This window comes from Hordeum vulgare, chromosome 3H, assembly GCF_904849725.1.
Source record: "Hordeum vulgare subsp. vulgare chromosome 3H, MorexV3_pseudomolecules_assembly, whole genome shotgun sequence".
Classification (NCBI taxonomy): domain Eukaryota; kingdom Viridiplantae; phylum Streptophyta; class Magnoliopsida; order Poales; family Poaceae; genus Hordeum; species Hordeum vulgare.
In genome coordinates this window covers 22,642,112-22,785,326 of record NC_058520.1, presented here as the reverse complement: position 1 = coordinate 22,785,326, position 143,215 = coordinate 22,642,112, and the positions used below count along the sequence as shown (strand labels likewise).

General features: G+C 45.1%; 9 protein-coding genes and 1 non-coding gene across 14 annotated transcripts; 4 read left to right on the top strand and 6 right to left on the bottom strand.

The window, feature by feature from the left end:
* Positions 1 to 51,396: 51,396 nt before the first annotated feature.
* On the bottom strand, positions 51,397 to 52,010 carry LOC123442681 (trypsin inhibitor CMe). The gene has a single exon (XM_045118789.1). The coding sequence runs from the start codon at positions 51,969 to 51,971 to the stop codon at positions 51,522 to 51,524; it is 450 nt and encodes a 149-aa protein (XP_044974724.1). The 5' UTR covers positions 51,972 to 52,010; the 3' UTR covers positions 51,397 to 51,521.
* A 15,365-nt stretch (positions 52,011 to 67,375) lies between these two features.
* LOC123442680 lies at positions 67,376 to 69,368 on the top strand. 3 transcript variants are annotated; one of them, XM_045118785.1, is made up of 5 exons: positions 67,746 to 68,052; positions 68,137 to 68,256; positions 68,374 to 68,524; positions 68,711 to 68,892; positions 68,976 to 69,368. In XM_045118785.1, the coding sequence occupies exons 3-5, from the start codon at positions 68,398 to 68,400 to the stop codon at positions 69,096 to 69,098; spliced, it is 432 nt and encodes a 143-aa protein (XP_044974720.1). In that variant the 5' UTR covers positions 67,746 to 68,052; positions 68,137 to 68,256; positions 68,374 to 68,397; the 3' UTR covers positions 69,099 to 69,368. The 3 variants fall into 3 exon arrangements, with proteins under 3 accessions (XP_044974722.1, XP_044974720.1, XP_044974721.1); XM_045118786.1 differs by having other exon boundaries at positions 67,746 to 68,256; XM_045118787.1 differs by lacking the exons at positions 67,746 to 68,052; positions 68,711 to 68,892; positions 68,976 to 69,368 and adding an exon at positions 67,376 to 67,739 and having other exon boundaries at positions 68,374 to 68,510.
* A 651-nt stretch (positions 69,369 to 70,019) lies between these two features.
* On the top strand, positions 70,020 to 72,994 carry LOC123442678. Its single transcript, XM_045118784.1, has 6 exons — positions 70,020 to 70,421; positions 70,896 to 71,021; positions 71,179 to 71,253; positions 71,413 to 71,547; positions 71,635 to 71,816; positions 72,263 to 72,994. Exons 1-6 carry the CDS (start codon positions 70,193 to 70,195, stop codon positions 72,302 to 72,304), a joined length of 789 nt encoding a protein of 262 aa, XP_044974719.1. The 5' UTR covers positions 70,020 to 70,192; the 3' UTR covers positions 72,305 to 72,994.
* A 3,345-nt stretch (positions 72,995 to 76,339) lies between these two features.
* LOC123439349 lies at positions 76,340 to 77,641 on the bottom strand. Its single transcript, XM_045116074.1, has one exon. It carries the CDS (start codon positions 77,634 to 77,636, stop codon positions 76,461 to 76,463), a length of 1,176 nt encoding a protein of 391 aa, XP_044972009.1. The 5' UTR covers positions 77,637 to 77,641; the 3' UTR covers positions 76,340 to 76,460.
* A 10,054-nt stretch (positions 77,642 to 87,695) lies between these two features.
* On the top strand, positions 87,696 to 90,084 carry LOC123442677 (factor of DNA methylation 1-like). Its single transcript, XM_045118783.1, has 2 exons — positions 87,696 to 89,157; positions 89,249 to 90,084. Exons 1-2 carry the CDS (start codon positions 88,954 to 88,956, stop codon positions 89,522 to 89,524), a joined length of 480 nt encoding a protein of 159 aa, XP_044974718.1. The 5' UTR covers positions 87,696 to 88,953; the 3' UTR covers positions 89,525 to 90,084.
* A 107-nt stretch (positions 90,085 to 90,191) lies between these two features.
* On the bottom strand, positions 90,192 to 92,524 carry LOC123442676. Of its 3 annotated transcripts, none has more exons than XM_045118782.1 (2): positions 91,281 to 92,522; positions 90,192 to 90,864 (listed from the first exon to the last, which is right to left on the bottom strand). In XM_045118782.1, the coding sequence occupies exons 1-2, from the start codon at positions 92,493 to 92,495 to the stop codon at positions 90,853 to 90,855; spliced, it is 1,227 nt and encodes a 408-aa protein (XP_044974717.1). In that variant the 5' UTR covers positions 92,496 to 92,522; the 3' UTR covers positions 90,192 to 90,852. The 3 variants fall into 3 exon arrangements, with proteins under 3 accessions (XP_044974717.1, XP_044974715.1, XP_044974716.1); XM_045118780.1 differs by having other exon boundaries at positions 90,192 to 90,824; positions 91,281 to 92,521; XM_045118781.1 differs by having other exon boundaries at positions 90,842 to 92,524.
* Positions 92,525 to 102,585: 10,061 nt separating this feature from the next.
* On the bottom strand, positions 102,586 to 106,586 carry LOC123439348 (factor of DNA methylation 2-like). The gene is made up of 7 exons (XM_045116073.1): positions 106,516 to 106,586; positions 106,247 to 106,398; positions 105,013 to 105,105; positions 104,250 to 104,336; positions 103,851 to 104,129; positions 103,531 to 103,746; positions 102,586 to 103,439 (listed from the first exon to the last, which is right to left on the bottom strand). The coding sequence occupies exons 1-7, from the start codon at positions 106,577 to 106,579 to the stop codon at positions 103,164 to 103,166; spliced, it is 1,167 nt and encodes a 388-aa protein (XP_044972008.1). The 5' UTR covers positions 106,580 to 106,586; the 3' UTR covers positions 102,586 to 103,163.
* A 3,413-nt stretch (positions 106,587 to 109,999) lies between these two features.
* On the top strand, positions 110,000 to 110,136 carry LOC123445835. The gene has a single exon (XR_006631200.1). It is a non-coding gene; the product is annotated as a small nucleolar RNA Z247 (small nucleolar RNA).
* A 2,586-nt stretch (positions 110,137 to 112,722) lies between these two features.
* LOC123439346 (RHOMBOID-like protein 1) lies at positions 112,723 to 115,968 on the bottom strand. Its single transcript, XM_045116072.1, has 6 exons — positions 115,430 to 115,968; positions 114,871 to 115,034; positions 114,601 to 114,764; positions 114,254 to 114,513; positions 114,030 to 114,156; positions 112,723 to 113,138 (listed from the first exon to the last, which is right to left on the bottom strand). The coding sequence occupies exons 1-6, from the start codon at positions 115,843 to 115,845 to the stop codon at positions 113,013 to 113,015; spliced, it is 1,257 nt and encodes a 418-aa protein (XP_044972007.1). The 5' UTR covers positions 115,846 to 115,968; the 3' UTR covers positions 112,723 to 113,012.
* Positions 115,969 to 118,470: 2,502 nt separating this feature from the next.
* Positions 118,471 to 124,713, bottom strand: LOC123442675 (protein IWS1 homolog 1). Its single transcript, XM_045118779.1, has 11 exons — positions 124,575 to 124,713; positions 123,944 to 124,502; positions 123,177 to 123,296; positions 122,399 to 122,619; positions 122,153 to 122,282; positions 121,976 to 122,038; positions 119,714 to 119,791; positions 119,533 to 119,630; positions 119,344 to 119,406; positions 119,090 to 119,240; positions 118,471 to 118,977 (listed from the first exon to the last, which is right to left on the bottom strand). Exons 1-11 carry the CDS (start codon positions 124,580 to 124,582, stop codon positions 118,879 to 118,881), a joined length of 1,590 nt encoding a protein of 529 aa, XP_044974714.1. The 5' UTR covers positions 124,583 to 124,713; the 3' UTR covers positions 118,471 to 118,878.
* Positions 124,714 to 143,215: the final 18,502 nt, after the last annotated feature.

The window sequence follows — 143,215 nt, the reverse complement described above, 5'->3', positions numbered from 1 at the left end:
GTACCAGCTTTAAGCATGAACATTGTATCAGGGTCTTGCTTGATGCGAGACGGCTACTCATTTAAGTCAGAGAATAATGGTTGTTCTATTTATATGAGTGACATGTTTTATGGTCATGCTCCGCTGGTGAATGGTTTATTCTTGATGAATCTCGATCGTGATATTACACATATTCATAGTGTGAGTACTAAAAGATGCAAAGTTGATAATGATAGTCCCACATACTTGTGGCACTGCCGTCTTGGTCATATCGGCGTTAAGCGCATGAAGAAGCTCCATACTGATGGACTATTAGAGTCTCTTGACTTTGAATCATTTGACACATGCGAACCGTGCCTCATGGGCAAGATGACTAAGACTCCATTCTCAGGAATAATGGAGAGAGCAACCGACTTATTGGAAATAATACATACTGATGTGTGTGGTCCAATGAACGTCGAAGCTCGCGGTGGTTATCGTTATGTTCTCACTCTCACCGATGATTTGAGTAGGTATGGGTATATCTACTTGATGAAGCACAAATCTGAGACGTTTGAAAAGTTCAAGGAATTTCAGAATGAGGTTGAGAATCAACGTGATAGAAAAATTAAATGTCTACGATCTGATCGTGGAGGACAATATTTGAGTCACGAGTTTGGCACACACCTAAGGAAGTGTGGAATCGTTTCACAACTGACGCCGCCTGGCACACCGCAGCGCAACAGAGTGTCTGAACGTCGTAATCGCACTTTATTAGATATGGTATGGTCTATGATGTCTCTCACCGACTTACCGCTATCATTTTGGGGATATGCATTAGAAACTGCAGCATTCACTTTAAATAGGGCACCGTCTAAATCCGTTGAGACAACACCGTATGAACTATGGTTTGGCAAGAAACCTAAGTTGTCGTTTCTTAAAGTTTGGGGCTGCGATGCTTATGTGAAGAAACTTCAACCAGAAAAGCTCGAACCCAAAGCGGAGAAATATGTATTCATAGGATACCCTAAGGAAACTATTAGGTATACCTTCTATCTTAGATCCGAAGGTAAAACCTTTGTTGCCAAGAACGGATCCTTTCTAGAGAAAGAGTTTCTCTCGAAAGAAGTAAGTGGGAGGAAGGTAGAACTTGATGAGGTAATTACACCCCCTCTCGAACAGGAAAGTAGCGCAGCGCAAGAAGTTGTTCCTGTGGTGCCTACACCGACTGAAGAGGAAGTTAATGATGATGATCATGAAGCTTCGGATCAAGTTACTACTGAACCGCGAAGGTCCACAAGGGTACGCTCCGCACCAGAGTGGTACGGCAACCCTGTGATGGAAATCATGTTGTTAGACAACGGTGAACCTTCGAACTATGAAGAAGCGATGGCGGGCCCGGATTCCAACAAATGGCTTGAGGCCATGAAATCCGAGATAGGATCCATGTATTAGAACAAAGTATGGACTTTGGTGGACTTGCCCGATGACCGGCAAGCCATAGAAAATAAATGGATCTTTAAGAAGAAGACTGATGCAAACGGTAATGTAACCGTTTACAAAGCTCGACTTGTCGCAAAGGGTTTTCGACAAATTCAAGGAGTTGACTACGAAGAGACTTTCTCTCCCGTAGCGAAGCTGAAATCAGTCCGAATCATGTTAGCAATTGCCGCCTTTTATGATTATGAAATTTGGCAAATGGACGTCAAAACAACATTCCTTAACGGGAACCTTAAGGAAGAGTTGTATATGATGCAACCAGAAGGTTTTGTCGACCCTAAGGGTGCTAACAAAGTGTGCAAGCTCCAACGCTCCATCTATGGACTGGTGCAAGCATCTCGGAGTTGGAACATTCGCTTTAATGAGGTGATTAAAGCGTTTGGGTTCATACAGGTTTACGGAGAAGCCTGACTGTACAAGAAAGTGAGTGGGAGCTCTGTAGCTTTCCTCATACTATATGTGGATGACATATTATTGATGTGGAATAATATAGAGATGTTGGAGAGCATAAAGGCCTATTTGAACAAGAGTTTTTCAATGAAGGACCTTGGAGAAGCTGCATACATATTAGGCATCAAGATCTATAGAGATAGATCGAGACGCCTCATAGGTCTTTCGCAAAGTACATACCTTGACAAGATATTGAAGAAGTTCAATATGGAAAACTCAAAGAAAGGGTTCTTGCCAGTTTTGCAAGGTATGAGATTGAGTAAGACTCAGTCGCCGACCACGGCAGCAGATAGAGAGAAGATGAGTTCTGTCCCCTACGCTTCCGCCGTGGGCTCTCTAATGTATGCCATGCTGTGTACCAGACCTGATATAAACCTTGCCATAAGTTTGGTAGGGAGGTACCAAAGTAATCCCGGTGCGGAACACTGGACAGCGGTCAAGAATATCCTTAAGTACCTGAAAAGGACTAAGGAAATGTTTCTCGTTTATGGAGGTGACGAAGAGCTCGTCGTAAAGGGTTACGTCGACGCTAGCTTCGACACAGATCCGGATGACTCTAAGTCACAGACCGGATACGTATATGTGTTGAATGGTGGGGCAGTGAGCTGGTGCAGCAACAAGCAAGAAGTCGTGGCAGCATCTACATGTGAAGCGGAGTACATAGCTGCTTCAGAAGTGGCTCATGAAGGAATTTGGATGAAGGAGCTCATCACCGACCTTGGAGTGGTTCCAAGCGCGTCGGGTCCTATGACACTCTTCTGTGATAACACTGGAGCCATTGCCATAGCCAAGGAGCCCAGGTTTCACCGGAAGACGAAGCACATCAAGCGCCGCTACAACTCCATCCAGGACCATGTCCAGAGTGGAGTGATAGATATTTGTAAAGTACACACGGATCTGAATATTGCAGACCCGTTGACTAAACCTCTTCCATGAGCAAAACATGATCAACACCATAATGCTATGGGTGTTCGATACATCACAATGTAACTAGATTATTGACTCTAGTGCAAGTGGGAGACTGTTGGAAATATGCCCTAGAGGCAATAATAAAATGGTTATTATCATATTTCCTTGTTCATGATAATCGTCTATTGTTCATGCTATAATTGTATTAATAGGAAACAGTAATACATGTGTGAATAAATAGATCACAATGTGTCCCTAGCAAGTCTCTAGTTGGCTAGCTCGTTAGTCAATAGATGATCATGGTTTCCTGATCATGGGCATTAGATGTCATTGATAACGGGATCACATCATTGGGAGAAATATGTGATGGACAAGACCCAATCCTAAGCCTAGCACTAGATCGTATTGTTCGTATGCTAAAGCTTTTCTAATGTCAAGTATCTTTTCCTTCGACCATGAGATTGTGCAACTCTCGGATACCGTAGGAGTGCTTTGGGTGTATCAAACGTCACAACGTAACTGGGTGACTATAAAGGTGCACTACGGGTACCTCCGAAAGTGTCTGTCGGGTTGGTACGAATCGAGATCGGGATTTGTCACTCCGTGTGACGGAGAGGTATCTCTGGGCCCACTCGGTAGAACATCATCATGAGCTCAATGTGACTAAGGAGTTATTCACACGATGACGTGCTACGGAACGAGTAAAGAGACTTACCGGTAACGAGATTGAACAAGGTATTGGTATACCGACAGACAAAGGGAATTGTATACGGGATTGATTGAATACTTGACATCGTGGTTCATCTGATGAGATCATCGTGGAGCAAGTGAGAGCCACCATGGGTATCCAGACCCCACTGATGGTTATTGGCCAGAGAGGTGTCTTGGTCATGTCTGCCTGTCTCCCGAACCCGTAGGGTCTACACACTTAAGGTTCGGTGACGCTAGGGTTATAGGGAGTTGTTATACGAGGTTACTGAAAGTTGTTCGGAGTCCCGGATGAGATCCCGGACGTCACGAGGAGCTCCGAAATGGTCCAGAGGTAAATATTGATATATAGGACGGATGGTTTCGGACACCGGAAGTGTTTCGGGCATCACCGGTAACGTACCGGGACCACCGGAGGTGGCTCCGGGGGTCCACCGAAGGGGGGCAACGACCCCGGAAGGTAAGATGGGCCAAGTAGGGGAGGGAACCAGCCCCTAGGTGGGCCGGTGCGCCTCCCCACTCAGCCCAATGCGTAGGGGAGAGAAAAGGGGGGGCAAACCCTAAGCCAGGTGGGCCTAAGGCCCACCAGGGATGCGCCACACCCCTCCTCCCCCCTTGGCCGCGGCACCAGCCCCATCTAGGGCTGCCCCCCCCACCAGGGGGAAACCCTCAAGGGGGCGCAACCCCTCCCTTCCCCTATATATACCGGGCACTTTTTGCCATTGGGAGATAGACTTTTCCCTCTCTCTCGGCGTAGCCCTGCCCTTCTTCCTCCTCCTCTCTGCCGGTGCTTGGCGAAGCCCTGCCGGGAGACCTCGTCTCTCCATCGACACCACGCCGTCGTGCTGCTGGAGTTCTTCCCCAACCTCTTGTTGGAATTATGCCCTAGAGGCAATAATAAATATAGTTATTATTATAATTCCTGTATCAAGATAATCGTTTATTATCCATGCTATAATTGTATTGAATGAAGACTTATATACATGTGTGGATACATAGACAAAACACTGTCCCTAGCAAGCCTCTAGTTGGCTAGCCAGTTGATCAAAGATAGTCAGGGTCTTCCGATTATGAACAAGGTGTTGTTGCTTGATAACTGGATCACGTCATTAGGAGAATCACGTGATGGACTAGACCCAAACTAATAGACGTAGCATATTGATCGTGTCATTTTGTTGCTACCGTTTTCTGCGTGTCAAGTATTTGTTCCTATGACCATGAGATCATATAACTCACTGACAACGGAGGAATGCTTTGTGTGTATCAAACGTCGCAACGTAACTGGGTGACTATAAAGATGCTCTACAGGTATCTCCGAAGGTGTTCGCTGAGTTAGTATGGATCGGGACTGGGATTTGTCACTCCGTGTGACGGAGAGGTATCTCGGGGCCCACTCGGTAATACAACATCACACACAAGCCTTGCAAGCAATGTGACTTAGTGTAAGTTGCGGGATCTTGTATTACGGAACGAGTAAAGAGACTTGCCGGTAAACGAGATTGAAATAGGTATGCGGATACTGACGATCGAATCTCGGGCAAGTAACATACCGAAGGACAAAGGGAATGACATACGGGATTATATAAATCCTTGGCACTGAGGTTCAAACGATAAGATCTTTGTAAAATATGTGGGATCCAATATGGGCATCCAGGTCCCGCTATTGGATATTGACTGAGGAGTCACTCGGGTCATGTCTACATAGTTCTCGAACCCGCAGGGTCTGCACACTTAAGGTTCGGCGTTGTTTTATGTGTATTTGAGTTATATGGTTGGTTACCGAATGTTGTTCGGAGTCCCGGATGAGATCACAGACGTCATGAGGGTTTCCGGAATGGTCCGGAAACGAATATTGATATATAGGATGACCTCATTTGATTACCGGAAGGTTTTCGGAGTTACCAGGAATGTACCGGGAATGACGAATGGGTTCCGGGTGTTCACCGGAGGGGGCAACCCACCCCGGGGAAGCCCATAGGCCTTGGGGGTGGCGCACGAGCCCTTAGTGGGCTGGTGGGACAGCCCAAGAAGGCCCTATGCTCCATAGGAAGAAAATCAAAGAGAAAAAAAAGAGGAGGTGGGAAAAAGGGGAAGGACTCCTCCTTCCAAACCTAGTTGGATTCGGTTTGGAAGGGGAGGACTCCCCCCCTTGGCTCGGCCGAACCCCTTGGGGGTCCTTGGACCCCAAGGCAAGGCTCCCCCACTTCCCCCTATATATACGGAGGTTTTAGGGCTGATTTGAGACAACTTTGCCACGGCAGCCCGACCACATATCTCCACAGTTTTACCTCTAGATCGCGTTTCTGCGGAGCTCGGGCGGAGCCCTGCTGAAATTAGATCACCACCAACCTCCGGAGCGCCGTAACGCTGCCGGAGAACTCATCTACCTCTCCGTCTCTCTTGCTGGATCAAGAAGGCCGAGATCATCGTCGAGCTGTACGTGTGCGGAACGCGGAGGTGCCGTCCGTTCGGCACTTGATCGTGGGACCGATCGCGGGACGGTTCGCGGGGCGGATCGAGGAACGTGAGGACGTTCCACTACATCAACCGCATTCACTAACGCTTCTGCTGTGCGATCTACAAGGGTATGTAGATCGAATATCCCCTCTCGTAGATGGACATCACTATAATAGGTCTTCGTGCGCGTAGGAAAATTTTTGTTTCCCATGCGACGTTCCCCAACAGTGGCATCATGAGCTAGGTTCATGCGTAGATGTCTTCTCGAGTAGAACACAAAAGTTTTTGTGAGCGGTGATGTGCGTTTTGCTGCCCTCCTTAGTCTTTTCTTGATTCCGCGGTATTGTTGGATTGAAGTGGCTTGGACCGACATTACTCGTACGCTTACGAGAGACTGGTTTCATCGCTACGAGTAACCCCGTTGCTCAAAGATGACTGGCAAGTGTCAGTTTCTCCAACTTTAGTTGAATCGGATTTGACCGAGGAGGTCCTTGGATGAGGTTAAATAGCAATTCATATATCTCTGTTGTGGTGTTTGCGTAAGTAAGATGCGATCCTACTAGATACCCATGGTCACCACGTAAAACATGCAACAACAAAATTAGAGGACGTCTAACTTGTTTTTGCAGGGTATGCTTGTGATGTGATATGGCCAATGATGTGATGTGATATATTGGATGTATGAGATGATCATGTTGTAATAGATAATATCGACTTGCACGTCGATGGTACGGCAACCGACAGAAGCCATAGGGTTGTCTTTAAACTAACGTTTGTGCTTGCAGATGCGTTTACTATTTTGCTAGGATGTAGCTTTAGTAGAGTAGCACGACAACCCCGATGGCGACACGTTGATGGAGATCATGGTGTGGCGCCGGTGACAAGAAGATCGTGTCGGTGCTTTGGTGATGGAGATCAAGGAGCATGTGATGATGGCCATATCATGTCACTTATGAATTGCATGTGATGTTAATCCTTTTATGCATCCTATTTTGTTACACCCAAAGCACTCCTACGGTATCCGGGAGTTGCACAGTCTCATGGTCGAAGGAAAAGATACTTGACATTAGAAAAGCTTTAGCATACGAACAATAGGATCTAGTGCTATGCTTAGGATTGGGTCTTGTCCATCACATCATTCTCCCAATGATGTGATCCCGTTATCAATGACATCTAATGCCCATGATCAGGAAACCATGATCATCTATTGACTAACGAGCTAGCCAACTAGAGGCTTGCTTGGGACACATTGTGATCTATTTATTCATACATGTATTACTGTTTCCTATTAATACAATTATAGCATGAACAATAGACGATTATCATGAACAAGGAAATATGATAATAACCATTTTATTATTGCCTCTAGGGCATATTTCCAACAGTCTCCCACTTGCACTAGAGTCAATAATCTAGTTACATTGTGATGTATCGAACACCCATAGCATTATGGTGTTGATCATGTTTTGCTCGTGGAAGAGGTTTAGTCAATGGGTCTGCAATATTCAGATCCGTGTGTACTTTACAAATATCTATCACTCCACTCTGGACATTGTCTTGGATGGAGTTGTAGCGGCGTTTGATGTGCTTCGTCTTCCGGTGAAACCTGGGCTCCTTGGCTATGGCAATGGCCCCAGTGTTATCACAGAAGAGGGTCGTTGGACCCGACGCGCTTGGAACCACTCCAAAGTCGGTGATGAGCCCCTTCATCCAAATTCCTTCATGAGCTTCTTCTGAAGCAGCTATGTCTCCGCTTCACATGTAGATGCTGCCACGACTTCTTGCTTGCTGCTGCACCAGCTCACTGCCCCACCATTCAACACATATACGTATCCAGTCTGTGACTTAGAGTCATCCGGATCTGTGTCGAAGCTAGCATCGACGTAACCCTTTACGACGAGCTCTTCGTCACCTCCATAAACGAGAAACATTTCCTTAGTCCTTTTCAGGTACTTAAGGATATTCTTGACCGCTGTCCAGTGTTCCATACCGGGATCACTTTGGTACCTCCCTACCAAGCTTATGGCAAGGTTTATATCAGGTTTGGTACACAGCATGGGATACATTAGAGAGCCCATGGCTGATGCGTAGGGGACAGAACTCATCTTCTCTCTATCTGCTGCCGTGGTCGGCGACTGAGTCTTACTCAATCTCATACCTTGCAAAACTGGCAAGAACCCTTTCTTTGAGTTTTTCATATTGAACTTCTTCAATATCTTGTCAAGGTATGTACTTTGCGAAAGACCTATGAGGCGTCTTGATCTATCTCTATAGATCTTGATGCCTAATATGTATGCAGCTTCTCCAAGGTCCTTCATTGAAAAACTTTTGTTCAATTAGGCCTTTATGCTCTCCAACATCTCTATATTATTCCCCATCAATAATATGTCATCCACATACAGTATGAGGAAAGCTACAGAGCTCCCACTCACTTTCTTGTACAGACAGGCTTCTCCGTAAACGTGTATGAACCCAAACACTTTAATCACCTCATTAAAGCGAATGTTCCAACTCCGAGATGCTTGCACCAACCCATAGATGGAGCGCTGGAGCTTGCACACTTTGTTAGCACCCTTAGGGTCGACAAAACCTTCTGGTTGCATCATATACAACTCTTCCTTAAGGTTCCCGTTAAGGAACGCTGTTTTGACGTCCATTTGCCAAATTTCATAATCATAAAAGGCGGCAATTGCTAACATGATTCGGACTGATTTCAGCTTCGCTACGGGAGAGAAAGTCTCTTCGTAGTCAACTCCTTGAATTTGTCGAAAACCCTTTGCGACAAGTCGAGCTTTGTAAACGGTTACATTACCGTTTGCATCAGTCTTCTTCTTGAAGATCCATTTATTTTCTATGGCTCGCCGGTCATCGGGTAAGTCCACCAAAGTCCATACTTTGTTCTCATACATGGATCCTATCTCGGATTTCATAGCCTCAAGCCATTTGTTGGAATCCGGGCCCGCCATCGCTTCTTCATAGTTCGAAGGTTCACCGTTGTCTAACAACATGATCTCCATCACAGGGTTGCCGTACCACTCTGGTGCGGAGCGTGCCCTTGTGGACCTTCGTGGTTCAGTAGTAACTTGATCCGAAGCTTCATGATCATCATCATTAACTTCCTCTTCAGTTGGTGTACGCGCCACAGGAACAACTTCCCGCGCTGCGCTACTATCCTGTTCGAGAGGGGGTGTAATTACCTCATCAAGTTCTACCTTCCTCCCACTTACTTCTTTCGAGAGAAACTCTTTCTCTAGAAAGGATCCGTTCTTGGCAACAAAGGTTTTACCTTCGGATATAAGATAGAAGTATACCCAATAGTTTCCTTAGGGTATCCTATGAACACGCATTTCTCCGCTTTGGGTTCGAGCTTTTCTGGTTGGAGTTTCTTCACATAAGCATCGCAGCCCCAAACTTTAAGAAACGACAACTTAGGTTTCTTGCCAAACCATAGTTCATACGGTGTCGTCTCAACGGATTTAGACGGTGCCCTATTTAAAGTGAATGCTGCAGTTTCTAATGCGTATCCCCAAAATGATAGCGGTAAGTCGGTAAGAGACATCATAGATCGTACCATATCTAATAAAGTGTGATTACGACGTTCAGACACTCCGTTGCGTTGCGGTGTGCCAGGCGGCGTCAGTTTTGAAACGATTCCACACTTCCTTAGGTGTGTGCCAAACTCGTGACTCAAATATTCTCCTCCACGATCAGATCATAGACACTTAATTTTTCTGTCACGTTGATTCTCGAGCTCACCCTGGAATTCCTTGAACTTTTCAAATGTCTCAGATTTGTGCTTCATCAAGTAGATATACCCATACCTACTCAAATCATCGGTGAGAGTGAGAACATAACGATAGCCACCGCGAGCTTCAACGTTCATTGGACCACACACATCAGTATGTATTATTTCCAATAAGTCGGTTGCTCTCTGCATTATTCCTGAGAATGGAGTCTTAGTCATCTTGCCCATGAGGCACGGTTCGCATGTGTCAAATGATTCAAAATCAAGAGACTCTAATAGTCCATCAGTATGGAGCTTCTTCATGCGCTTAACGCCGATATGACCAAGGCGGCAGTGCCACAAGTATGTGGGACTATCATTATCAACTTCACATCTTTTGGTACTCACACTATGAATATGTGTAACATCACGATCGAGATTCATCAAGAATAAACCATTCACCAACGGAGCATGACCATAAAACATATCACTCATATAAATAGAACAACCATTATTCTCTGACTTAAATGAGTAGCCGTCTCGCATTAAGCAAGACCCTGATACAATATTCATGCTCAAAGCTGGTACTAAATAACAAATATTAAGGTTTAAAACTAATCCCAACGGTAGATGTAGAGGTAGCATGCCGACGGCGATCACATCGACCTTTGAACCATTCTCGACGCGCATCGTCACCTCGTCCTTGGCCAGTCTCCGCTTATTCTGCAGTTCCTCCTTTGAGTTGCAAATGTGAGCAATAACACCGGTATCAAATACCCAGGAGCTACTACGAGCGCTGGTAAGGTACACATCAATAACATGTATATCACATATACCTTTAACGTTGCCGGCCTTCTTGTCCGCTAAGTATTTGGGGCAGTTCCGCTTCCAGTGACCTTTTCCCTTGCAATAGAAGCACTCAGTCTTAGGCTTGGGTCCATTCTTTTTCTTCTTCCCGGCATCTGGCTTACCGGGCGCGGCAACAGCTTTGCCGTCTTTCTTGAAGTTCTTCTTACCCTTGCCTTTCTTGAAACTAGTGGTCTTGTTGACCATCAACACTTGATGCTCTTTCTTGATTTCTACTTCTGCAGACTTGAGCATCGAGTACAACTCAGGAATGGTCTTCTCCATCCCTTGCAAGTTGTAGTTAAGCACAAAGCCTTTGTAGCTTGGTGGGAGAGACTGGAGGATTCTGTCAATTATAGCATCATCCGGAAGTTCGACTCCAAGTGAAGTCAGACGACCGTGTAACCCAGACATTTTGAGTATGTGCTCACTGACAGAACTATTCTCCTCCATCTTACAACTAAAGAACTTGTCGGAGACTTCATATCTCTCGACACGGGCATGAGCTTGAAAAACTAGCTTCAGCTCCTGGAACATCTCATATGCTCCGTGTTGCTCAAAACGCCTTTGGAGCCCCGTTTCTAAACTGTATAACATGCCACACCTAACCACAAAGTAGTCATCACTCCGCGTTTGCCAGACGTTCAGAATGTCCTGGGCTGCTGCGGGAGCGGGAGGGTCACCTAGTGGCGCATCAAGGACATAAGCCTTTTTAGCTGCTTCAAGGATGAGCTTCAAGTTGCGAACCCAGTTTACATAGTTGCTACCATCATATTTCAGCTTGTTTTTCTCTAGGAATGCGTTGAAATTGAGGTTGACGTTGGCCATCTACAATATTTATAAAGACAACTTTTAGACTAAGTTCATGACAATTAAGTTCATTTAATCAAATTAAGTATGAACTCCCACTTAAATCGACATCCCTCTAGTCATCTAAGTGATACATGATCCATGTTGACTAACCCGTGTCCGATCATCACGTGAGATGGACTAGTCACCATGGTGAGCAACTTCATGCTGATCGTATTCAACCATACAACTCATGTTCGACCTTTCGGTCTCTTGTATTCGAGGTCATGTCTGTACATGCTAAGCTCATCGAGTCAACCTAGGTGTTTCGCGTGTGTAAATCTGGCTTACACCCGTTGTATGCGAACGTTAGAATCTATCACACCCGATCATCACGTGGTGCTTCGAGAAAACGAACCTTCGCAACGGTGCACACTTAGGGGAATACGTTCTCGAAATGTTAAGAGGGATCATCTTATTATGCTACCGTCATTCTAAGCAATAAGATGTAAAACATGATAAACATCACAATGCAATCATATAGTGACATGATATGGCCATTATCATCTTTGCTCTTTCGATCTCCATCTTCAGGCATCGCATGATCATCATCGTCACCGGCGTGACACCATGATCTCCATCATCATGATCTCCATCATCGTGTCTCCGTGAAGTCGTCACGCCAACTACTACTATCACTACTACTATAGCTAACCGTTAGCAATGAAGTAAAAGTAGTGAGTACCTGACGTTGCATCTCATACAATAAATTAAGACAACTCCTATGGCTCCTGCCGGTTGTCACACTCATCGACATGCAAGTCGTGAAACCTATTACAATAACATGATCATCTCATACATCACACATGCAACATCACAACTTTGGCCATATCACATCACATGTCAAACCCTGCAAAAACAAGTTAGACGTCCTCTAATTGTTGTTGCAAGTTTTACGTGGCTGATTTGGGTTTCTAGCAAGAACGCCTTCTTACCTACGTGACAGCCACAACGATGATATGCCAAAGCTATTTACCCTTCATAAGGACCCTTTTCATCAAATCCAATCCGACTAGAGTAGGAGAGACAGACACCCGCTAGCCACCTTTATGCACGGTGTGCATGTCTGTCGGTGGAACTAGTCTCACGTAAGCGTACGTGTAAAGTCGGTCCAGGCCGCTTCATCCCACAATACCGCCAGAAAAGAATAAGACTAGTAGCGGCAAGCAAATTGGCAAAGCATCGCCCACAACTTTTGTGTTCTACTAGTGCATAGAATCTACGCATAGAAAACCTAGCTCGGATGCCACTGTTGGGTAACATAGCATAAATTCAAAATTTTCCTACGCATATTCAGATCTTCCTACGAAGAGACCAGCAACAAGAGAGGGGTAAGAGCATCTTCATACCTTTGAAGATCGCTAAGCGGAAGCGTTGTTAGAACGCGGTTGATGGAGTCATACTCGCAGTGATTCCGATCAAGTGCCGAACTACGACACCTCCGCGTTCAACATACGTGCAGCCCGGTAACGTCTCCCGCACCTTGATCCATCAAGGAGGAGGGAGAGGTGTTGGGGAACGTCGCATGGGAAAAAAAAATTCCTACGCGCACGAAGACCTATCATGGTGATGTCCATCTACGAGAGGGGATGAGTGATCTACGTACCCTTGTAGACCGTACAACAGAAGCGTTAGTGAACGTGGTTGATGTAGTGGAACGTCCTCACGTCCCTCGATCAGTCTCGCGAACAATCCCGCGATCAGTCCCATGATCTAGCACCGAACGGACGGCACCTCCGCGTTCAGCACACGTACAGCTCGACGATGATCTCGGCCTTCTTGATCCAGCAAGAGAGACGGAGAGGTAGAAGAGTTCTCCGGCAGCGTGACGGCGCTCCGGAGCTTGGTGGTGACCTTGTCTCAGCAGGGCTCCGCCCGAGCTCCGCAGAAACGCGATCTAGAGGAAAAACCGTGGAGGTATGTGGTCGGGCTGCCGTGGAAAAGTCGTCTCAAATCAGCCCTAAAACCTCCGTATATATAGGTGGGAGGGAGGGGACCTTGCCTTGGGGCTCAAGGAGCCCCAAGGGGGTCGGCCGAGCCAAGGGGGGAAGGTCTCCCCCCCAAACCGAGTTGGACTTGGTTTTGTGGGTGGGAGTCCTTCCTTCCCTTCCCACCTCCCCTTTTTTTTTCTTTCTCTTTGATTTTTCTTCCAATGCGCATAGGGCCCCTTTTGGGCTGTCCCACCAGCCCACTAAGGGCTGGTGCGCCACCCTCAAGGCCTATGGGCTTCCCCGGGGTGGGTTGCCCCCCCCCCAGTGAACTCCCGGAACCCATTCGTCATTCCCGGTACATTCCCGGTAACTCCGAAAACCTTCCAGTAATCAAATGAGGTCATCCTATATATCAATCTTCGTTTCCGGACCATTCCGGAAACCCTCGTGACGTCCGTGATCTCATCCGGGACTCCGAACAACATTCGGTAACCAACCATATAACTCAAATACGCATAAAACAACGTCGAACCTTAAGTGTGCAGACCTTGCGGGTTCGAGAACTATGTAGACATGACCCGAGAGACTCCTCGGTCAATATCCAATAGCGGGACCTGGATGCCCATATTGGATCCTACATATTGTACGAATATCTTATCGCTTGAACCTCAGTGCCAAGGATTCATATAATCCCGTATGTCATTCCCTTTGTCCTTCGGTATGTTACTTGCCCGAGATTCGATCGTCAGTATCCGCATACCTATTTCAATCTCGTTTACCGGCAAGTCTCTTTACTCGTTCCGTAATACAAGATCCTGCAACTTACACTAAGTTACATTGCTTGCAAGGCTTGTGTGTGATGTTGTATTACCGGGTGGGCCCCGAGATACCTCTCCGTCACACGGAGTGACAAATCCCAGTCTTGATCCATACTAACTCAACTAACACCTTCGGAGATACCTCTAGAGCATCTTTATAGTCACCCAGTTACGTTGCGACGTTTGATACACACAAAGCATTCCTCCGGTGTCAGTGAGTTATATGATCTCATGGTCATAGGGACAAATACTTGACATGCAGAAAACAGTAGCAACAAAATGACACGATCAACATGCTACGTCTATTAGTTTGGGTCTAGTCCATCACGTGATTCTCCTAATGACGTGATCCAGTTATCAAGCAACAACACCTTGTTCATAATCAGAAGACACTGACTATCTTTGATCAACTGGCTAGCCAACTAGAGGCTTGCTAGGGACAGTGTTTTGTCTATGTATCCACACATGTAAATGAGTCTTCATTCAATACAATTATAGCATGGATAATAAACGATTATCTTGATACAGGAATTATAATAACAACTATATTTATTATTGCCTCTAGGGCATAATTCCAACAGTCTCCCACTTGAACTAGAGTCAATAATCTAGCCCTCACATCATCATGCGAATTTACATTGTAATAAATCTAACACCCATACAGTTCTGGTGTTGATCATGCTTTGGCCGTGGAAGAGGCTTAGTCAGCGGGTCTGCTACATTCAGATCCGTGTGCACTTTGCATATATTTACATCCTCTCCTTCGACGTAGTCGCGGATGAGGTTGAAGCGTCGTTTAATGTGTCTGGACTTCTTGTGAAACCGTGGTTCCTTTGCTAAGGCAATGGCACCCGTGTTGTCACAGAACAAGGTTATTGGATTCAGTGCGCTTGGCACCACTCCAAGATCCGTCATGAACTGCTTCATCCAGACTCCCTCCTTAGCCGCCTCTGAGGCACCATGTACTCCGCTTCACATGTAGAATCTGCTACGACGCTTTGCTTGGAACTGCACCAGCTTACCGCACCCCCATTAAGAATAAATACGTATCCGGTTTGCGACTTAGAGTCGTCCGGATCTGTGTCAAAGCTTGCATCGACGTAACCTTTTACGGCGAGCTCTTCGTCACCTCCATACACGAGAAACATCTCCTTAGTCCTTTTCAGGTACTTCGGGATATTGTTGACCGCTGTCTAGTGATCCACTCCTGGATTACTCTGGAACCTACCTGCCATACTTATGGCCAGGCTAACGTCCGGTCTAGTGCACAACATTGCATACATGATAGAACCTATGGCTGAAGCATAGGGGACGGAGCGCATATGCTCTCTATCTTCATCAGTTGCTGGGCACTGAGTCTTACTCAATCTCGTACCTTGTAAAACTGGCAAGAACCCCTTCTTGGACTGTTCCATTTTGAACCTCTTCAAAACTTTATCAAGGTATGTGCTTTGTGAAAGTCCTATCAGGCGTTTTGATCTATCCCTATAGATCTTAATGCCTAGAATGTAAGAAGCTTCTCCTAGGTCTTTCATAGAGAAACTTTTATTCAAGTAATCCTTTATGCTCTCCAAAAACTCCACGTTGTTTCCAATCAGAAATATGTCGTCCACATATAATATTAGAAACGCCACAGAGCTCCCACTCACTTTCTTGTAAATACAAGATTCTCCAACCACTTGTATAAACCCAAATGCTTTGATCACCTCATCAAAGCGGTTGTTCCAACTCCGAGATGCTTGCACCAGTCCATAAATGGATCGCTGGAGCTTGCACACCTTGTTAGCATTCTTAGGATCGACAAAACCTTCGGGTTGCATCATATACAATTCTTCCTTAAGGAAACCGTTAAGGAACGCCGTTTTGACATCCATCTGCCAGATTTCATAATCGAAAAACGCAGCTATTGCTAACATGATTCTGACGGACTTAAGCATCGCTACGGGTGAGAATGTCTCATCGTAGCCAACTCCTTGAACTTGTGAAAAACCCTTTACCACAAGTCGAGATTTATAAATGGTCACATTGCCGTCAGCGTCCGTCTTCCTCTTAAAGATCCATTTGTTCTAAATAGCCTTGCGGCCCTCAGACAGTACCTCCAAAGTCCACACTTTGTTCTCATACATGGATCCTATCTCAGACTTCATGGCTTCTAGCCATTTGTTGGAATCTGGGCCCACCATTGCTTCTTCATAATTTGCAGGTTCATTGTTGTCCAACAACATGATTGATAAGACGGGATTACTGTACCACTCTGGAGTAGCACGTGGTCTCGTCGACCTGCGTGGTTCGACAGAAACTTGAACCGGAGTTTCATGATCGTCATCATTAACTTCTTCCTCAACTGGGTTCGCAACGACAGAGGTTTCCCCTTGCCCTGCGCCACCATCCAGAGGGATGAGAGGTTCGACAACCTCGTCAAGTTCTATCTTCCTCCCACTCAATTCTCTCGAGAGAAACTCCTTCTCGAGAAAATCTCCGTTTTTAGCAACAAACACTTTGCCCTCGGATTTGAGATAGAAGGTGTACCCAATTGTCTCTTTTGGGTAACCTATGAAGACGCACTTGTCCGCTTTGGGTTCCAGCTTTTCAGGCTGAAGCTTTTTGACATAAGCATCGCATCCCCAAACTTTAAGAAACGACAACTTTGGCCTTTTGCCATACCACAGTTCATATGGTGTCGTCTCAACGGATTTTGATGGTGCCCTATTTAAAGTGAATGGAGCTGTTTCTAATGCATAACCCCAAAACGATAACGGCAAATCAGTAAGAGACATCATAGATCGCACCATCTCTAATAAAGTATGATTACGACGTTCGGACACACCATTACGCTGTGGTGTTCCAGGCGGTGTCAACTGTGAAACAATTCCACATTGTCTTAAGTGAGCACCAAACTCGAAACTCAGATATTCACCCCCATGATCAGACCGTAGGAACTTGATCTTCTTGTTACGATGATTTTCAACTTCACTCTGAAATTGCTTGAACTTTTCAAATGTTTCAGACTTGTGCTTCATTAAGTAGACATAACCATATCTACTCAAATCGTCAGTGAAGGTGAGAAAATAACGATATCCGCCGCGCGCCTCTACGCTCATCGGACCGCACACATCGGTATGTATGATTTCCAACAAGTCACTTGCACGCTCCATTGTTCCGGAGAACGGAGTTTTAGTCATCTTGCCCATGAGGCATGGTTCGCACGTGTCAAGTGAATCAAAGTCAAGTGACTCCAAAAGTCCATCGGCATGGAGTTTCTTCATGCGCTTTACACCAATATGACCTAAGCGGCAGTGCCACAAAAATATGGCGCTATCATTGTTAACTCTAACTCTTTTGGTCTCAATGTTATGTATGTGTGTATCACTATCAAGATTCAATATGAACAATCCTCTCACATTGGGTGCATGACCATAAAAGATGTTACTCATAGAAATAGAACAACCATTATTCTATGACTTAAAAGAGTAACCGTCTCGCAATAAACAAGATCCAGATATAATGTTCATGCTCAACGCAGGCACTAAATAACAATGATTTAAGTTCATAACTAATCCTGATGGTAACTGAAGTGAAACTGTGCCGACGGCGATTGCATCAACCTTGGAACCATTTCCTATGTGCATCGTCACTTCATCTTTCGCCAGCCTTCGTCTATTCCGCAGTTCCTGTTTCGAGTTGCAAATTTGAGCAACATAACCGGTATCGAATACCCAGGCACTACTACGAGAGCCGGTTAAGTACACATCAATAACATGTATATCAAATATACCTGATTTTTCTTTGGCCGCCTTCTTATCTGCCAGATACTTGGGGCAATTGCACTTCCAGTGACCCATACCCTTGCAATAGTAACACTCCGTTTCAGGCTTAGGTCCAGCTTTGGGTTTCTTCGTCGGATTGGCAACAGGCTTGCCGCTCTTCTTTGAATTACCCTTTTTGTCTTTGCCGTTTCTCTTGAAACTAGTGGTCTTATTCACCATCAACACTTGATGCTCTTTACGGAGTTCAGACTTTGCGACTTTCAGCATCGCAAACAACTCGCCGGGAGACTTGTTCATCCCTTGCATGTTGTAGTTCAACACAAAGCCTTTATAGCTTGGCGGCAGTGATTGAAGGATTCTGTCAGTGATAGCCTCTTGCGGGAGTTCAATCCCCAACTCAGCGAGACAGTTTGAGTACCCAGACATTTTGAGCACATGTTCACTGACAGACGAGTTTTCCTCCATCTTGCAAGCATAGAATTTATCGGAGGTCTCATACCTCTCGATCCGGGCGTTCTTATGAAAGGTAAACTTCAACTCCTGGAACATCTCAAATGCTCCATGACGCTCAAAGCGACGTTGAAGTCCCGGTTCTAAGCCATACAAGACTGCACATTGAACTACTGAGTAGTCCTCCTTACGTGCTAACCAAGCGTTCTTAACATCCTGATCAGCCGTAGCGGGTGGTTCATCTCCTAGCGCAGCATTAAGGACATAATCCTTCTTCCCAGCTTGTAAGATTAGCTTAAGATTACGAGCCCAGTCTACAAAGTTGCTTCCATCATCTTTCAACTTAGCTTTCTCTAGGAACGAATTAAAATTCAGGGTGACTGTCGCGTGAGCCATGATCTACAACACAAATATATTCAAAGTGGACTTTGACTATGTTCAAGATAATTAGAGTTTAACTTAATCAAATTATTCGCTAAACTCCCACTCAAAAAGTACATTTCTCTAGTCATTTGAGTGGTTCATGATCCACTTACACTAGCTCAAGTCCGATCATCACGTGAGTTGAGTATAGTTTCAGTGGTAAGCATCCCTATGCTAATCATATCATCTATATGATTCATGATCGACCTTTCGGTCTCATGTGTTCCGAGGCCATGTCTGCACAGGCTAGGCTCGTCAAGCTTAACCCGAGTGTTCCGCGTGCGCAACTGTTTTGCACCCGTTGTATGTGAACGTTGAGTCTATCACACCCGATCATCACGTGGTGTCTCGAAACGATGAACTGTAGCAACGGTGCACAGTCGGGGAGAACACAATTTCGTCTTGAAATTTTAGTGAGAGATCACCTCATAATGCTACCGTCGTTCTAAGCAAAATAAGGTGCATAAAAGGATTAACATCACATGCAATTCATAAGTGACATGATATGTCCATCATCACGTGCTTCTTGATCTCCATCACCAAAGCACCGGCACGATCTTCTTGTCACCGGCGCCACACCATGATCTCCATCAACGTGTTGCCATCAGGGTTGTCGTGCTACTCATGCTATTACTACTAAAGCTACATCCTAGCAAAATAGTAAACGCATCTGCAAGCACAAACGTTAGTATAAAGACAACCCTACGGCTCCTGCCGGTTGCCGTACCATCGACGTGCAAGTCGATATAATCTATTACAACATGATCATCTCATACATCCAATATATCACATCACATCGTTGGCCATATCACATCACAAGCATACCCTGCAAAAACAAGTTAGACGTCCTCTAATTTTGTTGTTGCATGTTTTACGTGGTGACCACGGGTATCTAGTAGGATCGCATCTTACTTACGCAAACACCACAACGGATATATATGAGTTGCTATTTAACCTCATCCAAGGACCTCCTCGGTCAAATCCAATTCAACTAAAGTTGGAGAAACCGACACTTGCCAGTCATCTTTGAGCAACGGGGTTACTCGTAGCGATGAAACCAGTCTCTCGTAAGCGTACGAGTAATGTCGGTCCAAGCCGCTTCAATCCAACAATACCGCGGAATCAAGAAAAGACTAAGGAGGGCAGCAAAACGCACATCACCACCCACAAAAACTTTTGTGTTCTACTCGAGAAGACATCTACGCATGAACCTAGCACATGATGCCACTGTTGGGGAACGTCGCATGGGAAAAAAAAATTCCTACGCGCACGAAGACCTATCATGGTGATGTCCATCTACGAGAGGGGATGAGTGATCTACGTACCCTTGTAGACCGTACAACAGAAGTGTTAGTGAACGCGGTTGATGTAGTGGAACGTCCTCACGTCGCTCGATCCGCCCCGCGAACAATCCCGCGATCAGTCCCACGATCTAGCACCGAACGGACGGCACCTCCGCGTTCAGCACACGTACAGCTCGACGATGATCTCGGTCTTCTTGATCCAGCAAGAGAGACGGAGAGGTAGAAGAGTTCTCCGGCAGCGTGACGACGCTCCAGAGGTTGGTGATGACCTTGTCTCAGCAGGGCTCCGCCCGAGCTCCGCAGAAACGCGATCTAGAGGAAAAACCGTGGAGGTATGTGGTCGGGCTGCCGTGGAAAAGTCGTCTCAAATCAGCCCTAAAACCTCCGTACATATAGGTGGGAGGGAGGGGACCTTGCCTTGGGTCTCAAGGAGCCCCAAGGGGGTCGGCCGAGCCAAGGGGGGAAGGTCTCCCCCACCCCCCAAACCGAGTTGGACTTGGTTTGGTGGGTGGGAGTCCTTCCTTCCCTTCCCACCTCCCCTTTTTTTTTCTTTCTCTTTGATTATTCTTCCAATGCGCATAGGGCCCCTTTTGGGCTGTCCCACCAGCCCACTAAGGGCTGGTGCGCCACCCTCAAGGTCTATGGGCTTCCCCGGGGTGGGTTGCCCCCCCCCCTCCGGTGAACTCCCGGAACCCATTCGTCATTCCCGGTACATTCCCGGTAACTCCGAAAACCTTCCGGTAATCAAATGAGGTCATCCTATATATCAATCTTCGTTTCCGGACCATTCCGGAAACCCTCGTGACGTCCGTGATCTCATCCGGGACACCGAACAACATTCGGTAACCAACCATATAACTCAAATACGCATAAAACAACGTCGAACCTTAAGTGTGCAGACCCTGCGGGTTCGAGAACTATGTAGACATGACCCGAGAGACTCCTCGGTCAATATCCAATAGCGGGACCTGGATGCCCATATTGGATCCTACATATTCTACGAAGATCTTATCATTTGAACCTCAGTGCCATGGATTCATATAATCCCATATGTCATTCCCTTTGTCCTTCGGTATGTTACTTGCCCGAGATTCGATCGTCAGTATCCGCATACCTATTTCAATCTCGTTTACCGGCAAGTCTCTTTACTCGTTCCGTAATACAAGATCCTGCAACTTACACTAAGTTACATTGCTTGCAAGGCTTGTGTGTGATGTTGTATTACCGAGTGGGCCCCGAGATACCTCTCCGTCACACGGAGTGACAAATCCCAGTCTTGATCCATACTAACTCAACTAACACCTTCGGAGATACCTGTAGAGCATCTTTATAGTCACCCAGTTACGTTGCGACGTTTGATACACACAAAGCATTCCTCCGGTGTCAGTGAGTTATATGATCTCATGGTCATAGGAACAAATACTTGACACGCAGAAAATAGTAGCAACAAAATGACACGATCAACATGCTATGTCTATTAGTTTGGGTCTAGTCCATCACGTGATTCTCCTAATGACGTGATCCAGTTATCAAGCAACAACACCTTGTTCATAATCAGAAGACACTGACTATCTTTGATCAACTGGCTAGCCAACTGGAGGCTTGCTAGGGACAGTGTTTTGTGTATGTATCCACACATGTAAATGAGTCTTCATTCAATACAATTATAGCATGGATAATAAACGATTATCTTGATACAGGAATTATAATAACAACTATATTTATTATTGCCTCTAGGGCATAATTCCAACAAGAGGTTGGGGAAGAACTCCAGCAGCACGACAGCGTGGTGTCGATGGAGAGACGAGGTCTCCCGGCAGGGCTTCGCCAAGCACCGGCAGAGAGGAGGAGGAAGAAGGGCAGGGCTGCGCCGAGAGAGAGGGAAAAGTCTATCTCCCAATGGCCAAAAGTGCCCGGTATATATAGGGGAAGGGAGGGGCTGCGCCCCCTTGAGGGTTTCCCCCTCCTGGGGGGGGGGGGGCGGCAGCCCTAGATGGGGCTGGTGCGGCGGGCAAGGGGGGAGGAGGGGTGTGGCGCACCCCTGGTGGGCCTTAGGCCCACCTGGCTTAGGGTTTGCCCCCCCTTTCTCTCCCCTGCGCATTCGGCTGAGTGGGGAGGCGCACCATCCCACCTAGGGGCTGGTTCCCTCCCCTACTTGGCCCATCTTACCTCCCGGGGTCGTTGCCCCCCTTCGGTGGACCCCCGGAGCCACCTCCGGTGGTTCCGATGGTCCCGGTACGTTACCGGTGATGCCCGAAACACTTCCGATGTCCGAAACCATCCATCCTATATATCAATCTTTATCTCCGGACCATTCCGGAGCTCCTCGTGACGTCCGGGATCTCATCCGGGACTCCGAACAACTTTCGGTAACCTCGTATAACAATTCCCTATAACCCTAGCGTCACCAAACCTTAAGTGTGTAGACCCTACGGGTTCGGGAGACAGGCAGACATGACCGAGACACCTCTCTGGCCAATAACAATCAGCAGGGTCTGGATACCCATGGTGGTTCCCACTTGCTCCACGATGATCTCATCGGATGAACCACGATGTCAAGGATTCAATCAATCCCGTATACAATTCCCTTTGTCTGTCGGTATTGAACTTGCCCGAGATTCGATCGTCGGTATACCAATACCTTGTTCAATCTCGTTACCGGTAAGTCTCTTTACTCGTTCCGTAGCACGTCATCGTGTGACTAACTCCTTAGTCACATTGAGCTCATGATGATGTTCTACCGAGTGGGCCCAAAGATACCTCTCCGTCACACGGAGTGACAAATCCCAATCTCGATTCGTACCAACCCAACATCCACTTTTGGAGGTACCCGTAGTGCACCTTTATAGTCACCCAGTTATGTTGTGACGTTTGATACACCCAAAGCACTCCTACGGTATCCGGGAGTTGCACAATCTCACGGTCGAAGGAAAAGATACTTGACATTAGAAAAGCTTTAGCATACGAACAATACGATCTAGTGCTATGCTTAGGATTGGGTCTTGTCCATCACATCATTCTCCCAATGATGTGATCCCGTTATCAATGACATCTAATGCCCATGATCAGGAAACCATGATCATCTATTAACTAACGAGCTAGCCAACTAGAGGCTTGCTAGGGACACATTATGATCTATTTATTCACACATGTATTACTGTTTCCTGTTAATACAATTATAGCATGAACAATAGACGATTATCATGAACAAGGAAATATGATAATAACCATTTTATTATTGCCTCTAGGGCATATTTCCAACAAGGACGACGTCGGATGGCCGCAGTCCGAAGGGAGAAGCAAGTATGTGACGACATTGGATGGCTATGGCAGTGGGGGTCAACGGCTCCTGTGCGACGTTTTAAGGTGAATTGGAAGGAGTGCGACGTCGTTCGTCTGAATTGCCTCAGTGCGACGTTTATGACCGAGGAAATATCCCACACACGACATGGCCCTTAATCTGAACTGATGTCCTCATTAGCTATACGGAGCTGAACCCATAACTTATCCACGTAAGCACGGGCCCCACTTGTCAGTGCATCAGGTCAAACGTATCCCCGTGCCTGTATGAATGACTATCCCCGTCTAAACCTATGTTGCTCCCTCCTCTTCGTTCCCGGTGGTGAGCCAGCGGCGGCGGCGGAGCTTTTGTTCTGGGTGACAGCAGCGGCGGCGCTTTCGTTCTCGGCGACGTCGGCGGCTGTGGTGAGAGCACCCTCTGTTTTCCTCTGTTCTCGAGTTCGAGCTCGAGGAATACACAGAAGTCACCACTCACATCTGCAAACTTGAGACCGGCTGCACCACAGCCTCCCAGAGACCGGCGGCATCCAGGTCGGCCTCCACCTTGATGGCCCAGGCGGTGAAGTTCTCCCGTGTGAGCAAGGGGCACCCGTGAGCAAGGGGACCGACGTCGCCATCGCAGTCCCCGATCCACCAGAGTGCGGCACGAGCGCCATGGCCGGAGACCTCCCGCTCTCAACCTAGCTCTGATGCCAAATGTCAGGACAAAAATGGAACCGCCACGCTCCGGCGATCACCGGAGACAACCAGCAAACGCTAGAGCGACAACACCCACGGTTCCCCGGTGCACAAACACCTTGTCGGATCGGAGAAGGAAGAAGAACAGGGACACGGCGAGGTGGTTTTTTCGGCGCTCGAACGCCCTTCCTTGAGCTCATACTCAACACACACACTCGCCAGCGAGCTACACAACAGAGATTTATACCCGCGAGCACTTCCTTCACACAGCATCCTGCTGGACGGAATCTTAGAAGAATTACTGGGAATAATTGGCTAAACAAAATGAGCTCAACATTTGTTTATAGAGGTTTTATAGGTAGGAGAATGTCCTGGTAAAATTTGTCAATTTGTGGAGCAACATAAAACATAGTTGCTTCACAATCCAAAATAATGACCACAGAAAAAGATTTGATGTTATGGTCACATGGTTGAAGGAGTGATGCTCAAATTTGTAGAAGAGACATTATTTGAGCATTTTGAGATGATGGCAAAGTTTCAACGCATTTGAACACTCCTAGCTAGCACCTGCTTCACAAAGCTTCCTTTGGATCAAAAACTTTGGAAATTTGCCAAGAAATATTTACTAGCTAAATTAAGTTGAATTTTGGTGCGAGGCAATGATATGGATAGGAGAATGTCCTGGTAAAATTTCAGAATTTATGGAGCAACATAAAACATAGTTGCTTTACAATCCAAAACATAAAACATAGTTGCTTCACAACTTTGACCAATGAAAGCACAGCCCGCGGATCGCTGACGTAGCCCTACTGCCTGATCCAGATCGTTCATTCACAGCGATCCAATGGTCCGGACAGGTGCGGAGTTTTGAGGGGGTTTTGATGGGGTTTTCAAAAGTTAGGGTTGAGCATAAGTAATTCAAAAAAATCAAAAAAAAGGAAACTTGTGGCAATCATCATTATATGTGACTAACTCCATAGGAAAAAATAAGAAATCTGAACTATGGAGTTTTTCATGAAAAAACCTTCACAAACTTGGTTATCACGAATGAGGTTGTACGGTTTTCAAAAGTTAGGGTTGAGCATAAGTAATTCAAAAAAAATCAAAAAAATAGGAAACTTGTGGCAATCATCATTATATGTGACTAACTCCATAGGAAAAATAAGAAATCTGGACTATGGAGTTTTTCATGAAAAAGTCTTCACAAACTTGGCTATCACGAACGAGGTTGTACGGTTTTCAAAAGTTAGGGTTGAGCATAAGTAATTAAAATCAAAATAATAGGAAACTTGTGTCAATCATCATTATATGTGACTAACTCCATAGGAAAAATAAGAAATCTGGACTATGGAGTTTTTCATGAAAAAACCTTCACAAACTTGGCTATCACGAACGAGGTTGTACGGTTTTCAAAAGTTAGGGTTGAGCATAAGTAATTCAAAAAAAATTAAAAAAATAGGAAACTTGTGGCAATCATCATTATATGTTACTAACTCCATAGGAAAAACAAGAAATCTGGACTATGGAGTTTTTCATGAAAAAACCTTCACAAACTTGGCTATCACGAACGAGGTTGTACGGTTTTCAGAAGTTAGGGTTGAGCATAAGTAATTCAAAAAAAGTTAAAAAAATAGGAAACTTGTGGCAATCATCATTATATGTGACTAACTCCATAAGAAAAATAAGAAATCTGGACTATAGAGTTTTTCATGAAAAAGCCTTCACAAACTTGGCTATCACGAACGAGGTTGTACGGTTTTCGAAAGTTAGGGTTAAGCATAAGTAATTCAAAAAAAAAATAGAAAACTGGTTCCAATCAATTTGAGTTGTTAGTATATGACAAAGTAAGAACATGTGTACTGGTTTTCCAATTTTTTTTTTAAAATTTTATGCTCATTTCAAACTTGGTCAAACCTAAGTTTGACAAACATTTAAACAACTTGCAAACATGAAAATGACAAACCAAGCCTGGATCCTTATTAGTCACTCCAAAATGAAGCTTTTGTGATGTTTTTGGAAGTTTGAAGTTCAACACCCAAAACCATTTGTCTTCACACATGAGTTACAAATTAGCTCCAAAGGGGGTAAATACCCCATTTCTAAAACAAGTTTTTTTGTCCATCATGTCTAAAACAGCCAAATCAATTTGAGTTGTTAGTATATGACAAAATAAGAACATGTGCAGTGGTTTTCCAATATTTTTTATTTATTTTTTATGCTCATTTCAAACTTGGTCAAACCTAAGTTTGACAAACATTTAAACAAGTTGCAAACATGAAAATGACAAACCAAGCCTCGATCCTTCTTAGTCACTCCAAAATGAAGCTTTTGTGATGTTTTTGAAAGTTTGAAGTTAAACACACAAAACCATTTGTCTTCACACATGAGTTACAAATTAACTCCAAAGGGGTAACTACCTCATTTCTAAAACAAGTTTTTTGTCCATCATGTCTAAAACAGCCAAATCAATTTGAGTTGTTAGTATATGACAAAGTAAGAACATGTGCACTGGTTTTCTAATATATTTTTAATTTTTATATTTTTTATGCTCATTTCAAATTGGGTCAAACCTAAGTTTGGCAAACATTTAAACAAGTTGCAAACATGAAAATGACAAACCAAGCCTGGATGCTTCTTAGTCACTCCAAAATGAAGCTTTTGTGATGTTTGTGAAAGTTTGAAGTTCGACACCCAAAACCATTTGTGTTCACACATGAGTTACAAATTAGCTCCAAAGGGGGTAAATACCCCATTTCTAAAACAAGTTTTTTTGTCCATCATGTCTAAAACAGTCAAATCAATTTGAGTTATTAGTATATGACAAAGTAAGAATATGTGCACTGGTTTTCTAATATTTTTATTTATTTTTTATTTTTTATGCTCATTTCAAATTTGGTCAAACCAAAGTTTGACAAACATTTAAACAGACCACTTTGTTCGCCGTTTTCGTTTACACCTGTAAATTGCTCTTCGTTTACACCTGGAACAAAAATACATGTGTATTTATTTACATCGAAAACGTGTATGTATTTAAACTGAAAACTGAAAACTGAAAACAGGGCAACCCCATTGGAAACACAGCAGGGTGCTCGGGCTGACCGGTCAATCTGACCGAGCGGTCAAACTGACCCGTGGGCCAGGGAAGTCAGCGGGCGTCACATCTGTGTCCCATCGGAACTATTTATATGGTGAGGTGTCGTACCCTAGCTATTTCCAGATATGCGCCGCTCTAGCTCCTCTCGCCCCTCACCGCCGGCGAACCCCACCAAAACCAGCCCACGCATTCCAGCCTTGCTGTCGCACGGATCATGGGGAGGCCAGGATCTTTTAGCTCGCGCGGCGGCCATTCTAGCGGCGAAAACCGGAGGCCGAAGCGGCCGGCGCCGGAAACCCCAGATTCTGAGCGCGAACGGGCAGCGCGGGTTGCTTCCGACGCTGCTCGGAAGCGCGGCGCTCGAAGGTACACCAACTGAGGGCTCGCGCCACCGCGTGCCTTCGCCCGGCGCGAGGTGGAGGAGTACGACCGCCCCGCCAGATGGTGGAAGCGGCGCGCTCCTCTGCCGCAGGCTCCTGTGCCGCCCCTGCTGCGGGCTCCTCCGCCATTGCACCCGCTGGTGCGGCCGGGCTTTCTGCCGGAGGACTACGTCAACGACGGCGAGCTCGAGGACGTCATGGCCGAGGTGATGGAGCACAGCAAGGAAGAGGCCCAACAGGTCGCCGCGCGCCGGCAGAGGGAAGAGGAGCTCGACGAGATCCGCCTCCGCCAAGCCATCGAGGCATCCCGCGCCGACAGGGGGTGGGGCGCCTCCGACTCCGACTCCGACTGACCGGCGCCGCCGCAACGTCGGGGCCGCACCGCTGGGGCTTTGGTGAGCGCCCACTTTTGGAGATGGTTAGGAGCTAGCCCGTGTAATCGGGGAGGGTTATGTGGCCCTTGTAATGAACTTATGATATTTTCTATAATGGATATATGTTTGTTCAATTCAGTCTCTTTTCTTTTATATGTTTTTAAATTTGCCCGCTTTTGTAAATCAAAGCTCGCCGGCGTTGCCGTGCTTCGTCGCCGGAGAAGAAGAAGAGGGAGGATGCGTGCGCAGGATAACTGTTTGACTGTAGTAGCAGCCATCTGGGTCCCATGCCGACATGCTTAAGGGCCATGTCGTGCCTGGACTATTTGTACGCACAGAGGTGTCGCAGCAGAGCCATTCTTACCAATGACGTCGCACTCCTTTCAATTCACCTCAAAAACGTGGCACGGGAGCTATTCGCCCTGGCAGCGGGGCACGGAAGGAGGTAGCCCAACATGGCGCAAGGTAACTGGGCGGAAACCAGCGGGGCACGGAAGGAGGTAGCCCAACATGGCGCAAGGTAATTGGGCAGAAAGGAGATGTGATGTTGATGTGGGAGGTGGACATCGAACCAAGGCTAACAACAACGAGGGTGATAGGCACACTGGGCGTTGGTGCCAAACAGTTGTGAGGGTGACGATAGCACAAGGGATTCTCGGAGGAATGGGGATCTTTTTCAAGTGTATGGTAAGGGCATGTACAATGGTTGGTAGATAGTCTTATTTTAAATCTTGCATGTAATTTAGAGATGATAAAAAGAAAGTCTACAATGGGTCATCTCTTAGCCTTATCTTCTATAATTAGCTATTTCTAAAACATGATGAGACATATTGTGTTAAGAGATCACCTCTTGTCTTCTCTATAAATAAGAGAAGGCAAAGCCTTTTTTTGAGTTCTCTCTCCTCCACCTCATCATTTATCCTACGTGGCACTTCTAAGATAGCATCATTGTACATGCCCTAAGTGGATATGAACTTTCCAGTGACGGGCGTGTCTAGCCGCCTGTCACGGGTAATAACTTATCAGCAGTGGCGGGCGCCTAGTTTTTTTTAATAAAGGGTTTTTATTACTTAAGAAGTTTTAAATATTACACCAGGCCACTGCATAACTAAGATGCACACAACCACTGTCTTAAAGTATAAAAAATAGAACAACAACAGACGTAGTACAATCATGTTGACGTAAATCATCGTCGCCTATGGAGGACCTATCCGGAGATCACGCGGCCATCCATGTGGGATAAAAATATCCCTCGCCACATTCTCCAGTCACACAGAAGCCTCCCTAAAAAGGTCTCGAAACTCCTCCCGTTGTAATGTGGACCACGAACGGAGAATACCTGTGCATCGGAAGAGAACCTGCAAACGAGTTAAATTTTATGATTGAAAACCTTGTCATTTCTACTCAGCCATAGCGACCATATAACGGCAAGCGCCCCTACCCTTAAAATGGTTCTAAACTTATTATCAATCCCAAATACCCAGTTACCAAAAACATTGGCAACTGAAGTTGGTGGATACAAGTTGGAAGCCATTTGGATAGCTGACCATATAGACTGTGCAAAAACTGACAGTCGAAGAATAAGTGTCTTATTGTCTCTTCTTGAGGACAGAATACACACTTCGTGTTGCCATGCCAGTTCCGTTTGACGAGGTTATCTTTAGTTAAAATGATACCTTTACGAAGGTACCACACAATATTTTTAATTTAAGTGGAACCTTCATGCGCCATATTTTTTATTATTATTATCGATTGGCACATCAGCATGTATCAACGCCCTATACATGGAGTCCACGAGAATTCCCATTCCCACATAGCTTCCAACGAAACTTATCAGAACCTTACGACAGCCGTACCGATGCCAGGCGTCCCAACAAGGTGTTTCAAGACTGTAGTCTCATACCAATTAAGTCCCGTCTGAACGTCACAACTGGTGATGAATCTTGCATAACAGAAGCAAGCGGGCGCCTAGTTGTACCCGCGGCTGGTGAATGTTACCAATGGTGGGTGGTTCATAGAGCCTTCCAATGCTATTGTTTGCAGTTTTTAAATATTAGTTTTCTACCGTTTTAGGGGTATGTTTAGCGTTCAATTAGTTTTCTATTAATTGGTATAACATTATAAGCTGCATGTAAAACCTTGGCATTTATGGGTTAGTTAGTTCACTTTTGTACGAAATTAAATGAATTTCTGGTATTGAATGGAGGTAATTTTGGTATAAAAATTGTAAATTAATTCTGAAAAATATGATACTTGACATGATGGCATGATATGACCTCCAATGGTGCAATGTTTTTGATAGAGTTCCAGAAAAGTTGTGATGTATTTTGCTTATAAATTGAAGAGTCTTCGAACTTGAGAGTTTCGAAAGGAAAGTGTAGTTTTTGAAGGGGAACTCAAGTTTTATGTGCGTTAAATCGTAATAAAGTGCATCATAGTAATTTCAATATTGTTTTAAGATGTTTGGCAGTTAAATCAACTACAAATTTGTATTAGCTTTGGTCATGGGTAAATATTCAAACATGGTCCGTGTGTATGTTACTATGCTTCCTTTGTCTTTATGTGTGTGCTAGTGCATTTTGAGTTACTATGCTGAATGCATATCTGAAAGTACACAATCAAGTGAGAAAGATAGTGATTAGTGTGAGTGATAATAATGGGGCCAGCGAAACAGGTTAAACATGTGTGACGCCATCGGAATGGATCATGGAGGTGCACACTTCAGCATAGCCGCTTATGCATGGAAGCATACCAGTGGCAGATAGGTGTTTTGATCCATAGATCGCCTGGGCTAGCAGCATCCGGTATTAGGGGTGCAGATTACCTTATCCTGCACTTGAGGTGCTTCCGCCGGCGTCCACCGGTGAGGTGTTGACGGCGGTGGCGACAAAGAGAGATGTAATGGCGGTGGCGGTGAACCTTGTGAACCGTGCTCCGGCCCCCACCATCCTTTATATACGCAGGTCACAAGGACCCACTAATCATATGAGGGCTGGACGTCTCCGATCAGGGCGTGATGACCAAGGGCCCGATAGGCCATTGGGCCTATCGAAGGAGATCAACCTAACATTCCCTCCCTTGATCTCAACTTTTACTTTTAAATTTATACTTTCTAGTTTATTTGTTTCATCACATATTGGCACGTAGAGCATGTCTTATCGTCACAACTTAATTGCCGATAGAATCATACAGCTACCACATACGTTTTGATTAGAAACAAATTATGTTCCGTTTTGGGCCTCTCATGATCCAGAAATCATAGGCTTTCTATCAATCCCATGCCGGCTAAGTGTTCCTTGAATACATTGAGTGGTAAGCCTTTCATTAGCGGATCCGCAAGCATATCCTTTGTCCTTATATGCTCGAGACTTATAGTGTGATCCTGGATTTTATCTTTCACAACATAATACTTTATATCTATTGTCTTGGTAGCATTACTCGACTTGTTGTTGTGAGCATAAAATACCGCGGGCTGGTTGTCACAGTACATCTTTAGTGGTTTGTGAATACAATATACCACTTGCAAGTCGGGTATAAATTTCTTTAACCATATCACCTGCCCGGTGGCTTCAAAACATGCTATAAACTCTGCTTGCATCGTGGACGATGCAACTATGGTCTGTTTGGAGCTTTTCCACGAAATAGCCCCTCCAGCGAGAGTGAACACGTATCCAGACGTGGATTTTCTATCATCTCTATCTCCCGCAAAATCTGCGTGTGAATACCCTTTTATCTCTAGGGAATCAAATCTTCTATATGTTAGCATGATGTCCTTTATGCCTTGCGCATAACGCAATGCTTTCTTTACCATCTTCCAGTGCTCTATGCCTAGATTCTCTTGATATCTACCGAGTACCCCGGTGATAAAAGCTAAGTCAGGGTGAGTGCACACTTGTGCATACTGTAAACTTCCAACAACCGAAGTATGTTGCACTGCTTTCATTTGATCGAGCTCGTACTGGTTCTTGGGACATTGGAATTTCCCAAAACTATCGCCCTTGACTATAGGAGCAGGTGTGGCATTACTCGTATGCATATTATACTTTTTGAGAACCTTCTCTAAATATGCTTTCTGCGATAGTCCCAAGACTTCATTTTTCCTATCTCGGTGAATTTCAATGCCCAAAACATATGAAGCATCGCCAAGATCTTTCATATCAAAATTTGAGGATAAAAACTTCTTTGTTTCTTGTAGTAGACTAACACCATTGCTAGCGAGTAAGATATCATCCACATACAAGATTACGAAAATGTATTTCCATTTTTGAAATCTGCGTAAACACAGTTATTCTCAACATTTTCTTTAAATCCAAATCTTTTAATTGTATTATTAAACTTTAGATATCACTATCTAGAGGCTTGTCTTAGTCCATAAATGGATTTCTTCAGGCGGCATCCCATATCTTCCTTGCCTTCCATGATAAAACCCTTGGGTTGTTTCATGTAGACATCTTCTTCTAAATCTCCATTTAGAAATGTCGTCTTTACATCCATTTGATCCAACTCTAAATCAAAATGTGCAACTAATGCCATTATGATTCAGAAGGAATCCTTACATGAGACTAGGGAAAAAGTCTGATTGTAGTCTATTCCTTCTCTTTGTGTAAATCCTTTCGCCACAAGTCATGCTTTATACTTTTCTATATTTCCATTAGAGTCATACTTAGTTTTGTAGACCCATTTACAGCCTACTGTTTTGGCTCCTTTAGGAATAATTTCTAAGTCCCAAACATCGTTGGAACTCATCGATTTCATCTCATCCCCCATTGCCTCTAGCCATTTTGATGAGTGAGGGCTTTTAATGGCTTCTTCATGTGTGGTGGGATCACCTTCCATATGAACCATTTCTGTGTTATAGACTTTATAATCAGTAGAAATATCCGATCTTCTTGTTCTATTTGACCTTCTAAGTGCCTCAGCTTCTGGCACATTTAATTTCTACAATTTGCTATTGCACCTCCCTTTCAAGTTCAACAACAGGTTCAGTCGGATCCTGAAGGACAGGTTCCGGGTCTTCTCCCATAGTTGTCATGGTTGGAGTCACAGCAGGTAGTGAGAAAAATGGCTCTTGAATCATCAAATTAGGTGCATGCACCCTCTTCTCCTCAAGATCATTTTTCCGAGCTACCATGCTCCCCCTCATCATTTCGTCCTCTAAGAAGACTGCATGTCTTGTTTCTACAAATTTTGTGTATCTTTCTGGACAATAGAAACGAAAACCTTTTGATCTATTAGGATAGCCAATGAAATGGCAACTCACTATTTTGGGATCTAACTTTCCAATGTTTGGATTAAACATTTTGGCCTCAGCTGGGCATCCTCACACCCTGAAGTGTTGCAGGGATGGCACTCTTCCTGTCCACAGCTCGTGAGGTATTTTGGGCACTGACTTGCTTGGTACTCTATTGAGGATGTGAATGACGGTTTTAAGCGCTTCCATCCATAATCCCAATGGCAGGTTGGAGTAACTCATCATGTTGTGTACCATATCCATAAGGGTACCGTTACGCCCTTCAGCTACTCCATTTTTCTGAGGTTCGCCCGGCATTGAATACTGAGCAACTATGCCAGTCTCCTGCAAGAACTTTGCAAAAGGTCCAGGGACTTGGCCATATTGAGTGTGCCAACCGTAGTACTCCCCCCATGGTCAGATCTCACTACCTTTATTCTTTTGTCAAGCTGATTTTCAACTTCAGCTTTGAATATTCTAAATTTATCCAATGCTTCATTTCTTTCTTTGATTGGATAAATATAACCGAAGCGGGGGTAATCATCAGTGAATGTTATGAACGAGTCATAGCCATCCACACCTTTCACAAGAAATGGTCCACAAATATCAATGTGAATTATTTCTAGTGTTCCTGTGCTTCGGTTTGCACCCTTTTTGACTTGTTTTACATACTTTTCTTTTACGCAATCAATGCATTATTCTAAATCTGAGAACTCTAGTGGAGGAAGAATCTCATTTTTAATTAGTCTTTCTATCCGCCCTTTCGAAATATGGCCCAAACGACAATAGCATAACTTTGATGAATCGTGAGTTCTCTTTCTTTTATTTTGTTCTTTGTTCGATGAGGAGTCTTGCTCATTCACATTACACATGTAATGCTCTTTTTCATGAAGTGATAATAAATAAAGCTCGTTGTGAAGTAAGGCAACACCAACATATATACCATATGGCACACTTTGTCATGTTCAAAATAACATTCGTAATTGTCTTTATCTAAGCAGGAAACACTTATTAAATTTCTATGACATGAAGGAACAAATGAGCGTCTCTAAGCAAAAGCTTGAATCCTTCAGCCAACTCCAAGGAGATGTCGCCGACAACTTCAACTTTTGCCTCGACGCCATTTGCGACTTCAATACTTCTTTCTCTTCTTTACATAGTCCTCGTTGAATGGAATCCATGTAATGAATTTGCAACATGAACAGTTGCACCTGAGTCAGTCCACCAAGTAGATTTCGAAAACTATGAATACATGGATTCATTAACAAAGGAAACGATGTCGTTACCTCTCTTTGCCATGATGATCTTTAGCTGGTCAGGGCAATCCTTTTTGTAGTGCCCTGTCTTCTTGCAGTGGAGACAAGTGTCCCTGTCCACTGGAAGAGGCTTTTGCTGATGCTGAAAGTGCGAGGGGCCTTTACCATGTGGCTTTGAAGCAGAACCTTTGCCGTTGTGATTGAAATTATTTTTCTTATTGTCCTTCACATAGTTGAGCGAACCAGCATGTGAGGCTTTCAGTATGTCCTCTTCTTGTACACACATTGCTATTGTCTTTTCAATGTCCCATGTTTCAGGTGAAATGTTATACTTTACAACAAAAGTTGCAAACTCCTTTGACAGTGAAGCCATGACCAAGTGGACGAGGAGTGTTGGTTTGATTTCCAGATCTGCGTCCATTGGCTTGAGCTTTGCCGCCATGTTGCTCATCCAAAGGATGTGCTCTCTAATGCCATGCCCACCGCCAGTGTAGTTCTCTGTAACCAGTTGTTTTATCAACTGGGTGGCATATGTCTTTGAAGAACCATTGAACTGGTTCTTTATCTTTGTAAACAACTCACCTACGTGAGTGCACTCTGCAATTGAGCCCACGATGGCGTTCTCAATTGTATTCTTTATAAATGCCATGCATTTCTTGTTGGCATTGAGCCACTTTTGATTTTCGAGGGTAAAGGACATCTCCACAGGAGCATGATCCTTCTTCTTTTTCTCCCATGCAGCATCAGTGTATTTTGCATCTCTCACTGACTCTGGAGGTGGGACCGGCTCTGGTGTTTCCACTACCCAGTCCTCCTCAGCACAAACAAATGCTAAGTCTACTTTCTTTCTCCACTCAGTGTAGTTGTCACCTCTGAGTGTTGGAACATCTTTTAGGCAACTCATCAAGTGGTAGCCTCATGAAATCATAATTTAAGTGAGATCAGTATAACAATCATATGCAATAACCTAACGTTGGTCAAACTAAACATACAATTGTCTATGCAATTAAATCTATATCACCGTTGGGCAAAAATGGAAATAAATGCATTTTTAATTTCAATAACAAAATATGATCATGTTATTAACAACATTGGTTAGAAAAATGACATAATCATATTCTCTTTTAATAAACACTCTAATATGCTCTTTTTAATCTGTTATTGACTTTGTGAAAAGAGCACTAAAAAATTACTTTGCAGCAGAAAACGTGAATATAAAATTCATGTACCTTTTGTACTTTACAAGAAAAAATTCTATTACAAAATAAAATTTCATGAACTTTATTATCCTTTTTATAAAATCCATGAACTTTTCTTTTTATGAAAAGGTCTCTATTTTATTTTAAGAAACTTTTATTTTTCTTTGCTGAAAAATTTCTATTTACTTTTACAGAATTATTTTAACTTTTCTAAACCAAATTTTCTATTTTCTTAAAAATAAAATTAAAACCTGTTTGAAATTTTCCCAGAAATTTGGACAAAAAATAAAACAAAGGAAAAAGCAGTCAGTGGCAGGGTGAACCCAGCTCACGGCCTGCTTGCGCCCCATGTCGAGCATGTCCATGTTTTGGCCTAGACCGCCGGCCGTGGCCCAGGGCGGGGCTGCTCTTCCCCCTGCCCGCCGCTATCCTCTTTTCTCTCCCCTCGGGAGCGGTGACAGCGGCCACCGGCGACGCTTGGTCCGGCCGCACGCGATGGCGACGAAAAGCCACCGTGCCGCGCGCGCCAACCTCTCCTCCCCCACTTCTTCCTTTCCTCCGCGAGGGAGAGAAGACGCAGCTGCGCCCCCCTTTTCCCCTCCGCCCGTGCTGTCAACAGCGTCGTTGCCTCCCCTTTCATCGGTCGCGCGCTCCCTTGCGGCGAGCGGCCGCCGTCGAGTGGGTTGGCCACGGCGCCCCCTTTCTCTTTTTCCGGCGAGCCCTGGGGCTTGCTTCGGTGGTTCTTCTTCCGGACGGCTCGTCTTGCTGATGCCCGTCCGGATCGAGAGGAACGGCACGGCCTTGCGGCGGCGCTACTTTGCGGGTGGGCCCGAGGCCCTTCTCCGGTGATCTTTCTGCTTTTTTGGTCTTTTGTTCTTTGCCCTGTTCTAGGGTTCGCCGTGGGGAGGGATTCTTTCTCTGTTATTTTTCTTTCTACCGAAAAAGCTACTAGAGCACAGTGGCATCTGATACCATTGTTTGATCCACTAGATCGCCTAGGCTAGCAACATCCGGTATTAGGGGTGGAGATTACCTTGTCCTGCACTTGAGGTGCTTCCGCCGGCGTCCATCGGTGAGGTGTTGACGGTGCTGGCAACAGAGAGAGATGTGGTGGCGGCGGCGGTGCTTACCGTGAGCACTGCGTACGACCTAGATCGGTAGGTTTGTGGGTGGGGAGTACGGCGGCGGTGAACCTTGTGAGCCGTGCCCCGGCTCCCACCACTCTTTATATACGCAGGTCACAGGGGCCCAGCAACCATATGAGGGTTGGACGCTCCTGATCATGACGTGATGACCAAGGGCCCGATAGGCCCAACGGCCTATCGGAGGAGATCAACCTAACAATAGGCATGTACACTCGCCTCTTTTTTCTCATCATATCTTCTTGAAACTTCTTCTATGATGAATATTCATCATTGATTTCACATTTCTAGGGAATTTAATGCATTTCTAACAATTTAATGAACATAAATCATATTTATCTACATGTACACTAAATTGTTAATATAGACCAGAAGACGCGGGCTCCCACGATCTGCGTAGCATTGGAAACGTCGGAGCGGGACTTTAGAACACCTCAGTAATCTTGGGTCACCACCTCCATAACTTCTTCCTTTACTTTGTGGCTCATCCCAGCTTCCCATCATGTCCAGGCCAGCTCTTAGAGCAACTTCAACCAACTCAGGCCAGCTCTTAGAGCAACTTCAACCGACTGACCCATCTTGTTTGCGTGTGCCCGTTTGAAATGGTGCGGATACAAAACTCAGTTCAACTCGGCAATTTAAATGGACACACGTCCGTATTTTATCCGCCCACGACCCATTCTAGGTCTAAATTTGAGCCACATTTGCGTTGGTGCAGACACGGGATGAACGCGTACGACGCCCGTCCTTCTCCTCTCCCTGGCCCGCAAGTCGGTAGATACGTCTATACCGACGGCATGCATACACCGACGGCTGCTGTAGTCAAAGAGGGAGGAATGCGGACGGCCTTTGTACGCTGACGGTTTTCTCTGGATCGTCGGCATACGTTCATATATGCGGCCGGGGGCCGTCGGCATTGAGCATGATTCCGGTAGTGTCGTTAATCAGAAGGGGACGTGAGATAAGTATCAATATAGTTGTTTGACTTCTTATATCTCTGACCGAAGTTAATACATATTTGTAGTAGTTGATTACCGCCAAACATCTTAAGACAAGATTGAAATTGATATGATGCTCTTTATTACTATACGATTAATTGAACGCACATCACACATATGGGCATAAATGCATACAAGCGATTCATCCATCGATCGATGCACCATGCTTATTCACGATCGAGCTAGTTAGAAATTACGAGGGCACTCCATATCCGGGCTGCAGTTCGGGGCAGTACGGGCTGCCATGTATTGTCTCTAGGTTGCACTCCTGCCGGGTGACGAGGTTGGCGGCGTAGCTCCTTTGCGTCACCCTAGGGCAGTTGGGCATGTCCTGGAAGTAGGCACCCTCGAACACACCGTGCGGAGGTACTACCCCATCCATGATGACACGCAGCGCTTCGCACCTGCAGTACGACGGGATGGCCGACAGCTCGTCGCAGCACCGCCTCTTCATGTCCCAGCTGAAGAGTCTGGGGCCTTCATGGCAGATTTGACTGACCACGTAGGTGCGGCAGGCCCCGAGAGGGTTGTGTGGTATTATGTATTGCACCTCATGTATTGCTTGTGATTTGACGAGTACTTGATGTGGATCTTGTACAATAGAGTGCACTAGTGGGGACGGGGCCTTTAGACCCGGCCCGTAAGAGCTTTAGTCCCGATTCACCAACCGGGACTAAAGGGGCGGGACTAAAGGCCTAACCTTTTCGTCCCGGTCCTCTTACACGCCGGGACTAAAGGTGCTCCACGTGGGCGCCTCGTAGCGCCCCAGGGCAGGCCCTTTAGTCCCGGTTCGTTACACGGACCGGGACTAACGTTTTTCAGATTTTGCTGGTTTTGAGTTTTTTTTTGAATGAAATTATTTTAGGGTTTTAGGGTTTAGGTGTTGGGGAGATTAACGTGATGCCTCGTTTGGTGTTCGGGAATTAGTTTTCATATAATTTAAATAAAAATAATTATGCATATATATATATAAGATTAACTTATCTTACAAGCGATCGTATATATACAATTATATGGAGATCTGAATTATCGGGACTAGAGCCCGTCTATTCGATTACATGGACGAACATCAGTAATGGCCCTTAGCTACACTAAATCGCCCTTTGTCTTCTATAGCTTCCGTCCTCAGAAATCCCGCAAGCTCCTCTGCAACAACAATCGCGCGTTGCTGTGGTAGGACCTTCGTCCTCATGGCCGTGTGCTATATAAGAAGAGGAGATGAATATGAATATCAATCATGATAACAAAGAATGACGGGTAAAAATAGAGGTGTGAATGTTCATTGCTTATGTCGAATCTGTGATCCTTGAACTCAGAGGTAAACGTGCGAATGGTCTCGCAAACATAGTATCCGCATCGATGCGTTCCCCGTGGCTGCTGGTCGCACTTTACGAGAATAGAATATATATAATCAAAACAATAATCTAGCATCATAAATGTATTGAAAATTAATAGAAGTATATCATACTACTACTTACCTGAGCCGCTCTAAAGGTCAGCTTCTCAGGAAAGTTACCGGGAGTCACGCACTTGAACCGCTTCCAAACTCTGCCCGACAAAGATAATGATTTGCTAAGTTTTTCATTAATTGATATATCAAAAAATCATCGAAAGAGACCGATAGAGCGCAAGAATGATTAAAATTACCCTTGGAGCATGTCCTGCAGGCTTTGGAACTGTTTCAAGGGTCTCGATAATGGGTCGAAGGCATCAACTCTTCCCTTATCAATTTGAATGTCCAACAGAATCCAATGAAAGCTGCACATGTATATATATATATATATATATATATATGTGTGTGTGTGTGTGTGTGTGTGTGTGTGTGTCAGTAACTTATCAATTACACTTATAAGTGAATAGACACAACAGAGTAAAGACCCCCACCTGAAGTTGTATGGAAACAGTATGTGGTCACAGAAATTTTGATCTGTTAGAAACCTTTGAAGGTTTTCCTCCGTCTCCTTGGGTTTGTCAGTTAGCGTCGCTATATGTATTTTATCTGGGTCAATAAACCCAATATTTAGGATGCTCTTACTTTTACACTCCAGAATCTTCATTCTGCATAATAGAGTACAAGTTATATATAGACAATGAATTGAAATAACTAAACAAGTTATATGTAGACAACGAATTAAAAAACTTACAGACAATAGCAACTCATAAGCGATTTGTCGAGGGCGTCGCCATTGTACATCTGGAAGAGTTCATCAAAGTCAATATGGATTTCTTCGGAGCGGCCGTAGTACTCCCGTGGGACACTCAGCACGATCATCGTTCTCCCATTCTTTGATTCACTTAAGTACCATTTATGCAAGTAACGCATATTTTTTGGGAGATCATCTTTGCTGACCAAAGGCTCTCCCATGACAAACTGTGGCTTAGGGGCTACCACAGCCTTGGGTATCCTGTCGTCTTGGGAAGCCAGCAAGTCTTCAACCGAGATACCACATTCATCCGCCAACTCCTTTGCTCTTTCAAAAGCTTGCCCCTGCACCGGAGGGGGAACATTCTCGGTTAACACCTTGAGGGGTGGGATCGACTGTTTGGCCTGTTGTCCAAGCTGAGGAACGTCTGATTTTGTCTTGCTTGTAGTTGAACTCGATTTTCTCCCACTTGCACTTGCACGTGACCTGCTCTTTTTCACTTCCTTCTGCAATGTGCGTGTATAGTCATCAGGCTTATAGTGTAAGTCATACTGTGATGGAGTGGTTATGAAGTCTTTCGCCCATGCTATGTGCTTCTCGGTGTATTCCGGGCGGGGCTCGGGTTCCTTCCTTTTCATCTGTGCATCATGTTGTTCCTTTGCTATCCTGACGTTTTCCTCGGGGGTACGATCATAAGGTCTGATAGGAAGATTAGCATGAGGTACCTTTGGAGGGGCGACAGTTTGCGCTTTGGGGAGCTCCGTCGCTTAGAAATCATCGACGGAGCGTTCTTGCTGGCACGCTTCCGCTTAGTATCATGTGCGGGCGATGGCGGAGACGGACGACCCAAGTCCGGCGGCGGTGATCGAGATGGACTCGTGTTGTGCTGGCCGACGTCATGTGGAGGGCTTGGAGGTAATGGAGGTGTAGGTGACCTGCGACGACTCGGAGGCGGTGTTGTCCTTGGGGCCGAGCCTGGAAGCTTGATGTAGTTCTTGTCCCATAGGATGACTCCACCCAGTACTTCTCCGAGTGTCCTCTCATCTTCGGGTCCAGCTATGTCGAGCTCCATATCATTAAACCCCGTCATGATTTCATCCACCCCGACTTTAGCAAAGGCAGCTGGAATCTCACGGCCATGCCAGCGTGCATCAGGGCCAGAAGGTAAAGCTTGTCCGACGGCCACCTTCATGGATATGTTCTTGAATTTCTGATGGAGTTCACATGATGTTGACTCCTTGATTCCATCCACGGGGTAGCCGGGACCGCCCTCTATCATTCTTCGTTCATCGTCGGGCGGGGCCTCAGACTCAGCCACGCTGCTTTTCCGCTTAGATGGGGCGCCGGTAATATCAAGTGCAGGATCTTCCTCGCGCGGTACTCCTCTAAGCTCATCAATCTGCTTGTGTTGCTCGTTAATCCTGGCAAGCAACTGGTTGAACTTGTCATTCTCCTCATCCTGCTGCCGCTTCTTTGCTCTCTCTCGGCTTCTGTAAGTGTCTTGGTCTCTGGCAAACCCAAGCCACCACGGGTAAGAAGGACCGAAGCCTCGCGTTCGTCCTCCATGTTCGTCATTGCCGAGGACCAGTGTGAGCAAATCTTTATCTCTATCTGCAGTGAACTTTCTTTGTCCCTCCTTAATTTCTTTCACTATCCTTTTCCAATTCACCCTGGGTATCCTAAGATCGTCATTGCAGATGAGGTCCCCTGTTGTTTCGTCATACGACCCACCATGCGCAAGGAACCAATTTCTTGCTCTCAATTCCCACTCATCACTGAGTGGTTCAGGTACGATGCCTTTATCTATCAGATCTTGCTCTTTCTTATCCCACTCTGGGATGGCAGTCTCATAGCCCCCTGGCCCCCTGCACCCAGCTTGTGGTGGGATGGCAGTCTCTTCTTCAGAGTCCACTGCTTGACTTTGGCCCTCAGTTTGTCTGCGGCGTCTTCATTCGCACATTCTGGCAGGTTGAAATGTGACATGAGATCATTCCAAAGATTATCTTTGTACCTTTCGGCGACATGGTCACTACCGGCTGCCCCTTTGCGCTTGTTCCACTCCCAAACGCTGATCGGGACGTGATCCCTAACGAGAACTCCGCATTGCTTCTTGAATGTGTCAGCAGCATTCTTAGGAAGCTTGGGTTCGCCCATAGGAAATATCACCTCAAATGTGTAATGCGTCCGTGCATCCAACTTCCTAGTCAGGCCTCGTTTCGTAGTTTTGCTCGATGTGGAGGCCTAAGAGGGAGAAACATTCGTCAAATGAATGTATATGTATACAATATAGAGCTATCTCCAATATTTTTCACATATTACAAGTGATTGTCGAACTTCATATGTATACCTCGCCGGACTTCTCCTCTTCACCGGCTTCTCCGTCAGTGGAGCTATCACCTTCTCCGTCATTGGACCTATCTCCTACCCCATCGGCTTCATCTTCGTGTCGCTCGACCTCCATTCCAACGTCCTGGTTTAGATATGACGACGGAGATTCAGCTGGTTCAACGTCGGGGCCGTCTTTGATTATATCTTCGAGGAGTTCTTCCTCTTCGAGGTTCCTGATATGTGCATCCATAGTTCTGCAAAAAACGGATTCTCTCTACTTTGTACCAAAAAAGAATTATTCTATGAGGAACTCCGTTTCAAAACAACTTAAGTCCCGGGTCGTGGCTCCACCCGGGACTCCTAGATTTCTGCATAGTATTCAAAGTAGGAGTACTTTTCCAATTTGAGCATTCAATAAGCAAAACCAAATCGTAAAATAAAGTAGTATTCAAAGTAGCATGCATTCAATTATAAGCTTTTGTCCGTACATCGTCGAATATTATCACTAATACTCCTCGAATACTATCATACATATAGCATTACTAATACATCTAGAACCGTAGCGCCCGACGGGTATCGGCGCGGGCGGTGGACACCCAAAGAGAAGGAACCATCACAGGATCATAGCTCCAGTGAGATCCCCGAAGAACCTGTCAGGTATGCTCGAACCTGTCCTCCAACGGAACCATGTAGCGAGGGACGTGCTCATCCTCCTCGCTGACACGGTGATGTACCACCTCCGCGGTGTCCGGAAGCCTCGGCACCCTCACTGGCCCACGCGAGCGCCACCAAACAAGGATCGGGTCAACGACGGGCTGGCTCCTCACCAACCTACGCCCCCCCGGAAGGTAGCACCTCCCAATACCAGTCGGGCGGAGCCCAGTCCCGGACAGGGCCCCTCTGATCAAGCAGGTGTCCTCCGCCGAGTCGACGACGAGGATGCGTGATAGGCATCGTAAAGTGAACTAAAAAAATAAACTAGTTCTATTAATTTTCTTGCTAAAATTAACTATTAACACTTAAGTATATACAATAGCAAAATTAAACTATTAACACTTAAGCATATACAATAGCAAAATTAAGCAATAATCTAAGAAACAGTATTAACACTTAAGCATATACACTATACAATAGCAAAATTCCTCCTCTTCTTATTTTCATTTTTCTTCTCCTCCTCTTCTTTTCTTCTCTTCTCCTCCTCTTCTTTTCTTCTTTTCTTATACACTATACACTATATACACTATACACTTAAGCATATACACTATACAATATACACTTTTTCTTCTTTTCTTCTCCTCATCTTCTTATTTTCATTTTTCCTAATCTTATTTTCTTATTTTTGTTCATATTTCTTCTTCTTGTAACCCTAACCTAATTCTAAATATTACTAACCCTAATAATCTAGCACGAACCTAATAACAATAGGAATTAAATGACAAAAAAATCTTTTTCTTTTTCTTCTTTTCTTCTCCTTTTTCTTCTTTTCTTCTCCTTTTTCTTCCTTTCTTCTCCTTTTTCTTCTTTTCTTCTATACTGGCCGGAGTGTTGGGGAGGAGGGGGCGGGGGGCTTACCGGCCGGAGGTGTCGACGGCGCGCGGCGAGGAGGACGGCGCGGAGGACGGCACGACGGCGAGGAGGACGGTGCGGCGGCGAGGAGGACGGCGCGGCGGCGAGGAGGAGGACGCGACGGCGAGGTGGACGGCGCGGTGGCGAGGAGGACGGCGCGGCGGCGAGGAGGACGGCAGGCGGCGGCGAGCGGGACGGCGGGCAGCCTGACGGCATCGGTTAGTTCGTCGATGTGCCGCGCCGGGCAGGAGAACGATAGGAAGAAGAAGAGAAATGGACGAATTGGGTTGGAAATTTTCGAAGTCCCGCTTATATAGGTGGATCTATAGTCCCGGTGCGTGGCTCGAGCCGGGACTAAAGAACCCCTTTAGTCCCGGGTGGAGCCACGACCCGGGACTAAAGGCCTCTTTTCGGGCAGACCAAGAGGCGGGAAGCAGGGGGTCTTTAGTCCCGGTGCGTGGCTCCAGCCGGGACTAAAGGGTGTCTTTAGTCCCCGCGCGTGGCTCCACCCGGGACTAAAGCCCCTCCTCGGCTGCACGATCAGTTCAGTCCCACCTCGCCCAACGAGGGGGACTAACACTTGTTTATAAGCCCCGTCGCAGCTTGTCCATCAAGCTCCTCTCTAAAGCAGGCTTACGGGCCTAAACTTACTGAAAATTGAAACTATATTCGAAATTGTGGAGAAAATTCAATCTGAATTCAAAGTGAATTCAGGTTGAATTTTGTCCATGATTTCTCATATAGTTTCAATTTTTTTCTATTTTCAAAATTAATTATTTTGACTATCCAAACTATTAACTTATTTTGTTATTTTCAATTAAAAACTATGTTTATTAAATTTTTTTTTGCATATTTGAGAATTTGACAAAACTATGATAATGAAAGTGTTTGAAATTGAATAAATCATTCAAAACTACTTTCTATTTTCATAATTAATAATTTTGACTATCCAAACTATTATCTATTTTTTTATTTTCAATTAAAAACTATGTTTATTAAAAATTCTTTTTGCATATTTGAGAATTTGACAAAACTATGATAATGAAAAGTGTTTGAAATTGAATAAATAATTCAAAACTATTTTCTATTTTCATAATTAATAATTTTGACTATCCAAACTATTATCTATTTTGTTATTTTCAATTAAAAACTATGTTTATTAAAAATTCTTTTTGCATATTTGAGAATTTGACAAAACTATGATAATGAAAAGTGTTTCAAATTGAATAAATAATGTAAAACTATTTTCTATTTTCATAATTAATAATTTTGACTATCCAAACTATTATCTATTTTGTTATTTTCAATTAAAAACTATGTTTATTAATAATTCTTTTTGCATATTTGAGAATTTGACAAAACTATGATAATGAAAAGTGTTTCAAATTGAATAAATAATGCAAAACTATTTTTTATTTTCATAATTAATAATTTTGACTATCCAAACTATTATCTCTCGAAGTAGCAGCGTTTCGAACGAGAACTCATCTCTTACAAAGGGATTTCATTTTTTTGAACTTATTTGAACTCCATACTTTTTGTGTGTTCAAAATGCACCATTCTAAGACACATCACAAAATTTCAATAATTTGTGACTTCATTTGGTATATTTCGTGCATTTACTTTTTTTTGAGCTAGTTGACCCTGAAATTGAAAAGCACTACAAATGAACTCTGAAAATGTTGAAAGTTTGCATGCTATCATCATTTCACCCACATAGCATGTATTAAAAAGTTGAGAGGGCTACGACAAAAACTGGATGCAGTTCGTGTACAAAACGGACAATCTCTCTCGAAGTAGCAGCGTTTCGAACGAGAACTCATCTCTTACAAAGGGATTTCATTTTTTTGAACTTATTTGAACTCCGTACTTTTTGTGTGTTCAAAATGCCCCATTCTCAGGCACATCACAAAATTTCAACAATTTCTGACTTCATTTGGTATATTTCGTGCATTTACTTTTTTTTTTGAGCTAGTTGACCCTGAAATTGAAAAGCACTACAAATGAACTCTGAAAATGTTGAAAGTTGGCATGCTATCATCATTTCACCCACATAGCTTGTGTTAAAAAGTTGAGAGGGCTACGACAAAAACTGGATGCAGTTCGTGTACAAAACGGACAATCTCTCTCGAAGTAGGAACGTTTCGAACGAGAACTCATCTCTTACAAAAGGATTTCATTTTTTTAACTTATTTGAACTCCATAGTTTTTGTGTGTTCAAAATGCACCATTCTAAGGCACATCACAAAATTTCAACAATTTCTGACTTCATTTGGTATATTTTGTGCATTTACTTTTTTTTGAGCTAGTTGACCCTGAAATTGAAAAGCACAACAAATGAACTCTGAAAATGTTGAAAGTTGGCATGCTATCATCATTTCACCCACATAGCATGTGTTAAAAAGTTGAGAGGGCTACGACAAAAACTGGATGCAGTTCGTGTACACAACGGACAATCTCTCTCGAAGTTGCAGCGTTTCGAACGAGAACTCATCTCTTACAAAGGGATTTCATTTTTTTGAACTTATTTGAACTCCATACTTTTTGTGTGTTCAAAATGCACCATTCTAAGGCACATTACAAAATTTCAACAATTTCTGACTTCATTTGGTATATTTCATGCATTTACTTAATTTTTTTCGAGCTAGTTGACCCTGAAATTGAAAAGCACTACAAATGAACTCTGAAAATGTTGAAAGTTGGCATGCTATCATCATTTCACCCACATAGCATGTGTTAAAAATTTGAGAGGGCTACGACAAAAACTGGATGCAGTTCGTGTACAAAACGGACAATCTTTCTCGAAGTAGCAGCGTTTCAAACGAGAACTCATCTCTTACAAAGGGATTTCATTTTTTGAACTTATTTGAACTCCATACTTTTTGTGTGTTCAAAATGCACCATTCTAAGGCACATCACAAAATTTCAACAATTTCTGACTTCATTTGGTATATTTCGTGCATTTACTTATTTTTTTTGAGCTAGTTGACCCTGAAATTGAAAAGCACTACAAATGAACTCTGAAAATGTTGAAAGTTGGCATGCTATCATCATTTCACCCACATAGCATGTGTTAAAAAGTTGAGAGGGCTACGACAAAAACTGGATGCAGTTCGTGTACAAAACGGACAATCTCTCTCGAAGTAGCAGCGTTTCGAAGAAGGAGAAGCGACCCCCACAACAAAAGTGGTTCCGCGGCACGCCACGTGGTTCCGCTGCACGCCACGTGGGACTAATGGTCTTTCATTTTTAAATGAGTATTTTAATCAAAAACAGATCTGTTACAAAAGGGATTTCATTTTTTGAACTTATTTGAACTGAAGACTTTTTGTATATATATGTGGTCGAAATGCATGATACCATGAAGTTAGAAAGGGCTAAACCATTCAAAAGTAGCAAATGAAGTTAGAAAGGGCTAAACCATTCAAAAGTAGCAAATGAAGTTAGAAAGGGCTAAACCATTCAAATTTGGAAGCTATAATGGCACAAACAGAAACTAGACATATATAAATTGGTCCAAGAAGTACATGATACTAGTCCAAACAGTACATAATAATAGCTACCATATATATATATACAAGTGTTCGACGTTCAGAACACTACTCGTCTGAATCATCTGAATCAGAATGTCCACCTTCCTCGAGGTGACGCTGGCCATACTGGACGACTCGAATCTTGCGGTACAACTCGTATGAAGCGTATGCACCTTTTGCTGCATACTCAATGTTGATATCATCAAGTGGGCCCTTCTCCCAAAGTCTGTGCTGAGACTTTGGGAAACTGGTCTTCATATCACCATATGACTCGTCGATCAAGGCAACTGCCATATGAGCCATCGAAGTCCTGTCATGTCGAAGCCTGAATATCGTTTGGAGATCAACGAGGCAACTAGCTGGTATCTCAATACCGAAGCTGTGCCTCATCTTCAGCTTGTCGTTCCTTATGTCAACGGAAGCAAAAGTGATGCCGCTGCGAAGGAACTCCATGAGTTCTGGACAATGCTTGTCACTCCTGCAACAGAAACAAATTAAAATAGAACAAATGTTACATACTGCTGCAATAAGGAAACATGTTTCACAAGAACAAAAGAGAAACTTATCTTTAGGATTCAAATAGAACATATGCAATGGAACCTAGAGAGATCACTATAGCTATCCAATGGAACCTAGAGAGATCACTAGCTATATGCAATTTTCATGACTATGACATGTCATATTGCTATCCAATGGAACCTAGAGAGATCACTAGCTATATTCAATTTTCATAACCTTGGATCAAAGAACACCGCATAAAATTGTATCACTACAACTATGATTTCAATGGAACATATTGAACCAATCAGATTTTTCAGATTGTGGAACACTATTCCAATCAGATTGTGTTCCCTTCAACTAATCAAAATTGTTTCACTACAACTATTTGAAGCGAACCAACTATGATTCCAATGGAACGTATTAAACACTAGTTGATTCTAATACGATTTTTCAGATTGTGGAACACTATTCCAATCAGATTGTGTTCCCCTTCAACTCAAAATTGTTTCACTACAACTATTTGAAGGGAACCAACTATGATTCCAATGGAACATATTAAACACTAGTTGATTCTAATACAATTTTTCAGATTATGGAACACTATTCCAATTAGATTGTGCCCCCCTTCAACTAATCAAAATTGTTTCACTACAACTATTTGAAGGGAACCAACTATGATTCCAATAGAACATATTGAACACTAGTTGATTCTAATACGATTTTTCAGATTATGGAACACTATTCCAATTAGATTGTGCTCCCCTTCAACTAATCAAAATTGTTTCACTACGACTATTTGAAGGGAACCAACTATGATTCCAATGAAACATATTAAACACTAGTTGATTCTAATACGATTTTTCAGATTATGGAACACTATTCCAATTAGATTGTGCTCCCCTTCAACTAATCAAAATTGTTTCACTACAACTATTTGAAGGGAACCAACTATGATTGAAACAAATAAACTTACAATATCATTATCTTGGATCAAAGAAAGCCTCAAAACTTACCTCGCCCATTGGAAGATCAAGACATGGCGTGCGAAGCATAGTTGGATGACGGCAACACCGCGTTGATCGGCCGTGTACTCCATATCAAGCCCCAAGAACTTCTCATGATCCGCTGCGTGGTCAAACCATCGTTCCTTCAACTGTTGAAGAAAAAACGGCACCTCCCTGCTCAGGTTCGTGTACACGACACGGAGCTTGGTCGTGCCATGTGCGAGCACCTCATGAAAGCTAGTTGGCATGGTGGAAGAAGAGAAGGGAAGAATAGAGGAGAAGAACAGAGAGGGCGACGCGAGAGAGAAGAAGAACAGAGAAATGACGACTGTACGCTTCGGTTCGTGCTTTTCATCGCCCGAAACGGCGCGGGATGCAAACCGTTTGGGCCTTTAGTCCCGGGTTGAGCCACCAACCGGGACTAAAGAGGTATACCAAACGGTTGCCACCACTAAGGCAGGCCACGTGTTAGGCCTTTAGTCCCGGTTTGAGCCACCAACCGGGACTAAAGAGGTATACCAACGGTCGCCACCACTACGGCAGGCCACGTGTTAGTCCTTTAGTCCCGGGTTGAGCCACCATCCGGGACTAAAGGGGGATACGAACGGTTGCCACCACCACTGCCCGCCGCGTAGCCCTTTAGTCCCGGTTTGGGACACGAACCGGGACTAAAGGCTCCTTACGGGCCGGGACTAAAGCCTCGAGGGAGGCATTGAGAATTGGGGCGACGTGGCCGGGCCTTTAGTCCCGGCCCAGAGGCAGGCCGGGACTAAATGGTCCAGGCCAAAGGCCCGTTTTCTACTAGTGGTGGTTTCCTTTTTGATTTCTTTATGTTTTTCCCTCATGTTCTTCATGTTCATCATGTTCTTCTCAAATCCACCTCCAATTCATGCAGATCGGGCCACCTCGGGTTTACCCCGTATCATATTGGTATCAACAACCACGTTACTACGAATTTGGAGCGCTACCCCCGCCCCCACTTTTATCCTTTAGTTTGATTTTTTTCTCCCCAATTTCAAAAGTTTCCCAAAAAAGAGCCATACCAAATTTCTTGTGATTTTTTATTCTTGTAAGTTTTTTTATTTTCATCAATGGGTCTAGTGTTTGGCAAGTGGCTCTACCTCCCTTGACGTTCCCACACCACACCCTAGCACATCTAGTCTTCACGACAACACCCTTAATAGGGAGAACAACGCCGAGCATTGCCGCTGCCGAGTCTGAAGCGGGCATGGATTTTCACCCAGAGCCTTAGCACAGAGAGAGAAGCACGATGACTTCTTCTATAAGATAGAGGCGCCCATTGGGCGCCGTCATTGTCTACGAAGAAGCACGTAGTCTTGGCTCGACGGCTCACCCGTGCCATCTCGATGATGCTATGCCATGTGTGGCGAGCTCCAAGGGCAATGCCTTTGCCAATGGCATGATACACGTCCGAGCCACCAGTCGCTACCCCTTGCCGCCCACACGACCAGGGTAAGACACCACCACCTCCATAAGACTCGCTGGAGAGCCAACCATGGGGACCACCATCCCTGCCGCAAGACATCGTCACCCGACCACTTCACGACACGCCAACCACCACAGGAGGAGTAGAAGGCCTGCTTCCACTCCTAGCCCGACATCAGTCTCTGGATCTTGGCCCACAGCTCCATAGTAGGAGTCGTCAACACGTGCATCCCCAGCTAGTCCTGGTGAACCATGAGGACACGATCTTGAGACTACCGATAGCCACCATGTAGGCATTGAAGTGCCAGCATGACGCCTAGTCCGTGGCCATCGGCGACGATCTGTAGGACCATTGGAGTGGCAGCTTTGACAGAACCACCACCATTGCACATCGCACCCGCGAATACACCTCTCGTGGGCACATCCCAGGCTGAGCCCAGCGTCACCTACCCCAGGAACCAGCCTTGATATGCCTAGGACCCAGATCTGACCCGACAGAGCACAAACCATAGGAAGAAGATGTCATTGCTCTGCACGCCATCTGCACCGACTAAGGAGAAGGGACCCGTCATTCCACCACCCTGCGCTGCCAGGCGTACCACAGCCACCGCGTTGCCGACACCAGAACCAGCCCGCACCCCATCCCAACCCGCCTCGTCCGAGGAGCAGACCGAGGAGAGGAGGGAACCACCACCGCCGCTAGCTGCTGCCGTCATCCCCTCACGAGAAGAGTGCCACCACGTCATGGCCTCCATCGTCGAGGCCCATCACAGCAGCCACCAGTGCCTATTGCCGCGGCCTGCTCCGCCTGCTGGCCAGATCCGACCGCCGCAGTGCCGGCGAGCACCACCAGGCACGCGGTCCCTTAAAGCCGCAGCCGCACCCCGCGTGACTTCCACACCTAAGAGCCGCCGCGCCACGGCACCCTGCGCAACCACCGCGCCCAGGCCCAAGGGAACCGGCCTGCGCCTCCCCATCACGCGTGAGGATGAGGATGCAGGAGGGGAGGATCGCGGCGAGGATCTGGAATTCCTCCCCGGCCGCATCACGGGTGGCGGCACGGGAGAGGGTAGGGTTCGGGGGTATCATGCTCGGTAGTTGATTACCGCCAAACATTTGAACACAATACTGAAAATACTCTGATGCTCTTTATTACGATTTAACACACATCACACATGGGCATAGATGCATACAATCGATTGGTCCATTGATCGATGCACCATGCTTATTCATGATCGAGCTAGTCGTTATAACTTATGACGAGACCACTCCATATCCGGGCTGCAGTTCGGGGCAGGACGGGCTGCCGTGGATGGTCCATAGGTTGCACTCCTGCGGGGTGACGAGGTTGGCGGCGTAGCTCGTTTGCCTCTCCCTAGGGCAGTTGGGCGTGTCCTTGAAGTAGGCACCCTCGAACGCACCCTGCCAAGTTACTACCCCTTGCATGATGATACGCAGCGCTTCGCACCTGCAGTACGCCGGGATGGCCGACAACTCGTCGCAACACCGCCTCTTCATGTCCGAGGTGAGGAGTCTGGGGCCTTGGTGGCAGATTTGACTGACCACGTAGGTGCGGCAGGCTCTGAGAGGGTTGTGTGGCAACGCATCCCCTGGAGCACACGAATCCCCGAAACTGGTGGCAGTGGCGACGAGAATGGCGAGCATGACGGCGGCCGAGAGGATGAGCTGGTACTTGAACGCCATTGTTTTCGTTTAGAAGGGATGTTGTTGGAGCTAGCCAGGCGTATCACATGTATATATATATAGTGAAATGTGAAGTGACAAGCAGCTGGCATCGTAAGTACCGAAGTGCTTTCTGACTTTCTGTTAGTTGTTGGAGTGCCGCGACATGGAAATTTTGGTTAAAGGGTAGCTTTGATAACCTTTTTTGCTAACAGAATTTGGAGCTTTGTGCTAACAAAACTCGGAGGGGAATGCAAAAGCTGGGGTTTGAGTGGAAGAATAACCACATTTGTTGGGTTCCTTCCTTTCTTGGTGTGCTTGGCATGAGTTGTCTTATCATACTACGTGGCAAAGAGCTACATCCCTGGTTCATCTGCATTTTTTTTTTCTTTCGATAAAGGACATTTAAAAATGAATTACTGAGTTGATATAATCACACCGCAAAAAGACCCGGCCTCTGCATAACAAGATGCATGCAGCCAACACAGTCCACAAATTCGTTAAAAGTAAAAAACAAGATGCAACTAAGAAAAGCAAGTATAGTAGCCTAGGATGTTCCCGATCCTATCCGAAGGTCACACCGTCATCGATGAGGGTAGAAAACCTCCGTGGTCGTACGCTCCAGCCGTGTAGACGCCATCATAAAAACGTCCCTGTCTTCCGGCTTCTGCAGGATAGATCAAATACGGAGTCATCGCGAACATACATGAATAACCTGCACAGGAGATGGAACACATTTTTTGTTAAAAAATATATCATTCCTGGTAAGCCATATTGCCCAACATAAAGCAGCCGCTTCCACAAGAATGTGAACAGGAATATGTTTGTGAATACCCGTCAACCAGTTGCCGAATATGTTCCGTGCACTACGTGGTGGGTATAGGTTTGAATCAATTTGGACAATGGCGCACACAGATCTAGCAAACTTACACTAAAAAAATAAGTGTTTGATAGACTCGTTGTGATGACCGAAGACGCATTTTTTGCATCCTTGCCATTTGCGTCGTGCCAAATTATCCCTGGTTAAGATGACACCTTTATTAAAAAACCAAAGGAATATCTTCACTTCTAGAGGAATCCTAAGCTTCCACAATTTTCTGTTATCAACCGGCACCTCGTTATGAGCCAGCACATCATACATGAACTTGACCGAAAACTTGCCATTTTGATGCAATTTTCATTGAAAAAAATCTGATTCATGTGACAGCTGAACCAAACGAGTGAATACTTCATCCCATGCTGCCAGTCGAGGTCCAAGAAGAACCCTACGAAAAGAGATAACGAGATTATCCCTAGTTCATCTGCATGTCATTCTCTTCCATGTTTATTCGTAGTGTAATCTAGCACTTCAAGTAAACTCTCATTTGGTTTATGAGTCGAGATCATGTCTGCAGCCGATCTGAGAGGATCCAATCTCATGACTTGGCGGGCGAAAAAGTGTACCCAACCGAGCAGTCGAGCATGAGGGAGTTATGTTAGTCAGTAGGTTAGCATCTTTATATATATATTCACACAGCAAAAAAAATCAAATTCAAAGTTCATTTAAATTCATTCGGGCGGAAAAACCTTGAATTTACAAGATTTTCCAGAAACCGGTTATTTCAGATCCCTCGGACAAAAAAGAAACAGAATTACTCTAAATACGATAATTTGGCATACGATGTTGTATGATATGTCGTATCGTGTCTTATGCAGAGTACTTCTGAAAAAAAAACTAGTAGCATCCATGCATTATCTTTTGGGAAAATATTATCTAGTACCGACCAATCGCGTGGTCGTTCGATCGTGTGTTCCTGCGTCTATCGAAGCCGCTTTCGTTTTCCTGCAACTCACGTATTGTTTCAGGATAGACATTTTTTATACTGAATATAAGTATAGGTGTTTCGGAGCCCGTCTGGTTGTGAGGGGCTCTACGAAAAGAAATCTACTAGCATCCATGTGACAGTTGAACGACCTCCAAACGAGTGAGTACTTCATCCCATGCTGCCAGTCGAGGTCCAAGAAGAACCCTACGAAAAGAGATAACAGAATTATCCCTGGTTCATTAGCATGTCATTCTCTTCCATGTTTATTCGCAGTGTAATCTAGCACTTCAAGTAAACTCTCATTTGGTTTATGAGTCGAGATCATGTCTGCAGCCGATCGAGAGGATCCAATCTCATGACCTAGCGGGCGAAAGAGTGTACCCAACTGATCAGTCGAGCATGAGGGAGTTACGTTAGTCAGTAGGTTAACGTCTTCATATATTTTTTCACACAGCAAAAAAAAAATCAAATTCAAAGTTCATTTAAATTCATTCGGGCGGAAAAAACCTAAATTTCCAAGATTTTCCAGAAACCGGTTATTTCAGATGCACCGGGACAAAAAAGAAACGGAATTACTCTATATACGATAATTTGGCATACGATTTTGGTATGATATGTCGTATCGTATCGTATGCAGAGTACTTCTGAAAATAAATCTACTAGCATCCATGCATTATCTTTTGGGAAAATATTATCTAGTACCGACTGATCGCGCGGCCGTCCTTCGGCTCCGTGGTCGTTCGATTGTGTGTTCCTGCGTCTATCGAAGTCGCTTTTGTTTTCCTGCAACTCACGTATTGTTTTAGGACAGACATTTTTTATACTAGATATAAGTATAGGTGTTTCAGGGCCCTCTGGTTGTGAGGTGCTCTACAAAAAGAAATCTACTAGCATCCATGTTTCTTTTCTCGTTCTGTAATACAAGATCCCGTGACTTACACTTAGTCACATTGCTTGCAAGGCTTGTGTGTGATGTTGTATTACCGAGTGGGCCGAGATACCTCTACGTCACACGGAGTGGCAAATCTCAGTCTTGATCCATACTAACTCAACGGACACCTTCAGAGATACCTGTAGAGCATCTTTATAGTCACCCAGTTACGTTGCGACGTTTGATACACACAAGGTATTCCTCCGGTGCCAGTGAGTTATAGGATCTCATGGTCATAGGAATAAATACTTGACACGCAGAAAACAATAGCAACAAAATGACACGATCAATATGCTACATTCATAGTTTGGGTCTAGTCCATCACATGATTCTCCTAATGATGTGATCCAGTTATCAAGTGACAACACTTGCACATAGTCAGAAAACCTTGACTATCCTTGATCAACTGGCTAGCCAACTAAAGGCTTGCTGGGGACATTGTTTCGTCTATGTATCCACACATGTATCTATGTTTTCATCCAATACAATTATAGCATGGATAATAAATGATTATCTTGAAACAGGAAATATAATAATAACTATTTATCATTGCCTCTAGGGCATATTTCCAACACTCTCTCACTTGCACTAGAGTCAATAATCTAGTCCTCACATCGCCATGCGATTTACATTGTAATAAATCTAACACCCATACAGTTCTAGTGTTGATCTTGTTTTGCTCGTGGAAGAGGTTTAGTCAGCGGGTCTGCTACATTCAGATCCGTGTGCACTTTGCAAATATTTACGTCCTCTCCTTCGACGTAGTCGCGGATGAGGTTGAAGCATCATTTGAAGTGCCTGGTTTTCTTGTGAAACCTTGGTTCCTTTGCTAAAGCAATGTCACCAGTGTTGTCACAGAACAGAGTTATTGGATTTAGTGCGCTTGGCATAGCTCCAAGATCCGTCATGAACTGCTTCATCCAGACACCCTCATTTGCTGCCTCCGAGGCAGCCATGTACTCCGCTTCACATGTAGAATCTGCTACGACGCTTTGCTTGGAACTGCACCAGCTTACCGCACCCCCATTAAGAATAAATATGTATCCAATTTGAGACTTAGAGTCATCCGAATCAGTGTCAAAGCTTGCGTCGACGTAAACCTTTACGACGAGCTCTTCGTCACCTCCATAAACGAGAGACATTTCCTTAGTCCTTTTCAGGTACTTTAGAATATTCTTGACCGCCGTTCAGTGATCCACTCCTGGATTACTTTGAAACCTGTCTGCCATACTTATGGCCAAGATGACGTCTGGTCTAGTGCACAACGTTGCATACATGATAGAACCTATGGCTGAAGCATAGGGGAAGGAACTCATTTGTTCTCTATCTTCCGCAGTTGCTCGGCACTGAGTCTTACTCAATTTTATACCTTGTAACACTGGCAAGAACCCCTTCTTGGACTGTTCCATTTTGAACTTCTTCAAAACTTTATCAAGGTACGTGCTTTGTGAAAGTCCTATCAGGCGTCTCGACCTATCCCTATAGATCTTATGCCTAGAATGTAAGCAGCTTCTCCCAGGTCCTTCATAGAGAAATGTTTATTCAAATAATCCTTTATGCTCTCCAAAAACTCCATGTTGTTTCCAATCAGCAATATGTCATCCACATATAATATTAGAAACGCCACAGAGCTCCCACTCACTTTCTTGTAAATACAAGATTCTCCAACCTCCTGTATAAACCCAAATGCTTTGATCACCTCATCAAAGCGCTTATTCCAACTCCGAGATGCTTGCACCAGTCCATAAATGGATGGTTGGAGCTTGCATACTTTGTTAGCATTCTTTGGATCGACAAAACCTTCGGGTTGCATCATATACAACTCTTACTTAAGAAAACCATTAAGGAACGCCGTTTTGACATCGATCTGTCAGATTTGATGATCGAAAAATACAGCTATTGCTAACATGATTCGGACGGACTTAAGCATCGCTACCTGTCGTGTTTTTATCACGGCAGATGTCCTCGTGCAAGGACTTAGGTGTGAGGCCATCGCAACCATGTGGTGGCTTGAGAGGGGTTGGTCGGAATCGAGGGACGCGAGTTTACCCAGGTTCGGCCCCTCTGATGGAGGTAAAAGCCTATGTCCTGCTTGTGTTTCATTGATGAAGATGATGATCTCGATTACAAGTGTGTAGAATCGCCACCTCTAATCTCGTGGGTGTCTCATCTATCTATCTCATGATTTGACTTGTCTAGATCTAAGTTGTCAATCTTGTCCCTCTTGGGGCGCCTTACCCCTCCTTATATAGGTGGAAGGGGTAGGTTTACATGTAGAGTCCTACTAGGAGTAGAAATAGGACTAGTCTCTCTTGAATCCTAATCCGGGTCTTGTTTCCTTCTTGTGGGAGTCTTTCCTCTTCTTGGGCCTTCTCTTGTGAGTCGGCCCTCCTGGCCTCTCTATGAGTCGCCTTATGCCACGGTGTACGTCGGGCCTTGGGCCTTCGTCATTTGGCTGGGTCGCCTGCCGGGTCATGTATGTCCCGCCCGCCAGGTCACTGCTAAGTCACCGGTGAGTCGCCAAGTCCTTGGCAGATCATACTTCAAGCCGGTTACACCGTGGGGTATATCCCCAACATTAGCCCCCATGTTAGGTTGAATTTATTCAAGGTAAGCTCCTGAAATAAGAATAATAAATATGTTAAGGGACCGGCTTGCTCCTCTGGCCGGCTTGATTTACTGAAGTGGCGCCTTGAAAAATCCGGGTTTCTTATTCATATTAACGAGCCGTCTTTACAATCATCTTGTTGGTACGTGTCCTTTGCAATAAAATACATATGCCATTGAGTCGACCTCCAATGCTTTGGCTTGATGAAAATTTGAGGAATAAGAAATCCACACAATGTTGAACCAGCTTCTCTTGCTTCGGCGGGTTATGATTGACAATGGCGAGTCATGATTGCTAATGGCGGGTCAAGATTATTGGTAGTGCACCGTCAAACAACTGAACTCCAATTGACTATATCGAACTATTGGGGATAAAGAAATCCGTGTGATGTTGATCCGGTCTTTCAATGCTTCACCTCCATGGCGAAATGAAATGTGCTCTTCAATTTTTTTATATATCCATATTACCTGTAGCCCCCAAGGGTCGGGTCATCAGTGTGTGATGGGTTGGGTCTTTAATTTGAACCTCATGATCTGTGAAACAACTTAGTGTTGTAGCCCCCAAGGGTCGGGTTGTCTTGCCTGTGGCAACCTGGGACTGTAGAAATTATGATCTGAGTAGTGTAGCCCCCAGTGACAGGTCGATTGCTTGCGGCGACTCGGGACTTCCACGTTCTTCTTCTTTGAAAATAAAACATCATATGATGTAGCCCCCAAGGGCTGGGTCATTATGCAATAATGAGCAGGGACTTTGTAAATCTGATGATGTAACCTTGAGCGGCAATGTGTAGCCCCCAAGGAGCGGGTCATTATAAAAATGATGAGCCGGTGCTTCCTTGAATCCATACTTGGATAAAGAGCGTTATGTAGCTCTCCAGGGTCGGCTTATCTCCTTGAGGTAGCCAGGTCTGTTGATGATGTGATGATTTGAAAAGCGGATTGCATTAGCCCCCCAAGTGTCATGGTGCATGCTTGCTGCGACGTGGGACTTTCATACTTTGATGTAATCTTGATTTGAATAATGTAGCCCCCAAGTATCGGGTTGTGTGCCTGTAGCAACTTGGGACTATTCCTTCCATTGTAGAATCATATCCACTCTCATGATACCTTTGCGATGAAAGAAATCCTTGACCGTGGTTGTAATGTGACCCAGCAAATATATTTTTGAGAAATACATAAGTGTTGTAGTTTATTATAGAGCACAAGTTGAAGAAATCCAAGGGCCGGTCAATTAGATGACTCGGCATTATATGTGATAGGGCGGCTCTTCGACAATAGTCAATTCTTCCGAGCTGGCTTAAAAACCCCAATCATTTAACACTAGTTACGATGAACCATGATGAAAATCCAACCATATTGGCTATCAAAGATTTATTTGCTCCTGCAGAAGTTTATGCTTTGACCCGGTTTGAAGACCGACATGATATGTATGTATGATGCATGATGCAATGCAAGATGATGCATGTATATGACAGAATAGTGTTGGTTACACCATAGCCGGCTCAATGAGTCTCGGCTGGTAAAACGAGTTTTCAAGGCTCTAGTGGTACCCAAAAGAGCTTAAGCCGGCTCAGTGAGTCACGGCGGCCGGCTCAGTGAGTCGCGGCGAGTTATAGAACTTTTTATGAAACCTTGTGGCAATCCCAAAAAGATAGTCATAAAATTCGTCGGCTCGATGAGTTACCACAAGTCGAGCTTTATAAACGATCACAATACCGGCTGCGTCTGTCTTCTTCTTAAAGATCCATTTATTCCGAATAGCCTTGCGACCTTCAGGTAATACTTCCAAAGTCCACACTTTGTTTTCATACATAGATCCTATCTCGGACTTCATGGCCTCCAACCATTTGTTGGAATCCGTGCCCACCATTGCTTCTTCATAATTTGCAGGTTCATTGTTGTCTAACAACATGATTCATAAGAAAGGATTACCGTACCACTCAGGAGTAGTACATGATCTTGTCGACCTGCGAGGTCCGATAAGAACTTGATCTGAAGTTTCATGATCATCATCATTAACTTCCTCCTCAACCGGTGTCGCTTCGACAGGGGTTTCCCCTTGCCCTGTGCCACCATCTAGAGGGACTAGAGGTTCGACAACCTCATCAAGTTCTATCTTCCTCCCACTCAATTCTTTCGAGAGAAACTCCTTCTCAAGAAAAGCTCTATTTTTAGCAAATAACACTTTGCCCTCGGATTTGAGATAGAAGGTGTACCCAACTGTCTCCTTTGGGTAACCTATTAAGACGCACCTTTCCGCTTTGGGTTCCAGCTTTTCAGGCTTAAGCTTTTTGACATAAGCATCACATCCTCAAACTTTAAGAAACGAAAACTTCGGTCTTTTGCCATACCACAGTTCGTATGGTGTCGTCTTAATGGATTTTGATGGTGCCATATTTAAAGTGAATGCACCTGTCTCTAATGCATAACCCCAAAACGATAACGGCAAATCGGTAAGAGACATCATAGACCGCACCATTTCTAACAAAGTATGATTACGACGTTTGGACACACCATTACGCTGTGGTGTTCCAGGCGGTGTCAACTGTGAAAGAATTCCACATTGTCTTAAGTGAGCACCAAACTCAAAACTCAGATATTCACCCCCACGATCAGAACGTAGGAACTTGATCTTCTTGTTATGATGATTTTTAACTTCACTCTAAAATTGCTTGAACTTCTCAAACGTCTCAGACTTGTGCTTCATCAAGTAGATATATCCATACCTACTCAAATCATCAGTGAAGGTGAGAAAATAACGATATCTGCCGCGCGCCTCCACACTCATCGGACCGCACACGTCGGTATGTATGATTTCCAACAAGTCACTTGCACGCTCCATTGTTCCGGAGAACGGAGTCTTAGTCATCTTTCCCATGAGGCATGGTTCGCACGTGTCAAGTGATTCAAAGTCAAGTGACTCCAAAAGTCCATCGGAATGGAGTATCTTCATGCGCTTTACACCAATATGACCTAAGCGATAGTGCCACAAAAACATGGCGCTATCATTGTTAACTCTATATCTTTTGGTCTCAATGTTATGTATATGTGCATCATCGCTATCAAGATTCAATATGAACAATCCTCTCACATTGGGTGCATGACCATAAAAGATATTACTCATAGAAATAGGACAACCATTATTCTCTCACTTAAACGAGTAACCGTCTCGCAATAAACAAGATCCAGATATAATATTCATGCTTAACGCAGGCACTAAATAACAATTATTTAAGTTCATAACTAATCCTGATGGTAACTGAAGTGAAACTGTGCCGACGGCGATTGCATGAACCTTGGAACCATTTCCCACGCGCATCGTCACTTCATCCTTCGCCAACCTTCGTTTATTCCACAGTTCCTGCTTCGAGTTGCAAATTTGAGCAACAGAACCGATATCGAATACCCAGGCACTACTACGAGAGTTGGTTAAGTACACATCAATAACATATATATCGAATATACCTGATTTTTCCTTGGCCGGCTTCTTATCAGCCAAATACTTGGGGCAGTTGCGCTTTGAGTGGCCCAGTCCCTTGCAATAATAACACTCTGTTTCAAGCTTAGGTCCAGCCTTGGGTTTCTTCGTCGGATTGGAAACAGGCTTGCCGCTCTTCTTGGAGTTACCCTTCTTGCCTTTGTCGTTTCTCTTGAAACTAGTGGTCTTATTGACCATCAACACTTGATGCTCTTTCCAGAGTTCAGACTCTGCGACTTTCAGCATCGTGAATAACTCGTCGGGTGACTTGTTCATCCCTTTAATGTTATAATTCAACACAAAGCTCTTATAGCTATGTGGGAGTGATTGAAGAATTCTGTCAGTGATAGCCTCTTGCGGGAGTTCAATCCCCAGCTCAGTTAGACGGTTTGAGTACCCAGACATTTTGAGCACATGTTCACTGGCAGATGAATTCTCCTCCATCTTGCAAGCATAGAATTTATCGGAGGTCTGAGACCTCTCGATCTGGGCGTTCTTCTGAATAATAAACTTCAACTCCGGGAACATCTCATATGCTCTATGACGCTCAAAGCGACGTTGAAGTCCCGGCTCTAAGCCATACAAGACTGCACATTGAACTACTGAGTAGTCCTCCTTACGTGTTAACCACGCGTTCTTAACATCTTGGTCAGCCGTAGAGGGTGGTTCATCTCCTAGCGCAGCATTAAGGACATAATCCTTCTTCACAGCTTACAGGAGCAACTTAAGGAACGTATTAAAATTCAGTGTGACTGTTGCGTGAGCCATTGATCTACAACACAAATATTGCAAAGTGGACTTAGACTATGTTTAAGATATTTAGAGTTTAACTAATCAAATTACTAATAAACTCCCACTCAAAAAGTACATCTCTCTAGTCATTTGAGTGGTACATGATCCAAATTCACTAACTCAAGTTCGATCATCACGTGAGTTGAGAATAGTTTCAGTGGTAAGCATCTCTATGCTAATCATATCAACTATACGATTCATGCTCGACCTTTTGGTCTCATGTGTTTCGAGGCCATGTCTGCACATGCTAGGCTCGTCAAGTTTAACCCGAGTGTTCCGTGTGTGCAGCTGTTTTGCACCCGTTGTATGTGAACGTTGAGTCTATCACACCCGATCATCACGTGGTGTCTCGAAACGACGAACTATCGCAACGGTGCACAGTCGGGGAGAACACAATTTCATCTTGAAATTTTAGTGAGAGATCACCTTATAATGCTATCGTCGTTCTAAGCAAAATAAGGTGCATAAAAGGATTAACATCACATGCAATTCATAACTGACATGATATGGCCAACATCTTGTGCTTCTTGATCTCCATCACCAAAGCACCGGCATGATCTTCTTGTCACCGGAGCCACACCATGATCTCCATCAACGTCTCGCCATCGAGGTTGTCGTGCTATCTATGCTATTACTACTAAAGCTACGACCTAGCAATATAGTAAACGCATCTGCAAACACAAACTTAGTTTAAAGACAATCCTATGGCTCCTGTCGGTTGTCGTAGCATCGACGTGCAAGACGATATTAACTATTACAACATGATCATCTCATACATCCAATATATCACATCACGTCATTGGTCATATCATATAAGCATACCCTGCAAAAACAAGTTAGACGTCCTCTAATTTGTTGTTGCATGTTTTACGTGGCTGCTATGGGTATCTAGTATGATCGCATCTCACTTACGCAAAAACCACAACGGAGATGTGCAAATTTCTATCTAACCTCTCTCCAAGGACCGCCTCGGTCAAAACCAATTCAACTAAAGTTGAAGAAACCGACAACCGCCAGTCATCTTTATGCAACGAGGTTGCATGTCAGTCGATGAAACCAGTCTCTCGTAAGCGTACGAGTTATGTCGGTCCGGGCCGCTTCAATCCAACAATACCGCCGAATCGAAAAAATACTAAGGAGGGCAGCAAATAGAACATCACCGTCCACAAAATCTTTTGTGTTCTACTCGAGATAACATCTACGCATGAACCTAGCTCATGATGCCACTATTGGGGAACGTTGCATGGGAAACAAAAAAATTCCTACGCACACGAAGACCTATCATGGTGATGTCCATCTATGAGAGGAGATTAGATCTATGTACCCTTGTAGATCACTGATCGAGAAGCGTTAAAAAACGTGGTTGATGTAGTGGTACAACTTCGTGATTCAAATCACCGTCATCCCACGATCCATTCCGATCTAGCACCGAACGGACGACACCTCCACGTTCAGCACACGTACAGCTCGACGATGATCTCGGCCTTCTTGATCCAGCAAGCAAGACGGAGAAGTAGATGAGTTCTCCGACAGGGTGACGGCGCTCCAGTGGTGGTGATGATCTACTCCTGCAGGGCTCCGCCCGAGCTCCGCAGAAATCCGATGTAGAGGTAAAACTATGTGGAATAGGCTTGAGTTGCACGTGGCAAAGTTGTGTCTCAAAAAACCCAAAACCACCAATATATATAGGAGGATGGGAGGGGCTAGCCTTAGGGCACAAGGGCCCCAAGGGTGCGCCGGCCGCAAGGGTGGAGGAGGACTCCTCCTCCAATTCGGTTTGGGAAGGAAGAGTCCTCCTATTCCTTCCCACCTCCCTCTTCCCTTTTTCTTCTTCTTTCCTTTGGTATTTTTACTTGTGGCGCCATAGCCCTCTTGGGCTGACTCCACCAGCCCACTAAGGACTTTGTGCGCCACCCTAGGGCCTTGGGATCACTCCCGGGTGGGTGGGGCCCTCCCCGTAAACACCCGAAACCCATTAGTCACTCCCGGTACACTGCTGGAATTGCCCGAAACTTTCCGGTGACCAAATGAAACCACCCTATATATCAATCTTCGTTTCCGGACCATTCCGGAAACCGTCGTGACGTCCGTAATCTCATCCGGGATTCGGAACAACATTCGGTAACCACACATATAACTCAACTATACTAAAACATCATCGAACCTTAAGTGTGCAGACCCTGCGGGTTCGAGAACTATGCAGACATGACCCGAGACACCCCTCGGTCAATATCCAATAGCCGGACCTGGATGCCCATATTGGATCCTACATATTCTCCAAAGATCTTTTCGGTTGGACCTCAGTGTCAAGGATTCATGTAATCCCGTATGTCATTCCCTTTGTCCTTCGGTATGTTACTTGCCCGAGATTCAATCGTCGGTATCCGCATACCTATTTCAATCTCGTTACCGGCAAGTCTCTTTTCTCGTTCTGTAATACAAGATCCCGTGACTTACACTTAGGCACATTGCTTGCAAGGCTTGTGTGTGATGTTGTATTACCGAGTGGGCCCCGAGATACCTCTCCATCAGACGGAGTGACAAATCCCAGTTTTGATCCATACTAACTCAACAGACACCTTCGGAGATACCTGTAGAGCACCTTTATAGTCACCTAGTTACGTTGCGACGTTTCATACACACAAGGTATTCCTTCGGTGCCAATGAGTTATATGATCTCATGGTCATAGGAATAAATACTTGACACGCAGAAAACAATAGCAACAAAATGACACGATCAATATCCTATGTTCATAGTTTGGGTCTAGTCCATCACATGATTCTCCTAATGATGTCATCCAGTTATCAAGTGACAACACTTGCACATAGTCAGAAAATTTTGACTATCCTTGATCAACTGGCTAGCCAACTAGAGGCTTGCTAGGGACATTGTTTCGTCAATGTATCCACACATGTATCTGTGTTTTCATTCAATATAATTATAGCATGGATAATAAATGATTATCTTGAAACAAGAAATATAATAATAACTATTTATCATTGCCTCTAGGGCATATTCCCAACAGTCTCAGCACCACACGTTTCAGAATGAGATGACACATGCTCGACCTTTTTTTGATATGATGCGCCCCGACTGGACCATATGTGTTAATGTGGATCCACTCTGTGATTACTGCTCAATGTTGCACTAAACCAGCCGCCGCTGGCGGGGATCCCCCTCCTCCTCTCGCCCCTATGTCGCCGTCTGGAGTGAGCGCAACCGGACAAATCCCTGTAGGCCATGACAGGGTGGTTTCTTCTCCTCGCGTGGGGCCTCTACAACGCTGGTGGTGGGCGTAACAGCGTGGCAGTGTGTCGGGTCAACGTGGTGTGCCCTAGGCGGTCAGGGGTGTCAGACAATAGAGGGGACGATCCAACCGCTTAAGCAGGGCGACATGGGTCCTGGGTGGCCGGCTCCGTTGTGGTCGTCGGCTCGTGGAGTTAACGACTTATTGCCGGATGACGACTTATTGGACTTTTCCGCTAATGAGTTTCGGTCTTCCAAGTCGGAGTTCTATATGGATTAGCGTTGCTCCTGGATATTTAGATCGGAAACATTTCGATCGTGTGCATTCATATTATCAGCCATCACGGCCTGAGAAAGGGTGTGATGCGAAGCTGCGCTTTTTATAGGTGTCATGGGACATGTCTAAGTCAAGATTTTCAAGGCATTGATAAAGGTGGAGAATGTCATGGCGGCTGCAATTAGGGGTCTTTAAGATTTTGTGAAAGTGTGTATTGAATGCGATGAAGACTGTGTGCGAGGTGTTTGATGACTAACAACAATGGCCTCGATAAGCGGGGCGACAACACTTGAGGACTGCATTTTTGATGGTACTCCTCGAGTACCGAGTTGGCTGTACCTGGAAGTGGCCTTACTGAAGGCATTGTTTTTAGGTGAGCTCGGACTTCTCCGAGGATGAAAAACTAGGTTCTTTGATAGGACAATGACAACGTTTGTGGGTGTTGCTTTTCGAGAACCTCTTCTGTGATGGTTAGAGCATCTACATCCGGACCCCTCATACCCGTCCGGTCACAAAATTTTGACCCAGAGGGGCTTCTTAAACGTGCCTCATACATCCGGGCTGACCGGCACCCCTCATATCCAGCCTAAATATGAGGTGGATATGGGGGCGCACAAGCGCGTCCGAGCACGCCCGCCATGTAGAATCTCACATCCCGCCCCTACCGCATAGTGCACCAAATCCTTCCTCCTTCTCCTGCCGCCCTCCAACATTTCTCGCGACCGAGCCCTTGTCGTCCATCACTCTTGCTCCTCATCCTCAACACGGGTCTCGATATGCTGTCGTGATGTCTTCCATCCCGTCTCCGACCGCCGCGACGGAGGCGCAGTCTGCCTTGTCCGTTGGCGTCCCTTCCTCCACTGCGTCTTGCAAGGTAGAGAACGTCATCCGGAAGTTGCAGCGTCACCGGCAGCGAGAGAGGGAGACGGTGGCCGCGTCGCAGGTAGACGCGGACATGGTGTGAGTAGATGTCTCCCCTGCCACGCCGACGTTGAATTCGAACAATTTGTATCGGATGATCGACGTGCATGGATTGCATGAATTTAAAAATTACATTTGGGGTGGGTGAATGTGTGACCCAACATATGAGAGTTCGACGCGCAGTGTCAACGAATGCGTCCCTAAGCGTGCCCACGGTGTAAGGGTGTGTTTGGTTTCAGGATGAGGTGGAATCGGACGGGTTGGTTCCATCCCTAGGAGCCGTTCTCGTGTTTAGTTGAGTTAGGAACCGGAATTGGGTCATCCGCATGCAAGGAATATTCCCTCCAGATGCTTCACCAAGTGATTCCGCCGATTTAGAGGAATTGACACGTTATTCGTCCATGAAAGCAAAGAAAAAAAGAAATAACCAAGCATTTCTCACCGCGCTCACCCCCGCACCTGAACAAAAGTTTTCGTGGTTTTTTTTGGTTATTTTTACGTGGTTATTTTTTTCGTTTTCGTGATTATTTTTTTCGTGGTTATTTTTTCATTTTTGTGATAATTTTTCGTAAATATTTGGTATGTACTCTTGATCATATATTTTTATTTACATGTGTCAAAAATAGAAAGAAAATGTTACTAAAAATTTAAATTATAGGCTTGTCAAATGCAAAGAACTTTATTTGTTCACAGGCGTAATCTCACCATTTATATCGAAGAGGTGAGTGGCATCAAATTCTTCTCATTTCATCTCTCCAACTAAACACCGGGACGGAACCAACCCATGACACTTTTTATCATCAACTAAACACAAGGATGGAACCAACCCATGACTTTGAGATGGAACCATGACATTGCATGACTTTCGGTCCTCAAACCAAACACACCCTAAGGCCTCGTTTGGTTAACGGGGATTGGTGAGGTTTTGAGAGGAAAATCCTCGGGAGGGCCAGAAACCCCATAGATCCTCGGCCCATTTGGTAGGAGGGGTTTGCTTAGCCCAATCCCCTCCGTTCCCCTTCAATCCCTTTCTATCCATGTGTTTCAAAACCCTCTTCTGAGGACTAGTGGAAGCAAAGCCCCGGAGATTTGAGAGGATTGGATGGAACAAAGGGATTCACCCAATCCCCTGAAATCCCTCCCTCTCAAAACCTTTCCAATCCCCCTTAACCAAACGAGACCTAAGGGGCGGGGCGGGCTGTAGATGCTCATATAGCGGTGCGTCTGGGCTTGAAGGTAGTGGCGTAGAGCGGGTAGGTGAAAAAACAATATATATTTTCCATTTTTCAAAAAAAAAAACCTTTTACTGCCCACCCACCACCCACTAAGCCACGGCCACGCACGACTCGCAAATCACAACTGACCTAACGCGGCAAACGTGATAAGCTCTTCCAAAACAATCAACAACATAAAAAAAATCACAACTGACCAAAACTTTCGCTGCAACTCAAAAACCAACGCCGGCGGCATCGGCCATCGGCATGGCCGACGCCTCCGCCCACGTCACTGACGAGGTCAACAAGTGGTGGGAGACCTTCAACAACGGCGGCGCCGCGGAGGACGAGCCGATGGTGGACTCCGACTCCGATTTCGAGCAAGGGGAGCATGGCGCGGAGGAGGAGGAGGAGGATGCGGGCCTGGCGGCGGGCGAGTGCGGCCGGAAGGTGGATCCGGACGCCCACGCGCTCGCCGGGACGGCGGGCAGCAGCGGCGCCGCCCGCGATTGCAACGGTAATTAAGCCGGACACTCACGCACTTCCTTAATTAATCTGGCAGCAGCACTAATTTATTTTCATTTTCATCTTCATCTTCAATGGCCACCAACGATCACCTGCTGCTTTCGATTCCCGCCTCGACCATCTCGTATCGCTTGGAGTTACGGAGATCGGGAGCAGCTTCTAAAATGCTTCCAGGACAGATTGGGGAATTTTTTATCGGGTGTTCAGTCCCTAATCTAGGGTTTTCGTTGAGAAAGCCGTTGAAACCATCGAGTACAAATGTAGCAAGAGAGAGCAGTTCCGAGGAGCAGAGCTTGTGCCATACAGTTGATGCTTTTATCTATATATATGCCTCCTATGAGATTGATTGGATTTTGAGATCTGAGTGGTAATGAAAATTTCATTTGCAGGGGAGGAGGTTTCCGAGGATGGCCATTTTCAGCTTGAAGGTGTGCCGCAGGGAATGAAGACAGAAGCTGCCGCCGGACCAAATACACCGCGGGCTGAGATCCAGAACGAAGAAGGTCAAGGTATATATTGACCGCACCTTGTTGCAGTTGCTATTTATAGGACACAATATCCATGCTTCGTTATCTCTGAGATTGACTGAATTTTCTACGGTGCATACACGGAATGTTCAAATGCAGAGGAGTACGTTTCCGAGGATAACTATGTTGGAGGTGAGTTCCGAGGATAACTATGTTGGAGGTGAGTTCCGAGGAAAGAAGAGGAAAGCAGCCGTGACAGCCGGCAAACTGCAGGCGGTTGGATCTGGGATCCTGAACAAAAATGCTCATGGTATAAAAATAACATCATCACTAGTTTTTAGTACTCCCTCCGTCCCAAAATAAGTGTCTCAACTTTGTACTAGCTCTAATATAAAGTTGTATTAAGCTTGAGACAGTTATTTTAGGACGGAGGGAGTACTCGCATATTTCAAAATACGCCAATGCCATTCCTCGGTAATATTTTGTGTCAGTGCAGGTGAGTTTCTGAGAGCTGAGAATCATATGCTGAGGCTGCAGCTTGTTCGCAAGACGAAAGAGCTTGAGGCTGAACAGATTTGGAGGCTCGAACTAGAATTGCATTTTATGAAAAAGGAGAACGACTTTCTGAAGAGGCAGCTTGAAGAGTTTAAAGCTGAGAATGAGTTCTATAAGAAGACCGTAAGCTCTACACAGAATGCTCTACTCGTACCAGCACTTGTATGTATTTAGTATTTACTGACCAGATCCTTTGTGTGTACCAGGCAAAGCCACAAAAAACCCGAAGGCTGTGCAGGTTCTGCAAGGAATATGCCGACCACGACTACCGCAACTGCCCCCAGAGACGCGCTTCCGCTTGTTCTGAAGAAGACGATGGCTCCAACTAACATCCTGTAAAGTTATGCTGTGTAGTACCTACACACTAGTAGTAGGATTTAGTTCTATAGAATCTGCTCGTGTGGCAGTGTGCAAGCCTTATGTTGATTTTAGGGATGCTCTTGCAGTTATATTAGCTCTAGTGGCAGCTAGTTACCACGTATCTTAGAAACAGGTTTGCTGCAGAACATGAAATGTCTCCTCTGATGTTTATGTGAACTTGAACTTGAAGGTCTAGCCTGATTAGTATTGAATCTTATGGGAAACAAATTACTAGCAAATCAAGAGTTATTTGTTGCCCATTACTCTGTTGCCGGTAAATCCTCCATTTACCTGGCATATGAGTATGCACATTGTAGAACTGCTATGATTTGATCAGATAGTCAAAAGTCTGCACATTTTAGGACTATGATTTGACCAGATAGTCAAAAGTATGCACATTTTAGGATTGCGTCGAGATGCCGTCTGCGAAACATTTTGTATGCTGGCATGTCTCCGCTGGGAAAAGCATCTAGCATGAACCGCGTGCTTTTTTTTAGAGGCAAGCATATGTATGCTGACCGTTATCATATCATCGGCGTGAACTTTTGATGATGACATGGCTGCTGACATAATCTATGACCGCAGATCTTTTTTATGAAAAACTATTTTGCATGTACGGAAATTGCATCGTTTCGTTAGACATACGGCCGACCTATTTATAAAAATGACAAATAAGTCGGCCCACACAAACATAAGGCAGACACAAAACATCCGTTTGTTTGGGTGAGCGGGTTGGAGTTCCTCTTACCCTCACAGCTGCTGGAGCGTTCCCAAGCAGGCCCAACAAACATGCCGTGACATATCTATGATGTACGGACGTCTTTAGTCGTAGGAAATGAAATTGATGCTAGCACTACTTCGTGCGTACGGCGGGAAGGTGGAAAGTTCATTAAAACGAGTAAACTCGACTAGGAGTAGTTAGTTTCTTCCGCAGTCCGCACCCACCACACCACCCACAGTCCCCACTCCACTCGCAAATCACAGCCGGCCTCCGGAGACGGAGAGAGGGAGAAGCACTAGACTAGAGTCTTCCTCTTCCGCTCTCGCGCCGGCCGACGTCCGCATGGCCGCCACCGCCACCGACGATTTCGAAAGGTGGTGGGAGACATTCAACAATGGCCGCACCGTCGACCAAGGGCAACACGAGGACGAGGACGGGACGGACTCCTCCGATTCCGGTTTCGAGCTAGTGCAGCAGCAGCAGGAGAATGCGTGCGTGCTGGCGGGCGAGGAGCTGGCGCCGGACGCCCACGCGCCCGCCGGGAGGGAGGGCGCCGCCCGCGATTGCGACGGTAATTCCCTGATTAAGCGGGAGTACACGGCAGCGGCGTTAGTTATTCTCATTTTGGATCGCCGTGAACGGTCGCCCCTTGCCTCAATTTCTCGCCGCCGCAGCCATCCCTCATGGCTCGCAGCTCCGGAAATCGCAAGCGGCTTCCCGGATAGAATGGGGATTTTTTTTTGGGGGGGGGGGGGGGGGGGGGGGGTTCAGTCCCTGATTTAGGGGTTTCTCGAGAAAACCGTTGAATCGATCGACTCCACAATGTGAATCCTAATCAACGATCAGCCAAATGCGTTTGTTTTCTATATTTATGTACAGTCTGTACAACTACATTTATGTCAACACAATCAGTAGCAGAGCAGAGCATTTGGTACTGGCTGTGGCGTAGACCGGCAATGTTCTTGGCTTTCCATTCAATTGGTGCTATATCTATGAAATTGAGTGGATTTTGATACCTGAGTGATGTTGCAAATGGAAATATCAGTTGCAGAGGAGGGGGTTTCTGAGGATGGCCATTTTCCGCGTCAAGGTGAGCTGCAGGGAAGGAACAGAGAAGCAGCCGCCAAACTAAGTACGCCACGGGCTTCTGAAGGTGAAGAGGAAGGTGAAGGTATGAGGAAGTATCGATCACCCCTTCTTGCAATTGTTACTTATAGAACACAATATCCATGTATGCAGTTCATCATGACTGGAGTGTGTGCTTTGGTGTCTCTGAGATTTACTACTTACTTATTTGGGTGGCATGCGAATGAAATGTTTAAATGCAGCCGAGCATGTTTCTGGGGACAACCACATACAGATTGGAAGCGGGCTGCTTGAGATCCAGAACAAAGAAGGTCAAGGTATAAAGAAGTATTGATCACACAAACCTTGTTGCAATTGCTACTTATAGAACACATTTTCCATGTATGCACTTTCATCATGAGTAGAATGTGTGCCTCATTATCTGTGATTTATTTGTTACATTTCGAGTAATGTGCAAGTGAAATGTTCAAATGCAGACAAGTATGTTTCTGCGGACAAGTATGTTCAGATTGGAGGCTGGGAGCAAGGAAGGAAGAGGAAAGCAACTGTGAGTGTGACACCGAACGGAGTGCAACCAATTGGAATTGAAATCCAGAACAAAACAAGTCACGGTATAGAAAAAATAATCACTAGCTCTTAGTACCCGCACATTTCAAAATACACAATGAGTTTCTTGATAATCTTTTGTATTATTGCAGGTGAGTGTCTGAGAGCTGAGAATCAGATGGTGAGGCTGCAGATCGTTAGCAAGACCGAAGAGCTCGATGCCGAACAGGTTCGGAGACTCAAACTGGAGTTGCATCTCAAGACAGAGGAGAACAAGTCTTTGAAGAAGCAGAATGAAGAGTTGAGAGCTGAGAATGAGTACTACAGAAAGACCGTAAGCTCTACACGGAATTCAATTCATACCCGTGTGCCTCTAGATTAATTGCCTCTGTCTTGACTACTGAGCCAGCTGTAGATGTTATGTGTATAAGTGTATTACAAATTACTTTCATTCTGCCTTAGCCCCTATATTCCTAGGGCCATCACATTACTTTTATTTGGGTGCTATAATGTATGAATTAAGCAAGCAATCTCCATAGTGTTATATCTCATTGACATGTCCCAAAAACTTGATATAACTAGCGCATCTTAATATTTAAAATATTATGATAATTTTTAGAAGCTGCACATGACTTATCCTGATGCTATTCATTCTTTTACTCGCAGTAAATCATCCATTTAGCTATGATATGGGCATGCCATGTCCTCTGTTGAAAACATTTTTTCCACTTACGAATAGTTGTATATAGTTGTTACTGACTAGATCCTCCTGTGTACCAGGCAAATCCACAGAAAAAAAGGAAGGCTGTGCGGGTTCTGTAAGGAATATGTACTTGACCATGACTACCGCAACTGCCCCGAGAGGCGAACTTCCACTTTCTGATGAAGATGAATGAGATGGCTCCAACTAACACCCAGTGAAGTTATATTGTGTTAATTGTTAGATAATCTTATTTACGTTGCTATGTTTAGTTGTGTGTGATCAGCGCTGCCGTGGAAAGTTAGCAGTGTTCTAGTGGTAGGCTGTATCCGGTACGTGTAGTTTGAGTCCAAGTCGGTTCAGACTTTGTAGTGGGCAGGTTTTGGCTTAGAGGTACAGAACCAAGAGTACTAGTCGTTGTACGTATTAGGTTAGGTTAATTGATGACGTTTTTGGTAGACGAAATATTAGACGTCCGACTAGGTTTGGTACCAGTCTCATACGTGTTCTAGTAGTGCTTGTAATCAGATGTAGAAGTACTAGTAGGATACGTGTGTGGCTATTGCCTTGCATTGGCTGAGTTGGTGTCCGTGTAAGACTTGGTCTGATGCGTTGGTTGGTTTGGCTGTGTATATATATACACACGACCATGACCTTGAGTTGAGACAGAAGGAAGCAATAAAAGGGAAAATTAGGACACGACAAGGGCCCTTGGCTACAAGATTTTGTGTGCGTGTGTTTATCGTGATTTAATGTAATCGATCTTGAGGGTTGAGTTCCAACATTAATACCTACATAGTAGGATTTAGTTACACAGAACTTGCACGGCGACGCCTTTTATTGCTCTTCGTGATGCTGTTACGGTTATGCGAGCTCTAATGGCAGCTAGTTACTACTTAATGGGTTTGCTGCAGAGCATTAAGATGTCTGCACTTGTTCTGTTCAGTCTCCTCTGGTGTTTATCTGAAGTTTAAGGCTTTGGTATATTATCGGTACTGAATCTTTTTGGCAACGACTGACTAGAAAGGAATGGTTTTATGGTTACATGTTCATCTGGTTGGTCGTTAATCACACTGTTGCCAGCAAATCCTCTGTTACATATACATATGTCTGCCATATGAGTTTGTCAGTTGCAGCAGCATAATTTAGTCATGGCGCCTTACCGCCTAAAGCGTCCATAAGGCGACGCCTTAAAAACATGGCCACCATGACTACCTCAATTGCGCTGGGAGGCGGAAGTGAAGTGGCGTGCTTCTGCTTCTTCTGAACAAGAGGAATGATATGAACCCAATTAACACTTGGCTAATCATGTAATGTTAATACCCACCCCCAAGGATTTAATTAGATAGAATCTGCCCCTGTCCTGAGCTGAAATGAAGATACCTTTTGTTGCTTCTAGTTTAGTTGCAGCTACATGGGTTGTTGTTACTTAGAACTGAATTTGCTGCAGAAAATGAAGATGTTCGTCTGTGTTGCACTTGATTTGTGTAGTCTCTGATATTCATATGAACGTCAGGGTGATGTGCAATGACTGTTAGCAAAGAATGGTGATATGTTAGTCTGCTTGGTTGTTCATTACGTCAGTAAAATAGTGTTTTCATGCTGTTTTCTTTTCTCTGAATCAATTATCATTTGGTCATGCCAATTTTGTCAATTTTCTTGCTAGGGGTGTAATTTAGGGGTTACCTGGTCTAATGCCTTTTGTTGCTTCAAGTGATCTTTTTTTAACAGTCGGGAGAGGGGATCCTCCCGTCTGAATATATTGCTCAAAAAGCTGCCAAAGCCAAGAGTCACCCCTCAAGCTTTGTCTAATCCAGTTTATAAGGGAAATCAGATCGAATACCTAAACAAATTGACCCCGTTTATAAGGAAAACTGGACCAAAAACCATACAAGTAACAAGCTTAAAACAGATGAGAAAAAAAGGACGCCTAGGATAAGGCCCGGCCTAGCTAGAACGAACACGAAAGGAGGCGCGAGTAGATGTGGGGTGTCATTGAAGGATCACAATACCAAGACGCATTGCATCCATGTTGATCTTGTGATCATTGACGACATCTGCAACATACAACTCCAATTTCATCTTCTCTTCGTCAATTCTTTTTAATTTTTCTTTCAAATACTCATTTTATTTTTAACTAAATTTAACTTCTTGACAAGAGGGTCGGTTCCAATTTCCACTTCACATACCTTCTAGAGAAAAATATGTATTTTAACTTGATGTGCATAATTGTCATATAAACGAGATATGCAACAAATAGTTATAAAAGAAAATATACCACATCCCAATCATAAACTGGACGAGGGACGACGGGGACGGTTATCAAGACCATGGCACTATGTATAACAAATAATCATACATGATGACCAAGCACACTCATCCCGCGAGGGGAGTTCCTGCGAGAAGATCGTTTACGAAGATCACGACGAAAAACTCATAAGAAGTGCCTTCTTCCGAGGATTCAGACGAGCAGTTTACCGATAGTGAAGCGGATTTTTTCGACATGGATAGCTTATATAGAAAATATATATAACCGGTGGTCTATCATTATCGACAGCTTAAGATCAAGATCCATGCCCACTACAGTCATGTTTCTTACGACAACTACCACGGTCTTTCAAATTACTTCCACTTCGACAATGATTGACAACTCTAATTCCGATACTAGCTTCCTCGAATTTGCCTACTTTGATGGCAAGATGTTTGCTATGGACAACAACTATGTCACGTTCGTGTTCGATGCCATGACACTCAAGATCATTTACCAGATCGAGGTGCCCCAGCGACGTTTAACTTTGGCTTCAAGTTATGCGGTAGTAGTGAGCGAGAGGAGTTTGAGTACCTTCACCTTGTTGCACTACCGCACAAGCTGCTTTTGGTCAAGGTCTTGATGAATTGCTGCGGGCCACATGGTTCATATGTCCCATATGGGTTCCATGTCTTTGAGTTGGGGGGCCTGGGTCTGAGGATGACGAAGGGCTCGCTTGGCGCGGAGTGACTGCGGACAAATGTGTCAGTGGAAACTATGAAATATTCATGGATGCTTACCACGCTACCTACAACAACAACGGCGACGGGAGCGGAACTCAAATATATCATGTTGATAATGAGCTCTTTGGCTCTGCTAGTTCTGTTTGGGGACACTCTTACAACATGCAAGATAACAAGCTGAAGTGCATTTACAGGCTCAGCCACCTTGACTACAACGAGTATTCAACTAAGCCTACTTAATTTGTTCCCTAATGAGTTTTTTTCCTATCTAGCTCGGCTGTCTCTTTTTTTTTCTAAAAAAAAAGAAGATGACACCCTAGACTTTGTTGCGGGGATATTTTACAACATATTTTTGTAAGATTTGGTTGTATGAAACATGAACATTAGAGTAATAATAATAATAATATGATAATTAAAATTGAAAATGCTTATGATTTTTTTGTTCAATTATTGTATATAGTTGTAAAATATTTATTAAATAAATAGCATAATAATTTTAAAATTCTCATGCTGCATGCTTGTAAGAACGAAGGTTCAAGTAGATTGTAAAACATGCATTTTTAACTGGGAGTAAAGGAAATTTACTTTGTTGCATTACTTTTTCAGCCAAAGGCTTGAACAGTGGCACCGAGGAAAAAAAATACTGTCCTATGTGTTTCCTTCACCCTTTTTTTCTTGAGTCGAAGGAGACCATAGAGGATTGTCGCGGGATTTCTTCGCACGAGATAGTTTTTTCCTATGTGCAACATCCGTTCATAGATTCCTTGGTATTGTGTTCATATTAGCCTAATTTTTAAGATTTTTTATCATTAAGTGAGATGCTATGAAAAAATCCTACAGCAAACAGACATCTCAGTTCTTTAGTTTTCTTCTTCTCTTGATTACGAAATCATCCTAAATCCAGTGAGTACTAGACTAGAAGAATCTAGTTGCACTGGTTAGCTGCATGCCGTACCATAACCATAGGAGGAAAGAGGTCAGTAATTTTGAAGTACCTAGCGGCTGGTTATTTTATTCCCGCGGAATGGCTTAGAAGTGCCTCTACGTACGTGCTAGCCGGGGTTTCTCAACACCAATCCAGCCAGCCGGGGTGGCCATCGCACATAGAAAACTGGGCTTCCTTTCTAACGTTCTAATAATTAACAACTAGGATAGAGCCATAGAGATACCATGTCATCACAATGAGCTTGCGTCAAACTAAAGTTTAGAATGATTGCACTCATATCACAGACTTATTGTCTCTAAAATGCTCTAGAAGTACAAGAAATTGAGCGCATTGATCAATGCCTACTTGAGATTCAAGAACTTGGGGAACTCGGATGTAAGGAAGGACTTGAGAAGGTGGGATTTTTCTTGCACCATGTCGGCATCTTCGCCATAGAGGTCTTCCTCTCCTTTAATGTATGGAAAAACTGAAATCATCTTGTTAGTGACCATATCCATGGTAACGACCGAAACCTTGTTAATCTTTTCTTCTTCCTCGGACAGCAGAAAGTATATGATGCTAGGGTCGTGCATGCTCACAAGAGGGTACTCGGGGACGGCATCACGCGGGAGACGTTCAGAGGTGTTGTGACGCCAGAACTCAGAAGCCGTCACTATCGGCTCGCGGACCCACTCCATGTCAGCAATCTCCGTTGTCTTCAAAATATCAGCAATGATTCTATAACCCTCGCGATGTTCAAGCGGGCCACAGAGCCGATCATCGGTGCGAACAACAGAAGTGTACTTGAGAGCGTCACCCCCATCGGTGACACATATGCTGCGGTTCACCTCAAGAAAACCCCTTTCTCGATATAACGGACGGTTGTGGGTAGGTAACCGTAGATAAGAGATGCGGGGCGTTTCCGCGAACACATCGTAAAATAGAATACCTCCAGTGTAGTAGCAAATCCAGCAAATAAGGTTGTTGAAGGTGGTGACAGCGCTCGTCGACCAATCGTCGAGTCGCCAGTATTGATGCTCCTTATGCTGGATGGGTATTTTTTGAAGCTCCCATTTGCCTTCATCATCGGTAGCTGATACGCGTGAGCGGAGCACGCACACTTCAGCTTCCTTGAGATCGTGTGTGCCCGGTGTATTAGTGATGCTGGCCAGCTGTGCGAGGACAAACTCATCTTCATGGCCAGGGGATGATCCACGAACGAGCCCTACTGTGTTGGACAGAAACCATCGATGTGTGGTCATGGGTTCCACCGTGTCTTCCTTGAAAAAGGGAGGTAGGACCATTGGTATGGTGCAAAGGGGGAGCCGTTTGAGCTCGATGTGCGGCACAGGATCCGAGGATGCCACGCAAAGGAAGTGGTCATATGTGAGGTGGAGGTCAAAGTAGACGAGCCTGAAGAGGAGGAGGTCGCGGTGTGCGGCGGCCAGCTCGGCGGTGCCGCTTCCTTTGGTGTCGTCGGGCCACCGCAGGTAGAGGCGGGAGCACGGGTACGGGCCTTGCCCTGCCCGCAGGGGCATCGCCTTCTGCCCAATGCAGGGCTACGGCGCGAGTCCTCCGCAGCCGGCCGTCATCTTCAACCCACCGTCGCCAACGCCGACCGCCGAACTCGAGGAGTACGAGTTCCCGCCGGGGTTGGGTCCAGACGCGTACATGGACCTCCCGACGCCGACGCCGACGCCGACACTAAGCGACGAGGACCCGGAGCACTTCATGCCGCCGGGATATGGTCTGGTCCCTGAACTCGATTCGCCGCCACCGGACGAGGAAGCCGGCGCACCCCTCGTTGCCGCGCCATCCGCCCTCGACCTCCAAGTCCAGATCAAGCGTGAGGACGAGGAGTCATCGAATGCGGCCCCAGCCTCACCTCCGGCTCAGGCAACGTTGCCGGCTGGGCCACCAGCACCAACGCCGCCACACGAAGCTCGCCGGCTCCTACACCAATTTGCTGCGGCCATGGCCTCCCGCCAGCCCGGCTTCTGTGCAGGCACTTGGAATCCCGCCTCCCTTGGCTTCTCCGGCAAGGAAGAGCATGTCGGGAGCTCCTCTCGCTGCTGGTGATGCGGCCGAGCGGCCATGGGCCTCCGTCTGTGCTGGTGAAAGTAATGGGGAATGAGATGTGGCTTGGGTCGCTCCTAGCCATTCTCGCCAACCTGGTCCTTTCTAGACTACTATGCGTGGCCACCAGCAATATATTCCTTTATTTAATAGTTGTATGCATGCATTAGCACTAGCAAAGTGACCGACTAACACTAGTACTAGTACTAGTACTTCTCATGTTTTAGATTTTATGTAAATGTACTCAGTCAATGTGTAAATCGATGTTTAGACGATATTGTGTCTATAAATCATTATATGTTCAATGTGTTTGCATCGTGCAATCCCTATTACATATATAAATGGTATAATAATATTATTTTGCAATTGAAATTTATTTTCTTGCAAAATTAAATATCAACTCACCATCAATTAAGTTCAAAAATGCCTAAAAAGGCGTGACTTAATTCAAATTGAATTGATATGAAAAATAAAATAAAATTGTGAGGTGACTATCACAAAACGAGACCAACTCCAAAAGTTGATATCTCGAAAATATAGTGATAGATGTTTGAGGACTACACCAAACAAAATTCAAGTCTTCACTTGAACTCACGATTTTACAAATTTTATTACAACATGACCATGATGATTTTAATTTACATACAAGTAAATTGATCAAATATCTGGTTCTTAATCTTGTAGGACAAAATGGCCGTCAAAGAATTTGAAGAGCTTGCGCTCGACGGGCATAACTATCCTACATGGGCTATGGATGTTAAAGTTAGTCTTGCATCCCGTGGAGTTGCAGGTGCACTCCTACCACCTGACCAGGCTGGAGTTGCGCAATTAACCGAGCAACAAAAATATGGTTAACAAAGAATAAGTTTGACAAAACTAAACTTTGCCAGAAATGTGGATGCTACAAGCATGACACCAAAAAATGCCGCACCCCAAGACATCTGGTAAACCTCTACCTGCAATCCATGGGACGTAACAAACCTGCCCAAGGAGCAAGATATGAATCTCACTTCAATCTTCAACCTGACAACAACATGGAAGCTGGCTGTTCACAAGATGTTCAAGGAGCACCAAGTAACAACAAGGAATTCCATCTACCGCAGGACTCCATGGACACGGAGAATATGATGACAGAATACGCCACCGACATGTTCGGAGACTTTGACTAGACTATTGACACCATTTAGATATTTTATTGGTGTACATCCATTAGATTGTTGTAATAAGAACATATTATTAATATTATTGTTGTAGTCGTCCTTTCTATATATTATGTATATTGTGTCAGCACTTTGGTAACAATAAAGTTATATGTATTCTATATATTCAATAAAGTATTTTCATTAAACTAAAAATTCCACATTTTAATATATAGATTTCTACGGGAGTTAAATCCAATGGAGGAGGAAATGTGCCTTGTGGACAGTGGCACCACAAACTCTATACTTAGGGACGTAAAGTATTTTCAAACTCTTACAAAGTTGAATGGAGATATTTTAACAACCGCTGGACGCGATGCGGTAATTGTTGGCAGTGGACGTGCCATATTTACCCTCCCTATGGGTACACAAATTGTAATTGAGGATGCTTTATTGTATCCTGATTCAACTCGTACCCTCATAGGTTATAGAGATATCCGTAAAAATGGTTTCCACATCGAAACTCATGAAGACAATAAAGAGGAATATCTCCTCTTTACCAAAAATAACGGATATGGCAAACGAATATTTGAGAAAATTCCCTCTTTATCATCAGGATTGTACTACACTTACATAAAACCCGTAGAACACGTTGCGTATAAGGTAATTTTTCAGAATGTAAATGCATTCCAAACTTGGCATGATCGCCTTGGTCATCCCGGTATCGGGATGATGAGAAAAATTATCTGCAATTCCAATGGTCATGACTTAAATGAAGCTAAATTCCCACAATCTTCGGATTTCATGTGCACCGCATGTGCTACTGGGAAACTCATTTTAAGGCCCTCCTATCTTAAAATTAAAGCAGAACCACTACAATTCCTTGAACGCATTCAAGGTGATATTTGTGGTCCTATCCAACCATTGTCTGGACCTTTTAGGTATTTCATGGTTCTAATTGACGCATCTACACGATGGTCTCATGTGTGCCTATTATCCACACGAAACCATGCATTTGCCAAGATAGTGAGGCAAGTTATTAAATTACAAGCTCATTATCCCGAAAATCGAATTAAATCAATTCGAATGGACAATGCTGCTGAATTTTCCTCGCGTGCTTTCAACGATTATTGCATGGCCCTAGGAATTGAAGTTCAACACTCGGTCCCATATGTCCACACACAAAATGGATTGGCAGAATCTCTAATTAAGAGAATTAAGCTCATTGCACGACCCTTGCTAATGAATTGCAACTTACCAACTTCATGTTGAGGTCACGCAGTTTTACACGCTGCTGACTTAATTCAATTGCGACCAACTGCATATCACAACACTTCCCCTCTGCAATTAGTACGTGGAAACCTACCAAATATTTCCCATCTGCGTAAATTCGGATGCGCCACATATGTGCCCATCTCACCACCGCAGCGTACATCCATGGGCCCACATAGGAAATTGGGGATCTATGTGGGGTACAAATCACCGTCGATAATCAAGTACCTTGAACCCCTAACTGGGGATCTATTCACAGCCCGTCACGCTGACTGCATCTTTAATGAGGAACATTTCCCGGCATTAGCGGGAGACATCAAGTACCAAAAAGAATGCCCGGAAATCGATTGGAATGCCCAAGACATTTCCTCCTCTGATCCACGTACTCAAGAAACTGAACTTCAAGTTCGGAAAATAATTAATTTGCAACATATTGCAAATAACCTGCCAGATTCATTTACTGACTATAAAGGTGTTACAAAATCCTACAATCCTGCCAGAAATGCGCCCGAAAGAGTGGAGGTAGCAACAAAAACCACTCAACCCCCTGTTCAAAGGAAGAGGGGGAGAAATACGGCCACAGAACAGGATTCAGCTTCTCGCAAGCAACAAAGGAAACAGAGGAAGAAACCCTATGAACCAGTAAATGTAAATCAACCTAGCGTTGATAATCATCAAATGGGTTATGAACACCCAGTGGAAGAACGGCCTCCACAACCCAGCTCAGTTGTGCACTCAATGACTGGGACATCGGAAAATCCTGACTCAATCGTATTGGGAAATCACGACCAGTCAACATGGGTAAATGAAATTTCCACCAACTATATGGATTCTGGAGAATGTTACAATCGTAAGTCTACTATTGTCGACATATATTTCTCAACTACAGTTGCAGACAACCTTCTAAATGATCATGATCCAAAGACCATGGCAGAGTGCAAGAAACGCTCCGACTGGCCTAAATGGAAGGATGCAATCCAAGTAGAGTTAGCCTCGCTCAGTAAACGAAAGGTATTCACTGAAGCAATACCTACACCTCCCAGAGTTTTCCCTGTGGGATTCAAATGGGTTTTCGTCCGTAAAAGAAACGAGAACAACGAGGTGGTGAGATATAAAGCAAGGCTTGTAGCCCAAGGTTTCACGCAGAGACCAGGCATTGATTTCAATGAAACATACTCCCCAGTAATGAGTGGTATTACTTTCCGATACCTTATTTCTATGGCAGTACAAAATCGTCTATCTATGCAGTTGATGGACGTAGTGACCGCTTACCTTTATGGTTCACTTGATTCGGACATATATATGAAGGTTCCTGATGGAGTCCCAATCCCGAATCCAAACACAAAACGCAACGCATATTGTGTAAAACTAAACAAGTCTTTATACGGCTTAAAACAGTCGGGTCGCATGTGGTACAACCGACTTAGTGAGTTCTTTTTAAAAAAAAGGATACTCCGATAATGATGATTGCCCATGTGTTTTCATAAAAAGGTCCGCAACCGGATTTTGCATTATTTCAGTGTATGTTGATGATCTTAACATCATTGGAACCACCAAAGATATTGATGAAGCACGCAATCACTTAAAGACGGAATTTGAAATGAAGGATTTGGGTAAAACCAAATTTTGCTTAGGATTGCAACTTGAGCACCTTCCCTCAGGTATTTTGGTTCATCAAACCGCCTATATCCAGAAAATATTGGAGAAATTCAATATGGACAAATCCTATCCATCCAAAACCCCTATGGTAGTTCGATCTCTAGACATAGAGAAAGATCAATTTAGACCAACGGATGATGGAGAAAAGATATTAGGACCTGAAGTTCCATATCTTAGTGCCGTTGGAGTGCTCATGTATCTTGCAAATTGCACCAGGCCTGATATTGCATTTGCAGTAAATTTACTAGCTAGACATAGCGCAGCTCCCACTAAACGACATTGGACTGGAGTTAAAAATATCTTTCGATATCTCCAAGGCACAAAGGATCTTGGCCTATTCTTTCAATTTCAAAGAAATTTGGACATTGATTTGATTGGGTATACAGATGCTGGCTACTTATCTGACCCCCACTATGCCAGATCACAAACCGGTTTCGTGTTCCTACATGGTGGGACATCCATATCATGAAAGTCTTCCAAGCAAACCCTAGTGGCTACATCCACCAATCATTCTGAAATAATCGCATTATATGAAGCGTCACGTGAATGTGTATGGCTTCGCAGAATGATAAACCACATACAAAAATCATGTGGCAAGGTCTTACCGAATCTCCAACCATTATCTACGAAGATAATGCTGCTTGTGTTGCTCAAATGCAAACGGGTTACATAAAGAGCAATATCACTAAGCATATTTCTCCTAAATTATTTTTTCCCCATCAATTACAGAAGAAAGGGAAGATAAACATTTTGCAAGTCAAATCGTGTGATAATCTCGCTGACCTATTTACAAAATCACTCCCAACTTCAACATTTGAAAAATATGTTCATGGGATAGGTATGCGACGACTTCGGGATTTGCAAAGATCAGGGGGAGTTTCTCTTCCTGAATTATAACCTATTCAAACATTATATTACACTCTTTTTCCCTTTATGAGTATACTCTCGAGGTTCTCATCAAGGTTTTTAATGAGGTAATATCAACACAAGAATATATGTCATACATCCTATTTTCCCCCATCGGGGTTTTTAACGGAAGTATACAAGACATATTAATTGTCCTCTAAACTTATCAATGAGTTTTATCCTCTCAAGGTTTTCTCATATAAGTTATGAAAGAGACAATGATCATTATATGTTGTATCATTTTCTCCTTACTTTTCCCACAGGGTTTTAAAGGAGTTTTCACAACATATCAAATACTATTCTCCTCATATTTTTCCCACAGGGTTTTTGAAGAAGTAACTATCAACTTCAAAGATCATCAAGACTACATGGAAGATTCTCAAGATTATGCAAGGGATACAAGATATACAAGACGTAGCTTTGTGCAAGGGGGAGTGTTAGGATTAGATAACAACTGCCTTAGGCAGTTATCTTTAGTGCCCAAAGCGTTCCTTCGCACGGACGCCTTTCCCATATGTACAGACGCCTGTATCCAAACAGACGCCTCTCCAAACTAGCGACGTCTCCTACAGGCGCCTTCTTCTTGTAACCGACATTCTCAAAAGACGGGAGTCCTTGTATAAATACCCAGATTGATGATCAATGAAAGCAACAGTTCTTTTCATTCGTTACAGGGGAGACACGTCAAGCTGCAAGTCCGCGGGACACCCCGCATCGACACGTCAAGCTGCAAGTTTTTTTTTTTTTGAGGGGAACGTCAAGCTGCAAGTGGGACACTCCGCATCACGCTGCGTCAGCCCGTTTATTTAAGTGGGCTTATGCGGGCTTCCCACGTAACCTACAGATAGTCCGCGTTTGCCGCTAGCGCACATAATTCAGGTTTTACTAAGCAAATTAGTAAAAACTTATACTACTTGTCCTACATGCGCGTGACACCATCCATGCTGCTCATGCCATCCGTCGATCGATCGTTTGGCACTACCGCGGACACACGGGCCCCTTTTGCGGCGAAAACTACTGTACAATACTACAAGTCCACACACAATGGTCAGGCTGCAGGCCACAATCCCACTAAGGCCCTCTTTGTCTGGGCTTTGGATTCTGAGATTCTGCTGTCAATCCTGATTTCTGAGAATCAGCTGTGATTCTTGATTTCTGGAATCAGAAGCAGACTGTTTGTTTACCCTGCTGTGGGATCTGAGAATCAGAATCTGTCTGTTTGTTTACTTTGCTGTTTAGGCAGCTTTACGGATCGTAATTAATGTAAAATATTTTAAAAATTGAAACCATCATCCAAAATGTACGTTCAATTACCAACAATCATCCTAAACGTACATCAACCATCACTCAAAAGTAGTGCGTAAAACTAAACTTCATCTGTAGCTGCCAATAATCCATCAGCTATTCTCTCCCTGGTTACTTTCATCAGAGCATCATCACCATGCACAATGTTAGATACCCGACCAGTAGGTGGAGGTAGTAGATCTCCTGGCGTGCCAGAAACTCCTTGTTTTCCTGAAAACATAATAGTAGGTATAGTGTTTTGTTGTAGTCACACAAAGTTTGCAAAAAATTGCAGTGGCTTCCGCATCCCAAATTGCTTTCTCTTTTGCCATATTGCTTTCTCTTTTGCCATCTATAGGTGTATACGATTAAATTAAATTTACACAAACGAGAACTAGCAGTGAACAATATAGCAGTAGTATTCACAGTTTCTAACATCACTCATATTACTTGACGGTATAGCAGTAAACAATATAGCAGTGAACAGTATAGCTGTAGTTTACACAGTGAACTCGTATTACTTCACGATATAGCAGTAAGAAATATAGCAGTAGTTTACACGAACGAGAACTATAACAGTATGCAGTTCATAAGTAACAGCAAATAAAGAAACGAGGCAATACCTTCACAGGGAACGACGCCGGGAGGAACGGGCGGCGAGCGGGCGAGGGGCAGGTCGGCGGCCGGGAGGAACGGGCGGCCGGCGAGCGGGTGAGGAGCGGGTCGGCGGCCAGGAGGAGAGGGCGGCGAGCGGGCGCGGGTGGCGGCTGGGTCGTGCGGATCGACGCCGGGCGGGCGGCGAGCCGACGCGGGCGGGCGGCGAGCGGGCGAGGAACGGGCGGCCGGAGGAGCAGGAGGGAGGAGCGGTTCGGCGGCCGGGATAAGCTGGCTGCGTGCCGGCGAGGGGCGGCGGCCGGCCCTGCGGGAAGCGGACGCGAGGCGGCGCCCTATCGACCAGAGGACGATGGGAAATCGAGAGGGTGGGGTTACGCGCGGGGCGGATGTGAAGAAAACGTTTCGGCCCAAAAAAAAGCTCGGGAATCACCTATTTGCTCAATTCTCAGATTGTGATACTCCGTGTGTATTTTTTAGAATCAATTCTGGACAATCTGGATATTATGAAGGGCTGTTTGTTTCAGATTCTAATTTCACAGTAGCTAGAATCCAAGAATCAAGAATTTAAGCCCAAACAAAGGGGTACTAAGTCCCACGGCTGCTTGCTTGGTGGGCATTAAGGGCCAGCTCACCAGAAATTAAATGGATTAAGTGGGTTCACACATAGAGGGTGAGCGGGCTGGTGTGCTTGGTGACGAGGAAGGAAGTTGGTCAGGTTCACTAGTAGGTAGGCCAGCGAGGAGTTGCCGATCAGCATCCACACGGCTCCATCATCAGCGTCATCGGCGCCATGTACCGTAGCAGGTCCATGGAGTTGAGCTTCTCCCTGCATGCACCATTGCACCTTGAAGCGAGCGCTCGGAAGGGTCGATGATGCCGTCGGCGTTGCCCGCGAAGAGCAGGCGCGGGGAGAGGTACGCGAGCGCGAGCAGGCCCTTGACTAGCTAGCTGCCTCTGTCTCCCTCTTTTCATCAGTGTTGAAATAGAAGTAGAGATGAAAAAACTGCAGCATGTTGAGAGGGGTCAGAAACACTGTTGTTGGCTAGCTTAATAGCTAGGGCTAGGTGGGCTTTTGGATTAATAAGATATGTACAACACCATGTACTTATGGAGATAAAGGCACGATAGGAGGGTACATTCGGTAAAAGACACAGCTCACTGTGGTGAATAGTTAACTATAGTGATGAGTGATGTTACCTTGTAGCAAACAGTACCCATATAGTGAATAGTGCGGCACCTTATTCTAAGAAGCCGCGGGCACCGGCCGCTGCACGGGAACCCTACGGTGCGTCGTGTGTAATATAGATTTTCTCAAAAAGAAATAGGGCGTTGCGTGCGTACAAGAGTCCGTCGGATCAAAGCACTGCCACCGGAACAGCACAGCATGACAGGTTCATTGCAGGCCGCGTGGTACTCCAATGCAGCACCAACAACGTCCGGCGAGCTTCATTGCAACTCCGGTTAAACTTCATTGCAGCCGATAGAGCTGCAACACAACACCGATGCTCCGGCCAAGCTTCATTACAACTTCGACGGAGCTCTCGCAGAGCTCCATTGCAATTTCGGCAGAGCTTCAACGCAGCAAGGCTTGTCCGATGAAGCTTCATTGCAATGCCAACGAGTCTTCATTGCAGTGCCGGCTATGCTCCCAGCGGTCCGACATTGCAGCACAACAAGACCTGCACCGCGGCTCCAAGAGCCACCGGCGAGCACTGCATCCCAGCACCTGTGTTTGCTCTCACACGATGCCATGTCTGTGGCCCTTGACGCCGATCTTCCCCGCAGTGTTGCGAAGCCTCGACCACCACCAGCGTCCACCGTACCCGTGAGAAGAGGGACCTCACCGCCAATGGGCTCCTCCAGGATCAAGCCCAAGCACACCTACCTGGAGCGCAAACTCCAACTCGCCCTAACTCATAGCCATGTCTACAGCCAGAGCCGGGGGAAGGAGGCCCGCTTCCACCGCCTAGCGCCACAGGTGGAAGGCCAACACCAAGCTCCAAGCACTACCTCCCCATCGACCCGCACCATCCGTGTACACGGACAAGGCAACTCGAGTCGCAAACACAATCGGACCACCCCACCATGGCACATCACAGCGTGGGCGATGCATCAACATACGGATAACATGAAACATCGTATGGATGACGCATGCTCCCTTGTCCAAAAGAAAAAGACATGCTTCCATCGTGGGAAGGGAACTTCGGGCGAGAGGGGCGACAGAGGATTTCTCGTCCCGATAGGGGAGCGAAGGGGCAGGCTGGCCCCATTGCGAACGACCGTGTCGCTCACCCCTAAATCATTCGAGATATGGATCACCAGTAAATCATCCGAGATACAAAGGATGTGCTCCTAGTATTTGTGAATAGTTCATAGTATTTGTGAATTTAGCTCATAATGACATTATTGGGATTATTTATTTGAAAAACAATTACAAAAAAAAATCCTGACCTCACGAGGATAACATGAGCATGAAAGAGTACACTGATAATGTGGGTTAACATGAGATGAATTGCAGCATATACAGTGATCGCTGATCAGACCAACAAGTACACGCGCTGCCAAGGCTTCTCCTCCTTGGCAAGCCATCCTATTCCTAATTTCCTACCCATCGCAACCAACCCGAAGGCTTCCGCTCCATTCCATTTCCATGTCAAGCGACGACGTGCCCATGGCCGACGCCGGCGAGGTCCTCGACGCAGCCACCGCCACTAGCACCCAGGCCGCCGACGCGCAGCAGCACCCCACCACCGAGAGCGCCCTGGTCTCCGACGCGGAGCAACACCCGGCCGCCCTGACCTCCGACGCGCAGCATCACCTGGCCTCCTACGCGCAGCAGGACCCGGCCCAGGAAGCGGCGCCGCCCGAGCCCGGCCACCACTTCCTGGACCTGAGCGGTGAGGATGCTGCGCGGAGTTTCCTGAGTGCCGCCGTGAAGAGCGCGGAGGAGGCCAGTTGATGCTACTCAGGCATTATTCCCAATCTTAATGCTAGAATTAGCTTCAGTGTCAGTCCCTCATTTAATCCAGATGCTACTCAGGCATTATTCCCCCTAAATTAGTATTAGGAAGGATCATCTTAAGATGATGTCAGTGGGACAAATATTGGCTCTTTTAGCTGGATTATCACTACATTCAGAACTAACAGACTAAGCTCTCCATCGCAATATCACCTGGTTCATGTCCTTTTCATGGTCTTAACGAAACTCCCATACACATACACAGGGTGCTTTGGAGATCAACACATCGGAGCTTTTAGGTGGAGAGTGCAATGTGGCTGACCATGCTCTCATGCTTCATGAAAACCACAAGGTTTCTTCTTCTCTTTGATAGGACAATCGATAAGCTCATCTGCATCAAATTCTTATCAGCTCCATCAAGCAGCTGACCATGCTATTCATACAAAATAACATATCCATACGCTGCATCAAATTCTTATCAGCTCCATCAAGCAGCTGACCATGCTATTCATACAAAATAACATATCCATACGCGCCTTGTAGGCTGTAGCAAGAGATGGAGGCTATTCATTGCAAGCTAATTCAACTTGAGAGGCAACTGGAGCAAAGGGATAAAGACCTGGTGCTCATCACACGGCAGCTGAACATGAAACTACAAGCAGGGAAGAAGCACCCAGAGGAAGACCATCAATGTCTTTATGGGGTAACGACTAATGTGAGAAATATTATGGAAGAGGAAGTAAAAAGGATGAGTGATTCATTGTACCTCCTCAACAGAGAGCAGCCTAACGGCAAAGAGCTCCAAGAGAATCGCCAAGAGTTGATTCAAGTACAAGTAAAAGCCCACAGTTTTTAAAATTTCTAGTTGCTCTATCTGGGAGAAGTTACATTGTTGCTAAAAGTTTTCCTCATTGAAATGATCGTAATGTGCAGGTTTCCGAGAACATGCTGATTAGTGGGGGTGCAGTTTTTGGAATCAAAAGGATGGGCCAACTTGATGAAAGTCCTTTTCGCGCCACATGCAATTTGAAATACAGAGACAGTGATCCAGAGGACAAAGCTGCAAGGTTGGTCTCGTATTGGCAGGTGAAAATACAGAAGCCATCGTGGCGTCCGTTTGTTACTATTCAGGTCAAAGAAGAAGATCAGGTGTCTATCCAATTTCCCTACAGCATTCATGCACTTACATTTCTCTGAATTTTATGTGAACAATCAAAAGGGTGTTTTGTGACAATTGCAGGAGGTTATAGATGACAATGATCCAAAACTAAGCAAGCTGCGGTCTCGGTACGGCGACAGCGTCTGCAATGCAGTGAAGGATGCACTGAAAGAGCTCAACGAGTACAGTCCTGACAAGCGGTGCATCATGAATGAGGTCTGGAACTTCCGGGAAGGGCGGAAAGCGACGATGACAGAGGTGATCACCTGCATTTTAGAGCAGCTGGTAGCGGCAGACCCAGGATTGCGAGGACATGAATTCAAGGTTCCCACCCAAAAAATTTCAAATTCAATATAACCAGCTAAGAACAGCTGTTTACCTGTATAACCGGATGACAATAGTTCAATCAACCAACTAAAACAATTGAGACTATCACCAACCGGATCTTTCTTAAGCTTTCTTTGCTACATTTGTTCGGAGAAACGACAAAAATTGGTCTACATTGATTAGTTAGTAGAGCAGATTTTACCCAAAAGCATTGTGAGTGTCCAGTTATTCCATGAAGATGCGAGTCTAGTCAGTAATGTGCAAAGCATGGCTGCTTATAGATTGTTAATGATGTCAGAACTCTAGAGTTACTCATATGTCAAAAAAAACTCTAGAGTTACTTCATCACAAAAGAGGAATTCTAGGGTTACCATGGCAACTTAAACTGCAACCTGGTAAGCTAAACAATGCAGTATCTCTAGCACACAAAGGTTGGAAATATTGGCACCCATATACGCTGCAAATCTACTATAGGTGAAACTTGAAAAAAACAGCATAGCAATACAATCTCCTGGTTCAAATGTAGTTGCACAAATAGGGATACAAGCGGAATGTGTCTGCTTGTCCGCAATCGTCCACAAAGAGAAAAATTAAACTAACACGGTTTTTAAGGTAATGAAGATTAGTGCAAGTTTTGCTTTGCGGACAAGTGGACGCCATCCGCTTGCATCCCTATGCACAAAAGATGAAGCAATCATTCAACATACAACTAGCGGTGTTGTTCACATAACCATGAGGCCTTGACATCTACGTAGATAAGGTGTACACTAACAGTTCACAGGGAAGTTAACTCACCCTCAAAGCGCTGGAAACAACCATGCAGCTGATCTTTACTTGTCAGTTGTCACCGCCACAAATCCAATTACCCGTTGTAGATCAACAAGCCCTGCTGTCGATTCATAAGCACCAGCATCCCTAAAAAAATCACTATCCATGGCAAGTTGTTCCATTTTATAGGATTCGGAACCTAACTCGAGCCTTCTAATATTAAGCATCCTCTCAGAAACATAAGTTCAACTGACTCTAACTTCATCATCCATCTAACTGTGAATTTTTGATAGAAAGCAGAAGCGGCAATCATTGTCAAGACGTGGTATATTGGATTTAGCAGAGTCAGCACTTAACCTCAGGACATGATCTCTTGCATTTGTCAGTTGAACATCCGCAGTAGTAATTTTTCTCACGAGAGACATCTTCTCATCCTCAATTGTGAAAAAGGCCGCTGCCTCGGTACTATTTGCTTCATCATCATCAATCAAAGCTTCTTTGAAAGATTGCAATGCTGTGATAAGGATAGAACAATGTTTTTCTTTGCCCACGGGACTATCATCTGCAACACAGTTTTTATTAACTTTAGCTTATGAACCATCCTGTCAAAAAGAAAATGAAAAATATGAGCGTACATTTATGCAAGGCTATAGATTCTAATGATACACCAACCTTTTATCTTTAACACAAGCAACAAAAGTAAAATGCTCCACAGTAACCATCTCATGGTAGTTGCCAATTTTTATGGAGTCATTTTAGTGTAAAAAAAATTCAAAACACAAATATCAGCAGTGCCCTGTGCTTAATCTGCACAAAACCTCATGGTCAAAAATGGAAATAGAGCAATGGTGATAACAAATCAGCCATGTCATGTATGTGAAACTACGTGTTTGATAGCAGCTTTAACAAGAACACTGTAATCTAGTGCTCTAAGGTAACATAAGATCTACAATCTGGAGACCAAACCGAAGGTAGGAAGAAATTTTACCAGAATCGTCCCGCATAAGCATGGGCTCACCTTGCTGTGTACCAAAGAAGGAGGCCACGGCATGACATAGGGGTGGGCACGATGATGTCTCTGATATTGGCCCTCAAAGAGCAGATGAAGCTCCGTAGTTTCCAGGCAAAATGATAGGAACCACTCTGGAGAATCACTATGGTTCCGGGCAAACTCATGACAGTCAACCGACAGGTACACAAAGCCATCAATGACGGACAAAACTCCTACTTTGGAGTGAACTACCATTGAGGACTTGATGAATTCAACAATGGTGCGCAATGGAAACGGCTTGTCGAACACCCATCTCTCCACACCATCACTATCTTTTCCCCACGACCAAACAAAAAGCATCCCGTCATTGATGCCCGCAGAATTTAAGTGCACGATACAGAGCTTCCCGTCCTTGGTCTGGCCAAGCTCGAATGTAGTAACAAGCATCCTACTCACGGGCGGCGGCACATCCATTCGGTGGAACTGAGATGTCGTCGCATCGAGCGCGAGCATACCGGCTCCCATGGGAAATATCCAGTAGATGAATCCATCGACCACCTTACCAGGGTTAGAGTTTTTGGCATCCTTGGGCACCAGGGCCTTTGTTTCCACCCAAGGGAAAATCTGCCACTCCATGGTGTTGGATGAGAAGACAGCGACGCGCGCCCGCGCCCAATAGCGGTCATGGCGGATGCAGACCACACGCTGCAGCCCCTGTTCCTCCTGGTAGGAGAGGGTGTGGAACTCAAGGAAGCTGCCGTCCCCCAGAATGTGCCTGTCGGGGAAGAGGGACAGGGCCTGCCGTACCGGGCTGTAGCTCGCTCGCTGCTTCCGGTGGGCGATGCGGATCTCGCCGTCCAACATGTAGTCGAACGCCCACCCGGGGTCGTCGTCGTTCTTGAGGCCAAACATGCGGCGGGTCTCGAAGAAATCGGCGCCGCGGAAGGCGTCGGCGAGGTCCGTGTCGGAGGGGCGCCAGGGGGAGGGGTAGACCGGGACCGGATCCATGAACATCTCGAGGAAGAAGGCGAGGAGGGGCGGCGGGCGGAGCTCGCGGAAGCGGCGGCGGAAGGCGGGCGACGAGCGGATGGCGCGGAGGAAGGCGCGGCAGGCGAAGGCGGCGCGGGCGAGGTTGGGGAGGTCGGGGAGGAGGGCGAAGATCTCGCGGAGCAGGTCGTCGCCGAGAGCGCCGATGGTGGTTTCAGCGGCCGGCGGCGGCGGCGGCGATGCTTGGGTGGACATGGCTGATTCCAGTGGCAGTGGGTGTTTGGTGCGAGCTAGCCTAGGGGTTTGGGGATGAGAAGAGAACGACCAGGACTGTGGACCGGCGGGCCCAATCTCAGAAATTCTCGTGAAGAAATGGCGAGCCTTCAGCCCGGATGAGCGATCAGTACTCTACTGTGGGCTAGCACAATTGTTTTAAACTGACCTTCAAACCATTCCCACCATTTCCTATTCTTTTTGTAACCCTTTCTTTTTCATATTTTCTAATCCTCTTGCTGCACATATCTATTTGTTTTATTTAACACTAGGAAAAAGGCCCGTGCGTTGCTACGTGACGAAAAAACATAATCTTTAATGATGATGACCATATTATGTTCACACATCATCGCTTGATTTTAAAATTTTGTGTACAAATGCAAGAAAATGTTTCTTCTTTTAAATCTATTCACAAGTTGAAGCAATCTTTACATTTTCAAAAAAAAAATATCATGGTTGTCAAAAATCTTGGTAACTCAAAGAATTATTCTTAATTTCAATAATTTCTTTTAGAAAACATACAATAATAATCCGATCCATCCAACAGTTAATTCTTCAAAAATCACACGGGTATATTTTCACAAAGACTTAGAAGCATTAATGTTCAACTACATACATTAGATCTTTCATGAATAATTTTACAAATATGAGAACAATTTTAAAATCGAGAACATTTTTTTCAATTTACAAACATTTACTAAAAATCGTGAACAATTTTTATATTTCAAACGGGTTTAAATATTTTCTTTTGAATTGGCGACCAATTCTAGAAAAGACGAACGTAATTTTTGATGTTGGAGGATTTTACTTTAAATTCACAAACATTTTTCAAATGCCTGAAATTTTTCTGAATAAACAAACATTTTATAAGTCAGTAATATATTTATTAAATTCACGGACATTGTTTTGGAATTTGCAAAAAAATAAAAAAAATCCGGCGCCTTTTTTGAATCCACAAACATTTTATGTTTTCGTAAACATTTTAATTCAAAATTCCTATTTTTTAATATGCAAATGCTTTTGTAATTCTAAATTGTTTAAATTAGAAGTAAACAAAAATGGAACGGAAAAATGTAAATAAAAAAAAGAAATTATCAAAACAGGCATTAGCTATTTTTAAAATTTTAGGACATATTTTAAATGCATTAACATATTTTGAATTAGAAAGAATTTTGTTAAATGCTTTCAATAATTTTTAATACATGGAGTTTGATTTGAAATCATGGACTTTTATTATTTTACAAAAACAAATTAAACTTGCAAACAGTTTATTGTATATGCGAGCATTTTTTACAAAAACTCCGAGCAGTTTTTTAAGTCACAAACATTTTATTTTTTTTAATATGTTGATTTAAAAATTTAAGTTTATTAAAATTTTAAAGGTTATTTGAAGTTATAAATTATTTAAAATAGAAAAATAAAATGAAACTGAAGAGAAATAAATAAACGGAACTAAAAAACTGGGCATGTGCATGGGCCGGCCCATACGGTGTGCTGGATATTCTCCCAGGGTGCAGAGCGTAATATAGGAGGTTTTTACATGGCCGGCCCAGTCTAAGATTTTTTGCTTTGTGAAACGCTTTTTATTACTTACGGTGGCATGGTAGGTAATTTATGCAAACTTTAGGGGTAATTTCCATGACGGACGACCAGAAATCCTATTTGCTTTATTATTAGGGAGAGACTAGGAAAAAGGCCCGTGCGTTGCAACATGACGAAAAAACCCTCTCATGTCTCTAGCTTAGTTAATTGATTTTTTTAAATGGCATAATATTGATTAATACATATAAATGATTTCAGTAAACATTAGTAGACACCCTTGATTTTGTGAACATGTTTTTTATCATATAAAAAACATGCCCCGCTGCATGTCGAATACCAATGAATCGGACAATAATTATGTTGATTAAGATTTGACATGGGCCTAAATGAGCAACGGGTAGTAACGATTTTCAATATATTGATTTACATTGTACCCTACATAGTATATAAAAAATATAAAATAACAACATATTCAAACTCTACACATTTTTGTAATCAAATTCGATATATAACATGTTTAAATTGGATTTACGGTTTAACAAATATTGTTATTTGAAATTACATATTTATTCTGAATAGACTCCGGATTATTAAAAATATTTAACATGAAAAATAACAATATATTCAAACTCTACACATTTTTCTAATCAAATTTCATATGTAACATGTTTAAATTAGATTTATGATTTAAAAGATATGGTTATTTGAAAATACATATTTATTCTGAATAGACTCCGGGATTATTAACACATATGTGAGGGGGGTTTACGCAAAAGTATATAAAACGATTCGTTGTGCCTACAAGATGGACTGAGGGTTATTTAGCGTTAATTTCAGGGGGTTTTGTGTAAAAATGAAAAAAGGTTCGGGCTCACTTAGGAAAGGACTGCGTGTTGATTAACTAAAAACGGAGGGACTTTTTTAAAAAATATCACGACGGACGACCAGAAATCGTATTTGCTTTATTATTAGGGATAGATAAGATGTTCAACAAGCCTAATTATTTTACCCTTAAGATATTTGTATATGACAAAGCAGACTTCCGTACACTTTGATTAGCTCTCACCGATCGACCTCTTTTCGTTAGATATCTGTTTGCGTAAATAAAAGAATGCATTTTTTTTTTGTTTTAGTGGTTTCTTTTGTAATAACAAAAAATGTAGTGTCAACTATTCACAGAGCATCGATATTGTTCTTGAGTGTTAAATTGGACTTCAGTTAAATTAAATAAATTCCATCCATAAATTATTGGTTTGTATTTGAATCCATGTTCAAAAAACTGAGTCGACAATAGTTAGTACTCACTATGTAAACAAATTTAAGAGCATTTATATCATCGGCTTAGTGATCTAAACGCTTTTATATTAATTCTACAAAAGAAGCATTATTTTGCCACATTTTCTCATGCTCAACCGGGACAAGCCAACTTTCCTCTTTTAGTGAAACAAGGCAAAAGACTTGCCGTTTTCAGTGATTAACTTGAATGTTTAGACACAAACCACAAAGTGGCAAAAAAGAAAAGTCCTATTCTCACGGCATAAGAATACTCAAGTGCTTGGCTCCCGCCACCCAAAGATCGGCCTTTGGTTTGATTTTCACGAGGACAAGGTGCTCAGGGTAGCAGCGTTGCGAAAAGTTGTCGCGTTTCGTTCCTTTCAAATTTCCCAAGAGATAGACATTATAACAGAAGCAATGGGATTCCTGTTATGGCCTCTACAAATGAAAAGTCCAACTGACTGTAACTTCATTTTCCATATAATTGTAAACTTGTGATAGAATGCACAAGTACTCGTCAAGACACGGTCTCTTGCATTCAGTAGGGTCGCCACTTATCCTCAAGACATTCTCTTGCATTTGTCAGCCAAGACGACAACCCTGACACTCTAAAGAGGCATCTCCTGAGACAGACCCCAAAAGACCTCGACGAACTAACGATGACAAACGAGAACCACACAGATGACCAAGTCGATGATGCCACTGTTGAAAGTAACCAGTAGCCGAGGCAACCAAAGCGAAAGAACTGGCAATAGAGTGGGCAGCGGAAGGAACATGAAGCCAGTCCAACTCCCAAAGACACTCAGAATCACGACGGCGAGGACCAACCCCAACTAGAGTGTGCGTGCGACGGTCCTGGACAGAACAAGAGTCAAGGTCAAGGATGACACGACAACCAGAATCAGCAAGTTGACCAGCGGAAAACAGATTCATGGTAAGTCGAGGAACATGAGCAACATTAGGAACATAATAAGAAGGAGTGGTAAGATTGCCTCTACTAACGAAAGAAAGGGGAGTACCATCAGCGGTGAGGACATGAACAGGAGAATCAAGCGATCGAAGAGAGGACAGAGTGGAAGAATTAGAAGTCATATGAAAGGAAGCTCCCGAGTCCTGAACCCATGGGGATGTACCTGACTGTGTAGAAGGTGGTTGCTCATTGCGGGAAGCCTGAGTCATAGAACCAACAGTACCTGTCGAGAAAGAACCTGAAGCAGCGAGCAGACGCTTAAGTCTCAAAATATCATGCCCAGTCAAAGCGATGGCTGAAGCTATCGAGGTAGATGACGAAGTCGCTGTAGATGATGATCGCGCCTTGCGCAAGTGTTTCTTCTTCGTGTAGCAGTGGGACTCAATATGACCATCATTGTTGCAGTAGCCACAATGTGGACGGGGGCAACCTGAGCCTCCAGAAGGAGTGGGCAAGAGCGGCGGAGCACTCGAGCAAGAAGGGGTCGGTGCAGCAGGTGGCGTAGAAAGAGTCCGAGCAGCGAGCACCGAGGGAACCTCCACCAAACCAGCACCACGTAAGCGAGTCTTCTCAGCACGAATCTCAGAAAGCGCCTACATGAGAGAAATACGGCCACGAGCAAACAATTGAGCACGCCGAGGCTCAAACTCCTTACGGAGCTGAGACGGGAACTCGTAGACGCGATGAAACTTCAAGTCGGCCTGGACAGCCTGGCAACAGGGGCAAGTACGACAACCAGCACTGCGGAGAGAATCAAGGTGGCACCACATATGGCTGATTTGTTATCACCATTGCACTATTTTCATTTTTGACCATGAGGTTTTGTGCAGATTAAGCACAGGGCACTGCTGATATTTGTGTTTTAAATTTTTTTACACTAAAATGACTCCATAAAAATTGGTAACAACCATGAGATGGTTACTGTGGAGCATTTTACTTTTGTTGCTTGTGTTAAAGATAAAAGGTTGGTGTGTATCATTAGAATCTATAGCCTTGCATAAATGTACGCTCATATTTTTCTTTTTCTTTTTGACAGGATGGTTCACAAGCTAAAGTTAATAAAAACTGTGTTGCAGATGATATTCCCGTGGGCAAAGAAAAACATTGTTCTATCCTTATCACAGCATTGCAATCTTTCAAAGAAGCTTTGATTGATGATGATGAAGCAAAATGTACCGTAACAATACAATGTTTAACACTCCCCCTCAATCACAACTATCCAAGTTGAGATTGTGTCGAAATGCTTCTAACTGCCTAAGAGTAAGTGGTTTAGTAAAACCATCAGCAACTTGATCACCTGTAGGTATAAACCTAATATTCAGCAGCTTGTCAGCAACACGTTCTCGAATAAAGTGATAGTCAATCTCAATATGCTTAGTCCTGGCATGAAAAACTGGATTAGCAGCTAAATATGTAGCACCAAGATTATCACACCAAAGGGAAGCTGCCTTTGGATGTCGTATCCCAAGTTCATTCAACATGTTCTGAACCCAAATAACTTCGGCAGTGGCATTGCTAGAGCTTTATATTCTGCTTCGGTGCTTGATCTAGATACCGTGGGTTGTTTACGAGCACTCCATGATACTAGATTTCCTCCAAGAAATACTGCAAAGCCTCCTGTAGACCTTCTGTCATCTGGGCATCCTGCCCAATCTGCATCTGAAAAAGCACTTACAAGCATTGAATCTCACTTGCTAATCTTGAGTCCATGACTCCTTGTCCCTTGCAAATACCTAAGTATCCTTTTCACTGTTGTCCGGTGTGTAGTAGTAGGAGCATGCAAGAACTGACATACCTTATTTACTGAATAAGAAATATCTGGTCTAGTTAATGTCAAATACTGCAATGCTCCTACAATACTTCTATATTTGGTGGAGTCTTCTGCTCCAAGTGCTTCCCCATCATGGACAGATAATTTTTCAGACGTAGATAAAGGTGTAGAAGAAGGTTTGCATCCTTTCATACCTATTCTCTGGAGTATTTCCTACACATACTTTCCTTGTGATAGCATGATCCCACTGGGTACTTTTTAACTTCAATGCCAAGGAAGAAGTGTAGATCACCTAGGTCTTTGAGAGCAAAATCTTTTCTCAAATCCTTAAGAAGAGCTTCAACTGCTTGACTTGATGAGCTAGTAACAACTATATCATCAACATAGATAAGCATAAAAATAGTTACTCCATGCTTATGATAAAAGAAGAGTGATGTATCTCCCTTGGATGGAACAAACCCTAGAGATTGTAATTTGAAGGACAAACGAGAATATCAGGCTCTAGGTGCTTGTTTCAGACCATACAATGCTTTATCAAGTTTGCAGACATAACGTGGTGAGTGGGGATGCTCATACCCTGGGGGTTGCCGCATAAATACTTCCTCTTCCAGAACACCGTGCAAGAACGCATTCTTCACATCTAGTTGTCGCATGCACCAATTACGAGATACAACCACTGATAGAATTAACCTGATAGTGGCAGCCTTGACAACAGGACTAAACGTATCCTCGTAATCCAATCCATAGCGCTACTTAAAACCCTTAGCAGCCAGACGTGCCTTGTACCTGTCTATAGTGCCATCAGATTTTCTTTTGACTTTATATACCCATTTACAGTCAATGATATTCGGCCTGCAGCAGGAGGGACAAGACGCCATGTCTTGTTCTTGATGAGAGCAGCATATTCCTCGTCCATGGCAGCTTTCCACCGAGTATCACCAAGGGCTTCAACAAGGCTTTGTGGTTCACCTGTGGAACAGAACGAGCCCCAGCGTACACAACCATCAGTCTATACCTTAGGTTTGAGAATACCTCCTTGTGCACGTGTGTGCGCTCGAGCAGGCGGAGGAGGCGCAAGACGATTAAGCTGTTGCTGAAGACACGACACTATAGCAGAGACATGTGATGCATCGGGCGAGTCCTGTAGCGGACATGGAGCACCTGAACCTGCATGGCCGTCGGCTGCATGCAGGTCTGATGACCCACCAGACGTGTCGGGATGTGCAGCAGGCAGCAGCCGATCCCGAGGCGCACATGCAGAGGGCGCAGGCGACACGGGAGCCACCGAACCACGCGCCGCAGGGGGTGACCCGAAAGCCGACACGGGAACCGCCGAGCCGTGCGCCACGTTCGGCCGACCGGACGCCTCGGGTGACATCTTCTGGCCGTGAGGGGGCCCGCCTGGCCCCGCCGAAGACCGACCGGCTGCCTCGGGTGACGCTCCACGACCGCGAGAAGATCCGCTGGCAGCATCAGCGCCAGGAGTTGCGGCCCCCCGAGACCAGAACGGAACCTGGCGCAGCCTGACCCAGATCTGGAGCTGATTCCGAGGCGGGATCTTCTGCAGAAGCACCTAGATCTGCTGCGAACATAAAATCATGCACTGTTTCGCCATTTTCTGCAAAAATTTCCTGCACACGAGCATCTCACGGATCATCAGGGTTAGTATTATGAGACATTGTCATATGGTCATCAGCAGTATCTACCCCCCTAGCAAGGAATTGTGGTGATGGGAGGAGGTAGGATGGGAGTAAGACAAGCTCTTTGCGAAGTTGTGCACCGGCATGGGGGTGAAGTGTGGCGAAAGGAAAGACTTGCTCATCAAATACTACGTCACGGGAGATGTAGACGCGACCGGAAGCAACGTCAAGACACTTATACCCTTTGTGCATGGTGTTGTACCCTAGAAAGACACATTGTTTGGAGCGAAACTCAAGCCTGTGTTTGTTGAAGGGACGTAAGTTGGGCCAACCAGCTTGTGTTTGTTGAAGGGACGTAAGTTGGGCCAAACAGCACACCCAAAGATGTGTAGGAAAGTGTAGTTGGGTTTGAGACGCTCAAGAGGGGATTGATTATGGATGACTCTACTAGGAGTGCGATTAATAAGGTAGACGGCGGTAAGGAAAGCTTCATCCCAAAACTTGAGGGGCATAAAAGCATGGGCAAGGAGGGATAACCCAACTTCTACAATGTGGCGATGTTTTCTTTCAGCAGAGCCGTTCTGTTGATGAGCATGGGGCAGGAAACATGGTGAGTAATGCCAATACGTTCAAAAAATACATTGAGTTTTTGGTATTCACCACCCCAATCTGTTTGCATGGCAAGGATCTTTCGATCAAAGAGGCGCTCAACGTGTTGTTGGAAAAAATGAAACTTGGCAAACACATCAGATTTATGCTTGAGTAAATAAATCCAGCTAAACTTGCTGAAATCATCAATAAAGCTAACATAGTACTTTTGCTTGCCTACATAAAGGGGTCTAGGCCCTCACACATCAGAAAAAAAGCTCTAAAAGAGCTTTGGACTCACTAGTGGAACGAGTATAAGGGAGTTGATGGCTCTTGGCCATTTGACATGAATCACAAACTAACAAGTGATCGTTTTTATTGGACACAGGAAGACAAAAATCTCTAAGAATTTTCTGGACAAGCGGTAAAGTCGGATGACCTAGACGCTTATGCCATCTTGAAGTGGAAGGTTTGGTCACACCAAGTGCTTGTCGATGAGGAGGATCATGGCGACCAGAGATTGGAAACAGGCGATTTTTACTCTTGCTTTGAAGGATTGTTCTCCGAGTGTCCCGATCCTTAAAAAAAACAATTTCAGGGTAAACTTCAAAAAAGCATAGTTATCATTGATAAGTTTGTAAGCAGAGAGAAGACTTTTGTCAGCTAGAGGTGCATGGAGGATATTGTTTAAGTTTAGAGAACCATGGGGAGTAGATAAAACGGAGTGGCCAATATGAGCAATGTTCATACCTTGACCACTTGCAGTGTGGATTTGATCCGTTCCGGTGTAGCGATCCCGAACAGCTAACTTCTCAAGCTCACCAGTGACATGATCTGTCGTGCCGGTGTCAAGATACCAGTTGGTATCCACTCCATAGGACCCCGAAGATTGGGAAGCATTGGCAGATGTGTTTCCACCTCCACCTCCACTGCTAGCTGGGTTACGGACATTGTTGTTGAAGCTGCGATCGAAGCGCTTTTTGCAGCGCCACGCACCATGCCCGCTCTCTTTGCAGATCTGGCAATTTTCCCGATTGTTGTTGCGGTCACCGCGGTCACCACCACGGTCACCACGCCCGCCACCGTTGCCCGAGTTGTCGAAGAAGCGGCCACCCGTGTTGTTGTTGTTGTAGCCACGGGGACCGCCGTTGCCGTTCCCAGAGCGACCGTAGCCGCCCCGGCCACCTCCCTTAGCAGCCATATTGGCCGTGTAGGAGGTGACCTGAGTAGTGATCCGACCCTCTGCTGCAAGCAAGAGAGAGTACAGCTCTCCAAGACCGATCGGTTGATCAGTGATGGTGCGAGTTGAGATAGCAAAAACGAACCCGTTGTACTCGGGTTCATGCATCAGCCCTTGGAGGATGTGCGACACCACGTCGTCCTCATCAAGGGGTTTCCAGCAGCAGCAAGTTCATCAGCGAGCCCCTTCATCCTGGTGAAGTAAGCGGCGGCGGAGAGATCACCTTTGCGAGTAGTGGTGATCTGCGAGCGGAGCTGGATGATGCGCGCCCTCGACTGCGATGAGAAGCTCTAAAGAAGCTCCTTCCACGCCTCGGCAGCAGTCTCGCAGTTGCTGACCTACATCAGCACGTCGCGAGAGAGAGATGCCAGCAGGAAAGTAAGTACCTGTTGGTCCTGGGTCACCCAAACGGCATGTTCGGGGTTGGGAGTAGCGACGATCTCCTTCTTGCCAGTAGCTTCTTTCTCCAGGAGAAGCTCGGCGCTGGGTTCCTTGTTTGAGCCATCAAGGAACCCCATCATACCGGCGGCACGGATGTGCGGCAGGACTTGGGCTCTCCATACAAGGAAATTATCCCTTGTTAGCTTCTCTGTGATGGTGTGGCCGAGAGAGGCGATGGAGGGAGAGGCCATGGCGATCGCAGAGGAGGAGGTGGACATGGCGGCGGCTAGATGTATTGGAAGAGACTAGCTCTGTATACCATGTGAAAACCCGTAGGTTAAGCGTATACATACCGCAGGGACGCGTGCGTGTTTATATGGGCACCAACGCGAGGATTACAAAGAGGTTACAAGAGTTTGTTAGGCTTAGGATTGATCTTCAAGCAATCTAGTTTAACTGGGATCTTATCTCTAAGCCTAACGTGTTACACAAGGAATACGGTTTATACTATACCGCAACAATACAATGTTTAACAAACACCGCTAGTTGTATGTTGAATGATTGCTTCATCTTTTGTGCATAGGGAAGCAAGCGGATGGCGTCCACTTGTCCCCAAAGCAAAACTTGCACTAATCTTCATTACTTTAAAAACCGTGTTAGTTTAATTTTTCTCTTTGTGGACGATTGCGGACAAGCAGACACATTCCGCTTGTATCCCTATTTGTGCAACTACATTTGAACCAGGAGATTGTATTGCTATGCTGTTCTTTTCAAATTTCACCTATAGTAGATTTGCAGCGTATATGGGTGTCAATATTTCCAACCTTCGTGTGCTAGAGATATTGCATTGTTTAGCTTACCAGGTTGCAGTTTAAGTTGCCATGGTAACTCTAGAATTCCTCTTTTGTGATGAAGTAACTCTAGAGTTCTGACACATGAGTAACTCTAGAGTTCTGACATCATTAACAATCTATAAGCAGCCATGCTTTGAACATTACTGACTAGACTCGCATCTTCATGGAGTAACTGGGCACTCACAATGCTTTTGGGTAAAATAGCCTAGCAGTATCAGCATCAATCTGCTCTACTAACTATCAATGGAGACCATTTTTTGTTGTTTCTCCAAACAAATGTAGCAAAGAAAGCTTAAGACAGATCCGGTTGGTGATAGTCTCTATTGTTTTAGTTGGTTGATTGAACTATTGTCATCCGGTTATACAACTAAACAGCTGTTTTTAGCCGGTTATATTGAATTTGAATATTTTTTTGTGGGAACCTTGAATTCATTTCCTCGCAATCCTGGGTCTGCCGCTACCAGCTGCTCTAAAATGCAGGTGATCACCTCTGTCGTTGTCGCTTTCCGCCCTTCCCGGAAGTTCCAGACCTCATTCATGATGCACCGCTCGCCAGGACTGTACTCGTTGAGCTCTCTCAGTGCATCCTTCACTGCATTGCAGACGTTGTCGTCGTACTGAGACCGCAGCTTGCTTAGTTTTGGATCATTGTCATCTATAACCTCCTGTAATTGTCACAAAACACCCTTGTGATTGTTCACACAAAATTCAGAGAAATGTAAGTGAATGAATGCTGTAGGGAAATTGGATAGACACCTGATCTTCTTCTTTGATCCGAATAGTAACAAACGGACGCCACGATGGCTTCTGTATTTTCCCCTGCCAATACGAAACCAACCTTGCAGCTTTGTTCTCTGGATCATTGTCCCTGTATTTTAAATTGCATGCGGCGCGAAAAGGACTTTCATCAAGTTGGCCCATCCTTTTGATTCCAAAAACTGCGCCCCTACTAATCGGCATGTTCTCGAAAACCTGCACATTATGATCATTTCAATGAGGAAAACTTTTAGCAACAATGTAACTCCTCCCAGATAGAGCAACTAGAAATTTTAAAAACTGTGAGCTTTTACTTTTACCTGAATCAACTCTTGGCGATTCTCTTGGAGCTCTTTGCCGTTAGGCTGCTCTCTGTTGAGGCGGTACAATGAATCACTCATCCTTTTCACTTCCTCGTCCAGAATATTTCTCACATGAGTCATTACCCCATAAAGACATTGATGGTCTTCCTCTGGGAGCTTCACCGCTGCTTGTAGTTTCATGTTCAGCTGCCGTGCGATGAGCACCAGGTCTTTATCCCTTTGCTCCAGTTGCCTCTCAAGTTGAATTAGCTTGGAATGAATAGCCTCCATCTCTTGCTACAAGGCGCGTATGGATATGTTATTTGGTATGAATAGCATGGCCAGCTGTTTGATGGAGCTGATAAAAATTTGATGCAGATTAGCTTATCGATTGTCCTATCAAAGAGAAGGAGAAACCTTGTGGTTTTCATGCAGCATGAGAGCATGGTCAGCCACATTGCACTCTCCACCTCCAAGCTCCGATGTGTTGATCTCCAAAGCACCCTGTGTATGTGTATGGGAGTTTCGGTAAGACCATGAAAAGGACATGAACCAGGTGATATTGCGGTGGAGAGCTCAGTCTGTTAGTTATGAATGTAGCGATAATCCAGCTAAAAGAGCCAATATTTGTCAAGAGTTTCCACTGAAATCATCTTAAGATGATGCTTCCTAATACTAATTTAGGGGGAATACTGCCTGAGTAGCATCTGGATTAAATGAGGGACTGACACTGAAGCTAATTCTAGCATTAAGATTGGGAGTACAGGTAGATGGTTTGAATTCGACATTGTTTTAACCCCCACCTAGATGTTTTGGCTTGTAATAAAGCAGGGCAAGTACTCTCTGAGCATATGTTGTCCATGATGAGTAAAAACAGAATTAGGCATTCAACATACCACGCTCTTTTCAGCGTGCATTTGGCATTGCCATCTGTAATTTCTTTTTGATAACTGCAGATGCGGACATCCGTGTTCATTTCCAAAATGATTCTAATGTTCAGGTGAAAATTCAGCAGTCTGAAAACTGAAATTTTAACATGTTGTAGAGTTTAGGTAAGAAATGCAGGACCCTACCTGTGTTCATTTCCAAAAATATTCTAATGTTCAGGTGAAAATTCAGCAGTCTGAAAACTGAAAGTTTAACATGTTGTAGAGTTCAGGTAAGAAATGCAGGACCCTACCTTCTCTATCTCATGCAGCACAGGCAGCTTGTTCTCTCCACCTGTCATGTCCAGTGTGTTGACCTCCAAAGCACCATGTGTGGGACCATTATCCTAAGACGATAAAAACAACACAAGACTATGTTAAGATGGCGAAAGCAAATAAACCGGGTCATACTGCAAGGGGAGGTGGCTTTGTTGGTTGTTACTTTTGAGCTGGGCAGGTGCTCTCTGTTACTGTTTCTCTGAGCATATGCTGAATTGCGGTCCATGGTCAATACAATATTAATTCGGCATATTCCAATTTTTGACTGAAAAAAATGCATTTCAAGCCCAGCCGGATTTACAAATTCCAATTTCTATCCACAACTGTTTTTTTTTTGTAAGTGCGATATCTGTGTTCTTTTGCAAAACTACAGTACGAAGTTGAGGTGAAAATTCAACACCCTGAAAACTGAAAGCAAAGTGGCACTGATGCTAATTCTGCAGATGATTTGAATTTATAGTGTTTTTGCTGCCAGCTGCATATGTACACCGTGTTGCGTTGGTTGTAAGCTTCATTTTGATAACTATCAATTCAATGGAAAAGTGGACATGCCGCTGTAATTTTTTGGCTATAATTAATTCAGAGTTAACTTATAAAAAAAAGCATTTCACGCCCTTTTCAGCCAGACTTGAGCATTCGCCGTTGTTATCTGCAACCCATTTTATTTTGTCAAGTGCTGATATCGGTGTTCATTTGCAGAACAACACTCTGAAGACGTGAAAATTTAACACTCTGAAAACTGAAAGTAAACTGAAAATTCAACACTTTGTAAACTGAAAGTAAACCGACAGTTTTCAGAGTGTTTATTTTTCAGTTTACTTTCAGTGTCTCTATGAACGGCCTGAATCAAATAATCCAAAACTGAAAGTAAACTGACAGCCTGAATTCAACACTGTGTTTGGTTGCTTCATTTCAGTGTCTCTCTGGACACATATATATGATGTCGATGATCGCTTCAGTAACAAAATTCGGCACGCCGCTGTAAATTTCGCGTATAAACTTGCAATTCAGGCCTCACTCACCTGAGGCCTCGCATCCGACATTAGCATCCGTTACTTTTTGTTAGGTACTTACTGAACTACTGATGCTGGTGTCAATTTGTAAAAAGACACTGTAGAGTAGAGCTGAGTTAAAAAGTTGAGCACTCTGAAAGTAAGATACTTAGCATTTTAGAGTTGAGGCAGCAAGAGATGGCATGAGCATATATACCTTCTCCAGCTCCTGCAATCTTGCAATCATCTCCGTCTTCAGCTCGATCTCTTCGTCCGTGGCTTCGAGTTCATCCCTGAGCCTCTGATTCTGCTCCTCCAGATCCTCGCAGTTCAACTCTGGTATCATCTCGTCAAATATGATCCTCAGCTCTGGCGGGTAACGACCCAACAATATTTGCGTAAATGATCAGATCATTATGGAGCTCAGGGTCACTGATGGCGACCAATCAAATCCATTGGATGAGCGGGCGATGATGGATTACTTACCGGCGAGCTCGTCGATGAGGTACCTCGTGTCCTGCTCCTCCTCCCGCTCCGCCGCGGCCCTCATGTGATGCTGCGCGTCGAAGGCCAGGTCGCTTCCGGCGGCCGGGTGCTGCTGCGCGTCGGCGGCCAGGGCGGCCGGGTGTTGCTCCTCGTCGGAGACCAGGGCGCTCTCGGTGGTGGGGTACTGCTGCGCGTCGGAGTCGGCGGCCAGGGCGGCCGGGTGTTGCTCCTCGTCGGAGACCAGGGCGCTCTCGGTGGTGGGGTACTGCTGCGCGTCGGAGTCGGCGGCCAGGGCGGCCGGGTGTTGCTCCTCGTCGGAGACCAGGGCGCTCTCGGTGGTTGGGTGCTGCTGCGCGTCGGAGGCCAGGGCGGCCGGGTGTTGCTCCGCGTCGGAGACCAGGGCGCTCTCGGTGGTGGGGTGCTGCTGCGCCTGCGCGTCGGCGGCCTGGGTGCTAGTGGCGGTGGCGGCGTCGAGGACCTCGCCGGCGTCGGCCATGGGCACGTCGTCGCTTGACATGGGAATGGAATGGAGCGGAAGGCTTCGGGTTGGTTGCGTTGGGTAGGATGGCTTGCCAAGGAGCACAAGCCTTGGTCTGATCAGCGATCACTATATACGCTGCAATTCATCACATGTTAACCCACATTATCAGTGTACTCTTTGATGCTCATGTTATCCTCGTGAGGCCAGGATTTTCTTTTTGTAAATGTTTTTAAATTAAATAATCCCGATGATGTCATTATAAGCTAAATTCACGAATACTTATGAACTAATTTCACGAATACTAGGAGCACATCGTCCGTATCTCGGATGATTTAGGGCGGTCCGTGTCTCGAATGATTTAGGGGTGTCGAGCGACATGAATACATGATCGTTCGCAATGGGGCCGGCATGCCCCTTCGCTCCCCTCTCGGGACGAGAAATCCTCCGTCGCCTCTCTCGCCCAAAGTTCCCTTCCCACCATTGAAGCATGTTCTTTTCCTTTAGGACGAGGGAGAATGTGTCGTCCGTATGTTGATGCATGCTAGAGGCCAGGAGCTCGGCCGCGCTAGTGATGTGCCATGGTGGGGTTGTTCGTTTGCGACTGGAGTTGCCTTGTCCAGAGGCACGGATGGTGCTGGTCGGTGGGGAGACAGTCCTCGGAGCTCTGTGCCGGCCATGAACCGGTTGCGCTGGGCGGTGGCAGTGGGCCTCCTTCCCCTGGCTCTGGCCGTAGACATGGCTATGACTTAGGGCGAGTTGGAGTTTGCGCTCCAGGTAGGTGTGCTTGGGCTCAGTCCTGGAGGAGCCCGTGGATGGTGAGGTCCCTCTTCTCACGGGTACGATGGACATTGGTGGTGGTTGAGGCTTCACAACACCGTTGGGCAGATCGACGTCAAGGGCCACAGACATGGCGTCGTGCAAGTGCGCTCGACGATGGCCGTCTGGAGTCACGGGCTAGTGTACCCCCACGGTCCACCGGGACCTGCTGGAGACGCGGGCTTGGGTGCCTTCTACTGTAGAGGTATCGACCCATACTCCGGGATTGATGTCGGGCTAGGAGTGGAAGGAGATCCCGTTTACTCCTATTATCGAGGTGATGCACCATGATGTGGACGGTTTGTGGAGCCTTGGACATGTATGCCGGGGTGGTGTCCCTGGATGGAGGTTCGCATGGTTGGCTCTCCGGCGGGCACCATGACGACGATGATGGCATTATGTCCTAGTCGTGTGGCCGGCGAGAGGTGTTGCAGCGGGTGGCTCGGGTGCACTCTTTATCTCTGACAATAGCGGCGCCCTGATATGGATCTGGAGTTTTGGGCTCGTTGCGCTGGTCGTGGAGACCTTGTTTGGTGATGCGGGGGAGTTGTCAGGCGAAAGTTTCGTGATTGTTGCCGGCGACGTCGACGCACGCGGACGCCATTGTCTTCTTGAAAACGTCGTCATGGTGCTCCTTTCCATGTCCCGGTTCCAGGTGAAAACCTATGTCTATTCGGGACACGGCAACGGCGACGCTTAACGCCGCTCTACCCCTTGGGGATGTTGTTGTGGAACTTAGGTGTTATAGGGCTTAGTGTGGTGTTGTTCTCAGTAATTCCTGTACTTTAATTTGGTTGTGTCGTCGCGTGCGTGGTGCATGATACAGTTAGCGTGGGATCGGCATTGTTTGAGGGCCACGCCATCCCCTTGTATTGTTCGGCAGTGTACTATGTTTGGTTGAAGCTTTATATATAAAGCAGGGCAAAAAGCTTGTTTCGAGGACTTCATAGCTTGGCATGGACAACATGCAAATGTAATGCGAGCTAGCCTTAAAGTGTCTTGTGTGATGGGTAGGGGAGGGTGGCTTTTCCCAAGTGTTGCACATCCTATGAATCAACTCCTAGAAACGACACTTTTATTTCACAAGCCTCTGATCGATGTAATTTCACCCATAATAACTGAGTTTTCAACATTATTTGATGTCCACGGCTGAGTTCATAGGTTTCCCTTAAAAGGTTGTCATTGGAGGTATCCCATGTGAACGAGTCCTCATCGAAAAAATATTGATCCGGTTTATAAGGGAAACCAACTCAAAATCAAATAGAGGACCAAATTTATAACGAAAACTGGGACAAAAAACGCGCAAGCAACAACGTCACATGACTCATTGCCTTGCTACCCTTGGTACATGAGAAAACCGCCTACATACCACATACGTTGCACCATGTTAGAATACATTGTAATGAGATAGAATTAGGTTTAAACATAGTTTCCTATTCTATCTCTTCTTCTGTTTTCGTTCCCCTCCGTCGAACCCCTTTGTAACTTCTCTCTCAACGGACTCTCGGTTGATCAACTTGTAAGCCACGACACCTCTTCTACAAATACAATCGCGGTTCGGGAAAAGGGTTTAACGCTTCTAACTAGTTTTACATGGTCATGAGAGCATCTTCTTCTCAAAGATCGAAAGGACATCGCATCTAGCCTAGGCTCATCGCCAGCCATCGCCATGACTTCCCCTTCCACAGAATCCAGTACTTTGAGTACCCTCGCCACATCCGTTGCGTCATCTTCCACCTTCGCTCCCTCGTCTCCACCTCCGCATATCCCATGTCCATCGAACCCCCACCGCAGGAGAAGCTCACGAGGCAAAACTACCTCATGTGGAAGGCTATTGTGCTGCCCCAAATCAAGGGCGCACAGATGGGCCATCACCTTGATGTGGTGAGCCAAACGCCGCCGGAGACACTCACCATCATCAAGGATGGCAAGGAGGAGCAGATTGCGAACTTCGCCCGCGTCCTCTGGTATGCGCGGCGGCAACAAGTTCAAGGGTTTCTGATGGGTTCCTTGTCTCGCGAGATTCTTGCGCAGGTGGTTACCCTTCAGACGTCGGGGAAGTATGGGCAGCGATCCATGCTATACACAGATTGAGCTCACCAACCTCAAAAAAGGTAACATGACTATGTCAGAATACCTAGCCAAGATCAAGGCGCTCTTAGATGAGACCGCATGCACTGGAGCGACACTATCAAGCGGAAAAATTGTCTCTCAGGTTCTGGCCGGACTCGATCTCGACTACAACCCGGTCGTGTCGACCCTTGCTGCACAGGTAGAGCCCGTGACTGTTCAAGAACTATATACCCAACTGCTAAGCTTTGACACGCGCCTAAACCTCCTCCATGGGATGAACATACAACAGTCATCGGCCAATGCTGCTGCTCGTGGCCGCGGGACTGGCCGTGGGCGCGATAACCAGGGATGGGGCCGTGGCAACAACGGCGGTGGGCGTGGCCGTGGCAGCAGCCAAGGTGCATGCCCGAACGGAGGCTACAACAACAAAAACTCCGCACGTCTGGAGGGGGTGGCTACAACAACAACCACACCTCCTCTGGACAAGCTTCCTCCAATGGTCGTGTTCGGTGTCAACTTTGCAAGAAGGCAGGCCATGAGGTCATGGATTGTTGGCACCGTTACGATGACGATTATGTCCCCGATGCTCGTTTTGTTGCAGCTGAAAATCAAGAGCAAGGAGGTGATGGTACGTACCATCTGGTACGCCGACTCTGGAGCCAACGATCATGTCACCATGACCAGGCAGGGAAGAGGAAGGAAGGATGGAGAAATATGGAAGAAGAGAGGAGGGTGGCTGGTCATCGGATGGCGGGCGGCGAAGGGCAGCGGCGGAGGGCAGCGGCAGCGAGCGGCGGAGGGCAGTGGCGGTTGCGGTGAACCCTAGCCGTGCATGGGAGGCGACACTCGTCCGACTGGGTCCAACTCGAGCAAGAGAAAGAAACAGAGCGAAGAGGTATTTGACTTGCCAGTGGCATTGGTGGGTAAATAACTCTCAATTTTAAGGAGACAGTTAAAAACGGTTGGTTGAGAAGTTGAGAAGTTGGGGTAACCCAGCTTCAAAATTTACACTACGTGAAAACTGCAGATTGTCAAAAGCTGTTTTAAAAAATTACCCCATCGGTTAGCTTCTAGCTTCTTCAAAGCAGAAGTTGGGTTAAAAAGCCAAACCAAACACAGCCTAAGTTTATTTCAAATTTTACTGCATGATCTTTCTCCTTTGACATATTCTCATTTTTGGTAAATCTAATGATAGAGATTACTCCATCAAAGAAAAAGATCAATATTTTGCTAATGTTCCTGGGAATACCGTGTTTTGCAAAATTTTGTATAAGGTTTGACGTCTCAAATTTTCAGATTTTTTGGATTTGGCTTGATCACGTTTTTTCAGATTTTGGCAAGCTCATCAGGTGTAGTACTACCTAGAGTAGTGGCTACTTTCCGCTCACAAATCTAAGGATATCAAGTGACACCAATTAACTACCGTCTAGGAGGCTGTCGACAACTAATGCACCACCGACCTTACGATCTACTGGGATATCGTGGAAGACGGTAGAAGGAAGGGTGGTGCCCAAGGGATGTTGTCGTAGATGGTTATGACACGGTTATTTTACTCCAATTGAGCCCCCCTAATGGATAAAAAGCACTGGAAAAAAATAGCACGCTATAACCGCTAATAGCACACTATAACGGATAGAAAATTGGCTGGCTAAATTAAGCAATGTACAAGGCCTGACTAATAGCAATGTTATAGCTCACTATATCACGCAAATAGCATATCTTAGGGGTCACGCTATTTTATATAGCATGTTATATTTTTTCTTGTAAAAAGCCTATGTCCTGTTTAGAGTGTATATTGATCAATGAGAAAACTACAACAAACTATATATCCAATATATAGAGAGCTAGGTTATAGAGTTCACCTTTTGGGACGACATATCCTTCAACGGAGGGTTGTCCATCCTTTATATAGGTTGAACTATGTCAGTAATTAGGTATCTATCTTAAGCCCCTTATATAGGTTGAACCTGTCAAGCACGTTCTTATCTTTTCCAAGTGCCTACTTGGACATGGCTGGTGCAGGCCATGGGGGTCCCTAGATGCTCGTAGGTGGAATTAGTCTTTGCACACCATAGGTTATGTATACCCCTCTGACTAAACACTCACAACCTCCCACCAGTACATGAAATGCGGTTGTGGTTCTATTCATAGGGGTGAGTCGAAAGATTAACGTCCGACTTCATCTTCTGTTAATCATTTCGCAATTGTTTTTCGATGAAACTAGGAGCATCGACCCCTTTAGCTCCATTCCGGCCCTCGGGTAACACGGGACTCGGATCGTGGAGTGGCCATAGTTTTCACTTTCAGTGAGATTTCAATAAAATTCATTGAATTTCATTAATTTCAGTAGACACTAAAATATTAGGTTTCGGCCAAAATATTTCAACAATTTTAGTAATACATTGAAAATCAAATATATATTTTTTTTGAATTTTTAAATATTTAATTAAATTCAAGTGAATAATTTGGCCCTTTGGCCGAAATGCAAACTGAAATCACTGAATTTCAATAATTTCGGTTGGTGCTGAAAATTTATCTAAACTCAAGGAGATACCCTACATTTAGACGGCGGTAAATGGCAGCCGGATCGCTTGACTGCTCACAACCATAATTCAGGCGGTGGCGAACTATTCCATCATGCCCTTTCCTTTCATTTTTCTTTTTTCGCTAGGTAACGCCTTTTGGATAAGGGTGGCGCCTCGATTGGTGATACATGTTTGGATCGGTCTCACATTGCTTCGGCTCTTGAATGAGAACAGGGAGATGTATATACTTGCGCTTCATGCACAACTATGGAGTGAGGTTGTCTGTTAAATTTTCTGCACCAAACCCCCTTCTTCTTGACACAACAATTTAATTAAGCTCAACATCCACACCACAAGACACGTAAGAATGCAAGCGCTCACATGAGATTTCAGAAACTAATGCCTCTTTCAAAGCATACATCTTTCATCACCGCCGGTCGACATTTGCAATACACAACATACAACACATGCATGAGAGAACTATAGGAGCCCAAAAGCATTAACACAGGCCAAATCCATTGTAAACATAGGCTTCTAGTCTCCCTTCCATAGATATGCAGATATCAATTTCTTGCCATGAAAGCGCATACATCCACCATCCATCAGCTGCAAAGGCCGAGACAAAGGTTCTTAACCGCCTCCGGGTTGGTTGGGCTGTTGATAACGTACGTTTCGGTCTTCCCGGTGCTTTGGCATGTCAGGTTTAATTGGTCTCCAAGCTGTGAAGACTGCAGGAGAAGCTTGGTGTCAGTAAAACTTCAGGCGAGGAAGTACAACTAAAACGAAAGCTCTAGTTATGCTTACAGATTAAAATAGGGAAAGTAGTGGCTGCACCCACCGAGTGAACAGTAAATTCGAAAAAAAATCAAAAAAATCTGAATCTTGGTGGATGTGATCATGAGCAAATATTTTAGGAGCTTGCAAAGTTTGGCCATCAAAAACCATCAAATGATCTCTATACAAAACGAAATATAAATGATGCTCTGCACCCATGATACTGTTCACATGTTTTCAGCACAAACATTGTCTTTTCTGTACAGATTTCCTCGGATGTTATTTCGTCACAAAATTTTGCAACCGCCTAAAACATTTGGTCATTATCACATCCACAAAGTTTCAGATTTTTTTGAAATGTTTTGCTAAGTTTTTAATCATGGGTGCACCGGGGGTGCATTGTGTGTGGGTGCACAAAAATCACTCTCATTAAAATAAGGTTCCAAAATGTAGCAACAAAAACAATTGCAGGCATTTGTTTCAGGCCACTCTACGGTAAGATAATGTCAACACATAGCCCCCTATGTAGAAAGGAGAGCGATGATACAACAGTTGAAAACCAACGGGAGGGGACCTTTTGAGTGATAATATGTGATCAGCTCACAGCAGGATGCACTGGTTGACGCTCTAAGGGTTCTCATCTAAGAGAATTTTTATGAAGAGAAAAAACTGCTCAGTAGTATGAGAATCAAGCATATTCCATGCTCATAAACTCATTCCGTTTACTGTTAGACACATTTATCATGAATGACACAGAGAAGCTATATGCCAACAAGTGATAGTCACATCTGATATTAGAGGGGACGACGACATTTCTTAGGACTCTATATGTGTAAAGAACTTACGACGCAATAGTTGTTCGGTGCTTTACAGTCCCACTTTGAAGTAGGAACACAGCTCAGATAATGGCACCAAGAACATTGCTGGCTAGCATCGAACCCTTGCATTAGCAATACAAAGCCAGTGATGAACCTGCCAATGATAAAGTTAGCAAAGGCAGTTGAAACCTAGAGGCTGAACTGAATATGTAGATCATTATTACTCTTCTGCTGACAGGGAAGATATTTACCCACAAATTAATATCACCAAAGCAATCACCAAGAGTACAATTTGATAAGGCTTGTACTTGCATTTAGTCGTGCCCGAGTGAACTCCAAGACGAGAGTTCTTTTGGTTGATGTATCCGAACTGTGGGCGCATTAGGAGCACAAAACCAAGAAAAAACCCCGATACGAATCCACCAATATGAGCAAAGTTGTCAACATGTGGAAGGATCCCAACAGCCAAGTTGATAACAATGATCATAACAAGAGTCAATAAAGCCGCACACTGTACTTTCAAAACAAGAACGAAATTAGGCACAATAAATATAATAATACAAGTTTGGAAAAATGATCTTTAGATTTAAGCACCGGCCTTATTCTCGTAGATTGTCCAGTTTGTTATCAGCTCTGACAGCATGGAGCCCAGTAATCCAAACAGTGCACCTGAAGCACCAACAGAGATATTTGACACCATAAACAGAGCAGACAACAAGCTACCGCCGACCCCCGAGATCACATACAGCGTGCCGATCCTCACTACGATAAACAAACATTTACACATGGTCAAGTTATATAGCTATTAGCTCTTGAAGGAAGTGTCTAGGCAGAGAACTGAAGATGCAAAATCGGCTTCGACACTTACGGAAACCGAATTCCTTCTCAAGCCTGATTCCAATCATCAGGAGACTCAACATGTTGGCAAGTATGTGGATAACACCAGCATGCAACCAAATGCAAGTGATGAGGCGCCACCATTCGTGATCCTTGGCAACTTTACCAGTTTCTAGTGCCCCCATTTGCAACAGCCTAGAGAATTGGCACACATGTCAGTTGCCACTTATCAGACAATACTAGCAAGGGTGAAAACACACATTGCAGTATGTTTTAAACATTGCCAAATACAGTAGGAAGGCAGTACAATGTAGGAAAAGCATCTGAATTATACATAACTTGGTCATATCGATCTTTTATAAACAGTAAAGTAAGTGAGGCCAATGTCATATCAAATCAAGAAGTTCCTGGCGAAATTATAAACTGATAACAGCCGAATTACTTGAAGGTGATGCATAAAACTATCAAAATTTAGGCCGAAAGCAAAGTGCATTGGCTCGAATCTGAACCAATTCCACAAAATGCAGGCATCTATGACAATAGAAGGAGCCAAAGATCCAAGCTTTGGGCAGAGTTCAAAGGCGTCTTACGTCGCGGATGTTGGCCCGACGAGGGGGTTCTCCTTGTACGGCTGGAACGCGTACCTGCCGAGGTCCGGCTCGAGCATGCAACCCCGCGAGGCGGCGGCCCCGGCGGAACCCCCGGCGGCCCCGCCGACGGAGTCGCCGATCGCGGCGGCGGCAGCCGCGGCGTGGGCGGGGCAGTCGTTGACGTACATGGTGCGGACGAAGAGGGCGATGTTGGCGGCGATGAAGAGCGGCACGAGGAACGGGAACCAGCGGCGGAAGGGCCGGAACTCCTGCGACGGCGGCGGGGGCCGGCTGCTCCTGTGGTGGCGGTGGCCGTGGTGGCCCGGGCCGTGGCTGCCGGAGCGGCCCGGGGGCGCCTTGGGCCTCCCTCCGTCCGCGTCAATGGGGACCACTGCCGTCTCGCCCCGCCGCGGCATGGCGGCGCCGCCGCCGGCGAGGGGCGCGGGCGCGAGGCCCGGCGGTCCTGGGACCTCGCGCGCGCGCGCGTGCGGGGCGCGGGGCTCTGCGGGAGGTGGCGGGTTGGTTGGTGCGCCTCGCGCGCGCGCTTTTGTTGTCGTGGAAAATGAGATGGTTTTGGGAGGAGAGGAGGAGACGCAGGCGACGGAGGACGGAGGTGGAAGAAACGGGGGAGACCCCTCTATTCTTAGTCATTTTTCCCAAAAGGGAAAAAAATTCACAGATGGATTCAAAATGTGCGTTTGTCTTTCTTTTACTTACCCTGCTGAAGAATTTGACAGGAGTTTGCAATGATTTCTCTTTGTTTTTTGGGACACGCACTGCTGCTACGCGTTGGCAGATTATCTTTGCAACGAACGTCTTGTTGCAGGTTTTTTCCGCTACAGAAACTTGCTGTAGCGGAAAGCGGCTACGTCGGCCGAAAGAATGATGCTCGTCGGGACGGCGGGGCAACGGTGAATGTGGACGCCGGTGCTCCCTCGAAATGGCGGTTGCAGCTTGAGTTTGGGCGCATCGCGACAGTTGACGTTCATGATGGAAGCGGTCGGCAACGGCGGCGCCCATGTCAGTGACCTCGTCGGCATGCTGCCGGCGGCGAGCATCGATGGCTGCGGTCGAAGCAGCACGAGGAGACCTCGGCTTGAGGGGGGAGGAGCACGGGTGGCCACTACTCTCAAGGGGATCCAGATCTATATCCGGCAACACACAAATTGTTGTGGTGAGGGAGATTGTAGCAATAATTCTGTTGCAAAACCTAGTCTAGGTAATATGTTGCTCCTAGCCATCTCATTAAAATTGGATCCAACGGACACAAAGGTGGCGGACGCACGCTTCATTTTCGCTCGGATGATCCCAATCATTTCCCTTGTTTTTGTGAGAAAAAAATTGTAAACCAAAACTTATGATGGATTAACAAGCTGCTCGGCTCGTTAAGACCTACGATCTAAAGGGATGCGTCCACACGAGCAAAGAATCACTGAATTCGTACCGATGAACTATCGTGTTGTGATCATTAGCGCCACACGGACGGGGCAGATCAATGCGGGTGTGTTCTCATGCATCCTAGTTAAAGCTCGGCTTGTTAAGACATGTAAGCTTTATAAGCATAATTTATTGTCTTTTGTTCCAACTACTAGGTGTTGTGGCCTATGTGATGACTGTTGTTGTGGTTTTTTTACAAAGCAAGGTGTGGTGAGAGGAGGTGCACTAATTGATACCTCCTATGGATTGGGTTGTGTAGGGTTGATTACGGGGACGAATCTAGAAAAAAAGATTGATGGTATCATGTCAATGACAGCGGGGTCATCTTTTATAAATAAACGGTAATGAGTACTAAACTAATGAAGAATTGCCTGATTTCATTGGGGTCAATTGACCCCAATGCTTACATTGGAGCTCCGTCCCTAAATAGATGGATTGAGGTGCCACGAACCGATGTCATTTTTCTTTTGTATGGTAAACTTTCGATCTATATGTCGTTTTAACGAGCAACTCATGAAGCTCGTTAAGTTAACAAGTTGAAACTAGTGATTGACTATGTTCAATAAGTAGCGAGGTACGAGCTTAACAAGTCAAACTATGAAATGCTCATTAAACTCATGAGATATGAGCTTTTGGTCCATCTCTACCTAAAACCAAAAGCAACTGATGTGATCATTGGAAATTTTCTTGGAAGTATTGTAGCAACTAACAAGTAGAGAATGTATACACCATCTACCTTATGATACCCCCCCCCCCCCACACACACACACATGAAATCTGTGCGCCCAATTCATTTGGTCATTTGTTCTGCTAATGGATGTTGTTTGTTCAAGACTAAGATCTTTTCTCTTGTTTCTATACTGTAGTTTCAAACTTCTGATCATTGTAACAGATGCAGTAAATCTCCACAAATTTGTATTCCTATGAGTAATAACTTTATATGGTAGCATCTAAAATACTTCATAGTATATCACAAACGGCAATCGTGAAAGTGACATTCTTATCCGAGCACAAATGCAACGGTTAAATCAGAAAAGCTGAAGGAAAAAAAAACTGATTTGCTTTTTACAACATTGTTAAGTTTTTTGCATGCGTACAAATTTTTGTGATGAAATCACATTCACAGAGGTCTGCAAAAATAACAAAATCATCACTTCTGCTTAGTCTTTTTCGAGCACAAACTTTTCTAAGCGCATTAGGAATGTTATTTCTTCACAGAAATTTGCATGAACGTAGAACGTTCGACAATGTTTGTTGCCAAAACAATTTATAATTGTTTGGTTTCTTTCTATTTTTATTTATTTATTGAACTGTTAATGAGGGTGCATTTAGTGTCACAGCAGAAACTCCATGTCACGCAACCGTCGTTTTCTAAGTTGGGCCCTCATCTACTTTCGGTATGTGAATTAATCTACCCTTGCTTAGCTACCGCTTTGTGTCCAGTCATTTTCTAGTAACTTCATGTTCAATTTTCTTATATGCATTCATGACTAATATCTATAGTTGCAATCTTCACTCAAGTACACTAGTACAGTTTATACAGCACAACATTTCCTAGTTGCACAAAAATCCTAGCCAAGTTTCACTATCTATGACTACAGTCATTCAAGCACAGTTAATCTGTTTATTGCGCCATGTTTCGATTAAATTGCATCAGGCCCTTCCAATACAAGTAGAGATGTATGAAAAGCCAGTCAAACTTAAAACTTACAGCCCAATCAGGCGCCCTTCTCAAACATGACAAACATTTGTACAGTAAAAGGCACCATGCTGTCATCGTCCACAATAACGGTATTATATATGAGCATCTGGTAAATAACCCAAATCACCAAGTTTTCGGAAGCTCGCCCAATGTACCCTGCCAGGCTAATCTACATTAGCCAAGAAATTCCATTTCCACCGATCTTGTTGCCCTCCGATGGCCATGGTGGAAGAGTGCTTGATACTGCTTCAGCAGCACGCTGCTGAGCGCACGCCATCATGTCCATTGCAAGGCTGTCGGGGTGTCTAGCTTACAAGTACTTGACCATCCCACGGCCTTCGACACTAAGCTTTGAAGCCTGAAGGTTTTTCTTCTTTGGCGCTTTCAGCTGCTGCAGTTTCTTGTTCATCTGCATGCACAAACATGAAGGATTGGTGATCTAAGTTTCACAGCATGACATACCACATGCCAGCTAAAAAATATGCTAGAAAAAGCAATCAGTCTAGAGGTGGGGGCAGAACCTTCAGCCGACGCTGGTCTTGAACTTGTTGCTTAGCACGAGCCCGTATCTGGTCGGGATCAATTTTGGAATGTGGACGAATGACAAAGTCCAGAGGTGATGCTTCTGGCCTAGAAGCATGCTGCCTAGAACCACTTTGCCCGGACTTGCGCCTGTATTCAGAGCACAGAACAAATTAACTGAAGAAAAGGGAATAGTATGCAACCTGCACCAGATGTCAGGTGTAACTCAAATACGACATGTGAGTAGACTTACTGAGAGAAGTCAGCATCAAGATCATCGTCTCGGGGTTCCATTCCAGACCTACTTGACGAAGGCCTAAACAGAGAGAAAGCATAACAAATAAGAATACTGAATAACGGCAGATGACTCAAATTACAATGTTGCCACTTAGATGACATGTCATCTAATAGATCATCAGTGAATGAGAAGTGCAATACTCACTTTTTCATCTGAGGCCTCCTGTAAGGGGGGGCTTCTTCGTCCTCCTGATATCTCTTCATGTCCTCAAATCTTGTGCTCTTTTGGAATATTGGTCGACTCTGTAATTGCTCATTCACACTTAGTCATACATAGGCTAACCTTCAGCACCAAATAGAAATGATTAGAAAGAACAAGAAATTACCCATTTATCAACCAATTCCTTGGCTAATTTTCTGTTGGAAGTAGTCTCCTCGTCAGATTTTGACAAAAACATAATAACCTAGGCATTGATAATGGGATGTAGTCAGTGTTAGGAAAGCAACTTATCTTTATTGAAGGCCCAAGGGGCATATATATATATTACACAAGACTTGAGGTGCAAGGAAAGTAAACATAGACTAATACTAATACTTCCTAACACCCCCCCTCAAATGCAAAGCGTATGCAATAGCATTGCATTTGAAGAAGTGTAATACTAAAAAAAATGATAATCCAAATCCGCGTCTTGAGAGTGTCGTCGTAGCATGAAGAGTCTTCAAAACTTGTCGAGTCGCCGAAGGAGATAACGAAGAGATGGCACATCAGAGATAGACACAACATCACTTCAAGATACAAGATAAGTATCAAGAGAAGATGGGTTGTCAAAAGAAGATGGCACATCAAGAGAATAAAGCTTTGTGCAGAAAATCATAGTCCACGACAACCATCGGCGAAAGAAGCTCAGCGGATAAGGCACGATGGACGTAGATCGACAATGCAAAAGAAGTCCAGGAAATCCTATAGAAAACAACAAGGGCAAATAGGCCACAAAAGTTGCATAGGAAGGATCAGGACCAAAGAAAAGGCTGACGTACTAAGGTATGGTGGACTCGCATGGCATGAGAAAACACAAAATATGGGTTGCCGAAGGAGATAACGAAGAGATGGCACATCAGAGGTAGACACCGCATCACTTGAAGATACAAGATAAGTATCAAGAGAAGATGGGTTGTCAAAAAAAGATGACACATTAAGAGAATAAAGCATTGTGCAGAAAATCATAGTCCACGACAACCGTCGGCGAAAGAAGCTCGGCGGATAAGGCACGATGGACGTAGATCGACAATGCAAAAGAAGTCCAGGAAATCCTATAGAAAACAACAAGGGCAAATAGGCTACAAAAGTTGCATAGAAAGGATCAGGACCAAAGAAAAGGTTGACGGACTAAGGTATGGTGGACTCGCATGGCATGAGAAAACACAAAATATCAACGGATTTGGTGGACGCAGCGGAAAATGACAGAGAAGCCAAAACAGCAGAGTAGTAGCAGCAGGAAAGCAGCTAGCAACAGGTAGCGTACACCACGTTGTAGCAAGTGGTAGCTAGCACCAGCGGGCAGCATGGCGTGCAGACAAGCATGCAGCAGAAGCCAGCGTGGCAGAAGATAGCAGCAGGTACGCACACTAAAACACAAGCAGCACCCGCCGCAAGAACTCGAGCTTCTGATCCAACTCGCGACGAGCCGGCGACCGATCGATTGGTTGCAAGAAGAAGTCGAGGCCACGGAGGCGGTGAAGAAGCAGCAGCTGGAGGCGGCGGAGAAGCTGTTCGCGTCCGGCGACCTGCGGCGAGCCAGGATGCACGTCGACATGGCCGTGGCCGTGGACCACTCCGGGGCCTGCCCGGAGGCCCAGCGCTCGCGCCGCATACAGGGTCCTCGCCGCCGCCGCCGCCAACAGCAGCAGCAATGTCGGCCACTACGCCGTCCTCGGCGTCGCCACGCCGCCCGGCGGCAGGCCCACCAGGGAGTCCCACGACGCCGTCAAGGCGCTCTGGGACACGTTCGAGGCCGCCGGCGCAACCTGGAGCGGCGGCGTCGCGAGATCCGGCAAGGGCCAGTGGGATCCGGCCTGATCTGCAGCGACTGGGGGCGACTGGAGGCGGCGGGATCCGGCGACACGAGAACCAGCAACGTGGCCGTGATGGGATCCAGCGAGTCTGGGAACCAGCAGCGCTTCGATCTAGACCTGCAGCCTGTAGCTTCGATCTGGACGGGAACCAGCAGTGGCTGCAGCGCTTCGATCTGGAGACGGGAATCAGCAGCGGCTGCAGCGCTTTGATCTGAAGACGGGAACCAGCAGCGGTTTGGAGATGGGGGAAGCCGGCGGGATCCAAAGATCGAGCGGGGAGGCCCGGTTGGAGATCGATCGGGATGGATAGATTGGATCGGGAGGGCGAGTTGCGGCGCCCGAAAAAAAACCTAAGCTCTAATACCATGTTAGGAAAGCAACTTATCTTTATTGAAGGCCCAAGGGGCATATATATATATATTACACAAGACTTGAGGTGCAAGGAAAGTAAACATAGACTAATAGGACTCCTAGACCAATACTAATACTTCCTAACAGTCAGCAGGTAAGTGCACCCCAGATAATCTGAACAGAACTTTCCAGAATGCAATCCTTACGAAGATAAAGATATATACCTTTCCCAAGCCACTTTTCTTGAGCTGCTCTCTTCTGTCGAATTGCTCGAGATCAATCGGGAACTGTGTAAATAGAAACAAATCTTACATGAGAAAGTAGGTCCTGAAGTATACAGTGCTCTTATACTATAACAAATGGGGTTCCATGTCTCAGAAGGGAAAAAAGATTTTGCCTACATCAGATAGTAACTTCAGTACAGCAGATCGAATATTCATATTGGGCATGCTCCCATCAGGTAGAGGCTCAAGCCAGTTTTTCAGAAGAGTGAGTATCCCATGATCAAGGAATTCCTGCTGGAGATTCTTCCTGTGAATAGTTATATACACATGATAAGAATTAGAACTAGCTACAATGGATAGCAGCCAGATTAGCACCAGAGGAAAATTTCTGAGGCTACCAATGACTACATCTTAATATCTTACTTTGAGAGAACTTCTATGAGGAGTGGAAGCTTCATGAGTTTGTTAATGGCTGGTTTATGTTGTCTATTTAGGTTTGCATCTTCTTCGGAGGCTACTTCAAACTCAGCAATGAACTGTTCAACGATAAGACCAATATCTGCACGTGGTCGGTCATTCTTCTTCTTTTTCTTACCACCCTTAAAGAGCCGCTCAATTTCGTCGTCCTCTTCAGCTTCCTCTGCCTATAATTAGAAGAACTAATTCACATCGTGCTTACACAAACAAGAAACAAACAGGATCAACAAAATGTTCTCAAATAATTCCCATGAAAGTAAAAGCATGTGATTTCAATTGGGAACTACTCGTACTACAATATGGCAGGGCATCAGACTTAGTCATAAAGGCCCCTTTACCCCCCTAAAGCTACTATCTATTCCCCAGGTTATCTGATTCCATAACAGGTCTATACTAGCATCATTCTTCTAGTTAAAGAACAGCACCCCTCAAGACAATCCTAGCACATGACATATGTGTATTTCATTATATTCACCCAAGAAGTCCATAACATTGCCGGCTTGGAAGTAAACATCATAAACATTGATATGAAATAAAACAGCTTAACCAAAGCCCATGTAAACCATTGATCTGATGTAAGGGTAAAATACACAATGATCACCTTAATCAGTTACCTTCAGGCTTCAGCTAAAGAAACCATTGCATTGACCCTTGGCATAATTTGTACAAAAAACTGAAAGTAAATTGAGCTACCAATGGCATATGAGCAATTAAGTATGAAAACCTGTGCAAAACGTCGAGGAGAGTGGCCATCATTATCATTGTCATAACGGTCAGCTGGGTCAACCCCAGTATCATCGATGAAATTATCGTCATCTAAGGTTCTAACACCTTCTTCATCATCCTGTTCCATGAGAATAAAATGTTAGCACAGTAAGTTGATTCATCCTAGGCTATGATGCTATCATGGAGCAAAAACAAACTCAATTACCATTGCATGAGTATAAAACATTAGGAAACAAAGCATCCTTCAAAAATATATGGTATTTCTCCACATGGAATTCAATTGAACAGTGTTCCAATTAGTATCATCAGAGCAACAGAGTGACCACTGCTTATCAGCAGAACAACAGATCAAGGAGAACAGTTTAATATCCTGAGCAGAACCCAAAAGCTATCCCAGTTATCTCTAACAGAGCTTTGTTTTGCAACATTAAGACAGTAGAATCTTGATGGATCTGGAACAAATGCATTGCCTAAGCACAACTGGTTCAAATATAAGCACACACATTTAATAAACATACAAATAACACCAACTTAATCATGGTTAACCAATAGAATCGCCCCTTCAACAGCCGGACGGAATCTGGATTATCCTAGAACCCCTTTTTAACCAAGCTCATGAGCTGCTAAAACCGATATAGAGCGCGAGTCTTTACTACTCCGATATGGGGTACAGCATGCAAGCACCTACAACTGATTAAGAGTGATGAACAATAATTATATATCTATCTAATAGACTGAAAGAGGATTGGAAGCAATGGTTGTCACCTCCGAGCCATCCCCGGCGATGGTATTCCAGAGCTCCTGGATCTCTTTTTCCCCTTCTTCATCCTGATCCTCACCCCTATCCCCACCACCATGGCCACCGCCGGAGCCCTTGCCGCCGGAAGACGACCCCCGCTTCTCCCTCGCCATGCCCACGTCCTCCTTCCTCCTCTTCTTCTCGTGCTTGTCCTTGCCGCCGCCGCCCCTCGCGAGGTCCCGGAGGCTCGAGGAGCCCTTCCTCTTCCTGGCGGCGTCGGCGTCGGGGTCCCCGCCCACGTCGTCGTCGGCCAGCCCCGCCGCCGCGCCCTCGCCCCAGTCCTCCAGGTCGTCGGCGGGCACGCCGCCGCCGTCGCCCTTCCCGCCCCCGCCCTTCTTGAGGAGGCGCTTCCGGGGCCTGGAGGAGTCGCCGCCGTGCACGGGGGTCGGGGAGCGGCCGCGGTTCCAGTCGGCGCCGTCGTCGTTGAGGTCGTCCTCGAGGCCGTCGTAGGGCTGCGCCTGCCGCTCGGGCGAGGGGGAGCGGGCGTCGGGGTCCATGAGCTGCTCGCCGTCCTCGTCGAAGAAGCTGCGGCGAGGGATCCGGGGGGTTAGCGTCCAGCGCGGAGAGAGGGGGGGGGGGAGGGGGGAGGGAACTTACTCGTCCATGGCGACGGCGGCGAGATGCGGATCGGAACCCTAGCCTCGGTGTGAGTGCGTGACAGAGATGGATGAGAGAGGAGGAGGAGCTGGAGCAGGAGAAGGATCGGGGAAGGAGGAAGACAATAACTGGGCCGCGCCCCTGGGCTTTGGGTTAGCAAGGGGCGTGTTAGTTAGTTACCTACGCGTGCGTCTGGGCCTGCATAGTGCAAAACTTTTTTTCGAATGTCGGCATGAGAGCTATCAAAAAAAAGGCGTTACAACAACATCTTTAAAGGAGAAATGCACCGTATAAAGTCAAGGGTTAAAAAAGAAGAAAGAAAAAACGGACTGCTCAGTTTATTATGAAAAGCCGAACAAAAACCATAGCAACGTCTAGCTACACTAGACCTAAAGCACCACAAAAACCATAGAAACGAAAGTGTGCTTGCTCACGCGAACGTGGCGACTCGGGAGACCGACAGGCGAAACCTAACCTTCCCACATCCGTCATTAATGGCTTCCTAACCCCCACCCACCCATACCGCGAGATATCTGATTCACCATCCCAGCCCGCGGAGATCCAGCGGCTCGACCTCCCCTTTCGCCTCTCAATTGATGACGGGGAGCTCAAGATGGAGGAGGCGGGCACGTCGCCTACGACCTTCGACGCAGGTGGCGGCTCTGGTGCTGATTCCAGATGGGTCGCTGGACCCAGTGGATTTGCAGCCACTGATCAATTCGCACTCACCAGCGGCGAGGGCAGAAATCCTCTAGGTGGTGCGCTGGCGGTTCCCAAATCAGGTTGTGTGGCCGGAGATTTGTGTCGAGGTCATCCACAACAGCACATTCGCAGAGCGCTTCCACTTTGCCGGCGACGATGGAGGGATGGACTTCGATCTGATCTTCTGGGCCATCCAGGAAGCGGAATATCTGATGCAAGCGGCGAGATGGCGCCACTTCAAGGCGGCGAGCCCCTCCAGGCTCAACATCAGGTCACCGTTGTTCGAGCAACTCGCCAACATCCCTCTGGATGTTCTGCCTCCGGGGGTCAGCCCTCCCCGCCTTCCCTGAGACGAGGGGTTTCCCGCGGGCATGGACCTGGAGCACATCGTGGGTATGTGCGGGGATGCCGGGTGGGAGAACCTCCTCCATGGCCGGGGGATCGCGGCGAGGTCCGACATGATTTGCGTAAGGTAATTCGATCTGCAAGGTTAAAATACTCATTCCCTGCTTGTATAGTTGAGAGAGTTTGTGTTGAGAGAGATAGAGACTCGAGGATTGTTCCTCAAAGGATCACTGATGTAGCTGTTAGTGAGGTTTTGGATTTGGATGATGGTCGTCTGTCCAACATTCGAACTCCGGTGAGGGTCCGTGTCAGCGGCGATCCTGCTTTTGCAGGTGGTAGCAAAAAGGGATTCCAATGAGGTTTGGTCTGCTTTGGGGCCTACTCTTCCACTGATGTCGTTCATTAGAGGATTTGTGGTGGGTAGGAAAGCGGGGAACCGAAAGGCGTCTTCCAGACCGAGTGACAAAGATGAGGAGGAGGTGGCGGAATTTTATGGTCAGCTGTGGGTTATCCCCTCCCCTTCTTGCCGACAGGCCAGTCGTGCCCATCTTCCCCCTCCTCCAAAACCTAGCTCCGCCCTAGGTAGCCACCTCTTCTCGATCAGGAAAGATTTGTTCAGATATTGATGCTTTACAACCGAAGATTGCTACCGTGTTGTTCACCCTGGTCGTTTTGACCCTATCCCTACCCAATTCCAACTTGAGTGTGAGGGGATTGGACCTATCAGCATCTCTTTTGTGGCTGCGGTGAAGAAGACCATGGAGCAACGAGGACAACAGCACCCTCAGAAAACGGCAAGCTCCTCCAAAAAAGGGGTGCAGGGAGCTCCTCCGCCGCCCCTTGTTGTTCCAGCAGCAAAGGTGGCACCACCGGCCCCAAGTCCTTCCTCTGACACTTCTGCTAAGGGTGCTCCGACCACCACTGCTATCTCGGCCGTGGTTCATGTCCCTCCCTCGGTCCCACCTATGCAGCCCCTGGATCCAAGGAACAAAGATATGGTATGTTTTAATTGCAGCTGGCCGAGTCATTATGTTGGTAATTGTGTTGAACCAAAAAAGTGTTTCATCTGTTCTGGCACCCATAATGTGAATAACTGCATTGCCTCGGCTCGGTTACAACCTACAACAAAGTATTTTGGGAGTGCAACGACAGGTTTGCGTTTTTACCACATTGGCATCCCTGTTGGTGCTGAATCTATCTAGTTGAATTACAAAAACTGTGCAATTCTTAAAGTGTTGAAAGGTGAGGTATCTGCCTGAGACCTGATTACCCAACTGAATGGCATTTTTTGTAGGGAAGGAAAGGCCATGGCAGATCAGAGAGCTGGAAGAGAAGAAGTTCTTGCTAAGATTCCCACCATGGAAGAAAGTGGAAGATCTCATTGAGTTTCCTGCTTTTGACCTGCCTATTGATGGGGTGTCTGTTAAGATCTATGAATGGGCTGGGATGCTTGACCCTTTTGGAGAACTAGCTGAGGTTTGGATTCAAGTGGAAGGTACCCCCCCCAGGTGGTGTGCTTGGAAGGTCTTTGCTCAAATCGCCTCATGCTTTGGTATTCTCGTAGATGTGGACTATAATGGGATATTCAAAAGTTCTTATGGAAAAAATTAGAATCAAGGTAGCATGCAGCGATCCCATCAAAAATCCATATGAGAGGCTTGATACGTCCATTTTGCATCATGTTTTCATGTTGATATTTATCACTTCTTGGGCTGTTATTTCACTTCACGATACAATACTTATGCCTTTTCTCTCTTATTTTGCGAGGTTTACATGAAGAGGGAGAATGTCGGCAACTGGAATTATGGTCTGAAAGTGGAGCAAAGTTGAGATACCTATTCTGCGCAATTCCAAACATCGTAAAAATCAACGAGGATTTTTTTTGGATTTATAAAAAATACTGGGCCGAAGAAGCGCCAGAGGGGCGCCAGCAGGTGGCCACAAGCCTGCATGACACGGCCACCCCCCCCCCTCGGTCGCGCCATGAGGGCTTGTGGGCAGCCTGCTGGCCCACTACCCCCCCCTTCTGCTATATGAAGGGTTTCGTCTAGGAAAAAATCAGGGAGGAGCTTTTTCATGGATTCGCCGCCGCCACGAGGCGGAACTTGAGCAGAACCAATCTAGAGCTTCGGCAGGACGATCGTGCCGGGGAAACTTCCCTCCCGAAGGGGGAAATCATCGCCATCGTCATCACCAACACTCCTCTCATCGGAGGGGACTCGTCACCATCAACATCTTCATCAACACAATCTCATCTCCAAACCCTAGTTCATCACTTGTAACCAATCTCCGTCTCGCGACTCCGATTGGTACTTGTAAGGTTGCTAGTAGTGTTGATTACTCTTTGTAGTTAATGCTAGTTGGATTACTTGGTGGAAGAGTTTATGTTCAAATCCTTGATGCTACTCATTACCTCTTTGGTCATGAATATGATTATGCTTTGTGAGTAGTTACTTTTGTTCCTGATGACATGGGATAAGTCATGCTAATAGTAGTCATGTGAATTTGGTATTCGTTCGGTAATTTGATATGTTGTATTTTGTTTTTCCTCTAGTGGTGTTATGTGAACGTCGACTACATAACACTTCACCATTATTTGGGCCTAGAGGAAGGCATTGGGAAGTAGTAAGTAGATGATGGGTTGCTAGAGTAACAGAAGCTTAAACCTTAGTTTATGCGTTGCTTCGTAAGGGGCTGATTTGGATCCACTAGTTTAATGCTATGGTTAGATTTTGTCTTAATTCTTATTTCGTAGTTGCGGATGCTTGCGAGAGGGGTTAATCATGAGTGGGATGCTTGTCCAAGTAAGGGCAATACACAAGCGTCGGTCCACCCACATATCAAACTATCAAAGTAACGAACGTGAATCATATGAACATGATGAAAACTAGCATGACAGAAATTTCCGTGTGTCCTCGGGAGCGTTTGTCCTCCTATAAGACTTTGTCCAGACTTGTCCCTTGCTACAAAAGGGATTGGGCCACTTTGCTGCACCGTTGCTACTTTTGTTACTTGTTGCTTGCTACGAATCATCTCACCACACAATCACTTGTTACCGACAATTTCAGTGTTGTTAGAGCATATTTCTCCATATGTGGTTTTGGTAATTTATGACAATTCCTATGGACTAATGGTTGCCTTAAGTTATATTTATATGATTTGTCCATAGGCACTTCTTGAAGTCCATCTGTTGGGTTCAAGGAGTTTATATGATGACCAAGGAGGTATTCAAGGTATTATCCAAAGAATGGTCATAGAGACTCAAGGTTGATCAATATCTCAGACAAAGAGTAAATCAAGATGATCAACACACAAAGCGTACAAGATGTACCGAGAGAGATCAAGTGATCCCATGGTATGGTAAGCATTGTCCATTACGTGTTTGTGTACTAACCCATGGTCTTCGTGAAAGTTCTATGTGGAGTTAGGTGTGTTTCCATGGGCTTGCGTCTAGAGGAAGATCTCATACAACCCATAGAGGATGATGTCAAGTGGTGGAGGATGGTGGCAATGGACTTGTGAAGATATGTTGAAGAGCGGCTCACCCATAGTGTATATGGGGGAGCAATCAACTAGTCTTCATCAAGCCAACACAATCAAGAAAGGTGGTCCATCTTGAGGAAGCCAAGATCATCATAATCTAGCTCAAGAGGACGAGGTGCAAGGTATAGGTTTGCCCTTGATAGGTTTTCTGTTTTAGGATAGATTGTCGTACTGTCAAGGGGGGGCTCTCAAGTGAGTAGCTTGATCGTATTGTTCGTTGAGAGCTCAAACCATTTGCATCCTTACATCATACTTCTTGGTTCTTGTTTGGTGTTTCTCTTTGTGCGTTTTAGAGCTTATGGTCATCTTCATGACAAGCTCGAGTTCATCGAAAACGAAGTCTATATGCATCTTCTATGATGTTTTCGATGTTGAGAGTTTTTATCGGTCTTATTCGAAGAAGGGTTCTCACCATTTTCTTATGGGACTTTTCTCACTTGATTCTTATTGATATTTCTATCAATATTGTGTTAGCCCATGTTTTTAGCTTTCGAACAAACTTGGTTTCGTTGAATTCGGAGTCCGTATGCGAAAGTTACAGCAGTTTCAGTATCGAGCGGTAGTACCGCTCCTGGTGCCAGCGGTAGTACCGCTCGTGTAGCGGTAGTACCACCCCCGGAGAGGTAGTACCGCCCCCAGAGCGGTAGTAATTTTTTACTACCGCTCCCTAGCGGTAGTACCTCTCTAAGAGCGGTAGTACCGCTTCGTCGGACTGTTTTTTGCTTCCTTTTTGGCCTCAGCATGGTTGGTGAACCTACCGAGCGGTAGTACCGCTCCATGAGCGGTAGTACCGCTTTGTGCGGGCTGTGAGGCTTAACGGTTGGATTTTTCCCCACCTATAAAAGGGGGTCTTCTTCCCCATTGAACCTTATCTCTTTAGCTCGTGTTCTTCCCCCATTGTTGACCTTCTTCGAGCTTGCTAACTCTCAATCCCTCCAATGATTCTTGCTAGTTCTTGAGGGAAAAGAGAGAGGAGATCTAGATCCACATTTCCACCAGTCACTTTCTCCTCTAAGTTAGGGGAACCCATTGGGTCTAGATCTTGGAGTTCTTCGTGTTCTTCTTCATTCTTCCTCTCATTTTCCTCCCTAGCATTAGTTGCTTTGGTGGAATTTGGGAGAGAAGGATTTGGGTACTCCGTGTGCCCTCGTCATTGCATTTGGTGCATCGGTTTGAGTTCTCCACGGTGATACATGGAAGTGAGAAGTTGAGAAGCTTATTACCTTTGGGTACTTGGTACCCCTAGAAGCTTGGTGGTGCCTCGGAGCTCAATCATTGTGGTGTAAAGCTCCGGGCAAGCGTCGGGGTCTCCAATTAAGTTATGGAGATTGCCCCGGGCATTTGTGGTCACCTCGAAGCCATATGCCATTATGGTGAAGCTTTGTGGTGTTGTAGGGAGCCTCCAATTAAGTTGTGGAGATTGCCCCAACCTTGTTTGTACGGGTTCGGTGACCGCCCTCAAGGGTCCCTTAGTGGAATCACGGCATCTTGCATTGTGCGAGGGCGTGAGGAGATTACGGTGGCCTTAGTGGCATCTTGAGGAGCATTGTGCCTCCACACCGCTCCAACAGAGATTAGCATCCGCAAGGGTGTGAACTTCGGGATACATCATCGTCTCCACGTGCCTCGGTTATCTCTTACCTGAACCCTATACTTATGCACTTTACTTTGTGATAGCCATATTGTTTCTTGACATATATCTTGCTATCACTTAGTTGTTTATCTTGCTTAGCATAAGTTGTTGGGGCACATAGTTGAGCCTAGTTGTTGGAAGTTTTGTCCTTGACATATTAAACGTTGGTTTTATTCCGCATTTGTTCAAGCCTAAACCGTAATTATTTTAAAAGCGCCTATTCACCCCCCCCTCTAAGCGACATCCACATCCTTTTCAAGTGCTTGCAGATATTTCCTTGCTGAAAACCACTTGTCAGATCCTTCTGCTCCTCGTTGGGTTCGACACTCTTACTTATCGAAAGGACTACGATTGATCCCCTATACTTGTGGGTCATCAACGCTAGTTGAGATGAAAAAGAAACTATACATTCTGTTTTTCACGGTTGAAGGATTTGAACAAGCTGGGGAGGGATCTGAGGGTGATGATGATGGCCATGATCTGGATATTGTAGATGATGACAAGTTGGATGATGATTTTGATCATAATGGTAAAGATTCTATGGATGATGATGCTGATGAACCTATACATGAACTTGATAAGGGAATTTTTTTCACATGGAAAACCTTGTGGTTCTGGGAGCAAAGGTGAAGGGACTTGTGTCTCTGCAACTAAGTTCCACCCCATGATGCTAAATGATGAGGTTCATGAGCAATTCATTGAGGAAACAGAGATCAAAGCACCTTTTGAACATGTGGGAGACTTTCCTGAAACTGCTGAGATGTTACCACTACAAGATGATATGGATATCTGTTCACACATGGAGTATTGTACTGCCCAACTTAGGAGGTTTGAGATGGGTGATTCTGAAGGGGGAGATGAGGTTAATCTTCAGGAGATGGAATGCCTCCCTGAAAACCTAGCTGCAACTCTTGGATATGCTAAGAGATCTTTGATAGAGTCAATGGAGATGGCAGAGACAGAGAAGAAGCTGAAGGGGGACTCAAATCGATCTAAGATGTGGGGGCATGTGCTCTCTACCAGACCTACTACAAGACAGCATGGGAACATCAAAATCATGGAGAAAGCTACTGCGTATTTGCAAAAGAAGAACTATCATCCAAGGTAAATCTTTTGTTACTTCTAATGCAGATCTGTTTGCTGATCAAATGACTAAAATTGATTTATGTGTGGGTGATAGTGCTGTGGAACAAAATGATACTATTCGAGATTTAGTTCTTAGAGAGAGTCTTAGATGTGTTGAATTTGCGGATGCTAATCCTGAAACTGTTTTACTTGATAACCTATACACTCCCACACATAATGTAGATGGGGGTTCTCCCTGAGGTGGTGTTGGTGCTGCCATTAGATCAGAAGGCACTGCTAATCTAGGTAGCTCTTGCCCAAATTTGAGACAATCTAGAAGGCTTTGTGGCCTATCCCACCCTTTTAAAATTTCATGATAGGTTCCTTTTGGAATATTCGGGGTTTGGGTTAACCTGGTAAAATTCAGCGCCTGCGTGATTTCCTTAATATGAATATAGTAGACTTTGTTGGTTTCTTTGAAACCAATAAAGAGAACATTGACAATAACACCTTGAACAATATTGCGGGTAATAAGAACTTTATCTGGCATCAACTGTCTGCCCAGAAAACAGCTCGTGGTGTCCTTGTGGGCATTAATAGTGATATCTACAAGATTATTGCCTTTGTCAATAGGAAATTTTGTGTGATTGCTACAGTTAAGAATAAAACTGACAAACTTGTGTGGCAATTTGTTGTTGTTTATGGTACGTCGTACAATGAACATAAAGTTGAGTTTATTGCGGAGTTGCATGATGTAATGAATAATGCTACTTATCCCATAATCTTGGGTGGTGATTTTAATCTTATTAGATCTGAATATGATAAAAGTAGCGATAATGTCAATAACTCTATTACTTTCCTATTCAATGACTGGACTAATAAGTGGGGATTGATGTAGATCAATATTGCTAATAGGAAGTACACTTGGTGTAACAATCAGGACAACCCCATTTTCGCTACCATTGATAGAGTTTGTGTTTCCCCTTCTTGGGATACCATGTTTCTGTTATCTGTGGTGAGGGCTCTTCCCATAATTGGCAGTGACCATACTCCCCTTCTGCTTGATACTATGGCTCGGAGGGTTACCTCCCCAAAGATATTTAGATTTGAGAAATGGTGGTTAGAACAAGCTGATTTGAAAAGTCTAGTGGAGATTGTGTGGAGTTGCCTAGTTTTGGGGAAAGATGCCATAGATGTTTGGCTTATTAAGTCTAAGCGGCTTAGGAAGAAAATTAAAGGTTGGAGTGCTAACATTGAAGCGACCCTTAAGAAGAAAAAGAGGGAGCTACTTCAGGAATTTGATATCTTAGATATCTCTGCGGAATCTGAGCGTGTTACAGATGAGGACAAGGCCCGTATGAAATAAATTAAGAGTGAGTTAGAGAACATTATGAGGAAGGAAGAGAGTGTCTTATGGTAGAGGTCGAGATACCATAGAATCAAATATGGAGATAAGAATAACGCATATTTTCATGGTTTAGCAAATCACAGACACCGTAAGAACCATTTATCTGAGCTAATTGGGGACTCTGGCCCTGTTTATACTACAAATGCAATGTTGGAGGTGGCGACATCCTTCTAGAAAAGATTGTTTGGCCATGAAGAGAGGCATAACATTCATCTTGGGGCTTCCTTTATGGGGGGAGATGAATTGATTACTGATGGTGAAAATGAGATTCTTCAAAATAATTTCTCTGAAGAGAAAATTAAAGAGGCCATTTTTGGCTCATATGCCAATGGTGCACTAGGCCCGGATGGCCTTTCTTTTCTTTTTACCAGGTCTTTTGGGATCTGATTAAATCAGACTTCATGGCGATGGTGAGGGATTTTGAGGAAGGTAGATTAGATATACATAAACTTAATTTCGCTCTGATCATTTTAATTTCAAAGGAGCCTGATGCCAACATTATGAAGAAGTTCAGACCTATCACTCTTAGTAATTGTGCTATTAAAATATACTCCAAGGCGGTTACTAATAGGTTGTATCCTACTAGTAATAGATTGATCTCCCCTAATCAAATTGTTTTTATCAAAGGGAGATATATTCTCGAAAGTGTGGTTTTGGCTAATGAAGTGATTCATGAGGTGAATAAATCTAACTCACCCGGACTTGTGCTCAAACTTAATTATGAAAAACCCTATGATCGGGTTAGCTGTGATTTCCTATTTGAGATGCTTGAATCTAGGGTTTTTTGATCCAAGTGGATCTCCTGGATCAAGATATTATTGTTTCAAGGCACCTTTAGTGTGCGGATTAATGACACCACTGGTCCCTATTTCATAGGTGGAAAATGTCTTAAACAAGGAGACCCTATATCCCCCTTCTATTCAATCTAGTGGCTGATGTTTTCTCTAAGATGCTGGCTAAAGCCTCAAACCATGGTCTGATTTAGGGGTTGTTAACAAACGTAATACCGGGTGGGGTAATTAGTCTTCAATATGCGGATGATACTCTCCTATTTCTAGAGAATTCCTATGAGAAAGCTAAAAAAATTAAATGGATTTTATCCTACTTTGGGAGTTTATCGGGTATGAAAATCAATTTTCATAAAAGTGACCTGATTACTATTAATGTAGATGAAGAGAGGACGAACTTCTTTGCTCAGATTTTCTATTGTAACCTAGGTTCCTTTCCCATTAAATATCTGGAAGTGCCTCTGCACTATGACAAGCTAAAGAGGGGAGATTTACAACCTTTAATTGACAGAATTACTAAGAGTATTTCCAGTTGGCTAGGTAGATACCTTACATATAAAGGTAAAATAATCATGTTGTGTGCTTGTATTGTAAGTATTCCTGCTTATCTGATGGCAGTGATGAAATTCCCCAAATGGGCGATTAATGCTATTAATTTCCAAATGGCACATTTCTTATGGGGGAGTGTGGGAGACCAACATAAATACCATTTAGCCCATTGTGGGTTGGTCTCTAGGAAAAAGACTTTGGAGGTTTGGGGGTACCCAATTTGAGGGAATTTAATATGGCCCTTTTGGCTTCATGGGGAAAGAGATTCTTTGATAATAACAATAGTGACTGGAAGAAATTAATTGCTTATAAGTATAATGTGTATGCCCAAATATCCTATGGTCTAGACAACAGGTAGGCTCCCCCTTTTGGAAGAGTGTTTCCTCGGCTTTACAAGTTGCCAGAAACTTTTATTCCTGGAAAATTGGTAATGGTAATAATTTTAGTTTTTGGCCTGATACCCGGGCTCGGGATTGTTCCCTTAAACTCAGATTTTGGGAGTTGTTTGATATCTGCAACCAACATGAATGCTCGGTGTCCCAGGTTTGGGATTGTATAACTCTTAAAGTTTTTTATACGTTGTGTGGATCACAAAGTTATGGTGAGGTGGGAACAACTTATTGAACATATTAAAAATTTCCCCTTGTCGGAATCCCAGGACTTACATGTTTGGCTCCTAGAGCCTAATGGTAAATATACAGTGAAATGCTTTTACAAGTGCATTAACTTTGGAGGTGTTATTTCTCCTTTTGGAGATACTCTATGGAAAACTTTGTGTCCTCAAAATATTAATGTTTTCCTGTGGTTTTGTCTATACAACAAAATTTGAACTAGCAACAATGTGGCTAAAAGGAAAATACTGGATGATCTATCCTTCTTGTTTTGTAATGAAGCTAAATCTATTCAACACATGTTCTTTGTCTGTGTTAATGCTCGTAGTATTTGGCCAGTAATATCTTAGTTTTTCACATTTGTAGAATCCAATGATTTGATGATGTTTCTTCTTAGTGGAATTTAAACAAAAAAAGCATGTGCTTAATCTGGTAGCTGTTGCCTCCTTACGGGGCATACGGAGATTGAGGAATGAATTCTGTTTCCAGGGGTGCACATGAATTAAATGGATTTTTAAAGCTTGAACTTTTGGAAAATCGGGTCATTTTTTGAAATTTTGAACAAATTTTGAAAATCCGGACAATTTTGAACAACTTCAGAAATCTGAATATTGATTTCAAGTCATGCAAAATTATGTTGCTCTGTTGCTGAATTATTCTCCTGTAATAACTTTGTCTCATTTTTATTAGGTGACCTTTACAATTTTGTAGCAAGGATATAAGGGGAGTTAGTTACATTGTAAAGATTGGATTTTTAAATGTTCTACACCATGTTATATCAGTATGACAAACCCTGCCTACCAAACATAAATTTTTTTTAACGAGGAAGGCCAAAGTGGCCCTTATATTGCATGTGATAAAATGGTTACATCATTTGCTAGAGTATCAATGAGGAAGCCAGGGGGCTCCTCCAGCCACTTTATAGTTCTAGTGGGTTCAGCAAATCTAGCTAAGGTATCTGCAACCATGTTTGCTTCCCTGGGACAGAAAACAAAAAGAATAGAGCTAAAGTTCTTGGCAAGAAAAGAACATTCTTCGTAAACTGCAGCCGCCGGTCCAAGAGAGTTGTCGTCTTGTAACATGGTGTTGATCACCTCCTTGCAGTCGGACTCGACTATAAGTTTCTGCACTCCCACCTCACTAGCCAGGATAAGCCCATCTCTGAGTGCTCTTGCTTCGGCGGAATTGGCCTCTTCGGCAAAAGGAATACCACTGCACGAGCCGGCGATGAAAACACCTCTGTCATTCCGCAAAGCAGCCCCTGTGCTGCCCGTCCTCGAATCGCCAGAGAAACCAGTGTCGACATTAAGCTTATAAAGGCCCTCAGGTGGCAGGTGCCATCCATGCCGAATGACTCCCTTCTTCTTATCCCTAGACCTGGCGAAATTCTTTGAAAGAGCTGATATTGCATGCGCCGATCTGGGTGGTTCAAAAAAATTCTCACCATGGGTGAAGCTCCTTTCCCACCACACATACCAGACAGTAGTTGCGGTTAGTTCACCACGGCCAACATCCGATATGTTTGACCTAATTGTGCTCTTAGATAAGAGCAGTTCCGAAAGGATGGCACTCCCATCTTGCTCCAATGAACAGATTTGTTGCACAAGACTTGAAAGTCCCAAGGTCCTCCAGATATCTTGCACTTTCGGGCATTGGAAGAAAACGTGTTTAATACTCTCACAATCCGTTGTGCACAAAGGGCATTGGGAGCTTGCCATGATATGACGATTAGCCAATACACCATAGCAGGGTATTGCTCCCAAGAGAGATTTCCATAGGTGGATTTTAATCTTTGTAGGTATCCGCAGTTTCCAAAGGGTTCTCCAAATAGGGCTATTACCTGAGGATTGGTTGGTGTTTGTCCTCCTCAACTTTTGCCCATGTTGGATGTCCCATTCTTCATGGTAAGCCGATCGAACAGAAAAATATGCCGTGCTTATCTGGATACCAAGAGACAAAGTCAGTCATCATCCCCAAAGCCAGTGGGATATTAAGAATACGTTGTGCATCAATCGGCCAGAAGAGATAATTGATAAGCTCCTCGTCCCACGTTCCGCTGTCTGCATCTATAAGTTCAGAAACTTTAGTAAGAACTATATTGTTCCGTGGCGTCATAAGCTTCTTACTCGGGCTGCTTGGTATCCACGGATCTTCCCAAATGTTGATGGAAGAGCCATCTCCCACTCGCCATATGATGCCTTTTTTGAACGTTTGTCGGCCACTCCATAGACTCTGCCATGTATATGAGCTACCTTTCCTCAGAGGGCAGTTTAGGAGATCACCGTCAGGGAAGTACTTGGCTCGAAGCACTCTTGCACATAGTGATTCCGGATAGCTTAGGAGTCTCCATGATTGCTTAGCTAGGCGGGCTAGGTTAAAGCAGTGGATGTCCCTAAAGCCCATGCCTCCCTTTTCTTTCGGCACACACATCTTCCACCATGCAAACCAGTGCATATGTTTCTTGTGATCATCATCCCCCCACCAGTATTTTGACATTGCCGAAGTGATATTATTACAGATTTCCTTCGGCAGTTTGAAAACTGACATTGCATATGATGGAATGGCTTGTACTACAGCTTTGAGCAGAGTTTCTCTTCCCCCCACAGAGAGAAGCTTTTCTTTCCAGCCTCTTATTTTGCTCAATACTCTTTCAACCAGATGTTGGAAGCAATCAGATCTGTCTACCCCCACAATTGGTGGCAGCCCAAGGTATTTTTCGGAGAGGGCTTTAACCATGATATTCAGGGTGGTGCAAACCTCCTCTCGAACTTGGACAGATGTGCATGGACTGAAGAAGATTGCAGACTTTGCCTCACTGATTTGTTGGCCCGAAGCCATGCAATATTCGTCCAGGGATTGTCGAAGGCTTGCTGCATTTGCTTGATCAGCACACATCAAAATGAGGGAATCATCAGCAAATAGAAGGTGGGATACTGAAGGATCATCTCGGCGCACCTTTATCCCAGTGATATTGCCTGTCGTCTCTTCGAACGCTAATGAGCTTGACAAACCCTCTGCACAAAGAAGGAACAGATAGGGAGAAAGCGGGTCACCTTGACGGAGGCCCCTTGTTGGTGTGAAAGAGTCCGAGAGTTCGTTGTTAATACGGACTTGATACTGTACCGATGATATGCATTCCATGATGAGCGCCACCCATTCATCTGAAAACCCTAGTCTAATCATCATCTTCTCGAGAAAAGACCACTCTACCCGGTCGTATGCCTTGTGCATATCCAGCTTAACCACGCATGTTCCATAGCCGGAGTTTTTCCTCTTAATTGCATGGTATGATTCAAAGGCCACGAGGAAGTTATTCGTAATTAGCCGTCCAGGAACAAAAGCGCTCTGGTTTGGAGATATGATATCAGACAGAACAAATTTCAGTCTCCCCGCCAGAACTTTGGAGATCACTTTGTATAGGACATTGCAGAGGCTAATTGGTCTGAACTGTGTTACATGTTCTGGATTTTCCACCTTGGGTATAAAGACGATAGTAGTGTTGTTCCATCCTACCAGGATTTTCTTGTTATGTATAGCTTCTAACACCTCATCCACCAAGTCCTCTCCAATGATGTGCCAAAACCTCTTGTAAAACACAGCATGGAGTCCATCAGGTCTCAGGGCCTTGAGATCACCAATACTGTATAGGGCTTTCTTCACTTCTTCCCTGGTATAGGGTTTGTTTAAATCAACATTCATCTCTGCTGTAACCCTTGGAATTACCTTCTGGATTAGACCGCCGTCATTCCCCTGTATTTTAGAGGTAAAGAGATTGGAGAAGTAGGACGAGATATGCTCATGTATGTCATCAAGGTCTTCCACCCAGTCGCCATTAGAGCCTCGGATTTTAACGATTAAGTTCCGCTTATTCCTGCCATTAGCTGCCCGGTGGAAAAAGCCGGTGTTCTGGTCTCCTTTTGCATTGCAAGCCAGTCGGCTCTACCTCTTTGCATCCAATAAAGTTCCTCCTTCTCGAGCATCTCCTCGATCTCAATGTGAAGCTTGTGTTGTTGGATTATCGCCTCTTCGGTTAAAGGTCCCGAGAGCACGGAATTAAGCTCGGCTTGCAGCTTCCGTAACTTCGCCCTTGGTCCCTTCAGTGTTTCCTTGTCCCATCGATGGAGATCAGCGTGCACCCCAGCAACAATGTCTGCCAATGGACCCAAACCTTCGTCCTTCCTTTTGTTCCATGCCATTTGAACGATGGTCTCCACATTTTCCTCCGCTAGCCATCGTGCTTCGAACTTGCGGGTACCGGGTATCCTCCTCTGCTGCAATATCGAGCTATATTCCGTATTTATGAGAATAGGACGATGATCCGATTTGTCATACTCCTCATTTGAAACACCATAATCAGGGAACATATCCGCCCATTGCACGTTGTTCACTGCTCGATCCAGTCGCTCACGAATATTTCCACGATGCCAAGTGAATATGTCGCCCGCAAAGCCTAAATCATCTAGCCCGCAGTCGGTCAGTGCATCATTGAATCCACGTAGACATCGAAGCGGTCGTGGAGTACCTCCTTCCTTCTCGTTATTATGCAGGAATTCATTAAAATCACCCGCGATGAGCCAAGGGAGACTTATCATCGCATGTAGTTGTCGTAGGTAATCCCAAGTAAGGTGCTTCCTTTCTCCGCTGGGTTCGCCATACAGCCCCATGAATCGCCAACCATCCGGGTTGTGTTCATTAATCCGAATATCGATGAAGTTTGTATGCACTTCCATCGACGTGACCCCCAAGTTATTATACCAGAGCATCACTAACCCACCGCTTCGTCCGTCACTCTCCGAAACAACCATTTGATCAAACCCTAGTCGACTCATCAACTTCCCTGCCTTAGCTTTATTCAGATGCGCCTCAGACAGGAAAAGCACATCTGGTCTTGCTCGCCCGTGGATACCCACAAGCGCACGCACTGCCGCAGGCTTCCGCAACCCACGGCAGTTCCAGCATAACAATTTCATTGCGTCCAGTCAAGCTCCTTCTCGGAGCTCGCCGATATCTGATGACTAGCATCCATGACTGTATTGCACCCCGTCTTTGATTGCTTTGAATCTTGTGCCCGTCAGCACAATGATTAGGTCCAAGGTTCACCATTGGTGTTGTTCCAACAGCCGCAGACTCCAGGAGAAGAGGTAGTTTTGAGCTACTTGGTTTTGTGGGCGGCTCCTCCTACGTTAATCTCTTGCGAGATTTTTCACCCTCATGCTTGTTCCCATCGCCAGGTTTAAGAGGGCCACTGGCGTCATCTTGGAGCTCTTTCACCGAGGCCTTCCCACTCTCAGCTCTACCCTGGGGATTCGGTTTCTGTCCCGCAGTAGTGTTCTGTCTGGGCCCTTGAGGTTGAGCTCCCGACCGAGGGGCGAGAATCCAATCACCCCATGCCATAGATTCTTTGTCATGCTTCCCATTGCCATGCTCCAAGAACGTATGCCCCATATGTCCGCACACATAGCAGAACACCGACATCTTCTCATAGAGGATTGAGTAATACACTTTCCGCTGATTGTTAGTTATAGAAACAAACCTCATCAGTGGTTCGTTCACTTCCAACTTGACCCGAACCCTGACGATCCTGCCGTTACCCCATCTAGGGTTTAACATGACGCTCATCACCTCCCCAACTTTCCTAGTCAGAGATCGAACAACCTGCTCCTTCCTATACATTGGAGGGAGATCAACAATCTGGATCCATACCGCCAATTTATCAAGAGCCACCTCATCAAACTTCGTGAAGCCATCGTATGTTTCGATCAGTACCCCATGATCCCGGAAGAGCCAAAGACCTTCTTCAGTAATTCTCTTCCAATCACCCAGACAGTTTACGGTAATCGAGAAGAGGTTTTCGCCCAACGCGCTGAACGTAGCACCCTGTGCCAAGCTCCACGCCATGCGCATATTTTCGTAGAAAGCTCCCCTGGAAAAGGGTTTATCAGTATGGACTTTGGCAATTGCCATGAACTCCGCTTCCCCAATCTCATCTGGGAATTCCTCATCAAAGTTGAGATCATCCTCCTCCCTCTCTTGCAGATTTAATTTCCCTATCAGATCGTCCACCCCCATCGACTTGTCCACCATGGTCATGCTATTAGCTGACGATTTCGAGCCAGAAGTCGCCATAGCCAGCGATAACAACCCTAGCGCAGGGTTTAACCTTGCCGATTTGGTGCGTATATATGGATGGCCGCAAACCACACCGAGAGAGAGTTGTAGCCGGACTCCAATGATCGGGATAAACCCTAGACGTTGTCGCCAGGGGAGATAAACCCTAGACGCTGCCGCCAGGGGAGTTTGGGTCACAGGTGCAGTTTTAGACGCGCACCAAACATAAATTTTAAACAAAGAGGCATGTGGATGGAGGGGTTTTTGAGGGGATTAGGTGCAAGGAATGGATTCATCCCCCCCCCCCCCCCCCCCCCCCCCCCCAAATCCACTTCTATCAAACAAATCCTAAAGAAAGAAAGAAAAAGACTGAAAATAGAAATGTTGAGGGGCAACGAGTGATTTGGCTGTGAGCCGGTGTGACTGAAAATAATTCTGTTAGAGTAAGTGCAGAACCAGTGCTCCAGATCGTCAGGTCTGATATCATTTTCATAGATGCTGACGAAGTGTGCAGAATTCTTTGAGTTGCGGATCAGATGATTTTCTTGCCGAAATGGATGTTACTCAAAAGAATACAGAGCTATCTTCAGGGTTCCATTACCACTGAAAACGAAACTGACATCACAGTAGTAGTTTTCAAATACAAAAAATGAGTTAAAATTCGAAATATATACGAACAGCAAATAACAGAGCATATACTAGCATTAAAGAACTTCTCCAAGTGGCATCAAACCTCGCGCAGAGGCTAATCGACTGGGTGTTGCGTGAACTTAGAGAGGTGCTGATTGCCCAATGTGGAAGAAATTTTTTGGGTTTGCAGTATTCCCCCAAAGTTAAATATTTGTGTTGAAAATCCATGAGCGCGTTTCAGATGCTTTTATTGCTGAAATGGGTGCTACTCAAAAATGTTATCCGACTGGGTGTTGAAACAAGTTGAGGAACCACAGCGTATGTAACTGAAATTCCAAAATTATAATACTTCTGGTTCCATTCATGTGATAAGAAACACAACAGTCATGCATAGAAAAGCAGCAAGGCAAATAGAGTAGGTTGGCGTGTGTGGGCAAATGAAGAAACTGTCTTTTCATCCTTTGTCTAAAAACGCCCAGGGTATCAGATCTTTCTGCCAAGCGATCATCCCCTAACATGTTCTCAACACAAGCAAGGCAGACAGACGGCTATCATGCAGCTGACAAAGCACCCAACCAAAATGAACAAGAGCTACGCCCAAGTGCTTAAAAGTTAGTGCTGATGAAGCATGTTGAGCGCGGCAGAATGGAGCTAGCTACCGTCCCCTGCTACTCAATTTGAATCTGATTGCCAAGAGATGCAGGTCACCATCACTTAGTCGTTGGGGTCAGACTTGTGCTGATGTTTCTTAGGACAACTGTTCATCACCGTACCCTTAAAATCACAACCGCAGCTGCAAACAAACTTTCAGTACCGAAAAGTACGACAGTCTCCCCAACCCGTCTGTTAATGGCCCTGGTTCAGCCTTAGTACAGGTCCATCACCTCAAGAGCGCAAGTTCTTAAGCTAGTATTTCAGGCTTCAGATTAAGTTACAAACACTTCATACTTGCTAGACAGGATCAGCTTGTGCTTCAACTGGATCAGCCGCTTGATGACATGCATCCAGATACAGTTCATCAGGTTAGTATTTTAGCCGCCGCTGATATTTAAGTTCTTCTTCCAGATCTACTTCTTCCTCAATCTCGTGCCACATCGGATAGCACCAAAATGGCTTAGGCACGGGCCATCTGTCCAGAGTAAAATATAAATAAGCTGCTAAATAAAACTCCTATATACATAAGCAAGCAGTGTTATTGAATGTGTAGTGAATAAACAATACCTGTTTGGGCTATCATCACCTTCTCTAGTAATAGTCCT

Excerpts from the sequence above, each read along its gene's own strand:
- LOC123442681 (XM_045118789.1), bottom strand. The coding sequence starts at position 51,971 with ATGGCGTTCAAGTACCAGCTCATCCTCTCGGCCGCCGTCATGCTCGCC.
- LOC123442680 (XM_045118785.1), top strand. The coding sequence starts at position 68,398 with ATGTTGGAGGTGAGTTCCGAGGATAACTATGTTGGAGGTGAGTTCCGA. Across the intron at positions 68,525-68,710 it reads CCTGAACAAAAATGCTCATG|GTGAGTTTCTGAGAGCTGAG; the intron begins GTATAAAAATAA and ends GTGTCAGTGCAG. Across the intron at positions 68,893-68,975 it reads ATGAGTTCTATAAGAAGACC|GCAAAGCCACAAAAAACCCG; the intron begins GTAAGCTCTACA and ends TGTGTGTACCAG.
- LOC123442678 (XM_045118784.1), top strand. The coding sequence starts at position 70,193 with ATGGCCGCCACCGCCACCGACGATTTCGAAAGGTGGTGGGAGACATTC. Across the intron at positions 70,422-70,895 it reads CGCCGCCCGCGATTGCGACG|TTGCAGAGGAGGGGGTTTCT; the intron begins GTAATTCCCTGA and ends TGGAAATATCAG. Across the intron at positions 71,254-71,412 it reads CCAGAACAAAGAAGGTCAAG|ACAAGTATGTTTCTGCGGAC; the intron begins GTATAAAGAAGT and ends GTTCAAATGCAG.
- LOC123439349 (XM_045116074.1), bottom strand. The coding sequence starts at position 77,636 with ATGCCCCTGCGGGCAGGGCAAGGCCCGTACCCGTGCTCCCGCCTCTAC.
- LOC123442677 (XM_045118783.1), top strand. The coding sequence starts at position 88,954 with ATGCTGATTAGTGGGGGTGCAGTTTTTGGAATCAAAAGGATGGGCCAA. Across the intron at positions 89,158-89,248 it reads AGGTCAAAGAAGAAGATCAG|GAGGTTATAGATGACAATGA; the intron begins GTGTCTATCCAA and ends TGACAATTGCAG.
- LOC123442676 (XM_045118780.1), bottom strand. The coding sequence starts at position 92,495 with ATGTCCACCCAAGCATCGCCGCCGCCGCCGCCGGCCGCTGAAACCACC. Across the intron at positions 90,825-91,280 it reads CTTCTTTGGTACACAGCAAG|ATGATAGTCCCGTGGGCAAA; the intron begins GTGAGCCCATGC and ends ACTGTGTTGCAG.
- LOC123439348 (XM_045116073.1), bottom strand. The coding sequence starts at position 106,579 with ATGAGGGCCGCGGCGGAGCGGGAGGAGGAGCAGGACACGAGGTACCTC. Across the intron at positions 104,337-105,012 it reads TGCTGCATGAGATAGAGAAG|GGTGCTTTGGAGATCAACAC; the intron begins GTAGGGTCCTGC and ends ACACATACACAG. Across the intron at positions 103,440-103,530 it reads GGATCAAAGAAGAAGATCAG|GAGGTTATAGATGACAATGA; the intron begins GTGTCTATCCAA and ends TGACAATTACAG.
- LOC123439346 (XM_045116072.1), bottom strand. The coding sequence starts at position 115,845 with ATGCCGCGGCGGGGCGAGACGGCAGTGGTCCCCATTGACGCGGACGGA. Across the intron at positions 115,035-115,429 it reads GTCGGGCCAACATCCGCGAC|GCTGTTGCAAATGGGGGCAC; the intron begins GTAAGACGCCTT and ends CCAATTCTCTAG. Across the intron at positions 114,514-114,600 it reads GGACAATCTACGAGAATAAG|TGTGCGGCTTTATTGACTCT; the intron begins GCCGGTGCTTAA and ends TTGAAAGTACAG.
- LOC123442675 (XM_045118779.1), bottom strand. Across the intron at positions 122,620-123,176 it reads CTCCTCGACGTTTTGCACAG|GCAGAGGAAGCTGAAGAGGA; the intron begins GTTTTCATACTT and ends TTCTAATTATAG. Across the intron at positions 119,792-121,975 it reads AGAAAAGTGGCTTGGGAAAG|GTTATTATGTTTTTGTCAAA; the intron begins GTATATATCTTT and ends ATCAATGCCTAG.